Here is a 144,179-nt window from a genome sequence, read left to right as displayed (position 1 = left end):
AAGCCCTCAGCTACAAATGCTACAGCTAAGCTACCGGTATTACATCCAGTCGTGAATGCACAGATTGCTGAGTGTTTTCAGCCTGGCTTCACAAATGATGAAATCCCTGTGTTATTAGCTGAATCACATGGTGTTACTATCAGCAAACGTACTCGCGAAAGCGCCAATTTGTTGGGATCCGTTTTTGAGTGCGCGGTCCTCTGCGCCATATGCTTCCGGGTAACAAGAAAGCGACCTCATTCACATATATTTTTGATTGGCAGAGCTAACTCGAAATTTTGAGTTACTTTTCTCGAAATTTCGAGAAAATAACTCGAAATTTCGAGTTATGGATACTAGCTGTTTTGTTTTTATTTAGTGGCGGAAACGGGCTTCCATAGATTCTCCAAGGTAAAGTATCAGATAAATATGGCTCATTTTAAACTGTGAATCATGCAAATCTGCTCTGGATGTGGAAATGAGCAGCTGCCTTCTTCAAAATCCAAAGTACAGCAAAGGAATCTGCTTCATGTTTCTGAAAACGGGAGAAAAGAATGACGACTGAGCACTGATACTGACTTACAGACATCGTTGACTCTGCAGTGTGACGCAGGCAGCAGAGTTTACATGTCAGTGACTGTGACAGCGCCGTTTAGACAGCACAAAGGAAACTGCACCAAACTTCCAGTTTAAACCTTGGCAGAGAAGAAAGTGGTGATTAGGATCTCACAGGCATTTCCTCCACAGCCAACCATATACTTGGCACAAGGGAAAACCCGAGCAGGCCAAATCCCTGGCGTGCTTGATGACATGTGATGTAATTGAGGTAACGACACGGCGTGGGAAGCGCGAGGAGGTCTTTGTGGGTCTGTATGAGAGCGGGAGGGGAGCAGCGGGAGAGGACATGGACGAGAAGAACAAGGAGAAGAGGAGGAGAAAGGGGGTCCTGCTGGCTGGCTACCTCGACCTCTCCCTGGGGGTGGGGTGAAGAGGTTAAACAAACAGGTCATCGGCTTTGAAAATAATCGCGGCGGTGTCGGTCCTCGTCCGCAGGCGTCAGCGGGCATCCCAACTGCCACTCGGCGGCCTGTTGTTGTAGGAGCCGGGGAGGGAGTGACGGTGACCTCCTTCGCCCCGTTCCTCCCTCCATCAGCACCACATGAACATGGAGCAAACGTTTCAGCGCGGTGGGCGTGGCCCGTTCTGCCACCTCAGATGGTTACTGTTGTTCTTTTAGTCGGAACATTTCGTTTCCAGGAAACTTGAAACACAAGATGTTTTTAAAAATGACCAATTAAATCAGTATCGATGACCTCAGAGGAGGAGTGTGCTTCTGTTCTCACCCAGCACAGCAGCAGTACTAACAGCTGTAGTAGTGTTTGTAAGCAGCAGGTCACTGACGTTTGAGCGTCTGCACCGTAAATCGAAGCAGAATAAATGATTTATAAAGCAGCGGATGTAAAAACAAACACGTCAAACACCAAAACCTTCGTCCTGCTGCTTTGTGAGCAGCTAAACTCGGTTATGTAGTTATTTGTTTGTATCTGTTTTTATTTTAATTACAAACCCATAAACATTTTATTGATAAAGTTAAAGGCTGAAGAATCAATAACTCACTTTAAATATTGTTTGACATTTTATACAAAGCACATGGGTTAATATTTTAATGAAGGAAGAACTTTAGATATGCAACAATCAATAAATGTATTTATTTATATTTACTTTGTTATTTTAATTGAAGCACTTTGATGAACTTTTGCTACATTAATGATGAATTTTACATATTGAAGATTTCACATGACATTCTCTCATGATATGATGATGTCACCCAAACTTCATCCTGTTATCCCTACAGTGTCGGCGTCTGCTCCGATGTGCTATTTTTTAGCGGCTTATTTCGATAACTTTATCGATAATCAGCTGGACCGTTCCACACATCGAGCTCCACACACAGTGTCACGGTCCCTGGGTGGGTTTGTGATTCTGTTTTGAGGATAATTTGCGTTTTGGTTTTCGTTTGTATCCCACTTTGGGTTCAGCGTGTCTGGGTTGTTCAGTCTTTAGTTTTCCTTTTGTGCTTGCAAGCCTCATTTATCTTCTAACACTTTGTATTACTTCGTGTTAGTTACAGTTACTTTCTGTTAGTTTCCTGTTGTGTTTTGTGTCCTTCGGTGTCTCCTGTGTCACGTTTCTCCTGTTTCCCTGCTCAGTTTTACTTCCTGTTTTATTTTGATCTTGTTTAACTTCTCACTGTTTGGCAAAGTTGTCTCCGTATACCTTTTGTATATATTGTCTCAGTCCTCCTTTGTCCTTTGCCGTGTTGTCTCTCTAAGCTGTGTTCCCTCACTCTGATTTCCCAGTTTCCTAGTATTCCTAGAGTTCTCAGATTTAATTCCATGTCTCGCTCCTTGGACTTTTTTCTCCCGATTAGCGTTAACGATCGTTTGAATTTGACACGTGGGTCGTGCGGTTGGGTCTGTAAGGTGCTCCCACACATCTCAATATGACAGCGAAATGCTGCTGCTTCTCTGGGCCTGAGCGGAAAACTGTCCTGTGATTTGACCAATCAAAGAGTTGTTTTGATACTATCAGACAGAATCCTGGTAAAAGCTCTGTTGTCCTGTAAGTGTAAAGACATATTCAGGGCCTGTACTCCTGGCGGCATGATTGATTCTGTTTTCTGATTTTGTGGTTTTTGTGATAAAGCCAACAGATCACAAACACTCGTGTCCCCTCTGAAGTCAGTGCACCACCATAAAAAGAGACTTTCTATGCTTGTGACTCAGGCAAAGCCTCATGTGGAAAGACGGTGATACGTGGTTGTGTGACAGCCAGTTAATCAACACATCGGCTCTTTAATAATATAATATTGTGTAAGTGAATTGAAGCATTGCAGGTCTGACTTTTCCGGTGCTACCCACATGGATTATTTCACCTCCCAGTTCAGGTTTTTCTTCTTCTATGACCTGAAAACGAGGTGCGCCAACATCGCCGCAGCAGAGGTTGAAAGCAGGATTGCAGAGCGTGTGAAATGTGAGATGGAAGCAGAGTTTTTAAATGCACGTCGGTGCTACGCTACACTGACCGGACCAACTTTGCTAATGGTCTCTCTGGCTTCTGGCCAATGCTGTTCCCCCCAGTAATCTCCTACTTTTCCCACTTTGCTCTTTAGTTTCGTTACTCTCCAGTGCAAGGCGTTCAGCCTGACCTCTGCCACCTGTCCTTTCATTCCTCCTTTTCCCGTCTTTCTGTCAGTTTAACTTCATCTACCTGCCTTTTTTTGGTCGTTTTCTGAGCACTGCACTGCATTAAGTTTGACCTTTTGTCTCTTTTCTCATGTCCATCAGGTTCCTCTCTGTGTTCTTTCTCTGTCCATGTCTTCCTTTGTGTAATTGGGTCTGTTCGTCTCTATGCTGCCTGAATGGAGGAGAGGTTTAACTCCTCCTGGATTAGGGACCCCTGTTGTGAAGTGAAGGCATGAAAGACAGAGGAGAGGACACGCTGATGCTGACATTCCTGGGTTTGTCCTTTGGCTCATCTGAAGCCTCAGAAGATTTACTAAAAGTCACAAAATCATTTCTTAAAATGTCAAGAACCAACCCGGAGAGATGGGAACAACCCAAAGCCCGGATTCAGACTTCAACTTGAAAGATGGGGTAAAACGTGGGAGCGGGAATGTTCTGAGTTAGATCACAGCGTTCAGTGTTTTTCTTTGTTCCACTTAGTGCTGAGGGTTCAGCTCTCCTCAGCTCAGTGGTTTCAGTAGTAAATCTGACCTCTGAGATGAAAGCCTCGCTGTCCTCGTCCAGCGGTCATGATAACTGTCAGGAATTTGTCCCGGGCGGGGCGGCGGTCACGCCTGGTCAAACCTCTTTGCTGGTCTTTCTCCTTCCTCTGTCACCGGGCTCACTGAGCCGTCTCACCAACGCGAGCTGTTAAAGGCAGAAAATCAGCCCAAATTAAGATTTACTCCTCCAGCATCAGTTGTCAGGAGGTCAAACTGCAGATATGATGCTAATAAGCTTAGCTTTTTCATTAAATGCAGATCAAATAAAATTTAGTTTGATGTCACACTCACTCATGCACAGAGATCATACTGCCAGGGCTGGGGCCCAATGAAGTACAAAGAAGGCCTCTGGCATGAACATGTGTACTTATATCAGGAAGAAGAGACCCGAACATCATCTTTCACCCTGCACAAAGTTTCCAGTCTCAGCAGACTCGACTGCCGGACTCTCTCAGGAAGAGACACAACAAGCAACTCTTATCGCTCGATAAAGTCGTGGTAGCAAATACTAAGTCTGAATAAAGCCAAACAGTAAGACGCTCATTTGCATCCAGAACTAGTTTAGAGATACTTTACGTGCAGTTTGGCCAAAAACCTGCAGGTCCTCTGATATCCACGTGAGACTGGCTCCAGCAGTGACTCAGTTCCCACAGACTCTTTGGTAAAATGCACAACTTTACAGCAAACATACACATTTACAGCCTGCACAAGCATGAAGGTTTGTTGTTTTAAACTCGCCTGTTTAATTTGCAAGGCACTCCTGGACTGGACCTGTGTGACGGTTCTTGGGTTAGAGGAGGGGCTCATTTAGAGTCATGTTGTTGTCACCTGGGCTGATTGACACAGCACAGGTCCAAACATCCAAACATTACATCAGTTACTGATGAACTAACAGCATAGTTAAGCGATGTATGGGCTCTCTGTGCACAGACTTTGGACTAAAAAAATAGTGATAAGGTTAAAATCATGGTTTTCAAACAGAACAGAACAAACCAGTGGGTGATGTGGCTACTTCCATCTGTTATATACAGTCTTATTTTTACAGTACATCACTCAAAGTTTACTTTACTACTTAGTGACAGTTCAGGCGGATCAGATACTGGAGATACTGAATCACTCGACTCCATCACTGAAGGGCTCCGCCCTCATGGATGACATCATGGATGTCAGTCTTTAATATACAGTCTATGGCTGGACTAGTGATACACAGAAATAGGGAGTCATAATAGTAAAATATTAATCATATATTAGTATAAAAATATAATACAATTAATATGATATTAATATTAGATTTTAGACACAGTGACTTCAAACTGGTGACAGTTAAATTCAAACAGGGCCAAAACCTTTAGGGAATAAATTCAGAAACAGATTAACGCGCGTAATTCAGTTTTATTTAAATAACAGTAAATCTCACTGATTTGGAGTAAAATGAAAGTTATAAATCAGAGAAATCATTTACATTTATCATGTGCTGACTTTTAAACTGAAACAGGCTCACGAAACCAAGTGAAACCAACAGCGTCCCTATGTTGACGGAAACGTTTGCAGAAAAATGAAGGAGTCTCTGATCACAGTAGCTCCATGCTTAAATATCATGTCTTAAAAACGTTTTAGGTATAGCTGAAGCCAACTGCTGATTTTCAGGTCTTCATGTGCAGGTGTTTGGGGGGTAGCTGGGGCTGGAGGGAGGAGCATCAAAAATGAACAATCACAGTTTCTGTTTCTTTTTTTAAAATCACACGACAGGGACGTCTAACAAAGCAACACCTTCTTGGTTCACCATCAGCCCACCTTCAGACCATCGTGGTGGATTCGCTCGTGGCAAACAGGCTGCTGAAGCTAGTTTGGTTCGATGCCTGAACTCATACACAGGACTGTGTGCCACTTCAGCCGGTCTGAAGCCGGTCTGGGCTCCACCCGCTTCCTCTCATCTTCCTCATTTCCATAAAAGTGACTTCACCTCTGGCTGTGCGTTGATGGTCTGTTAAGAAAAGATGACTCTCTGCACGCTTTGTTTCCAAACGTCGGCTGACAACAGGCGCACGACGCTCCACTTCCAGGGAAAAACTCTGAGGAACAAACTGTCCAGGCAGAATCAGACAGGCCTGATGTGAAGTCTGCATCACGCTGATGGCGCAGATGTTTTCCTTAGATTTCAGATTTAGACAGTAATGGACGGCTTCGTGTCATCTGAGTCAATTTAAGTCTTTCTCTTTAGACTCGCAGGTCTGTTTGGGATTTCTCGTGGTCACATCATATGACTGTAAGGTAAATAGAGCAGCTGGAGAGGTAATTACCAAGAGTTCATCAGCAGATCATTTGATTGTCTCAGATTTCTCCTCCTTTGTTTTAGAGCCCGTGAAGACGGATGTTTCTCAGACAGTTTAAATTCTGCATCAGATTTGACGTCCAGAGGATGGTGACATGCTGAGTAAGCCTCACGATAAGCTAGCTCTTATGTTTATAAATATTTCTAAATTTCCTCAGCTATCACTTTAATTACATTATGGGCCAGAACATTAGGAACACAAAGGAGAAACAGGGCTTTTGTGATTTTTCTGTTTTCAGAAAAGATCATGAACATTTATAACAAGATGTTTAAACTCCAAAAAAGAGCAAAAAGTCTTAGGATATTTATACGTTACGTTCTCACTGACAGAGCTGAAGGGTTTTTACCGTAAGCAGATTATTACCCTTTATTCTGATTTCCAATAACACATATTAAGACAAATTTACTCAGATCTACTTTTCATGTCACGGTGTGCAGGTAACAGGACAGAAATAAACTCAAAACACAGCTTTTATTCAAGTTGCTGAGAAAATCCACAATACAAAGCCTGCAAGGTGACGGCCAAAACCTACCAGAGAACAAACCAAGGACACTACGGACACCAAAGACTGAGGGGAAGGCCAGGACTATTTATACACATGAAGGTGATCAGAGAAGTGGAAACACAAGGGTAAGGAGGCACCGCTGAACAAGACAGTGAGACAAGAGGAGGGAAGTAAGACTGAACATGAAGTTAGAATAATTACACGAGGAAAAGCAGAGATGAATGAACTTAACCTGGAGGCAAATGGACAGGACAAAGTGAAAACCAAAACAGAATAAAATAGAGAACTAAAAAGAACTAAAGACTCAAGTGACTAAGAAAACACAAGAAAATCCAAACAGATTCACTGACCAAGCAAAGGAGCACCAGAGAAAGAGAAGAAATCAGAACGAAAACTCAAACTCAGAGAACAGTTGCATCACAAAGTGTTCTCGACTTTATCCGCTGCCTTCTATTGTCTCTTTATCATTTGGAGAGCCGCTTTAAGCTTTAAGCCTGCCTACCTACACAATGTTTGTGCAGCAGACACACAACTGATGTATCGCACAACTGCTGCGATCAGAAGTAATCCATAGCGCTGACCGGCTTATCACTGCATACAGGAACGTCCCAACTGTGGGTGATCTGAATGATTGAAAAAAAGGATTACCTCCCACAAACCCACTAAAAAACATTTAACTTGGATGTGAAGTTTTCCCATCTCGCCTCGTTCTGAATGTCAGTGTAAAATTATACTTTATTGTCAGCTGATTTTAAAGCTCTGTGATGACCTGCAGATGAACTCATTCACTTCCTTTAGCAGACACTTTTATGAGAAAGCCGTCACATTTCCCACGTCAGATTTATTCTGTTGCTCCTGAGAAGTTATTATTAATCCAGCAGCATGCAGCGCTTATTTGCTTCTTATGAATGAAAACACAGACGTGTATATTAATTTACCACGTCATTCCTTTATGCTCATTATATCGCTTTAATAACGAAGTTATAAAAACATATTTATTGTTCTTCTTCTTTGCGAGCTACATATTCATAGTTAAAGACAGGGGTGGTGGAGCTCCAGGGTGCGAAGGCCGGTGTCCTGCAGGTTTTAAATCTCACCCTGGGTCAGCACACCTGAATCACATGGTTAGTTCATTCCCAGGCCTCTGGAGAGCTTCAAGACATGTTGAGGAGGTCATTTATCCATTTAAATCAGCTGTGATGGATCACGGACACATCCAAAACCTGCAGGACAGCGGCCCTCGAGGCCGAGCTCCACCACTCCTGCTCTGAGGCAAAGTGATCGATTACAGGCTCTGTTAGCATCACTGATGATGAGGATTTATTTAAAGATATGTATGACAACATATTTCTGTGGACTTAAAGAACCACAGCACTAAAAATAGTTTATGAAATAATTTATTTACAATCAACAGCATAAACATACTGCAAACATACAATTTCCAAGGGCTCTATAGATATTAGACAGTACAGATAACATATATACAGATACGTAGATGATCCTGGTCCCACGGCCAGTAACAGAGTGAGCTTCATCCAGACTGATCAGCACCTCCAGGAGGAGTTGGGGAACAGTCACTGTGATCGTTATCGACGATGATTTCGGGTTAATCGGCGATTTCTGTTTCCATTTAGTGACAGCACGTTTACTTTAATCCCCCCGCGCTCTTCCTCGGTCGACGGCTTCGCTCAGCTGTTTGTTTTATGTTTTCCTGTCGTTCTTAAAAGTTTCATTTCTTCTTTTCACTTTTGCCTCTCAGTTAACTTCATGTAGCGAAGCTTCAAAGCAGTTTTCATGAACCTGGAAAACATGTTCAAAAGAGGAAGCTGTGAGGACGTGAAATGTGTTTGATTGTATCGGTGCTGCTGATTCGCTCTTTGAGATATTTCTCCCAGGCCGGACTGAGACCTTGTTTTCCAGCCGGCGCTCCACCAAGCAGGGTGCAGTAGAGAGCAATTACACCACCATCTGCCCTGCAGGGATTTACTGTGGTTTACTGGTCAGGATTTTACAGGCTGCGTTCAATAAACATATTCAAACATTTTCAAACAGCACGCAGCCATCTCTCTGGCCTGTTGTGTCTTTCCCGGCTGTAATTACACTCGTGTTTCCACAACCGCCGTCTCAGGTTTCAAAACGCGGCAGGAAGCAAAACGCGGCAGGAAGCAAAAGCGGCGACTAATCAGCTGTAATGGAGGAAAGAGCTGCCGCAGATTAAAGGCTGCTCACAATCAATATGGCCGACATTTCTACATGTGCTTACACATGTCATCGCCGCCAGGGAAAACCTCGATGGCAACGGAAACACGAAGATGCTCTGAGAAGTCGTTGGATTATTACCATGTACTGTGAAAGGTGATATTTCTGTTCTTTTCTTTCACTGCTAACGTTTGTTAGAGCAACAGCAGGCTGGAAAACGAGGAGCAGCACGTTATGTTGCCACAGCAGAAAGTGATAAAGCAAAAATCTCATTTTTGTCAAAAAATGCTGAAAATCAGCCTCCAAACCTCTGTGTGCTTTGACAGGATGTAAGGAGAATCCAGGGATCTTCAGATCTGCTCTTTGAACTCTAAACTCTGGGAAAGATTAAAAAGTACAGCAGATATTTGTAAAATATTTGTCCTGGATGATGAAGCAGGATTAGAGGAAGAGTATCTGGTCCAAACTGGCATCATGATAGACAGATTCCTCCTAAAAGATGGACGACTGTCAATAATGGATTTAACGGGAGTGTTATGTTGATTTTTCAGCTCTCTGTGTGAGTGTTCATCTGTCTTTGTGGGAGTGCTGGTTCTGTGAGGCCATGTGATAAAGACCAGAGGTTTGGCTGCCTGACTGGTAACACGCAGGTTGCTGGTTTGAGTTCTTGTTGAGTCTGTCATCTACACCATCACTGAAAAAGTCCACACAATGTCCAGAAGTCCACAGCTACAGGACGGTTTCATCTGTCTACAAATAGTAAGAATCAACATCTGCACATTTATTTTCTGTTGCAGTTTACACACACACACGCACACACACACACACACACACACAAAAAGTATGTTCTGGGATTTTTTTGGATGTTACTGAGCTCTGTGCAGCTCAGCTCTCCACCCTCACATACAAAAAACGGCAATACTATTGCACACCAAAAGGTGATGTCACTACAGCCATTTTTTATATACACTAGTGGAAAACAAAGTACACCCTCACCCTCCTTCCATTCTCAAGTTTTCTCAGGACATACTAAAAACCATCTGCTCCTTTGCAGGTCTTAAATAAAGAGAACCTCACCCCGTGTCGTTAGCTCTTTAAAAGATGAGGAAAACCGCAGAAACAGTGTGTGAAAAACTGGATTCACCCTTACTGCCTCCACAGGAATAGAGAGGGCACGTTGCATTCAGGTGCTGCTAATCAGATACGCTAATTAATGAATTCATTAGTGAGCGTGAGCACCTCTGTGAAAGCAGAGGTGTTGCAGTTGTGTTCACACAATGTCAAAAGGACATCAGTGTGGAGAGTGTTCTGCAGCCCGTCATCAAACAGTGACAAACATTCAGTCGAATCATCAAGACGGCTCCCAGTCCTCCCAGTAGTGGAGTGACCCCAGGCCACACCGAGCGCTGCTCAGAGGAGCTGCAAAAACCCAAGAGCTCCACCGCAGACTCTACAGGCCTCAGTTAGCAGGTTGAAGGTTAAAGGTCATGGCAGGTTTGGAAAGGCTAGCAGCACAGCTTAGGTTTGCAAAGCTGCATCTGAACAAAGAACAAGACTGCTGGAACAGACGAGACCAAAGAGGAGACGTTTGTCCTTAATGCACAAAACCAACTCCTCAGACCAGCTGTGAGCACGTGGAGGAGTGGACCGTGAACTCCTCAGTATACCGAAGTAGAGTCAAATATGTCCCACAGCTACAGGACAAAGATCCAATCACTGCAGCAAATCTGCAACAGAACAGCTGAAGAAGGACAGAATAAAGCTGCAGCGATGGTCCAGAGTGCAGAGCTCAGAGAGCTGTGCATGAATGGATGCTGCAAATGTGAAGCCGAAGCAACAACCAGATAAAGTCACACAGGAAGCCATCCATGCTGCACATGTATCACTGTACAGCTGCTGTGTTTGGCCTGGTGGGGTCCGTGGGCGGGTGGGTGGGGGGCATTCACTGATAATCAGGCATCTGGAAACAATGACAATCAGAGAACAGGAAGTGCTCAATCAATGGGACGGCACACACGTACGATTATAGCACACATACAGAGAGAACATGGACACACACTGAAGCTCACAGAGACCACAACAGTCACACCTGCTGTTTCACACAAACACACGGACAGCATCGTCCAATCACAGCTGTTTATAATCATAAGGAGGAGCGGATCACTGTCACATGATCACAGACAAACCAACCTGCAATAAATCCTCCAGAAACCAGAGCAGCTAGTCTGATTATTCACCCAACCTCAGACACCCACTTCATTATGTCAGCGCTAATCATATCACATCCCCACAAATGATTTTTACCCTGACCCCCCACCCCCACCAATGGGCAGCTAAAATTAAATGTTTGTATTGATTTCAGGGGAAATAAGGTCTAAGGTTTAAACAGGAACAAAGTCTTTTTTTCCCAGCACAGAGACGAAGCCGAGACCGAGACGAGAGGAAACACGGTTAGTTTGAGTCATTTATCAAAGCAAAGGCACAGAAATACACTGAGATATTAAAATAATATGGAGGAGATTAAAATGCAGAAGAATAAACGTGACCCTGAAAGTCTGTGAGTGCCCAGATCAGAGAGGCGTGATTTTATTATTATTATGTTTCTGTGAGAATAGAAACTGTATTTGTTTCCTTTATTTCTTTTATTGTTTGGATTCTGAGAAAAAAAAATTCTGGAATCTTTTTACTTTTTTATGTTTGTTTATTCAGTTTGAAGATTTAATATTTATTAAACAAATCAAAATTTCAGTTTTGAACATTTTATGACACGATTTTAATTTCTCTATTATTTTTTGCCATTAGTATCTCCAGTGGCGTGTCCAGCGGGGTGGCCGTGCCCCCCCCCCCCCAACCAGACTTGCCACCCCAGGTGCCACCCCGAAGCTAAAACAATAAAATTCAATCAAATAGCAAATGTACGATTATGTTTTCACAGTCAAGCTCAGATATCCGAGTGTAAGTGAATGCAGCATCGGCTTCGGCACTATGAGCATCCCGTTAGCAAAGGAAGGAGAAAGACGCACAGCAGAAAACAATATTTCAGCGAAAGAAAATGAGGAGAGAATAAATGTCCCGGTAAGTAAGATTAAGTTTGTTGAGTTTAGTAAACTTTAAATTAGAATACCAAGGAAAAAATAACACTTAAAGAATTATTGCAACCATCGAATATTTCAGACAGTAGACTACAGGAGGGAGCTAGCATAAGAGTTACTCGTTTCAGGGCGTTTCAGGAGAGGTAAGTGACGGAAGTGACGGGGAAAGGTAAGCGACCCATGTTGTAGGTGACGTCAGACGCCGGAGATTTGGCGGAAAAAAAAAAAAGCAAATGGTAGCATAGAATTTAACAAAGTTTCTTTAAACTTCAGTATTGCCAAATAAACTAACCAACTGTCATATAACTAACAACATCTGTCCTATCATCTCTAACACCCTGGAGGACAACGAGGAGAGTTTAGACGCTCTCCAAGAATACATCGACCGGTGCTTTGAAGATTTAGTAATGAAGAAGGCCCAGAGCGCGTCTTCCCCGGCCAAAGCTGAGACGCCGTCATCTAAAAGATATCGCCCGGCAGACTCCCCCGGCACAACATCGCCTGCCGGCAAAGATATCGTCGACATCCTGGAGTCAATCGATAAGCGATTGTCCAGTTTCGATGCAAGGCTGTCCCTGGTGGAGATCTTACACCGGGAATTTAAATCTCTAAAAGAATCCCTGGAGTTCAGCCAGCGGCAGGTGGAAACACTTGCTGCGGAAAACGCCACGCTACGGGACTCGGTCAAATCTCTAACCGATAATGTGACCCAATTAAACATAGAAAATAAAAAAATAAAAGAGACCGTTATAGATTTACAAGCCCGTAGCATGAGAGATAATCTGGTGTTTTCTGGTATTCCAGAGTCTGCCGGAGAGGACCCGGAAACGACCGTGAGAAGCTTCATTAAAATCCACCTGAAGCTGCCAGAGGACACGGTGAAAAACATAGGGTTCGATAGAGTGCATCGCATAGGGGCTCCGAAGACAGGAAGTGGGAGACCACGTCCTATTGTAGCCAAATTCGGCCACTTCAAGCAGAAGGAGCAGGTGAAGAGTCGCGGCAGAGAGCTGAAAGGAACGGATTTCAGCGTGAACGATCAGTTCCCCAGAGAGATCCTGGAACGACGCAGGGTCCTCTTCCCAGTCCGACGTAGTTTTATCCAGAAAGGCTCCCGGGCTGTCATCGCCGTGGACCGGCTCTACGTGGACGGACAACTCTACCGCGACCCTGGCACCACTCCATGGCTGTATTGACCGCACACCAGATAAGAATCCGCTACACTATTCTCTTCACTCACACTCTCTTGTATTAACTTTTGCTTAACTATGTAATTTCAGTTTGCTAATTTAGTATAACGTCACCGTCACTCTCCGCCAATGCTTTAATTGGAATGTTTCTGTTTTTATTTCTTTTTTCCTCTCTCTCTCTTGTCGCGCACCTTGCTCTTTGGTTTATTTGCTTCTCTTTTCTATCACTATGTCGATCACCTGTTTCCCTATCCATTCACAAACGACACTGTCTATTTCTACATGCTTACTCTGCACGATCACGCACACACATGCGTTTAAAGGCAACACATTTACAACAGCCACACAGCGCACACAGATATAGGACACATGCACACATTTGCTCATATTAGTTATTATGCACACACATAGTCAGACCTATGGAGCTTCTTGCCGCGCATTTTCTTCTCTTTACTTACCAAAAAAAAAATAAAAAAAAAATGATGTGTTTCCATTTTCCTCACCCGTCTAAGCGAGACACACAGCGTACATCATTAGCCACAAACACACAACTATGGGCATGCTAAGATTTGTCACATGGAATGTGCATGGAGCTGGCTCTAGGGAAAAAATGTTAAAAATACTTAACCAACTTAAAAAATTACAGGCAGACGTTGTTTTATTACAAGAAACCCACATGCCTGTCACAGGTTTGAATAAACTTAAAACACCTGAGTTTCCTAATGTGTTCTCAGCCTGTTATAATTCTAGACAAAGAGGAGTAGCAATTCTAATAGATAAAAATATTAATTTCACAGTACTCGATACAGTTATAGATCCAGAGGGCAGATTCCTAATCGTCAAACTATCTATACTTAACCAAAAGCTAGGTATTGTAAGTATATATGGTCCAAATGTTGATGACCCCTCATTCTTCCACGGTTTTTTTAGTACACTCTCCGAACACCTAGACTGCACAATTGTTCTGGGGGGAGACCTCAACCTGGGACTAAATGAAGAAATGGATAGGCTCAATACAGCAGGAACTCAGCGTAACTGGCAGTCCACAAATATAATCAAACAGTATATGAGCGACTTTGGTCTTTGCGATGCATGGCGCTCCCTTCACCCCAATAGTAAGGAATATACTTTCTTCTCACATGTTCATCACTCCTACTCTCGTCTGGATTATTTTCTGGTCAGCAGCTCACTGCTGAGTAACATTACAGACACTGAGATTCATCCTATAGCTGTCAGCGATCATGCTCCTGTATCTTTAACACTAATACAGATGAATAATACTACACCAAGAAAAAACTGGAGATTTAATACATCACTGCTCAAAGACGAAGAGTTTATCAAATACTTTAAAAAAGAATGGACTCTATATTTAGGCTTTAATGACATTCCTGGAACATCAGCATCTGTCCTCTGGGAAGCAGGGAAAGCCGTGATGAGAGGTAAAATAATCTCTTTCTCATCACATAAGAAGAAAGAAGAAAACAAAAAAAATTCAGGAACTAGAGAAAAACATCAAATCCTTAGAAAAAGCCTATGTGTCACACCAAGATCAAGAAATATTAAACAAAATACGCAAGACAAAACTAGAATTAAATGAAATTATTAATAAAAAGACTAAATTCTTAGTACAAAGACTTCGCCTGCAAAATTATGAACACGGTAACAAATCCGGACAATTTCTTGCTAACCAGTTAAAAATCAATAAAGAAAAAACAACTATATGTGCTGTTAAAGATTTATCTGGGAATACAATATATGATCCTAAAAAAATAAATAACATTTTTAGGGATTTCTATGAAACTTTATATACACCACAAATAAACCCATCTAAAAACGAAATTGATCAATTTCTCGACAACATAACTCTTCCAAAATTATTAGACACCCAAGCAATAGCACTGGATTCGCCACTGACGCCAGGTGAACTCCAGGAAGCTCTGATAAGTATGCCCAATAATAAGGCTCCAGGTCCAGATGGTTTTCCAACAGATTTTTACAAAGAATTCTGGACAATTCTGGCACCAGTTTTTCACAGGATGTTGCAGGAAATCAAAGAAAATGGTAGACTACCACCAAATATGAACTCTGCAAATATCAGTCTCTTACAAAAACCAGGCAAAGACCCTGTATATCCCTCAAGCTATCGTCCAATATCCCTTATTAATGTAGACCTTAAAATAATCTGCAAAGCTCTCTCAAAGAGATTAGAGAAAATAACCCCCCTTTTAATTCATCCTGACCAAACTGGTTTTATAAAAGGTAGGCACTCATCAACAAATACACGTAGATTACTTAATTTAATAGACTACTCATGCAGTAAAAACACTGAAACCATAATATTTTCTTTAGATGCAGAAAAAGCATTTGACAGAGTTAACTGGAAATTTCTATTTGCAACTTTACATAAATTTGGTTTTGGACCCTGTTTCATAAACTGGTTAAAAATATTATATAACTCCCCAACAGCTTGTGTCAGAACAAATGACCAAACATCCTCCCGCTTCTCTCTCCTGAGGGGCACCAGACAGGGATGCCCACTCTCCCCTTCACTGTTTGCAATTTTTATTGAGCCATTAGCAGCAGCAATTAGACAGGCTACAACAATTAAGGGCATAAAATGTAAGAATATAGAACATAAAATCAGCCTTTATGCAGATGATGTGTTACTTTTTCTCCAAAACTCACAAACCAATATCTCTGGGGTAATTGCATTGATAAATTCCTTCTCAAGTGTCTCAGATTATTCAATTAACTGGTCGAAATCAACAGTTCTTCCGATTAATTGCTCCTTCCATAATTCTTCTCCTTCCCCACTGCAATGTGGAAATATAAAATATTTAGGTATCAATGTCTCTCCTAAACTTTCAGAATTAACTAAATTAAACCACATCCCACTTTTAAAGACAGTAGAAGGCGACCTGGCTAGATGGAAATCTTTACCCATATCACTCATGGGAAGGGTCGCCGCTATAAAAATGATGATCTTGCCAAAAATAAACTATTTATTTTCAATGATCCCAAATAAGCCATCACAAGATTGGTTCAGATCTCTAGACTCGTACATTTCTAAATTCCTTTGGAAAGATAAACCCCCACGTATCAGCTTAAAAACACTACAAAGGACCAAGGATAAAGGAGGATTAGATCTGCCTAACTTTAATCACTATTTTTTAGCCAACAGGCTTCAGTTCATCTCTAGATGGTTTAAACACACCTTCTTAGATGAACCTTGGATAGATGTAGAACAGGCACTATGTAATAACCTAGAAATTTCAGACCTACCATTTATCAGCTCAAACATCAAACGACATGAATGCTTTAAAAGCATCAATATTAGCTCTTCTCTGACAGCATGGTGGGAGTTTCTAAAAATGACAGTCTTCATTAATCCCATGCAAACGTACACCTATCTGGAACAACCCGGACATATTACAAAACAATAATATGATAAACTTTTCAGATTGGAGTTGCAAAGGAATTAAATACTTGGAACATATATTGGAAGGAACAGACTTTATTTCGTTTGACAGACTAGTTATACAATATGGGATCAACAAGAAACGATTTTTGGAATATCAACAAATTAAATCCATAGTAAAAAAGAAATTTAATCCCAGTGAAGCTGAATTACAAACACCACCAAGTGTGGTACAATTTCTTAGTCTAAAACCCCCCAAATTATTGTCTAAAATATACAGAACACTTTCTAAAATAGATGAATCAATATCCCTTCCTATTGCAAAATGGGAAGTAGATTTATCAATCAACTTAGACCCAAACCTTTGGTCTCAGATATGCTTAAAAACCTTTCAATGGATCAGAAATCCCAGTTTGCAATTAATACAATACAAAATATTACACAGAGTGCACTATACTGGTCATAGGATGTTCAAGATGGGCTATACGCCTTCCAACAACTGCTTACACTGCACAGCAAATACACCGGACAATTACATCCACGCTCTTTGGTTCTGTCCACCAGTTCAGAAATTTTGGCGTGAGATATGTGAAGACTTATCAAAGTGTCTGAAATGTAACATTCCAGGCTCCCCTTTAGTATGCTTGCTGGGCAACTTGGATGAGGTCACTGCAGAAATAAACACAGCCCACGTTGTTTTTACGGCCCTATGCATTGACAAGAAAATGGTCCTCATTAACTGGAAAAATAAAAATAATCTTAATTCTAACCAATATAAAAACCATCTAATAGATCACATTAGTCTTGATACAACCTCTGCCATCACATTTGATCAATCCCTTTGGGCTCCTTTGATCGGCTTCATCACCTAGTGGGGGTGGGGGGTCATGGTTTGGTCCTGCCTTCGCTATTGTGGTTGATGTGGGGGTAGGGACGGCCTTAGGGCGTCTGGGGAGTCCCTAGGGACGTTTCCCTGGAGGGCCTAACCTGGGGGCTGTGGCCATGACCTGGTTAGAAGCTCTGGGGCTCTTGGATGGTGTTTTCCTTGTGGCTGCGTACAGCGGAGATGGGGGAGGGTCTGTGCTGGCGGACGTTGGTTACTGGCCTGGTAGCCTGGCTGCCCCTGGGAGGGTCCGGGACGGGCGTGGAGGCTTGGGGTCTGGGGGTGCTCCGCCCCCCGGTCTGGGGTGCTGGCCGGGCCTTGGGGGCTTGGGTCCTGGCTGTTGTGTCGCCGGAGCAGTGGGCGGGTGGGTGCAGGGGGGCTCAGCCCCAGTGCAGGGGACCTCTGGTGCATCAGCCCAACTAGGGGGCTCTCTAACTGGTGGGGAGGTTGTTACATCTTTGCAGGTGGTCTCCTCACTACAGGAGCTCACTCTGCAGGTGGGGGGAGAGATATAGGAGAGGGGGAGAATGAACTCAACCTGGGTGTCTATTGTCTTGTGTAGTTTGGGAGATGATTGGATGATGGGGTGGGTGCAGTTTTCTCTGGGGTGGAGTCGGGTGGGCTGCCCCGGACTCTGTGGGGCTGGGCAGTGCTGCTGCTGCGGGCCCCGGTCCGGATGGGCCTGGGCCTCCTTGCCCTGGTGGGTTCCAGAGCGTGGGGGTGCCTACTGGGGTCAGCGGGGGAGCTGGCCCCAGGGAGGGGCTGCTTGCCCCTCCCTTTCTTCCCTCCCCATCCTCAGCTGCCTCCCTATTCCCGCTCTACCACACCCACCCACACACGCAGGGCTTGGGGTGCAGGTATGTCACCAGGGTGCAGGGGAGGCACTCCCCCTCTGTCCCCTTCTGGCCGCCTGTGCCTCAATTTTATTCTGCAACCTAGACATCCACATTACTCACACTCTCACATAACACATACATATAGGGCCTTGGGGGTGGGCACGTTTTACAGCATCCAGAGGATGGTCGTTGTACTCCAACCCACCTCTGGCGCTGGTGCCCTACCCTCAATTTTAAATGCATTTAGACACTGAGGGTTTTCGGGAGGAGCCGTGCTGCTCTCTGAGAGGAAGCTAGTACCATGCTCTCCTGAGTTTTAAATGCACTTTAGAACAGCACACAACAACATTACATATGAGCGGGCGTAGGGAGGTTTGAGGTCTTCACTCACCCCGGTTCTGTTAGCCGTCAGGGCTGGGGGGCTGGGAGGAGGTGCTGGCCGTCAGACTGGGGTCTGGGATGTGGGGCCTCCCTGCTACTGCAGATAAGGAGGTGGTCCGCTTGCCTCCACCCCAGAGAGAAGGGTTACATCTCCTGGGTCTAGGTGCGGCTTGCCCCTCTGGGGGCGGGGGTACCTGGACCTGGGATATAGAGTATGTTTGGGGAGTGCGACTGTCTGTGCAGTGTCTATTTGTGTCTGTCTACACGTTGGGTGAGTGCCGAGTATTTGGTTGTGCATATGGGGGTGGGAATGCACGTCTGTGTCCGCGTGTGCCTGTTTGTCTGTGTCTATATGTCAGGTTGGGTCTTAGACTCAACCTCTCTGGGTACATCTCAGGCCCTCTAAAGTACGGAGGCCTATCTCCCCTCACCACACTCCCTGCCGGTGGCTGATGCCCTTAGACGTTGGTGTGTTGGTGGTCCTTGTCATCTGGGGCTGGGCGCTCATGCATGTACCGGCTCACTCCTGGTGGCCGATTGGCGGGGCCGGGCGCCTGTGGCCCGGCTGGGCTCCTTCCGGGGGGTGGGATGCCCTCAGGCCTCTGGCCTCTGGGCCTGAAGCTCGGTCCTCTCTGGCACAGCTGGCTGCCGGCGGAGCCCGCGGGCACGCCACTGCAACCCCCTCTGGCCTCTGCTCCGTAGCTGCGGGGTGACCTCTCGTTTGGGGCTCTACTCAGCTCTTCCCAGGAGGGTGGCACGGTTCCCCCCCCTTTGGTGGTCCTCCTCGGGTCCTTGTACTCTGGGGCCTCTGGATATCTGGGGCCTGGATCTCCTCCATACCTGCTTCATACCCTGGTGGACGGGGCTATGACTCCCCACACTCCCTAGCAGATCGTTACATGGAGAAACCTTTGGAATACAAGCATGCTGATCCACACAGGTATGCATACAGGTGTACACACGGGTGTTCACAGACGCGGACTACACCTTTCTTGGCTGCTGCCTCAAAGCACATTGTGCGCTGTCTATCTTGCGTGCTGCACAATATCGTTTATTATTTAGTATCTACTGTTATCTACTGCTAGCTAGTTTATTGTGATGGTGCTGTTTTTATTATGTTGCTCTTTGTTGTTTGCTTTCTCTTCTGTTTTTTTTCTCCATACAGGTGATCCAGGCGTTTTGTTTGTTTGTTTGTTTTTTCCTTTCTTCCCCCCCTTCTCACCATCTCTTCTCCCCTTTGGTTTTCTTTCTCTCCCTCTCTTTCTTTCATTCTTTCTCCCTGTCCTATCCCCCAGTCACGTCTGTCCCGTTTGTAGCAATCGAAAATAAAATAAATACATAATTATAATAAAGGTCAATCAAATGGACCAATATGGCAAGGCCATGATGATCCACTTGGTAAAATAAATCCGCTTGGCATCTTTCTTGGCCTTAAGACAACAATTCTGATGGCTAAAGCTCCAAACGGGACACAAAAAAAAAAAAAAAAAAAAAAAGAGTTATGAGTTATAAGATATAATCCAAGTCGTAACATTGCTGTGTGGAGCTGCAGATTTGGTTGCAGGTTAACATCGCTGGACTGGCCATCGGGCGTACCGGTGGGCTGATGACTTTTTTTTTGTAACGGCATGAACAACGAGAGGTGGTGGATGTGCCAGATGCTGACCGATGTGTAAAAATAACTGAGTTGTTTGGTGGTGGCTATGGCGGAGCTTCCACAGAGGCCAGCAGGTGGATGAGGGAAATGGGAGGCGGAGGAGCAGAGACCCGAGGCGGCCGCCGGTCCGAGTGTCAGGTGAACTGAACTTCAGGTAAGAAGTTATGAGCTGCAGTCTATCTGGGTCAGATATAAACCAAGTTTAGTTTATTTTCGTTGTGCTGACTTTTTACAGTCAGTTACAATAACTCGTACTGCGTGCTAGCTAGCTAGTGGGTGCTATGATGTTACTGCTAGTGAACTTAGTAAAGTTGCCAACCGTCCTGTAAAAAACGGAATCGTCCCGCATTCAGACAAAATATTACGCATTTCTTGTTGAGCTGAAAAGGAGCACAGTTTGTCCCGGACTTCAGCTACAATGGAAAAGACACAAAGCTGGATTTATTCTGTGTCTTTGCTGCACAGCTGCCTCTTCTTCTCTCATTCTCTCCCCCTCTCTCTCCTGTTGCTATTTCAATCATGAAACTGATCAATGATCAGCTGATCGGCTTTTCTCTCTTGTTTGTTTATCGCCCACTTTGCGCCAGAAAGAGGAAACCGGCTGATGTCGCGCTAAACAACAGCAGTACGTTTGATCAGCTGTTGTTAGAATTTATTTAATATTAATTTCTAGTATCAGCTGATGTTTGCTGGAGCCACAGCTGTAAAGCTGCTGGTCATGATGTCGGTTTGGATATGTGGTGAGAGGGAAACATGCAGATGAAACCAGGAGATGTCCTTACTGAATCATCAGAGCTGAACAGGTGATGGAGAAACAGGTTTACCTTTTAGGTGACATGAATGAGTTGAAGTTATGAACTGTTTCTGAGAGACAAATAACACCAGGATCCTTTTCTGTGTAGCTGACAGCTGGTAACTGTGCAGGGGCGGGTCTAGCAAAGTGTTGCCAGGGGGCCAGGTGGGGCATTAACAGGGAGAGGGGGGCACAAAGAAATACTTTTCTTTCTTATTCTCATTTAAAATGTCTCACTTTTATTAAATAATTATCTGAATCTTGCGAAATATACGTAAAATGTATAGATATCATACATATACCAAAAAGTCAGTGTGCATCACTGTCACCACAGCGTCTGTTTTCATTCAAAGGCTTTATGGCTTTAATACCTGGTGGGCCGGTCTCTAGTCAAAATGCCCGGTTTCTGTCCCAGTCCAGCCCTGCAGGTTAATACTGGCAGTGTCACCGTGCCAGCTGACTGTATTTCATCATCAGCCAGTGTTGTTCTTTATACATCAATATTACCAAAGTTTACCATAAGGCAGCATAGAAAGTATTTACTTGCTTTCAGGTTTTATTCAAATGTTAGTCTTTTCATTTGTTTCCCCACTTTTTTCCTGTTTCAAAATCAAACACCAGTTTGTGAGAAGATTATCTTCTTTTTTTTAACAGGCAGATAACGTTTTGCATTGGCTAATTTGCCAGTTGTATGTTAAAAATGTTCGTATTTTAATATTCAAAAATGTTTTCGCCCAAAACATATGTGCACTACATGTCAGCAAAAATACTATGCAAATATTGCTGTCCTTAAATGCTGAATAAACACTGACTGATTGTATCTCTTGTACTTTATCAACACAGTATCTAAAAACTTTGCACCGTAGTGGTTAAAATCTCATTCTAATAAGAGTTAAAAGCGCATTCGGTTATTAGGTTTACAGGGTTATTGAATTATGGTGAACAGTTGGTAGAATTTATTTTTAACATTATCCGCCACCCTTCTCCAAATCTGTGCCCCTACCTGGCCCCCACAGCAAAAATTTTCTAGACACACCACTGAGTATCTCGGAGCTTTTATTGTTGCTGCTTTTACAGCAATAATATTTTTGGTTGTTTATTTTTATTCTGCACTTACAGAATTAATATGTCAACAATAACGTTGAAATACTTTTTTCACAGTTTTTTGTTTTCGTGTACTTCATTGATCCCCTGTAGGGAAATTACTCTCTGCATTTAACCCACTCACTCAGTGAGGCAGGGAGCAGTCAATCCAGCACCCGGGGAGCAGTGCTTAGGGACGGTGCCTTGCTCAGGGGTAGCTGTTCAGTGGATTTGAACCCCTGACCTTCCGATTACGGGGCGAGCGATCTACCTACTGAGCTGAAAAGTTAAATGTAGAGCTCGATTACTGAACTTAAAGTTCAGGTTCATAATCTTAAATTTATTCACATTTTATAATAATAAAAAAGACATGACAGCACTGACTGAGTGCACAAAATAACAAGAAAAGTTTTTACTGAAGTTTAAATCCGTCGGGATAATTTCCCAATCACTCAAAAAAACTCTATGACCAAAAAATGTTGACTGACATGTGATTACTGCAAGTTTTCTGTGTGTTTAGTTCTTTAAGCACAATTTAAAATGTCAAATCTGGTCACATTAAGTGTAATTGACTGGCACACGTTCAGCGTACACCAAACACATTCCTGAATGATTCATTATGTGAACACCCGCGGATGACGCTGACTGTGACCTGATGCTAAACTAATAAAATGTGTTCGTTTAAAGCAGCTTCAGCCCCGGCTCAGCAGCCAGCACGGCCGTCTGCAGCTCACGTTGGCTGTCTGTGTTTTCCATGATAGTGAGCCATGGCTTAGACGAGGCCTTTGCATTTACAGTACAACTTAAACTTTGGGACAGATGGCCTGACGTTATCTTTAAGCTCAGAGGGTTTCCCGCCAGCATACTGTAAGCCCGGCGACCCACCACGCCTAAGTTGCCCCCTGTCGGGGCTCAGCACCCGAGGAATATTAGACATAAACAACAGCGCTTAAATAAGATATTCATCGTTTTGACCTGCTGCACACCTGTGCAGGATGCACTCTGCATATGAGAGCATCAGGCTGTTGGTGATGGAGAGCATGCAGCAGCTGCTGAGATCGAGGCTGTAACGCTGATCTAATATCAGACTGTAGTTATGTGGTTTCAATAAATGTGTTTTGATGTGCTTAAACCAATCAAACAATTAAACAGGAGATATGAGCGTGCTGTCAAACTGCAATAACGGACACACAAGTGTGTGTGTGTGTGCTGTACTGTAAAACACACAGAAACTTGCAGATGTTCTCTACCCCAGCCCTCAGGAAAACACACACAAAATTGCTCATTTATGTGCAACATTTACACACAGACACACACCCAGACACACACGCACAGACATGCAGTCAAGCAGACAAACGTGTATGAAGTCACATTTCTTTTACTACAGCGTCTCAGATTCTACAAAAACACACACAGACGTGGGTGTGATGACACACAGCATGTCTTATCCAAACTGCAGGCCGGGACAGCAGATGAGTCCTGGGGGCAGAAACAGTGAACCACACGGCTAAAAATAAACACAAATACACATAATACAGCTAAAGTGAGCGCGGCGCTCACGGTCGCAGGGTTGACAGTCATCCGCTCGTTAAATCCAACTGATTAACTGTTTATTTCATGTCCTCAAAACTAACTGGGAACCAGTTTGAAACACTTAGTTCTCCCAGGTGTTAGAATAAAGCGACACTCATGTAAACTAAAATTTACAACGACTGCCAAGTTAGGAGGAACTTAACTACAGACGATCCAACTGGAGGATTCCTAAAAAACAAAAACCTTCAGCCCTGCTGGAAGAAAAGAAAACGAAATCTCAGCCATGTTTGGAGGAGAAGTCGGGCCAGCTGACAGACACAGGCCAGGTGGGGGATGAGGGCTCAACTGTTCTCAGTAAAAGTTCATTTTGAGGAAAGACAAGTATCAGACGCCAAAAACAGACCAAACTTCAGCTGAGAGAATGTGACCAACGAGACGATCAGCGTTCGGTGAGGCCGTGAGCTTTAAAAAGCTGAGCTTGAAGACGAGCTGACTGTGAACAGAGCCGGAAAGGCCCAACGAGTTTTTAAGGTCTCTTATTTAAAGAGTTAAAAGCACGAGAACCTCGTCCGGTGTAGGAGACGCTCAGATATCAACACTTATTTTCTATGAATATAGTTGCATTTCAATTTTGCAACAGTCGTGTTAAAGGCAGCTGTGGAGGAGAGCGCGCACAGAGCTTTAGGGGCGAGGGGATGATGAAGAGAAGTGTGCTGGTGATGAAGCTGATGAGCCACGCCGTGAAGCTGAGCGAGCAGCAGTGTTGCTGATCACGGTCCGTTACAAGCATCAGAAAGGAGGGTTTCTATTATTCGCTGACGATGTGTCAGCACGCGTCACAGTCGTTAGTCGCTGAAGTCACGGTGGCTACATCCACCGTCCACGTTCACAACGGACGCAGGTGACTAAGCATGCACGGTAGAAAAATGAATGAATAATAAAAGTAATAATAAAATCAGGCAAAGTCAAATAGAGAAGAAAAACATCTTTGAGTTATTCTGGGTGTTGTGAAGCTTCCTGATGTGCCAGCTGTGCTTTTGATGCTTCTGTACCTCCGTCACAGGGCAGTGATGGATGGAGGCACTTCTCTCTGCTGTGGGGAGACATCGTGGAGGTCGGAGGAGTCGTAGGGCCTTTGTTTCCAGAGGTAAGAGTTCTGCTGAGTTTGCACATTTTTTCTTTTTTGCTCCGCCTTCCACTCGATGGTCATGTTGATGTTGTAAAAACGACTCGGTGAAAGATCGGGGAGATTTGTGGTTTGGGTTAAAACGACCCGTTAACGGCAACAAGCCTGTTCGTTCACACGTAACGGGACTGATCGCTGTCACCTTTGACATCAAGCGCAGAGCCACAGCACACACAGCTCTGCGGACACCCATCAGCCACGCCGGCACCTTTGAGGAAGCGGTACAGACTGAGGCCTCGGCGATCAGCCTGGCTGGACTGCTACAGCGGTTCCAAGTGTAGGTGTCTAAAACCAGATGCTGACTGATGTGCACATGAAGCCTGAAGCTGAGCTGCGTCTCGTAGATCCCAGAGGGACGAGGCGTTGTTGCTGCTGCGTTACATTTCAGCCACGTTGAAAAGCTTTGATCAAACTTGTCTTGAACTTTAAGAGCTCGCTGTTACCATTTGTGCAGTGATAAACATTCAAATGTGTGAACTCAACATTTTAAACACATAATACGCCCTAATGCACACACACACACACAGACACACACACACACACACAGACACACACACACACAGACTTATGGCTCGCTGCCAGGGTCCAGCTGTACAGCCGTTAATGATCAGTGAAGTGCTGACCACCAACGGACTGGTAATGAACCGAGCCAGACAATGAAAGAAGCGTCTGCACGCACCGCCACAGTGCACGAACACACGCCCACATTTACACTACATTGTAATGGAACAAGATGGCCGATGCATCAACACAGAGGTCACTGGGTGTGTTGGGGGAAAAGCGAGGCTGCCGGGGGTTAATGGCGCGAGGGTGTGGGGCTCACACACACACACACTCCCACGCAGGTGTCGCCCGCTCGCACACGGAGGGAAGCGAAGGCAGCGGTGAAAACAAGGAGCCGCCTCCCAGTCTGCAGAAGTTTTCCAAACAGATCAACTGCAACCGAAAACGGTTTGCGGACACAAAATGGCGGCGCTGGCCGGGGGTGCTTTGGTGCCACTGTAGTGCTGCAGGAGGGAGGCGACGCTTGAGCCTCCTGGTTTTTGCTGCAAAAAGAAAATTTTTCCTCCTCCAGTCCTTCTGCCGTCGAGCTCGAGCCTCCAGCTTTTGTGAGGTGCGTTCAGGGTCGTCGTCGTCTTGTTAAAAGAAGTCGTTTCCACTCACAGTCTTCGTTTTAGTCTCTCACAGTGGAGTAACTCTGTGTGATCCTCTCAAAGGGAATTAACATCACGGCTGTTTGGGCTTTCTTGATGCAATAAAATATAAAAACCTACAGAAAGCGTGCGAGCCGCCGTCGCAGTTTCACGACACTGAAAAATCCTGAAAGTGGAGATAAAATCGTCCCGTTTGAGTCGAGATTACGTTCCTCTTCTCACTTTATTCAACGTTTTCCTACAATTACACGGAATTTACTCGGCTGCAGAGCAGCGTCCTGGTGATCGTCTGTGTCCAAAACGTCTCGAAATAACGTACATCAACCTGGCTTTAATTAAAGAACAGCATGAATGTAAAACTCTGAGAGCTCCAGGTTGAATCCATCGTTTTAAATGTCGCACTTTGAATTTACCGACAACAGTGCAGCGATTTCATATTTCTGCTTTTAAACCGTTACGGCTTTGATTCCAAACCAAGTCAGGACATCAGAGTGTTTGTGTGTGAATACTTCAAAGGTGTAAAAGAAATACTGAAAGTGTAAGAAATTTAAAAATTAGGAATTTTTATTCCGTTACTGAGTTAATCAACTTTAATGTCAGAGCGTTGGATTTTATTTTAGCAGAACAAGGTAAAGACACTAAAAAAAAATGAATAGAACAGGATAAATGTATTATTTACTATGTGTATATATATGTGTATATTTGTGTTTTAATGAAGCGTTTCATCTCTGGAGGTAAAATAGAAAAAAAACACAAAATATGTAAAATATTTCCAGGTCACGTGAGTTTTAAAAACAATCCAGACGAGTTATTAAGAAATAATTATAGAGTAAAAAAAACTTCTCTGGTAATAATTATCAAAAAATATACAGTTACACCTCATTTAAATAAAATCAGCACTTCTGGAGTTTTTATGCAGCTCAGTGTGTTTTAATATTGATAAAAAAGTTGGATAAAGAAATGATATAATGTATGTATTTTACACAGCATATATTTGTTACCTATAATAGAAGCAGACGATCGTTGTTTTATTGAGGTTTCATTATCAAAGAACTCTTTCTGGATGCTTCCTTACTTTTGTGTGGGAAAAATGAGATTTTTCAATCACTTTGATTCTTACATGCATTATTACAGCCTTTCATTTATTACTGCAGTAAAACTTCACTTGGTTTGTGCAGGATTAGAGGAAAAATAATAACCCGCAGCAGGTTTATGATGCATAGATGTGGCCGAACGTTGATCAGACATCGGTGAATAAATCAGTGCTCCTTTATGTTTACGATATTTAAGTGTAAATGATGGAAAATAAGTGCAATAGTGAAATTAACTGACTGCTGCGCTACTCTGGGAGCAGGATTATAATTGTTTCCTAAATTTAGTGAAAACGTGGTGCGGCTAATCACATCGATTAGTGGTATTGGTAATAACTGTTAATAAGCAGGATTTGTGCGGTTGTGTTCACAGTGTCGTGTCCACAGTGTCGTGTTCACAGTGTCGTGTCCACAGTGTCGTGTTCACAGTGTCGTGTCCACACAGAGATGACAGACGAGCCGCCGTTAAAAAGAGGAACTTCCTGTTGGGAGCTGAAGCCTCACGTTTAGCGCGACGTCTCATCGTGTTTTTGACCCCGTGTTGTTGTATAAACTCGTGTCAGGTTATGTCAACATTAAAGTAATGTTCAGCCATCCACACTTCCTGTAGAGCACCTGCCAATCACAGGGTGTGGGCGGGCCCAATGACATCATCACATGTAGCCTAGGATGTGCCCCGCCCCTCGCTCAGTATGAGCTGGGAGACGCACTGCGACCCTCTGCCGGTGATACTGGTACCACCGTGAAGTGTTTTGCTTCTGATTACAGCAACTTTATTTATTTAGTTGTTTCTGATATGAAATGAATAAAATGTTCAGGTTTCAGTCACGCTGTGCTGTTTCGTGTCGGGCAGAAGAAATCCAGATTACGTCAGGAGCTCTGCTCGACGTCTGCGTGGTTCTCAAACGCTTGCTGGTCGACAGGGGCAAGAAAGATTTCAAATTTTAAATCTATCCACTGCTTTAATCAATCATAAACAAAGGTAAATATAACAGCTGTGAGGCTACAGATGACCAAAACTACAAATACAGAAACTTTAAAAATAATGTTAATGTGGGCAAAATTACACAAAATTCAAAGATTTTGAACTCTAATATAAATTAATTAGAAATAAACAATTCTAATATTTAACACAGTAACAATTTTCAGCTGGTTTATATTAGAATATAACAGGTGTGACGCTGAATTAAAAGCAGAAATGCAAATAAAATTAATTTATAGATATAAAATAAAATAACACAAAGGTAATTACAGACGCAAATGTGAGAAATCCATTTGTCACATTTTATATCTGAACACCCACACTTTTTAAATATATTTATATTATTACTATATATTTGTATCATGTTATTGTCTCTGCTGAGGTGTACAGTGATCAGGTGTGTCCCTTTTAGGAAACTACTTTTATCCCGTCTCTCCTGATCTACATTGTGGGAAACTTTCCGAGGCTCTAGTTCAGAAAGTTAAGACTTGTGAGTGTGAACGGGAAGTGTTTATCTGAACTCTGGATACATCCATACTGAAACTCCAAGGTAGCACGGAGCAGAAGTGAGAGCTAACATAGTAAAGTGCTGGTTTAGGGGAAAAGTGGAAACAGGATATGACAGAGTACAAACACCGTCACCGTCTGTGACCTGCACGGTTTATCTGTGAGCCAGGTCCTAATCTGCTTTGGTTTTAGAAAATGAGAAAAACTGGAATAATTAAGTTTTCCCGTGAAAATATCTCAGATGAAACTGGATCCAGAGATCATTCTGGTTTCACAGGCTTACTTCAAGTCTCACAATGCTCTGAATGCTTTACATGAACTTCGCTTCGGCCTTGTCGGCCCTCCCACTAACAACACGTGCACGAACACGGTCCTGTCCTTCAGTGCTGTTCTCCGTTTTGTATAGATACAAGTTTGAGGGAACCGTTTCTTATTTGCGTGATCTACTGTCTCATCATTCAATCACCCAGGTAGGAAACGCTAATCTATCCCCAAATATTGGGAATTCCTTTGTTCACAAACGTAAAAGTGCATGCTCTGATTTTAAATTTTAAAAAAATACTAAAAGAAAGAATTTATTTTATTGTAAAGTGTAATTTTGGACAGATGGATCAACAAACGCAGCTCTATCACCGTTTTTTTAAACCCACCACACTTCCATCACAAAATATTCAAGGTTAACAAATGCTGATTTTTTTCAAAACATTATGTTCTTCCTCATCTCATTTATTTCTTATTTAATGATTTATTAATTAATCTAAGTATTTATTTGTACCTAAAATGGGCCAAAGCCTGCTCCGTCCACGCCTCCTCAGTGTGAGTGAACTTGAATGACCCACGCTGCCCCACGCTGCCCTCTGGATGGAGAGAACGAGCATTGCTGGAACCTGGAGCACAGAAGCTGCCGTCTGGTTCAGGCTTCGTGTTCTTTGTGTTTGCAGAGAAGAGCTCAGAGCTGGTTTCCACTCTGCTGCACATCCACACTGGGAGCTGCCCAGTACGAACACACTCTGTGCTTTTAATAATTACCGTCCACTTCCATGCATGATATTATTGTATGTATTACTGTAGGGTCTACCTTCAAAATATAAAGAGCCTCAATATTTAAAAAAACTGAATTGAATATTATGATCTTACAGCTGACATCTCTAATTATAGTTTAATAAGAGGTATTTTGTGAATAAATAAAACCTATAATTTATTTATACTGTATAAATATTAAAAGTACTTCTACAATAAAACATAAAAAATTAATAGTTTCAAACAATTTAAATGTAAAAACATTTTTACTTGTATTTATGTCTAAACTTAAAACATGATAAAGTTGTTTCAGTTTATATTCCTGAGATTTTACATTACAAGCAGTAAAAAAAATGCAAATCTGAAACCTGCTAAAAATAAATAGATAAATCCCCACAAACACTTTCTTACATGTAACAACCGTCTTCGTGACAATGCTGACGATGGATGCCAAAAGGCACCAGTATGGCCCCAAACTTTATGAACTGGTCTGAGTCTGGATGTACCGTGTACGGTACTTTACACCAGCCTTTAACATTTGGTTCTTTCTCACTAACCTGCTGCACTAAGACGTTCTTTCGAGTACTGATACACAAAATGTACACTGTATGCACTCACTGTGAGTGTACTTTAAAACTGTGTTGCTCAGTAAGTCTGGAAACACAAATCAATTACTGATTGCCACCATTGGCTGTGACACAGAGGCTGTGTTCACATGTACGGGAGGATTTTTCCTCAGCACAGTAAACTCAATGTAGAAGAACGTGAAGAAGAATTTCCCTTAAAATCTGAGATTATTGTACAAAATCTGTCACGTAATAGGACAGAGGGAGACGTTAAACCTTTCTGTATTTGTAACATGTGGTAGTGCAACAAAACGTACACACACACAAACTTACGTTAACATGAATGATTCTAATGTTTTTGGCCACTTCACAACATTTAAGATTAAAACAGTGAAAGTAACATATAATATAGCATAAATATATGCGATCAAATTTTAAAATATTTGTAAGTATTTAAATTATTTTAATTTGTTTACATTTACAATAATTCATTTTGATAACGTACAAACATTTTGCTTTGAATTGTTCTGAACTATACAGTAGGGAACCGTTCAAAAGTAAAAATAGTTGATTACAAGTCTGGAACTTTGTTAATGTATAAAAGTGTTCAAGTATTTTCAGCAAAGTATTTGTACGTTGTATGTACGTAGTAATTATGCAGCAGAACAAACACTGTTTAAAACTGTCAGTCACGTATGGAGTAAAACGTCTGGTTTTTATATCAATCGTTTGCACTTTTCCAACTAAGTTGTTAAAATAAAGTTCAGCTGTTATTGGTATTACAGATGAAGTAAAATTAAAATGTAATTATACGATAATTATTATTAATTATTATTATTATTTAGGAATTAACGGGATGGACAAAATAACAGAAACAGCTCGATACGAGAACAATAACCTCATAATTTTCTACATTCTCCTTTTCACTGCTAAATTTCACCAAAAACAAACAATGTTAACCAAATGTTGGATTTCTTTGCAACCCGACTCTGAGGTATTTTTGACAGTTCAACATCTTTTCTGTCTTCTTCTTTCTTAAACTTTCTCTCAACTTTCAAACAATTTCTTACCACGACCACAAAGTTTATTATTTTTATGTCTTGTACATAAAGTTTAAAATATTAGCATAGTGTGTTGGTGTCACAAAAGGTCATACAACCCCTTTCTATGACACTATCAGGAACACTGATCATATAACTGCAATAAAGGTGTAATGGATCACAGAATAGTGTGCCTAATAAACTGGCAGCTGAATGCTTTTCACAGATACTTGCAGTGTGTTTGTAACGCTGCTGTTTGAGTCATAGCTGAACTGTTTGTACAGAGTTTGGTGTGTTTGAATAAATGAAGGAGACGTTTTATTTTTCATGCCCGCTCCTAAAAAACAGAAACGTGTAGATTAATCCTGACCTTACAGATGTAATCAAGGATGTAAACAACATCCAATTCCTCCTTGGGGTCACTGAAGGCAGCCGAGGTCGGCCCCTGAAAACGAGATTTAAACCTACACGAGCGATTGTGTGTTTGGGAGTAAAGGGATCGCTGATTTTAAAAATACAATAACTGTTGTTAATCTTTCACCTCCAGAATTGGACTGAAATAATAACATGCAACAATATTTAGAGACTGCAGAGCTCCTGTAATCTCATTACAGTGAAGTCTGAAAAGCAAACCTGCACTCACATGTGTTTTGTCTGTTGCTGAACGACCTCAGCTCGGTTTTAATCCCATGAAACTTCCTGTTATTTCCATTTTATGATCCAGATTTAAGGTCAGATCTCCATATCCAACACCTCATACAACAACAACCAGCACATGGCTCTTCTGCTTTCATTTCCCTTCCACCTCCACGTTTTAGACTCCCCCAAACACACCGGCACAAACAACCTCAGACCATTGGATGGTCCTGGAGGGACTCTACTGCCCCCTCATGGACCCCAACTGAACAGTTCCCACAGCAGCTCGTTCACATATGGACCAGTATGCTGACATATTTGGTCCTGTGCTATTTACTCTGTATGTTAGCAACCTGAATTAAAGCGAACGACCTGCTACAACTTCACAGATGTACGCTGATGATGCCATCAACTATCCACACGCTAAACCAAACAGGAGACTGCAGAAGAACTCTGAGTTATACTGGTCCACATATCCGATCCATGTTTGCATCCCAGTGTCAGTAACACTCTGGAAAGGGATCCAGATGTGTTTCAATAACAGGAAAACGACGATCAGCATCAGAAAATATGAATGTAACAAACTTAAAACACAGCGAAGAGACTTAAAAGTAGTTTGCCTAACTTCAGACATCTCCTCCTGAGAATGGAGGGGAAAATGTTTTTGTGATTTCCTTCCTTTTTGGAGCTAAAAGAGGTCACTCAAACACACCAGATATCCAGAAAGCCCAGGATGTGTCTTCGACAACGGGGCAGCTCAAAAGATAGACCAAAAACAAATGTGCATTAAAGAGGACATTAATTAATAAGTTGGTTCCCATAAGGATACTGTAGGCTCTTTAGTTTACATTATAAACCACTTTGATGTGACTGCTGTTGTGTTTTGGCTCTATATAAATTTAAGTGAATTAAATTGAATATTAGGAAGAATTTGTGTTCTTTAAGTTTGACGGGATACGTGGTTATGTGTTTGTTTTATCATCCACATGCTTCTGGCTCTTGTCTGTGAATAGATTTCTAGATTTAGCGTCTACAAATAGGCTGCAGATAACAAAGAGTATGTTCAGATAAATTACACAGACTTTGAAACTCTCCTGCCTGCAAAGCAGCTCCGTCCAAACCATCAAACCTGTAGCATCTGCTTTAACATAGAACAGCACAAACCTGTCCCGCTGTCCCGTCTTATGTGGGACTGCATTGAGGTTATAGTCTTTTTACATCCTGATGGTGTCCAGTATTTCCAAGTCAACGCTTCTTTAACTTCAACACCACAGCAGCAGTCGGCCTCCTTCGGACACGCTCAACCACGGATCATGTGCCTCAGTGGCGATCTGGAGCAGTGATGGAGCACCGATAAAGAATGAAATACTATAGATAAGTGAAGCCGGCGGGAAGTTATTTTTGCTATATTATTCAGTTATGCAGAGTTTACTGTGCCAAACAGCTTCATGGATTTTCAGATTGCTAATACTTCTTCTAAAAGTTACAAAAAAGGGAATAAATGAGTGTAGTATGTTTATATTATTCACATAGAGATTGAGCTGGGGTAAAATACAGTATATTTGTCTGTCACATGCTGAATACCAGACCTGTATCCTGCACACGAGTCACATTTTCACCTGCCACACTGTGGGCAGCGTGAACGGGTCAGGGGGGGTCTCAGATCCAGGATTAGATCCAGTCTGGCTTAGAGTAGACCTCAGATCCATCACAACTGTTTCCATATCCCAATGCATTATTCAGGCTTTCCTATCCTATCTTTAATTCCTCTGGGTGCATATCCGTGTTCAGTAGTGTATGCTTTAATGTTCTGTTAGTCAATAATTCATTAAGTTTGTCTGTATTAACAGCTCGTGTGGTCATGTCTTTGTTTCTCTTTTGTTTAAGTGTAAGAAAATGTGTTATAGAAATCAAATTTTCATTTCAAGTCACTCCTATTTTTTCTCTTTAATGAAAAATACATCAGTTATTGCTCCTACTTTGTAAATAAAATACAAGTTCTATTATTTTTTGCTCTTTTTAATAAAGACGTGCATGCTTACACTGTGAAAGAGTAAAATTACCATTCTTGGTAAAAATTTGTTCTGCACGTTCTTTAAATCCTTTGTTGAAATCGTTATCATCAGTAGGTTCTGTTTTTGGTAGCGTTCGTGTGCATTCGTATCCCTCTGTAAACACCACAGCTCATTTTCAAGTTTTGACTTTATGCTGATAAAACTCAGTGGGGTGTGGAGTGGGGTCGTGTCTACGATCCATAAAAAAATGTAGCTGTCATCCATTTAGCTCTTTAAGGTCAACTTAATGAATTATTGGTGGAAAATTGACAAAAAGCCTTAAAATTTAGGAACTACGACTCTTAAATGTTTGGTGCTTCTAAATGTATTAATGTGCTTTTATTTGATCTTAGATTTTTAGAATATTTGTTCATATTTAAATATCCAGTAACATTGATTTTATTGGTGATCAAAAGATAAATATTACATCTAATTCGCAGTTATTCAGGTGAAATGTGTTGTGAATATCACAGAAAACTAGCTCTCCGTTTCTACTTCCAGTTTAAGCTCTCGGTTGTGTTTGTATGAGCCGTACGTCATAAACTGCTGCAAATATTTTTAGAATCACTAACCAATGACAACAGCGTCAAGTCACGTGAGTTTGAAAAGCTGCGTTCATGAAAAAAGCCAGAAGAGCAGGACTGAAACCCTCATGATGCCGTCCACGTTAGTTCGAGGTCCAGGCTCCTCTTTGGCCCTCACACCGGTAATCATGAAATGCTTTGAGAGACTAGTCCTTCAGCACATCAAGGATTACCTCCCCCCAGAATTCGACCCCCACCAGTTTGCATACCGTGCAAACAGATCCACAGAAGACGCCATCGCCACAGCCCTCCACGCTGTGCTGAGTCACCTAGAGCAGCGGCAGAGCTACGTCCGAATGCTCTTCGTGGACTACAGCTCAGCCTTCAATCATCCCGGACATCCTCATCACCAAACTGGTCACTCTTGGCCTCCCTCCTCTCACATGTGCCTGGATAAAGGATTTCCTCACAAAGCAGCCCCAGACTGTGAGGCTCCGCCCCCATCTCTCCTCCACTCGCACACTGAGCACCGGCTCCCCACAGGGCTGTGTGCTGAGCCCCCTCTTGTATTCTCTCTACACCCACGACTGCTGTTCGACCCACAACAACACTCTCATCATCAAGTTTGCTGATGACACCACGGTAGTCGGACTCATCTCGAAGGGAGACGAGGCAGAGTACAGAGAGGAAGTCCTGAAGCTGGCAGCCTGGTGTTCAGAAAACAACCTGGCACTGAACACTAAGAAAACCAAAGAGCTCGTTGTTGACTTCAGGAGGCACAGCACTGACTTGGCCCCCCTCTACATCAACGGGGAGTGTGTGGAGAGGGTCCACACTTTCCGGTTCCTTGGTGTCTTCATCTCTGCTGACATCTCCTGGACAGGAAACATCTCAGCGGTCATCAAGAAGGCCCAACAGCGGCTGCACTTCCTGAGAGTCCTCAGGAAGTACAAGCTGAACTCCAACCTGCTGCTGACCTTCTACCGCTCGTCCATTGAGAGCCTGCTAACCTACTGCATCACGGTATGGTACGGCAGCTGCACCAAGACGGATAGAGTGAGGCTTCAGAGTGTGGTCAAGACAGCACAAAAGATCATCGGCTGCCCTCTCCCCTCCCTGATGGACATTTATTCCTCCCGCTGCCTCAGCAGAGCAGAAAACATTATCAAGGACAGCTCCCACCCTGGCTTCAACATGTTCAGCCTGCTTCCCTCAGGGAAGCGCTACAGGTGCATCAACACAAAAACCCACAGACTAAAAAACAGTTTCTTCCCCAAAGCGATAACCACCCTGAACTCACACATGCACAGATAACACAGCCCCCCCACTTCCCACTTCCTCTATGGACCACCACTGTGCAATACCAATTCTATGTGCAATAACTCAACTGTATATACATAACACTATTTATTACATATTACTTACGGCTTGTATATTGTACATTTTATATATATATATGTTTTTCCCTATGTTAATACTGTCCATATGTACATAGCGCTGCAGAACTGTACCCCCCCTCCCCAGCATGTTTGCACTGAGTAGGAGATGCTCTGTATCTCATTGTACAACTGTATAGTGACAATAAAGGCATTCTATTCTATTCTATTCTATTTTTCCTGTTGTTTAAAAAATCTAATGCCACATCTAAAAAATTTAATATACTTTCAGTTATTTTTCAATTTGATGCAACACATTTTAAGACCACAGTTTTGTGTTGGAGTAAGCCCAAAGCTCTGGCTCGTTTAAGCGATCAAACCCCAGCAACACTTTTGACGCAGCTTCAACACTCGTTTACACGTTTATAACACGTTTATAACCTGAGAAAAGTCCATTGTGGTGTGAAATTGATCATACTTGTAATGCTGAGATATGCTTTAACATGCAATAGTGGGACAGTTCCTTACACTGCAGGATGCAAACACAAACATTTAATTAAATGGATTCAATTCAGTTTCATTTACACAGCACCAAATCACAACATGTCACCTCATACAGTGATGCTGCTGTGTGCTTCACTGTCATCATGAGAAACATGAGTCCAGTGTGACCTCATGTGGACAAGATTAATAAAATGACTTAAAACATAATTTTGCATTAGTGTAAAAAGTTCACTCTAAAAATCCAACTTTACTTATAGAGCAAAAATAAACAAAATAAAGAAGACTAAAAACCCTGACTACAAGCTAACTCTGGTACTACTCCTAAAATGGAAAAAAGGTGTTTTTAAAAGGCCGGATTGGAGTCTTGGGCGGCCGGGTCTGGATCCGTGGCTCTCACAGTGAAGACCATCCCGATGGGACAGAGCGGCTGCAGGGGGGAATATGAACTAATGAACTCGACGGCTAGATAAACAAGATGACACGGTGCCAGGTTTGTGTTACTGCGCTGAGTTTTTGTGATATAATTGAGTTTTGGAGCCTGTTTGAGGTTTTAATTCCTGTTGTTGGCCTCCTCAGAGCTCCCACTGTTTGGATCCCCCTGATTTGTTTCTGCAGGTTTGGTTTCTTTGCTTTATGTCAATTTGTAATTTTTTTAATCATTCATAATTGGGGTTGCCCTAAGTTACTTTCACTTCCCTGTCCCTCACATTTAAATCTACGACACCATGAAAAGAGTTTACGCTGCCATCCTGCTGACCTTCGTTTGACTCGAAGTCGACGTGTTTAAAATCGCGGCCTCGCATTGTTTTTGATTTTTAAAGGATGAGGGAGAAACACACAGACAGGGCCTTAAAAGATGTGACTGCACAAAATTAACATAAAACAATTAGATTTAAAAATGATGCGGGGGTTGTAAAATTGTTGCAGTTGAAAGGTGTTTCATTTTGGGGGGGGGGAGGGCTGTATGGTTAGCAGTATGAGTTATTCATAATATGATAAGAGCTGTATGCATTATTCTGTGAAGCGTTAGTTATGCATGGTTTTCGATATAATTGTGGTGTTCAAAAACAAATTACACTCATCTGGTGGCTGGGAACTGAAAAGAAAAGCCTGACCTGTGTAATACAAGTAAATAAACCCCTTAAACGCTTTGCCAGCAAACCAACAAACCCAGCAGCTCTGTAGGGGCTGTAATGGCGGCAGTTTCATCAAACACCTGGACGTGAGCTTAGATTCACAGGCAAAGCCAACAAACGGGCCGATGAGCCGGGAAAGCTGGTGTCCGCTCACTCAGGACTCACCAACGACATATTGCACAATACATTAAATCTGCCGTCCCCAACCTCTTTTGCGCCACGGACCAGTTTATGTCCGGCAATATTTTCACGGACTGACCTTTAAGGTGTCGCGGATAAATGCTACAAATAAAACCAGTACCGGTACCAAAAAAATATTTATTAATAATACACAGGAAAAAAAACACAGGGAAACCAAGTTAACGATAAAAACAATAAAAAAAAATAACGATAAAAACCCTGAAAACCATAAATTTCACACCTGAGCTTCAATTCTCGCGGCCCAGTACCAAACGACTCGGGCACCAGTACTGGTCCGTGGCCCGGGGGTTGGGGACCGCTGCATTAAATAACCAGCTGCTAGCTTCCTGCTCTCTTAGCACAGGCCTTTAGGCCGTCATCATGTGACCTGATGCTGACGCTCGGCTAAGGTAAAGAATATGACTCCATTTGTGAGCCAATATATCGGCTATTTAAAATACCACAAATAATTGATACAACAGATTTAATCACAGTCCAGTTAGTAGTAGCTGGAAGTGCTGCCAGAACCCGCTTGAGCACCACTGAAACGAGCATTTCAGCATTTGAACGCTAACGTTTAATTTATTAAAACTGGTGAACCAAGATGTAAGCCCCGGCTAATCCTGCAGTCACACGAGGGAGAAACAGGGGGTGCTTTAGTGACGAAGACCAACCACTAACTATAGGACTTTAACCAGAATACAACCAGTTGGCATCCAGCTTAGTCAAGTCCCCTACTGCAAAGACACGTCATAGATGATGATGAGTTAATCGATGCAGACCTGCTTAGATTGTTTACAACCTGCATTTATAAATCAGACTGTAATTATTTGGACAGTGATTGTTGGACTGTTTGCAGATCGGTTGCTTCCTGTCAGGAAAATTCTACCAATCAGTCTCTGACAGCAAAAACACTGAATGCAACCACTGATTGTTGGTCAACACGGGGAGGTTACTGTGCTCTGGTGTTCACTCTGGTGTGACTAAACCCTAAGTTTCAGTGGTGATAATTATGAGCTGGTGTTTGGAGCCATATTACAAATTGTAAAACAGACAGAAATGTTGGTTAAACAAAGTCCTCCTTAAAAAGCCTTCAGCTGGACTTTTAGATGTTGACTGAATCAAAAGTAGCTTTCCTGAAAAACATGCTGCTTTTTTGCTCTTAGTGTTAATAAAGTGGTGTTTGGGATTATAATTTACAAAATAAACTCATCTTATATTCATTAAGCATGATCAGGGAAGTGTTTATAGAGTCCATAGATCAATTTTGTCATAGACAATCATGTTTTTGCAGCCAGAGAAGTCGCCCCCTGCTGGATACTGGAAAAAATGCATTTGCTTTGTTGACAAAAAAACAATTGTAACTTTTTATTTTAATTTTTCTTTTTAATCTCCTTCAATCTGTTTTCAGCTTTCCAGCTGAACCAAACTGCACAGTTAATCCACTGTATATAAAAGATGGCCTGAACCACTGTGACATCACCCATCGAGATGTCCAGTTTGGTTTGTCCTCCTTAGATTGTTGCTGGTGTTTACAGAAATAACCTGAGCTCTCTAGCTTCTCCTTAGCTGAGGACTGGCTGTCTCTGCTTGCAGTTTGTTACTAGCACACTGATTGATATTGGCAGAATATCGCGTCCATTACAGGTATCCAGTTATTTAAATCCACACCTTCCAACCAATCAGAATTCAGAAGTTTCAGCAGCATAACAGCACCGAAGCCACCAGCCAGACTGAGCTGAGAGTCAACAGCTGCTGTCTCAGTATGAAAACACGAGTCTTACCTTAAACCTCTCGGTCACCTGAAGGCGCGCTCAGTGGATGTCCAGGCAGCCAATCAGAGCCACCGCAGTGCCGCTCGTTCAGAGCTGATGAACCGAGCCAAACGCCCTCCAAATCTGCTGCTGCTGTTGTGCAGTGCTGGACTGAAGACCCATAGCGACGCAGGTCCAGACAGAGACGCCCTCCCGTGCCTCTCCCAGCAGCCTTCAGGAGTGTGTGTGGCTGAAATACAAAAGAAGAAAGAGGCCGAGGGATGAGTGAGCGCTTCGGCGTGCAGAGGAATGTCTTAATGACTGTCTGTCTGTGTATCTAACCTCGTGTCCGTCGTCCCGCTGCTCTTTTATGCTCCAAACCGAGCGTGTGACCTCAGTGCGTGTGAATTAGAGCTTAAACAGACATAAATGAGGAAATGTGAGGCACACAGTGCCTGAGAGAGTCTGAGTATCGTCCACAGTCAACAGAAAACCTGCAAGAGGTGAAAACATGACATTTAATTTCATGCAAGCAGAGAAACACGATTAAATACACTCGACTGACTTACAGCATCACATCTGCATTGTACTGTCATTTTACACTGTGCTGCCACACAGCGCACATACATGTGACACACACTGGAAAATATACTGACAGTACTGGCTGAAATATTCAAAGACTGACAGCGAAAAATGTGTTTTTTAAATGTATTGAAATGCACTCACATTAAATAAAATTAGCTATTTGTTAGTTTTTACTTTCAATATATTAGCTAGCAAAGCAAAGCAGGTGCATGTGGTTCTCATTTGATGAGGTGAATACTAGCGTATTGTTTTACTTTGCTCTTTATTTCGTGCTCGAGGGCGTAAAAATCCTGCACTGATGTGTTGATTGCAGTGTCACATTTATCCATTAACACTTCAGGGGAGGATTTTTTTTTTCACCTGTTGAGAGAAAGAAATAATGTGCAAGCTAAAATAAGAAATGAGGAAATGCAAAAAGGCTGAGAGAGTAGAAAATGTTTTACTCAAATCAAATCTGCATTTTAGCATTTATGTCACTGAACTGATACGAGATAGTGTGCCATCTTAGGACAACCTTACGGTGGCCCTGAGAGGCCAAACGGACTGCAACTAAAGAAAACACCAGCAATAAGAAAAACGCTGCAAAAGCACACAAAACACAACGGAAAAAGGAAAAAACAGATTTCCAAAAGCACAAGGGAAGTGTTTCTGGGGAGAAATATGCTGAGAACTGCGCTGAGAGACACTTAAAAGTGGAGGATCTGTCGGTTTTGTAAGTGTGTTAGCCTAACTATTAGCATAAAAATCCGTCATCAGTATTTTATGAATCATGATAAACCACACCCACCATGTTTTGAGTTCCTGCAACTGGTCCGTCGGGTTATTGTCTGCCCAGAAACACTTCCCTTGTGTTTTTTCCTATTTCCGTTGTGTTTTGTGTGCTTTTGCAGCGTTTTCCATTAATGTTCGCTAACCTTCACTTCCTGTTATGGAAAACGTTTAGCCGGTAGTTTCAAGAATCCTGTTTTACCCCCCCGGAAGGTCATAAAAATGGGATTTACTTAAAGGGGTTAACTATTCATAAATCAATAGGCTGAGTGCTTGAAGAGATGATTATGAAGCTACATATCAGACTTTAGTATTTTTAATTTCAGCCTCAGCGGGCTGATGATCGAAAAATGCTCTGACATCCAGTTTTATCCAGGTAACTGAAAGTATCAAAGTAGTAAATCTGTGCAACAGTATCTGTTCTAAAAACATCTTTTGGGAGTATTGGGAGTGTTATTAATATTATTAGTCCAATTTTTCCATATTTCAAATATTATTTTATATACTTTAAAAAAATACAGAATATACATATTCTATATAAATATTTAGATAAAAACGTTACTGGAAACATTTCTGTTGTAATACTACCAAGGCAAACACAATAAATCCACAGCACCAGATATAAAATCTTCATTTATGGATTTCTGGCTTTCATTAGGCTGGTGGCAAAATAATCAACTAAGACAACCAGAGTCCAAAGAACAGCTTTGATAATCGAAGCTGAGATATGGAAACGCAACAAAGACGAGAGAAACACGAGGTTTAAACAACGTTATGTGTCATTTTACACGTTTGTTTCTTTAACTGAAGCCCAAAAAGTTGTATTTCACTATATTGAGATATCTCAGAGATTAAATATGTTCCCAAAATTTGCAGTGGGACAAGTGAGGAAGTAATGACCAGCAGGTGAACCAATCAGGGAGGAGCAGACCATCACAAACACTGACATGAACGCTCAACAAGATGTGAGAGACAAGGAGGCACCAAGTCCAGTAAATAAAAACAACTTCTCAGTAGAAACCACAAAGTGAAACAATAATGGAGACATGAACCAAAACACAGGATCGCACGACAGCCAATCAGAAAACCACAGAGTCAAAACAGGATCTCAACGATATGACACGAAATCAGAGTCAGCGTTAGAATAATAACGAAATATTTCAAAGCTTCAAACACTAGAATAAAAAACCCAAACAGGAAGTTAAGCATATGACACCAAGACCTCTCACCATCAGCGACCATCACCGACCTGTGCCTCCAACAAAGCCTTTAAATCAAAACTAATTTTTCTTGCGACCAGTTTGGCAGCGTGGCTGTCAATCATGTGATGGTAGCAGCAGGCATGCGCCAGTCCCAGGAGAGTCTGCAGTCGTGGCTTGGATGGCGTTGCTAGCTAGAGCAAAGCAGCAGATTTGCTCCGTCTCCTCATCGCTGACACGATCCAAACACAGATGCTTGGTTCCATCACAGGAAGTGAACAAGAAGTTGAGGTTAGTGCTTCCTGCACTAAAAACACCTTCAGTCTACCTGTACCTGGGATGTTGATGACCACAGGATGAGGTTAAAGGTCATTCACAGGATCAAACCCACTGATTTAGAAACAGATTTTTAAAATATTACCTGATATTGTCCAGATGTGACTTTGTGTGAAACACGTCTGCTCCAAAGACAGTAAAACTACAAAACGGACAAAAAAACTACAGATTTAAACATTTAGAGTGATGTCATGCATGTTTCCCATAATGCAGTGCAGTCTGCAGTTATTACTGCACAAGAGGGTTCAAAGTTAATGTGCACGATACACAGCACCTACATGCAAATAGGAGACATGTAGTATAATCTGTGTGTGTGTGTGTGTGTTGTTGAGACAGAGCCCCCCCCCTCCCCAGACAGTCTGGCGTTCAGCCAGGACTGATCGGGGTCCCGAGACGTCCCAGAGAGTGACCCGAAGACTCGGCTGTCGGTCCGCATGAGCATCAAGCACACACACACACACACACACACACACACACACACACACACACACACACACACAGAGCAGTCAGTAGAGTTGAGGGGGTGGTGGTGGTGGTGGTGGGGGGGGGTGCTATCTGAAGGTAAAGGAGGGGTAAACTCCTCTCTCTCTCTCTCTCTTGGCTCCCTCTCTTGGACCAATCACAGATCTACAGGCTGATGGAGCTTAAATCACAGAACAATAAACTTCTGATCAAATAATCCTTAAAAATAAGTAAAGAGTTGAGACGTGACTGCAGATACATGAAGAGGAAGGACTCACGCTGTAAGGGCCGAGGCAACGATTCAAAGTACTCAGTACGGACAGAATGTAATAATAATGTTTGCAGATGTCACACAGACTCAAACTGTCAAAATCAAGACGGAATAACTCCAAAATTAAAATCATAAAATCATTTATTTGCTAACTGACACATGCACACAGCGTCACAGCAGTCCTACAAAAGCCTCTGCAGCCGTACCGAAACACCTTTGTACTCTTATTTTGAAGGATGAGTTCAATTTTGAATATGGTCAGTAAACAAAAACTGCATGTACACAAAATCCTGTCACATCTGAGGAAACTCATTAATTTGCCCATAAATAAAGTTCAACGTGTGTCATCATCGTTTTTCTTTTTATATTAGTGTTTATGTTTATTTTGTTTTGACTTTTGAGTTTGTTTGGCTGAGTTTCCACTGCAGGTTTGCTTGTTTACTTTATTGATTGCAGTGTCAGATCTACAGCACAGGTGTTAAATATAAAAACACTGATTTTTGTAAACAGTCGACTCTCACTGATCATCCAAAGCCTCGTTAGATGAACGAGTTCTAAAACTGAAGATATTTACTTCTTTATTTTTATTAATTATATTTATAAGGATATTTCTTTTCATAAAATGCTTGTTTCAAGTGTATTTTATTATTATTCTAATAATCTTGGTTATAATTATCGTATCAAGCTGTTGTCAGATGTACAGATCCAGAGTTTGACTTTTACGTATCTCCTGTGAACGTCACATGCTGAGCAGTGTTACCGTGTTTCTGAAGTTGTGGCCTTTTTCTCCCGGGAACACGCAGCAGCTGAACCTTCGCACACAGTCAGGGTGAGATTTGTTTCTCTGGTCAAAGCGCTGCTTTGTTAGAAGTGACCTTCAGTTTTTAAAAGGTTCCTCCGCTCCCTCCTCTTCATCAGCACTCAGTACGTCCTGTAGGACAGCGCCTGAGAGGAGCAGGTGGAAGGAAGAAGGTTGGTCTGTGGAGTATTTACTTCAAAAAAATGATCACAGTTAATATTATTGCATCTGTCAGATTTAATTATTTGTTTATCACCTCCCGGCATCGTTTTACCTAAACTGCTGGTTACAGATGATCAGTTCATCACAGAGCTGGAGGGGACATGAGCTTTGAGGATGATGCTTTTCTGGATTTCTTTCCTTTATTCAAAGACTCTGACTCAAAGAGTCTGACTCCACTCTGCCCTGTGTGACCGCAGCATGGACGCCCTCCACCCTGATTCTCAGAGGCTCGCCGGAGTGCATACGTGCTCCACAGATATCAGCTGTTTCCTCACCTGAAACTAAAAGTATATTTAGAAAACAAACACGTCGTACGTGTTATTATCCTGCCTCCAATTTTCTGCAACATGCAGTCCGACCTTCAAACCAGAGATATTGAGGTCACATGTTCAGATTTCTGATCTCTGGGCCTTGTTTACCCCTTCTCTCTCTCTCTCTCTCTCTCCATCCCCTTATTCACACACACACACACACACACACACACACACACACACACACACACACACACACACACACACACACCCCTCAACCCTCTGGCAGTTATCTGTTGTATGGAAACACAGCTAACCCTGCTGCCCTCCGATTGTTCCCGCTAAACCAACCAACCAACCCAGCTGTCCATCCATCCATTCATCCACAGTCAATATGTTACCTACTGTTAACCACACAAACACACCCACACACACACACACACACACAAACACACACACACGCTGACATTTGGAGCTGAAACACGGTGGAAACTAAAGCTGGTATCGACTTGAAATTTGGAGAGATTTGCTCAGTGCAGCAAACTGCATCCACACACTCAGCTGCTCCTGTTTCTACTGCCCCGGGCTCAAACGCTGACATTTTATCTGCCGCCGCATCGCCGCTGAAAACGTCTGACTGTGATTCGATTAATCTGCCAACACAGAGTTATGTATCTGCACTTCTGATGATTAATGCCAAACGATTTTAAAGACTAAAGGCCGATAACTCTTTAATGAAAGCGTCTCAGGCTCCAGAGGTTTGTGTTCACTGTTTTAAAACTCAGTAAATTACATTTGTCTGCAGGTGAGACAAAGCAGGATAAAACAGGACACTGTGTGATGCTAACAGATTGATTTTAGTTAAGTGAAAGACTAGTCATAGTTCTTCGTCACCTTTAAGAAAAATGTTTTTTTGGTGCCATTTCCATTCTTCATTTATATTTAAAATTAAGGAATAGTTTGTTTTTCAGTTTACATTTATTTAATCCTATTAAATAATATGATTTTAATTACTAATATTACTAATATTTAATTTTTTTATGAATTAAAGAAAGGACATATTTAAATAAAATATGTGTTTAGATAAATTATTATGAACAAAACAAGAATATAAATATAATCAAAGCCTTTTTCCCCTCTCTATGAATGTTAAATATTTCAGGCATATTTAAGTCCACAAAGGTTTAAACTAACTTCCAAATATAGATTCTAAAGAAAGAAACCTGCAGTTCCTCTGATGCCCAGCAGGGCGGCAGCAGTGAGTCAGTCCCCATAGACTCCCATGTTAAACCTTTACAGCAGAAATAAACACGTTTACAGGCTGATACACAAACTGATTGGTCTCTATAGATAATTTCCTTTCAAAACACCTGAACGTGTTTTTATAACTCTTATAAGGAGTTTTTATAACTTAAATTGTATCAAGGCTCAACATCTGTATTATTAAGGCGGGGTCTCTTAGCTACCATAGTATTACCTGATAATTTAGTGGTTCACCTGTCCAAAAGGTGTATGGCTCTTTAAAACTAGGATGGCGATGACCACAGTGGGGTCTCAGATCAAACCACTGACGTCACCACTGGGTGGTGTCTCGGTGGCTACGTCCATCATTAATATATTACAGCCTATGGATTACTATTGTCTAGTGACAACTGCAATTATTTTTAAGGAATATGGACGAGGTGGGGCTGATGGATGGGCCGATAGACTTTAACCAGAAACAGGATGTGGTGGAACGGGAGATTCACATCATGGATACATGGTGATGATGTCATGTCGACATGGAGCTAAATCTCTGAGGAATGTTTGCAGCTGCTTGTTGAATCTGTGAAATGAAGAATTCAAACAAGTCTGAAGGTAAAATAACAAAGTGTACCTAATGAAGTGGCTGGTGAGTTATTTTTCATCAGTGGAATACCTCCCACTGTGCAGGACAGGGATAACCAGCGTGCAGTACTATTACTACCAGCAGTGGTACTGAAATACTGCTTGTAGTAATAAGTTCAAGAAAAGATGGAAGCAGCGGTGTCACAGTAACTGTAGGATCAAGTACTGGAGTCAGCATTCAGAAAGCCAAACACACACACACACACACACACACTCCCTATCCATTGTTAATGGGAGTGAAGCACTCAGTGTTTGACTGTGGGTGAGCGAGGAGGCGGCGGGACGTCAAACAGCATCAACGTCAAAACGAGCAGCATTCAAACTCAGCTCAACGGCGCCGCCCTGCTGCTGCAGCAGGAGCACTGCACCTCATCGGACCTCAGCCTGTGTTCTCTTTAACTGTCTGCAGTTTTACATGATTGAATCTGCTCTCTAAACACAGTCACAGCTCACATTTATCAGACTGTACAATTAGAGGAAAGCAGTTTGTTCTCACGGTAACTCAGTTTATGAAGATATACTGACATGGTTGTTGGAGCTAAGAGATGAGCCTCAAATCTGTGAAAGTATCTGTGAGCTGAAGACGTCGCTCCAACCTACGCTTTGACTGGTCATTGTAGGCATTGTTTGTATTTTGAGGAAAGTTTCTGCAGGAATCGTTTGTTTGTGCATCTCCACACATTTTCTGCCATCATGGGTTCAGATCACAGCAGGAGCATTTCAGAGGAACGTTTCATCCGCAGAGTCTTTGGAATTGAAATCTTTGTCTTCAGTGGGAACGATTACATCACAGCTGGAACGTAATGGAGCTGGTCTCGGTGTATTCCTGGGAATTCTGCTGTCAGCTACACTTCCTGTCTTTGTCAGTTTGCCCTCCTTTCTAACTGGCCCATCTCCTGTCTGAACCCCACACATTTGCATCATCGCTTGGAGGCGTTACCTGTTCTGAGGTAAGCTAGCCTCAGGTGGAAGGATGTCATAAAGTCCTCCAATACAGCGTCTCCACTGATGCTGCCTGCGAACCGCACTCTGAAGGTGCTGCGAGTGCTTGTGTCCGATATGTGCCTGAGTCCATAATCTCAGACTGGAAGTCTTTTTGTTATCGCCCCCAGTGGCCATTAAAAGTAATGCAGGTTTAAGCTTGCAGTGCATAGCACAGGAACGCTGCTGGCTTTAAACCAGGGGTGGGCAACTCCAGGCCTCGAGGGCCGGTGTCCTGCAGGTTTTAGACCTCACCCTGGGTCAGCACACCTGAATCACATGATTAGTTCATTACCAGGCCTCTGGAGAACTACAAGACATGTTGAGGAGGTCGTTTAACCGGAGGGACAACAATCTGCTATGATGCTTGAGGGCTAAAAATGAGCATATGACATCATTATATGCTGATGATGTAGTGCTGTTTAAAACAATATTATTAAGAACAGACTGAGCACTGTGATATCAAACACAGCACAGAGGTCAAACTCAGGGGCTCCAGTTAGCTGAGGCGAAGCCTCGCGGACAGCTAGCACCTATACAGTCATCTGTGACATCATTCAGTTGTCAGTCAAAGAGGCCACGCCCCTAATAATGCAAAATTTGAGCCTACACAGGTGAGTTAAAAATAAAACCCTCTGGGTTGTTATAAATGGGGACGTAACAATAGAGAGCACCGTATCAGGCTGCAAACATTCTGCAGCCCTGCAAGGTGGAGCTGGGAGCAGAAGGACGCCCGTTCAGAAAGTGAAGAAGTAGGTCTGAATATTAAGATCCTATTATCACTTTTATCTCACTGATCTGTGGTTGGAGCTCTCAGAAAAAAAAATCCAGGATTTAAACAAGTTGACAAATCAGCTACAAGAAAAACAAGTCTGTGTGTGTGTGTGTGTGTGTGTGTGTGTGTGTGATAAAAAAGATTTTGGTTGCTTTAAGAGAGGGAAGCAGCTGTAGTGTGTGTGTGTGTTGCTGGATGTTAAACAGACAGTGATTGTGGCTCTAAGTGTTTCTGTTCGGCATTGGGGGATTAGGTCGTTGACTTTAATGTTCCCGCGGAGCTCGGCGCTGTGTGTGTGTGTGTGTTGCGTCGGATTAGTCTCTATTTGAAGTGTGAGGTCGCATCTAATCTGCAGGTCGCTGTAAACAGATGCAGTGATCCCGCCTGTCTGAACACAGTGTTCACTGCCAGCGTTACACAACACGCGGAGATTAACACAGTGATTTCATTCTGATCACACAACTGCTTCCTGTGGAGGGCCGACGTTTCAAACGAGGCGGCTCTGAGGAATCAGAAAATGACAGCAGGAAGAATTACAGTATTAGTGACGCACAGCCTCAGGTAGAGATCAGGTGATTCACGCTCTGATTTTTAACCAACTTTAACAAGAAAACGTGGACTTGGTTCATGAAACAAAGACAAAATCTATTTTACACTCACTGTGTGGGGCTTTTATTGTGAAAGGCGAGGATGGGAGGAAAACCTTTTCACACGTGATTAAAACTAATTGTTTTTCAACAACTGGATCGGGCTGAGACAGATGTGAACAAAATGCAGTCTGGTTACGACTGATCAGGAGTGGTTCTCCGTCGATCTGCGACCCTGAGCTGCAGGGAGTGACCAAAAAAATGAGGTCAAAGACACAAGTGGTGGAAATGAGCTTCCTTTGTCTGAGTTCACCAGATGTGACAACTGTGGTGTGAATCTAGCGACATCCAGTGAGCATGTGCAGGAAAACCCTCCTGTCTGACACATTACATGTCCGCCTTTTTAGACTTGATGTTTTATCCAGTACGAACCAAAAAGGAGTCACTGTAAACTCACCAGAAACCAGCTTCGACTTCCTGTTGAGTGCCAACACAGGTGCTGCCCCCTAGTGGTTCATTAAAGAGAATCCAGTATCAATAAACTTCCATAACAGCTCCACGGTGCTGTGACCACAGTGGTATGATGTGATGTGCAGGCAGATTCAGTTTCAGCTCAGATTTCTGGAACCTGCTGGATATGAAATGACTGAATTTAGTCTAAACGTCTGCGTTCAGAGGGCGTCACTGACAAAGGTATTTTATAAAGATTGGCAGCTGTTTTGAACGAATTCATTCATTTTGCATTTCAGTCCTGATTTTCTTTTACTCATTTCCTGTTTTTCTGCCACCAGAATGTTCCTGCACAGAGTTAACAGGAGCATGTGATGCCTGGGAATTAGGAAATATTGTTAAAGCTCGACTTTACAGCAGCCAGAAGGACCCATGTGAGGCTAATATATAATTTATCACACTGAGGTTATATATCTCCTACAGACCGCGTACAGGATGATAGCGCTGTCTCCCACAGGACGCAAGAAGTCACTGAATGTTGTTCCGAGGATGAAAATGATGTGAATCTCATGCTAACTCTATAATGGGGAAAAATCAATACAGCATAGTTTCCCGATAACGTATCGATCCAGGGACAAAACACAATGCATGTGATTGGCAACTCTGCAGCATTCAGTTGCAGACTGACTTTAGTGAAAGTGTTTGTTTGCTTCACAATCTCAAAAAGATCAAAGTTGACGTGAGATAACTAAAAAAATCGCAATATTTGTTATTCCGACACTCTGCATTTGACAAAACGTTAAAAATCTGGTGATTCCCACTTTGCGCTAACTCCTTCAGAGTCCTCGTATCTCAGCCCAACTGAACACTGATGGTGGATTTTGAATCCTCATCCTCATCATCAAAGCATAAAACCATGAGGAGAAGCAAAGCTGCAGAATGAAAAGCTCGATGTTGGCTTTTCCTTTAATCTGTCAGCCATATAAACGATGCGATCACCTCTGAAAGTCGATTCGAGCGACCAGACGTCAGTGAGGTCACAGGCCCCGCCCTTCCCCTCCAGTTTTTCTGCTCCAGTTGGCGCAGCTGAGGTCAGGGTTTGTGACCTCAGAGGACCTCTGACATCATTATCGCTCCCGCGGCTGCTGCTGCCGCTGCCATGACCGCACTGAGCACGTGCACCACATCTCTGCTTTTCATGCAGATATCCTTCTACGCTGTAATCCTTCTTAACCCGACATATTCCTAAAAGACCAGCAGAGCCTCAGTCACCTCCCTGCAGCCGCGCTCCACCTCCAGCAGGCTGCCCTACATACGCTGCTCTCCTCCTCCTCCTCCTCCTCCTCATCATCATCGTGTTCCAGTCAGTTTTTTTATCCTCAGAAATCACACGAGAAAAAATAAGCATGCAAACTTGCACTAAAAAATCTGTGAAACAGCGAGGTGAAAGGTGAACCGCGTTATAGTGAGGGACCGCTGTAATTTTGAAGGTAAGTCACAACATACCCTTCGTACATACTAATGTATAGAAACCCTTACCAGCAATCATTCATTTTTTGTGTGGCTTTTTTCACGGTTTGTTAACATGCTGTGTAGGTGTGTACTTGACTAGCTGATCTCCACATAACGGGGGAAACATCTGGTTTGACTATTCTTCACCTGTAGTTTGAATGCTGAACATTTGCCTGTTTAAATCACAAGACCAGTCATTATACAGAGATGTGCTTCTGAATGTGGACGATGTGTCTTCTGCTGCAGTGATGCAGTTCTGCTTGTGTTGAGTGATGTAAACAACTGATCGATCTAAACGCTTTAAACGTCAAAATTGATCATTAGATTTTTTATGACACAACAGCGGTGAGTGTTCCCACCTTCTGCTCTTTGTAACTTAACGCGATCTTTCCGTTTTCGAGTTTTGGACATGATTTTGGAGTATATCTTCGCAGCAGCGATTGACCGCAAAGTAAAGCTACCGGAAATGTACAACCCCACATCCGGTCTCAAACCAGGAAGTTAGCATTTTCTCGTGCACAGGGTCTATCAGCTCAAATCCAACGGCAGCCTTTGGAACTGTTACAGGAACTATTATTACTAGAGACACTGAGACTGTGAAGGAGACCAAACAGGTTTGCTCGAAGTAAAGAGATCTTCACTCTGTACATTAACTTTACATCAGCAGGTGTTTGCTTGTGCATAAACCCTCCAACACTGCCTATAAATATCATCATGGTCGCTCATTTAATCTCTAATAAGAGGGCCAAGAGATTTGTCCAGATCTGACAATTTAAATGTCAGAAATCTATTTTTTTTTTCAGCTTGTTTGGTTTTTTAAGGTGAGATCCTGACTCCGCCCTCCTGAAAGAGTAGTGGAATGTCAGAAAGCAGTACTCGAGTAAATGTACTTCTACTTTCCTCGTTAGGTTGCGCGTACGCAGTCGGCCGGTGTGACCTGAGCTGACCGTGGGGCGGGCAGCGTCGACCTCGGCGGTGTCAGATTTGACCCAGAAAGCAGCGGCGCTGCACTGATCCTGTTCATTTGGTGGGGATTTTGGTCACAGATTACAAAAGCTCAATACCATTTGTTTTGTACCAAGCGTGTGAAGTCAACACTAATAAAAACGCTGCCACTCCGGACTTTGAAATGCTGCAGGACCTCGTTACAGGCTTAATGACTGCTGAGCACATCCAGCGCTGAGGGAGCAGAAGCTCCCGCTAAGCTTTCCAAGGAAAAGTACTTCTTTGATTGTTTGGTCAAAATCTCCTCCGAAAGCCGCAGAACAAAACCAGAGGAGGGATTATCCTCCTTTGGAGAGGAAATGAAATTCTTCAGAAGAGGCACTTAAACGGGTTCCAGCTTCTGCTAGTGTGTGTTGGGGGGAAATACGAGCGGCGCTGTACGACTTGTTAGCTCCAACAATTTGACACATCATCCAAAAAACGAGGCTCCAAAGCTCATTAGAACAACAGAAAGCGCAGCTGTGGGCTCGGCAAAACCAAACATCAAATCCTGAAAGATGAAGCCAATGGGGAAGGAAAAGCTGCAGTTCCTCTAACGTCCAGCAGAGGCACCAGCAGTGAGTCAGTCCCCATAGACCAGAAATAAACATGTTTACAGCCTGACACACAAACTGCTTCGTCTCTATGGGTAATTACCACCTTTGTAACACCTGTACAGGTGGAGAAAGCTTAAATTGTATTAAAGCTTAACATTTGGGCTAATAGGGGCGTGGCCTCTTTGACTGACATCACTAGCATTACCTGATAACTTAGTGCTTTACCTGTCTTGCAAAAACCAGGACGGTGATGACCACAATACTTAAACCAGTGATGTCACAGTAGCTACAGCCATCATTTATTTACAGCTTATATTTTTAAGACACACCCTCTAATGATAGCTGTAACAATGACTGAAGGATAGGGGGGGAGGTCAGGTTGATGGAGCCGATGCACTTGAACAGGAAACTGATGTTTATGTCCAGTTTCAAATCAGTATCTTAACCACATCTGTGCCTGTGTGATGCACAATTACAGTTTATTAGTGGATCTTCTTAATAGAGCTTGCTAGCATTAGCACTTTACCCTCGGGTGCTGAATGTAGTCCCTTCTGGCATTATCCAGAGCACTACTGTTGAGACTTCAGCCTTTTATGTACAGCCTAAGGTTTACCATCAAGTGACACTGCCCTCTAGTGGTGACTTGAAAAAGGGACAGAGGTGGTTAGGGTGGATGGATGGGTCAGTAGATGACAAAATATCTCCTTTGTGTCACATTTCAAAGAAGGTCTTGCCGTTATCTGTGTGATGTATCCATACAGGCTAACACTTTGCATCCCATGCTAGCTAGCATTAGCAGATAGCTTCCACACCATGTGGGCAAACGTTTGAGGCCAAAATACAAATGCAGTGGCTTCAAAATCTGAAGCCAAGAAACCAGTGAGTGACCTCATGATGATAGCGTGGAAGCTGGATCCCCATCTTTTATGTACAGTCTTTGCATTCGAACTAAAGTCAGATTGTTGAGTCTGCAGCAGAGCTGAAAACGTGAACCAAACTAGGCCAGTTTAAGTGGCAGCAAAGTGCAGCTTTGAACCCTGCTCAGTGTTTCTGACACATTCAGATTCTACAAAAATAGGCACACCTTTGTTCTTCTGAAAGGTGAAAGGCGTTGTGCTGAGGACATAAGGAGGTGATCAGCTGCCTCTTCAGTGAGTTTTATGTCTCAAAGATGGACTCGAGCATGTCATCTATCCTCAGTGTTTTACTTCTGCTGCTGAAATTTATGATAAAGTTTCATTTGGTGGAGAGCTGTGTCTCATGTATTTGAAACTCCTCAGATTTGAGCCGAGCCCTGCAGGGATCCCGATCACAGAGGAAACATGAAGCTCGGAGTAAAACGTGTGAATGTTTCATGGGGAAGGAAATGCATTTGTCAGTTTGCGTGAGGCTCAGTGATGCATTTCTGTGAGAGACGAGCATCACTGCGTTTACCGCAGGAGGAGCCCGAGAGGGGACGAGGTGTGTCGGTAAACATTTGGTCGCGTTTGGCACATTCTGGGACAAAGTTTTGAACACGCACCTCTTTAGTAAACTCCTGGGAAAACGGCGAGCTTCCCTCCGTGCCCAATCTTCTCCCCATCGTTGGATTTGAACAAACACAGTGATCAATGTGCGCCGAGCTGGAAAAAAAGCAAAACTTGGGCCTATTAGCGGTTTTTGGAGACCAGGCGGGTCCCTCGGTAACGGGGTCAGGAGTCTGTTGGCCTCCTAACACGTTGCGACTCCGCCGGCCTCGAAGCTGTCTCCTCGCTTCATTCTCATTCGCCGGCCTGCAGCGTCTCTCACTCATTTGAATATTTTCTGGGCTGATGAGGATGCGAGGGCGGCGAACCGAGGGCCGAGAGGGTAACGTAATTGCAGGGGACAAAATAATGACCAGTTGCAGCAAAGTCGCTAAAGTGTGTCATCCATTAAAATGCAAGCGTGTGGCTGAGCACGCTTTGTGGCGTCGGCCTCGTTGGATGTGACAGCAGAAACAAGATGAAGTGAGGACACGCCACAGCAGCGTCCTCAGACCCTCTGATGCTTCCAGGGTTTTGAAAACTGTTCAGGACCTAACAGGTCCATGAGCTCCACACCACAAAATGATCCGGACGCAGATGGGATCACAGCTGGAAGATGACCTTAATTTAAGTTTGATCCAGTAAAAAGTGACAAACATTAGCGTCCGCCGTTCACTCTGCGTGGGAAGAAAACTTGTTTCTACAGCGAAAAATTAAACTTCAAATCTGAGCGAGCAGCGAGCACGCTGCCACGGGAACGTGACATTCACAGAGAAACCCCCGGATCCTCCCACTGACACGCCTGCTGTGGGCAAACCTCCACCCGCCCCACTCCTGCCAAACAGGTGACAACAGATTTAAGAGCTGCTCAGTCTTTGATTTTATTTATTTTCTGCTGTGTTTTACTCGCATCTATTTGAAAGAGTGTAAACACAAAACAGTGTTTTATTTTATTTTATATGCTGGAATATGCAGACAATAGGCTTAAATGTTAAACACATTTCTTCTTGCATATAGTTTAATTTTTGCTTGATGCAATGTGCATAAAGTTAAAAGATTAAAACTAATAAAACTAAAAAGTTTTACAAAGAGACGTTTTCATTTGATTCAGTTTATATGACGCAGAAAAAATAGAATTGGGCTGGAAGGTCTTTGTCTTTATTACGTACTCAGGTTGTGTATCATGCTTTTAAAGAGTAACTAAGTAACTAATTCGTTTTGAAAATAAGTAACTTTAAACGTGTTTTTCTGCCGTCATTATGAAGTTCAGCAGAGCAGTCAAAAAAGCTGGAAACATAATTTAAAAGTACTAAATGGAGGTCCTGTAAAATATTCATAGTATGAAGGTAAAACTTTGGATTTATTAAATATAATAAAGTTCAGCTGATTCTGAGGGGGTCAGGTGAACCAATGAGGACCTGTCTGTGTTTGTATTGGGCGTGAGAGAGGACGGGCTGTCTCAGTACAGACAGAGGATCATCAGGCAGAAGCTGAGAGGTCAGAAGGTCACCAGCGTCCTACAGGACACGATGAGGATTCCAACGAGCTCAGCTCATGTTCACAATCAGACGAAGCTTCAGATGTTGAGAAGAGTCAAGAATGTCTTCAGTCAACTTCCAACCTTAGAAAACGTCAAATTTAAGAAGTTTTCCTGGCTCGGACTTCAGAACTTCAACGATTTGTTTTTAATGACTGGAGCAGAGGCGTCACAGCCCGACATTTAGTGTCATTAGGAACTGTTTGAGTTCGTTTGGCTTCACTGTTCTCCTTCAAACATTCCCTCGACCTCCTGAAACTGAAGGACAGCGAGGAGGAAGAGGAGCTGATCTGTGCGACTGTACCCAAAGCCTCATGGCCTCTTTGTGAGCTCGTCTGTTGGGGATGTGCAGCCCTGATTTCCTGATTAGGACCCGCCTAAATAAAAGCTGGTCTCCTCCTCATCATCTCCACACGCCGGGACGCGGGAAACCTCGTACAGGGGCGGAGTCGCTGATGGTGTTTAAAGTTTAATAGTTGATGGACTGAGCAGATCGGATAAATGGATTTATGGACCGGATAAAGATCTGGGAAGTTTCCTGATCACTTAGGTCTCACCTTTGCCCCGTGACGCAGAGCTCCACCACGCTGGACGAAGTCGGTCTGTGAGGAAGTTCTTGGTTAATAAAATCTGCATGAAAACGACTCAAACGAAAAGATAAACGAGGATTTCTGATGTTTGGTGAATCTCGGGTGAGACGTGGAATTCGCTGTGATACTTGTTTCACGTAATGCTGGAAATATTAAACATCAAACTCTTAAAGGATTCAGACTCAAAGACTTTTATTTTTTTAAGGAATGTTTGCAGGAAAGGAAAGCTTACAAAGTACGAGCACGCCACTTTCTAACCGCCAAACCTCGCGATCAGTCCCATAACAAAGAAAGCACTCAAAGATACGCGGTGGTCCCCTCGTCCGGACAATAAATACATCACCACCATCGCTCCTCTGAAGTCATCGACATCGAACACCAGAAACCGGCGCCGTCATCGATGCTGTGACGCCGCTGCCTGACTCGACGTTCCCGAGGAGCCGACCGTCACAAATGAATTTCAAGTACCCGAAAGTCCTGAACCCGCCGGAGCGGTCACGGCCGGTACTGTCGGTACTGCGACTGTGAAGCCAGAGGGTTTCCGAAGCGCAGCGGCGCCGTCGACCCGCCATACGCAGTTCTGTAGCTCTGAGAGGACGGCCCCCCGGCGCTGCCCACGCCCAGTCCAAGCCCGACCCCCAGACCCTGTGTGCCCAGTCCCATCCCGCCACCAGGCCGCGCCAGGCCCTGATTCAGCATCCCTGTGTAGGGGGTCGACCCGTAGGAGAGTCCCAGGCCTCCGTACGGCCTGTGGGTGTGGTGTCCCAAAGCGGCGAGGACCATCGGCTGGACATTCCTCCCCGGAGTGTCGAAGGAGAACTCCGGAGGGGGGCTGGTGGGTTTGGAGGGGGTGGAGGTCAGCGGGTCGAACTCTCCTCCCGGGGACAAGAGCAGAGGAGGCAGCGAGGAGGCAAGGGCGGCGTAGCCATCGGCAGCACCCAGCGGGGAGGCAGCGGGCGAAGAGGACGAGGAGGAGGAGAGGGCCCCGGTGAGGAGGGGCCGGGACCAGTCGTCTTTGAAGATCTGCACGGTCAGCGTGGAGACGAGCGGCAGCAGCCGGTTGGTGACGTGAGCCAGAACCAGCTGCTCGTTGGCGTCGCGGCGGATCCGGACGTGGGCGGAGCCAGCCTGAAACACAAGAACAGAGAGAGAAGAGCTAACTCTTCAGTAACTGCTCATCAAAGCGATTAAATACAAACACGCTCCAGACCAGATCAATAACATACAGATTACAGTAAGCCTGATCATGCAGTTCCTCTGACGTCCACACGGGGCTCACTCCACATACACGCCTATATTAAAATGCCCATACGATGTCTATCGATGCCCAAATATGGTCATATCTGGCTCCAAAAACCCAAAATGAAGCAAAAAAAGCTTCAAAATGCAGAAACCAGCGGGTTATGTGACGTGGCCACGCCCACATGGCCTGAAGTGTCTTCCAGTCCGTGACCCCGTTATCGGTGCGCAGACACGAGAGCGATCATCTGATCCGAAATCATGCAAACAGTTCAGATCCAAACTCGGAGACGAACAAAGACGTCTCCAGTGTTCCTGCAGCGCTCCTCGGGCAAACCGAGCGGCGTCACAAACGTGCGCTGAAACGAAGCTTAGCTGGACTCTAAAAGCTGTTAAATTCAACCTCTCTGACCTTAAAACATTAAACACAGTTTGTCATTTCTGTTGTTGGGAATATTCAGACCTCACAAGGACAGACTCCCTCTCTCTCTCTCTCTCACACACACACACACACACACACACACACACACACACACACACACACACGCACACACACACACACACACACGCAGAGCGAATCGCCCCATGGGGCAGAAGTGCAGTCAGGGGGTCAAATCAGTTTGGACAGCTGCTTTGTTAGCAGTGGGCCAACAACCAACAATTGTGTAACTGCAGCAGCATCACAAACGACAACACGAGGGGCGGTGGCATCGACAACTCGAATACAAACAATAAAAACAGCATCGGGGCGAGGTAAACACGGGCGCTGCGCCACCCGGAGGCAGGCAGAGGAACGGCGGCCTTCATCCTTCATACCAGAGAGGAGCTTTCAGCAGACACACGCCTAACACAGAAGGTTTGGCCTGTAACCATGGATACTGTGGTGATGTCATCTTTAACCCCACAGACATGAGGCTCGGCTGGAAAACGCCTCCGTGCCTCGCAGCTCTTCGTTTACAGGAGATCCAAGAAGAAGTCTAAACTCAACCTGAAGTCGCAGATTTCAACCAAATTTAAACCTTGACAGGCTCAAAGCACCCACCCCTCCCACCCCATCGCCCCACCTGACCCAACCACCCCACCCATCTAAACCCCCGGAACCAATGGGTGTGTTCACTGAAGTCTCGAGGGCGCTGCAGGGTGGATAAATTTGACTAAACGTTGTGTTTTGGTTTTATTAACATGTATGAGCCGGGTGATATGAAACTGTGCTAGCCTTATGTTAGCGTCTCAGTACAAAACTCCAATAGGAAAGCTGCTAATTTAAGATAATAAGCTATAAAGCAGAACTGAAAGCTGACTCATGAAGTGCAGATGAACTATTTTATCCCTGTTTGAACTTTGTTGTTTTTCATTAGCGTCTGCTTCACTTTTACTTCCTCACTTTGTTTTTAGGACGTTAAAAAAATCGCAGGAAGTGGACAGGAAGTTCTCCTCGTTTGAACCTTCAGGCTCAACAGCAGCACGGTTAAATTATCCATAAATTATAATGAGCATCTGAGCCCGGCAGAGGAGACTGTCGGTGTGTGCGCTCCTCTCTGTGTGCTTCCCGCCCTGAAAGCCAGCTGGGTTTGTTTGCGTTGCGACGACAGCAACACGAACAACAACAACAACAACAACGCACCCCCAAAAAACACAGAGGGAGAGGAGGGGGGAGCCAAGTCTCCGCATGAATGAGTTGTTCCTTCTTTTCGTCTCGTTGAACAAATCCCTGCAGATCATCGCTCTAATCCGACGAATGACGGAGGAGCGGACGGAGGAGGGAGACGGGACAAACTCAACAGGAAGAGGAAGAACCGTCGAGAGGAACTGATCAGCAGACCCTGGGAGACCTCTGACCCCGCTCTGTAAGTAACCCGATTCATTTCTTTAAAAGAGATCGGCGGCGCCCTCACTCATTCATTTACTACGAGTCTGCAGAGCTGCACTCAGGCTCAGCCCAGGATACGTTTTCCTTATCGGGCTTCACTGATTCTAACGCCAGCGATCCGACGCCACGATTAACTTGATAAGTTAATCCAGAGTTTCTCCGTCGGCCTCTGTCACTCACCAGACATCCAAAGCCAACAGTCCAGAAGTGCTCGTTTCGGACCTCCAGCACCCCGTCCAGAGTCGACACCTGATTGGACACAAGAAGGCACAAATAGCCAATCATAATCAGTCATAATCAGTCAGTGTGCTGTTCTCTCAGCTGCTCCTAATAAAGTTTAACGTGGTTTACGGTGTTTGCTCGCTGGTTTCCGTCTGACGCTGACCTCGTGTTGTGTCTGAAGGACTCAGAAACCAAGCTGCCGTCACCGTGGACGTGAATGAAGGAAACCTGAGCAGCAGCCATGTTTGGAGGGTTAGCTCAGGACTCGTTAACTCTCTTTAACTAAAGTTCATGTTGGGAGTCCCTGATGGGCGGAGACGAACGCCATCGTACGACAGGAAGCTGAAAACGGAAGCTGTGAAATGATCCGCACAGTCAGTAATCTGCTACTTCGTGGTTTGGATTGACTGTGAACGAAGTCGAGATCCTGAGCGTCGGTGAAATCGCAGTCGGCCCCGAGGCGTCCGGTCAGCTGCGGAGGTTTGAAATTCGGAGAGTTTCTGCACAGTTTAATGGTGCAGTGTGCTGGACACCCGATCGACACCTCAACAGTTACATTTGTGCTTGAAATTTGATCTTAAATGCCAAAAGTGACAGTTTTATGCAACAATCTGGACTCAATGTAAGTGATGTATGAAGCCGAGCGCCTCACAGGGAGAATTTGATTTGTGGATTTGATCCAGTTTATGTTTGGATTTTAAACTCTGGTTATGAAGAATTCTGGGATAAAACTAAGCAGTAGAAACACTTCCTGATGTTGCAGTAACGCTGCGATAAAGCGCCGGCTCTCACCTCTCTCAGAAGCTTGTCCAGCTGCCCGATGATGTGGGAGGGCGTGGTCTGTGGGCGAGAGGCGGTTAATAATCATGATCACATGGCTTCCATAACTGCATCATATTTTGGGGTTAAAGGTCAAAGGGGAGCGCACTGTCCCGTCTGTCTCACCTGCAGCAGCACTTTGCCGCTGTACACGCTCATGGGATACATGGTGCCGAAGGTCATGAGGGCGATGGCGACCGCAGACGCCGTGTCCACCGCGTTGAAGTTACTGAGCACACAGATCACGGACACGAGAGAAGAAATGGTTCATCAAACATAAAGAAGATTTCCACTTTTCTAAAATAAATAAACGACATCACTGTCACCACCACAGATAATCCTGATATAATCCAGTCTGTAAACGATCCGATACAAGCTCGCAGTTCACTCTGAGGAAGACTTCAGAGGAATAAATGACAATATTCGTGTTATTCGTTGAAGCTGGTCGACATCTTCATCTGTGCACGTTTGCCGCTGTAAGCTCAGCACCGCTGAAGATATAAAAGGGAAGCAGGGATGGAAACAGCATCAGCTGAGCAAACTCGGGCTGGTTAAACAGATCGTGGACGAGCGTGAACGTGGGGATTCACATCCACACAGATTAAATTCTTACTTGATTTCGATGAGCATGTAGGTGATGCACAGGGACAGAGCTCCCGCCATGTTGATCAGGACAAAGGGGTTCATGCGAGGCAGCAGCACGCTGCTCAGGCCTGGAACGATGCCACACAAACTACACACAGACACACACAGGGAAACAAACAGAAACAGGATTAGTGCACATGATCACCTTCACATTCTCCCACTGAACAAACTCCAAAAGCTCCTCCAGCGTCAATAAAACATAAAAAAAGATTAAAATACGACCGAAACATGAAACAGGTCACTTCCTAAGGAAGCTTCCTTTACGTATGTTTCCTACATCCTAGTTTTGATTTATATATTTTTTTTTCTAACTGTATATTATTATAAATAAGTGCAGTTATGCTCACATGCATGTTCTTTATGATTATAATGAAATTGTAGTTTTAAAGTAAGCTGCCCTTAAACTCGGTGAAGATGCACCTGAAACCTCTTCGTTCAAAAGCAGAGCCGAGCAGCCTGTTTGAAGACTTGTTTGGTGATCGTTGTGAATGAAACTGTCATTAAAATCAGACCAACACTCGGAGGAGCAGCAACGTTATCAACTGTGCAAGGACGGATGTGTGACAGTCACCTCCCCGTCGCACGGGCTCATTGGTCGTGCAGCGAGCGAATTAAAAAAAACAAAACTGTAAACATCACGTACGATGCGTCCCGGAGGCGTCAGATCAACCGTGAATCACTGACCCTCAGCATTAATTAACTTGTTAATAAAAGGTCAAATTCTCGCACCTGTCTGAGTCTGTGTGCTCTCAAGTCTTTCTGGCGTCAAACAGGTAACAGGTGCGCAAAGGTATGAATTTAAACTGACTTCATAGTTTCATAGTATCTGGAATTCCTGAAACCCAGCAGCGTTTCTGGGAGGCAGAGCCCTGAATCCTCCGGTGGTTATATTTGTCTTCAGGTTTAGGCCTTTAACCCGATCACGCCATCATAATGGACTTTAGGGGGATTTCAACTGGACCTGATGGGATCATTCCTGTTTGGTTTCATGTTAGCTTAAGCTCCGATCGAGCTCCCGCACATCCTGCCTGAGCATCGGAGAAGAGCCGTCACACAAAAAACTCCCTCTGAGTTCATGCCAACAGCAGCAAATGGTTTAATGTGGGAGGAGCCGACGGGAACGCTGATCTAAACGATCCCGGGAGTTAAACGCTAAGGACCTGCTCCAAGAAGCTGCGATCCCGACTCCATGATCATCAGAAGGACGACGAAATAGGCACTGAAGATGAAATATAGTTTATCCCACAGTACAAAAGAAAACCATGATAAATGATAATAATACAGTGAAACATCAAAAAGAATTTAAAATGGTTTATTAAATACAGTCAAATGTATCAGACAACAGCAGATATTAATATTATACAGATACATTTTCATTATTTGCTGCTGGTTGGATAATAATAATAATAAAGAAGAAGTGGTAATAAACAAATATAATAAAAGTGTGCGATGAAAGTCGACCACCCGCAGGAACAGTTTGACCCCTCGACCTTTATTGTTCCTCTCAGCTGAGGTCAAAGGTCACGCTAGCGTAAAAAACAGCACCTGTGGAGCAGCGGAAAGTTTCGGTTTCTTGCTCAAAGGCACTTCAGCGGGAAACGATGCATCTGACAGGACCTAATGTGATGTGACAGCGTGACGTGATGCAACGCGGCGTGACACACGAAGACGCGGTGGCGGGATGGTGTCCCGATGGAGCGTCACATGTCGCGGTTCAGAGACAGCGGCATGGCGCCGGATGTTCAGCCTGAGAAGACTCGACTGAACGAGGTCAGAGAGGACGCCCATCGATGACGCCTCGTCCGTAGACGAAGATCGAACGCAGCCTGTGGACGGGCTCGCCGTCATTTTATAACCAGCTAAAGAGAAACGTTGGCCTCAGGACACGCTGCCAAAAATCCTGCTGTAGAGAAGTGAAATATCCTGTAATCTTCAGACAATAACTCGTATTAAAGCAAAAAGAGAAGGATGGCAGTGGATTGAACAAACGTGACGTATGGATGCTGAGCAGCTGTGTTTCTTGGCTGTTTTCTCTCAGCTGTTCCAGCTGTGACAGAGGAAAAGGACATCCTCCGTCCTAATCCTGCCCCAAAATCTAAAAGAGCACCGCTACGGAGGGCCCACAGTGCCAACAAACAAAATCCATAACATGAAACGCAGCAAAAAGACCTCGCGCCCCTGGTGAGACTGAATATGTCACATGGCCGCACTCTGCCGCCGCTGCCTGGGCGTGTATCATTAGATGATGATTAGAAAGAACGCAGCGACACGCATGTCAACACGTAATTAACGTCAAACGTGTCATTCAGAGAGGCGTGTGCTCGCCACGGGCGGAGCTGGAGGAACAGACGAGGGGGGGGGGGGCATCACATGTTTAGCAGCAACAACAGAAATGCACGTGCTCCTCCTTTAATGTCTTCAAGGTCAGCTGACGGCGTCGTCAGATCCTGCGGCGGCTCCTCGGACGGTGAATAATGGAGGGCCGGGCAGGACGCGGTGATGTGAGCGGGATACTCGAGCACATGTTGTGATTCACCGGAGGACGCTCTGCGTTCATATCTGAGCCGCGGCGAGGAAACCTGAGCGATGAGTCACGACACGGGAGCTGCTGGGTTCCCCTCGCCAGGCTTAGGAGGTGCTTTTATGTCCCCGCAGGACCTTTGAGGCGTGCAGAAAATAAGGTTTAGGTGTCTTCCTCGTCATCATCGTCACTGCTCGTAGCTTTAAGATTGCAAAGATTCATCAGAATCATTTAATTAAAGCAAAAATGGATGTTTGAAGAGTTTTTTCCTTTAATTTACGTAAAACTGAGGCACAGACGAAACAAAATGATCATCTGATCTTGTTACCGAAGGAAAGCTCCGGGCTCTTTAATCTGACATTCAGTGAAAAACTGAGTCTGTAAACTGTGAGACTTCTTGTCTTTAGTGTTGGACTGGAAAGAGCAAAAGACAAAAGGGAGGCGAGACTCAGAGTGTCGAGGATGAGCCTGACAATCCCAGCGATCCCATAATCCCCGCTGATGCATTGATATAATTTGACATGTGACCTTGTGTGTGCTCATCCAGAGCGGCTGCAGGATTTAAGCAAAGTCACAAACGAACTCTTGATACCCCGTGGCGCTCTGCCGGCTCCACAACGAACCCGATAACAAGAAGACAAACGCCCAAACTGCAACCCGTTAACCTGTGGGAAAACTCCAGTTTAGGTAAGGGGCGGAGCCTGGACACAGCGCTGCAGGAGGCAGGACCACGACTACTCGATCACTGTGAACTCTCCAGGCTGAACGCGGGCTCGACTGAAGCGCCGTCCGAAGCATGCAGCGATCTGCTCAGGGGACCAATCACATTTAAAGTTGCTGCTGGTTGAAGTCGTTCACGCCCAGTGGAGACAAACGATTGTTTATTTGAAACAACGACAACGTAGTCGGTATAAATGTACGCGGTCCAGCGCTGAAGCTTTGAACTCGGCGTTTTCACTGATACCCTCTGAGGAACACCTGACACCTCATTAACCACTGAGCACACCTGGGATAATCCTCTAAAGCCCGTCCACGTTTAAACCAATTAACTTGTTGCGTACACTTTGTAGCCGGTCACTAGTGGACATTCGTAGATAACCCTTTAATGCTTTTACCACCTCGTGCATCCATCAGCAGCATCCTTCACTCACACTGAGAGAAGCTCGATGCAGGTTTGAATCTCTGTCAGAGGTTCTGATGGAGCTGCAGGGAATTACGATCGACATGTACGGACATGTTTCATTTCTACTAGGGATGGACCGATATCACGCATCGGTCCGATACCGACCTAAATTACTGGATCGGATATCGGAGAGAAATAAAAAATCTAATCTGATCCATTCAATATCACCAAAGCACCTCCCAAAACTAGCGACACGGCGTAACTCAGCTCATAACGTTAGCCCGTCGGAGCAGTATGCGTCACGTGATAGAGCGGCAGTGGCGTGCGAGACCTGTCGGCGGTCTGGTGGAGCATTTGAAGCCTCGCTACCAAACCGGCATTTCTTTTTTTTTTTTTTTTTTAAACTTCTATTTTAAATATTTTAAATTTATTTTTTTTTCACAAATCACGGTCACAATACATAATGAAAACGTTGCCATTATACAAAAAACAAAACAAAACAAAACAAAAAAACCCCCAAAAAAAACAAAAACAAAAAAAGAGAACCCCCCCCCCACTCGAGGCTCATGTAAACATAAACAAAACAAAAACAAACAAAAAACGTATGTCACACATCTGGAAAACACGTTTTTATATAGTCAATAAATGGGTTCCAAGTCGCAGAGAATTTTTGTTGTGATGAGAGAACTCTGTATCTAAGTTTTTCCAGTGGTAAAAAGAAAAGCACCTCCTTTAACCACTGTATGTATGAAGGAGCCTTATCAGACTTCCAGTGGAATAGAATAAGTCTACGGGCAAGCAATGTAGCAAATGCTATGGCGTTTTCCTGAGATTTACTAATTTTGTATTGAGATGGCATAACTCCAAAAATGCCAATGCGGAAATCAAGCACTAAATTCTGCGCACTGATACGAGATAATGCTTTAAATATATTTCCCCAGTAATTATCCAGGTTCGGACAAGACCACATCATGTGACCCTCATTTGCTGGATTATGTCCACACCTGGGACAGGCAGGATCGGCTTCTGGGAAAAACTTTGAAAGCCTCTCTCTTGTATAATGAAGACGATGAAGAATTTTAAACTGAATTAAACCATGGCGAATGCAAAGGGAGGAAGTATGTATACGATTCAAACAAGATCTCCACTCATCATCAGATCAGTCCACCCCAATGTCTTTTTCCCAATTATTTTTAGTTTTTTCCCAAGTAACAGGCCTTAAGCTCTGTATCAGTTTGTATATGGCGGAGATTCTCCTTTTGCCAAAAGGATCCATTTCCAAAATGGTATCCACTTGATTTTTAGGAGGTAGGTAGGGGAAAGAAGGAAACAATGTTTTTGCAAAACTTCGTATTTGCAGGTATCTTATGATGTGCCAAATTTGGAATGCTTTATCTGAAATGGATGGCAAAAAAAAAAGGGTTAAAAGCAACAGGGAAAAAATTACTAACCTGTTGCAAACAGAAGTGCCTTCTGAATTGAAGCCATATTTTAGTAGATGTTCTTACAACTGGATTTGTTATTTTCTGTTTTTGATTTAGAGCTAGGATGAGGTTAGGAGGGGAAACCGGCATTTCAAAGTAACAAAGTGGTATCGTGCCATCTCTAATTTCTACACTGCAGTTTGTTTATAAATAACGTCGTTCCCGTGGCTACGCTTTTAGCATCCCGGCTTAGTTCCAGAAAACATCTGCAGGAAAAAAACTCCAGATCAACACATTTTAAGACAAACTGGTTTCAAGTCTCAGCTTCCACCCACAAATATCAGGTGTGCAGATATTCAGCTCCCTGCAGCCTCACTCGAGTTCACAGTGAACTGTGACGGACCCGTGCAGGGAGGAGTCTGTACTCTAAAAAATAACACGTCTATCACATCATTGCTACCGGTTGCTTAGTATTTGTCGCTGTATCGCTGCTCGTCTCTTCCCTGAATATGAAACAATAATTTACATCCAGCCTGTGAGCACATAAAGGCATCAGGAAAGGTAAAATTCATGCAAGGTGAAGCGTTATTGGAGCCAGTGTGACTGTCCCCTGCTGGCCGTCAGAAACACTTCTGTTTGCGACACGTCTCAGATCCGGGAGCTACGGCCCGACGGCTCCCGAGGGAAACGTCTGCGTTTCGAGCCGCTAAAAGCTTCTCCGTGTTCAGCAGCGAGCGTCTGACTGAGCCGTGTCTGTTTGCTGCTGAGCAGGTACTCCGCTGTGGCTTTTTAGAGCTTCTCCTCTGAACACAGACGCCTGCTGCGAGTGAAAACAACGCTACGGGCAACCGCTCTCGCGCTGTCACAATATTTTCACATCGTCATTAGAAAAAAATGCCAGTTTAAAAAAAGAGAGAGAAGAAGACGCTCAGTGATACAGCAAGTGTTCTTTTACTTCAATGCAAAAGGAGTCCTGCATACAATAACCTGAAATATGACACAACACAGCAGCTCAACGTAAACATCACATGGTCTGCAAGGGAAACAATTAAATATGTGTAACGACTTCAGCTCATACAGACGTTCAATGATGAACATCTGCAGTCACACATCTGTCTGCTGCCCAGGTGTTTGGGGGCTAATCTAAACTCAAGCTCATTGTGACATCACTAGTCTAGTCCAATCATCTTTGTGCTGGCCTTCTCCAGGCCAATCAATTTAGATGGAAAAAAGAAAATAAAGAGAAAAGTAAATTACCAACTGAGTTAAGTTGGTAGAGATTTCTAAGTGTCGAATGATTTTGACTGTGGTCAGACGTCCTGCCTGCACAGACAGAAAAAGACGGAGACGTGGGCACAATCACGTCTCCTGTGATCAACAAGTCGACTCCATCAGAGGTCAACCATCCATCATGTTATCAAGCTGATGCAGAGACTAGTCTCCGCCCACCTGAGAGCACAGGTAGAACCTCCCTTGACCCTGAGAGGTTTGCACACAGACTGAATCTGGGGGTGGCTGATGCAGTCCTCTGCATGCACGGTTAGAAACGCCTCCTCTGGTTCCTCACGTGCATTGACACGATTCAGCAGCTGCTACTGAGAGAGAAGCTGCAGGAAACACCTCAGGAGGCGAGAACGTCTCCATTCCTGCTCACCTTCGACACTTTGAGGTCAGAAACACTCTGGATGTGTTAGTGATGTTCAGGAGGAGGAGGACAGATCTGCTCCTGCATGTGATAGCAGCAGAGATGGTGAGAGGACGGCTACACAGCTGACGTCTGGGACAGGATGTCAGGGAGGTCCAAGAGTGCGCGTACCTGGGCCTCCACATTGATAACAGGCCGAGCTGCAAGACCAGTGCAGAGGCTGGATACGAGAAGGATCCGAGCAGGCTCTGCTTCCAGGGAAAGCATCACAGTGGATTTCTGCAGTAAGATGGGGGAGCAGCATCGAGCTGCAGGCTCCAGCAGACGGGATAAACTGATCAGGAAGTCGGGCTCTGGGATTGGAGGTCACCAAGAAACAGTGATCCATCATGGATAATCCCGACCACCTCCTGCTCCTCCTCTAACACACAGGAGCTGCCCTGAGCGCAGACGCAGGAAGACACAACTGCCAGATGTTGTTGTGACTCTTCATCATGTCTGCCGTAACAAACGCACAAATCCAGGAATAATAAAGAATTTCTCATCTCTGTATGTAAACGTAGACGAATGTGCTATAAATAAAGTTACTATTTAAAAAAACTGAAGACGGTGCAGCGATGCTTGGAAGTAACCGGACGAGCAGGATCAGGGCTTGTTAATCCAAAGCTGCACGTTTTTTACTTCCTCTGTCTCTCTCCTCCCCAGTGGCAACTTACGCACACACGCACGCACACACACACACACACACACACGCATGCACGCACACACACACACACACACACACACACACACACACGCATGCACGCACACACACACACGCACGCACGCACGCACGCACACACACACACACGCACGCACGCACACACACACACACGCATGCACGCACACACACACACACACGCATGCACGCACACACACGCATGCATGCACACACACACGCATGCACGCACGCACGCACACACACACACACACGCACGCACGCACACACACACACACGCATGCACGCATGCACGCACGCACGCACACACACACACGCGCACAGAGCTCAGGCTTCTGGCTGGTGAGGCTGACCGAGCAGCAGGCTTTATATAACCCAGTTGGCCCTCAGACCATGCTGGGGTTAAGTGGGGACAGGCTGTGATAACACACACACAGTAACACACACATATACACACAGCATCTCTGTGTGTGTCTCTCCCACACGCAGTCAAAGAGTGGAAACTAGGCTGGGACGTCCTGTTCACTTCTGCCCTCTCAGCCAATCACAGCACAGTTCTGTTGCACAACTCTCCAGGCTGTCACCCTGAGTAACCCGCGCGCACTGAGCCGCTGACTCTCAGCGTGTGCGTGCGTGCGTGCGTGTGCAGACATCGTATATTTCACCCACTTCGGATGCCGGAGCGATGCAGCAGCATGGAATATTTATCACAGGAGCAGCAGAGGCTTCAGAGCCGGTCGACAGGTTGCACACAGGAAGTTGCCTTTGGTGTTTCATCAGACGCGGCGACACAATTATCAAACACCGATTAATGCTTCATGCTTTAATTGCATAACTTGACATAAGGAAGCTGAATTCTGGGAAGCATTTCAAATTTCTGATTCCATGTTTCTATTTTTGGATTCGACTGCAGCAGCTTTGCACGATTCACTGTTAAAAATAATCAACCTTTACCTCACCTGCTGGATAATAAGCCCCGCCCACATATAAAGCACATCGTGCGTCACCTGACTGCCACCTAGTGGACAGTCCTGGCTACTCGCTTGTTTATTTACCGCCTCTCACACGTCCGTAAAGAGCATCCTTTGTTCTCATTGGCAGTCACTGGGTTTGGACTGATTTCATCAGCCAGCAACGACTCGCCAACGACTCGCCAACCACTCGGGGAACACAAACTTTTTCCTGGAGACGAGTGGTTGACAGAGGGTCATCGGCCAGTCTGTGCGTCTGCGTCACTGACGCCTTATTTCGCTTTCATTTGCTTAATGTCACTTCCTGTGGTACGCTCCCTGAGGTCATCAGCCATTGTCCAACTCTAAATTCTCCCCCAGCTCTAAAAATCAAACACTGCGGCGCCGCTGAGACTCAAAACGTCCAAATTCCTCCAGTTCAAACGGACGGATCAGTGTGGCTGTTTCCCCGGGTCGGCCACGACCCAGGCTGAGAGTGACGGTGCAGGGGTTTGATGATGCTGCAGAAGAGTCGTGCCTGTTGTTGCTGACGTCTCGTTCTCTTAAACCAACCATCGATCGGCCTCAGAAAGACTCGCGGTTACGATAATATTCACTGAACTAACGCAGCATCAGTGGCGTAGCTTCGGAGGCTTTTCCTTCCTGACCAAGGAAAACGTCTGCAGTTCTTCTGGGCGTTGATCCTCCGGATCAACAGAATTTAAGACAAACTCTGCTCTGGTGCAAAGTCTCAGCTTCCAACCACAAATATCAGGTGACCAGAAACTGTCAGCGGGGGGATATTCAGCCCCCTGCTGCCTCGCCTCTGCAGACAGAAACTGATCTAACAGCTGTTTCTGAGAAGACAAATCAATGAGGCTAACCTTTGACCCCAGAGGACATACACCTGGGCACACACAGGGTGTAACATACAGGATGGGTGTGTGTGTGTGAGCGTAAGCAGAGCGAGGAAGCATCCTTACCTTCGACTTAAATCTGCCACATGCTCCTGAAGCCAACTGCTGCTAGCCGCTGAGGAGAGAGAAAGATCGGTTTAATACAGCAACAAAAACCACACGCAGCCTGTCTGAGGGTCCGAGGGTGGAGCGGTGGTGGAGCGGTGCACGGACACGAAGAGCCCGGCTCGTTGATGGCTGCACTTGTTAAACTGGTCAGATCAAACACGAGGAAACTGGGGTTAGTGTCCCATTTAAAACCAAAGGAAGGTCCAATGTTATTTTTAACCTCCTAAGACACGAACTCTTTGATGGCATTTTTAATCTTTGCTATTTGGGCTGATTGGGACCTGATGAATGTAAAAACAAAGAGTTGCCTGATTTTTGTTTCTGACAAAAATGTGATGTCCACATATGAGGAGCCAGGTCCTCGGAGGTTAAACTGAGTCGACTTTCTTCTCCTTTTTTTAAACTTTTCTGTTTTGGAAAATGTGGTTTCTGCCCTTCATGATGTCACTCCTGTATTTAACGCCTCTGCCTGAATACAAACGTGACTGATCAACACTGATCGCAGACCCTCTCACCTGCGCCATATTAATCTTACAGTTCTCATTGGATAAGAGCAAGGGCGGTGCTGGAAGGTAACTTATTACATTTACTCGAATACTTCTGTGCTATGGTGCCACGGTTTTCTGGAAATACATCAAATACTCAACTTTGTAATTTATACTTTTACAAGGGTATTATTTTAAATAATATTTTAAGTATAAGATTCTGTATTATTAATTTTGTATTATTGATTTTGTCGCTGAACACAGCCGAGCTACGAGATTTACCGCTGCAGGTACTCAGTGCTCAAAGTGACGATTAAAAGAGCTCAGCTGACAGAGATGAGTCGGGCTTATGAACAAAATGATAGAAAACCATATCGGATCTCTTTCTGAGTCAGCTGTAGAGGAAGCAGGTGTGACAGACTCCGCCCAGCCTGCGTCCTGGCCCGGGTCCTTCAGCGTTACAGATTCAGACACGATGACGCTTGTTGTGGAGGAACGGAGAAGCTCGAGATGGAGAGTGGAGGACACGTTTCTGTCTCAGTGCTGCATGAAGGTCCCAGCCGTTTCACTCCACAGCTGCCTCCGTCAGCTCCGTCCTATAGATCTGACACTCGCAGACTCCCGCTCACCCAAACCTGCAAAACTGTACATCGCAGTTACCAGATTTCTTCTTCTTCTTTTTTGGTTGTTGGGTGGGCGGGGGTGGGGGGAATCTGATTACAGTGTTTAAAGTGAGGAGGGCGTAGCCGCCTCCACGATGAGGGATAAAAATACCTCCCACTCGTCTTTAAAAAAAGATAAGCGCTCTCGCTCGGCTGCGCCGTCCCACCTTTAATGTTTGAAGACGCCGCGAGGCCCGAAGGCTCAGCGTCGGGTCAAAGGCCCTTCACATCCCATCCTGCTCAACCCCCGAGTGTGTGTGTGTGTGTGAGGGAGAGTGTGTGTGCTCTGTTTGTTTTGCTAGCAGGGTGAGTCAGTCTAAACAAACATTTTAATGGAGTGACTTATTTATGATCCGTGTGCACGAGGACGCCGTGTGTGTGTGTGTGTGTGTGTGTGTGTGTGTGTGTGTGTGTGTGTGTGTGTGTGTGTGTGTGTGTGTGTTGGCATGTCTTTCTGCTCGCATGGCCCCCTGGCACACTACATTACCACTGTCTGGAACATGGTTGCGTAATGCACTTTTAGTCTCGCTCCATCAGAGATGCTGTGTGTGTGTGCGTGCATGTGTGTGTGTGTGTGTGTGTGTGTGTGTGTGTGTGTGTGTGTGTAATGAGTGAGAGATTGTGTGCTTCAGCAAAATTAAGTGCCCGTGTGTGTTTGTGTGCGAGCGTGTGCAGCTTCATCCCCCTCCTGTTCCAAAATGTCAGATGTTAAGTGATGTTGAGACTGCTCCGAATGCAAGAACAGACAGCTGACGAACACACACACACACACACACACACACACACACACACACACACACACACACTGACCTCATTCATCGGTAGACTGTTCATGCAGTGAGTCAGCCGGAGAGGAGAGGAGACGAGGGGAACACATGAGAGGAAAGGAGAGGAGGAGAGGATCTGTCGGTCTCCTTCCATCTTTTTTTTTCTCCACATGATGACGGTTTGGATTTTTAAGGAGAAATGATGGAAAAAAGGAGGCTGGAGTGAAGGAATGAAGGGAGCAAAGAAGGCTCTAAGCTGTGTGGCTTGTGGCTTGTTGTTTATGGACCTTTCAGGCTCCTCCTCCCTGCACAGGTGTACACCTGGTTGGCCAGGTATGTTCTGAGGTTTATTTTTACTTTTTCATCCATCAGATTTTTAAAGTTCAGTTATCGCTACGAAGCTCAGGTGGACTTCAACTCCAACATTAGTCCTTTTTCTGCTCTGGAGAATTTTAATTCCAGTTATTATAGGCAGGGTGGAGCGGGTGGAGACGAGTGTCAGGGCTGAGCTGTGACAGAAGGAGAGCAGGAAGACTGAAAGAGGAGGTTTAAAGATGGCGCTGAGATGGTGATGGTTTGGAGACGGTGGAGCTGAGCTGATGTTCACTGGGAGCGAGCGGGATCATCTCCTCCACAGAAGTCTGTATCCTACGTGGGTGGACGGCCAGTCGACTCCCGGTGCTTTTAAATGTTCTTAAAAGGGACTTCAGGAAACCTTCAGGAGCATGGAGCTGCTTTAACCCTTTAAGACCTACCATAGAACCAAGTCCGCCAGAGCTCACTTTATATTTTTACATGCTGTGGAGCCATTTCTGGGAGCATTTCAAGCTGCTATACATCAATACAACTGTTATAGCCCAAATTTTAATAATATTTATGCATTAAATCCATAGTAACCACATAAATTGCAAAAAAAGTGCAACAAACTACAGAAAAATTGAAAATTGTTTTTGGTTTTTTTACATATATTTCTAGTTAGAGAAATTTAAGAGGCTTATCCCTCAAAACTTTAAATACAAAAAAGTTGCAAAAAATAGTTTACAACAACAGGAAATTTATTTTGAGTGTCTTCATAGTTTTATTTTTGAGATACACCAATTTTTATATACTGCAGGAAAAACGAAAAACAATCCTATAATGCAAATTTACAAAGAAAACAGCACGTGCATCAAAATAAACTATTTCCAGCAGTGCAATTCGAGTTCTAAGCATCCCAGAAACTATTCAGAAAAGCATAAAGTCAAACATGACTTATAAAAACACCAGTATAGGCTTTCAAGGCCTACAAGTAAAAAACTACATTTTCCGCGAAAATGACGTCACTTCCGGTTTCGGGCAGGTAATGGCGGACATGCGATCGTTCGCGCTGACGTCTGTTTCAATGTGGGAAGTGTTACGAACAGCTGATCGGATCGGCAAAGTGTGTTTCTGGAATATTACGTTTTTGTTCCTGCGAGCGCTTTTTATGCAATTTTTGCAAAGCTATATGTGGAAGGAAACCGTGACCGAGGACAAGCTGATGGCATAAGATGCAAGTACAACTCCTCTGGTTTCATATGCAAAAAAAAATTATTGCGCTAGCTTACGTGGTTCCGGTTCTACAGGGATTTAAAAGTAGTTACGCAAAACGGAGCGTGCCCGCTCTGACCGGCTTTAAAGGGTTAAAGCTTCAAATCTAAAGACATTCATTTCACTCTTGTTTGTAAAAGGCTCTGAATCCATTAGGTTTGGGTAGAACTGAGTCCGTTTTTGATATGTGCTTCAAAATGATGCCCCAAAACCTTTAGATAACACGTCTCACAGAAATCTTAGTGATGGGTTCAGATAACAATAGCAACTGCATACACACATTCTTGTTTTGCTTAGTGAGGACAGCTGCTTGAAAAATAAATGCCTAACCCTTAGCCTAAGCCTAACCATAACCCAACTGTAACCCTGACACTAAAACCACATTTTGAGTCTCAAAAATGCCTTCAACTTGACTTGTGGGGACCCCACGAAGATATGAATACACACACACACACACACACACACACACACACACACACACACAGCAGGTGGGGACACGCACTGGTTTAACTGCGATGAAGAGGCAGGACATACCTTCTGAGACGTAGGCGAATGGTTTGTTCCTGACCGACAGTAAAGTCAGCAGGTTGAAGAAGAGAGCGACGAAGGTCCCGACCAGCAGACGCCCGCTGCAGACAGAGAGAAACACGTTCAACATGTTATCCAGACACGGTTAGGTCTGCAAACGTTCCCACAGGAACACGGGGTTCACATGTAGGCACGACAGATCTGAATCAAAGGATCGGACTCTGATCGCCTCAATTCAAGGAGCCAAACACAAATATTGCTTTAAAAGTTTATGACTGCAGACGCTTTTGTACATTTTCAGATGAAGAAGTAGAATGAAGTCCATGAAATAAATCTAAGATACACTTTTTGTATTTTAAATATACATGTTAAAGGAATGACGGTAGATTGTGGATGGGATTAAGATGCTGGAACGATGGCTTCAACTTATATTTGCTTTTTCTTTCTATTTAAATGAAATAATTTGTGCTGGCAACCTCAGGTGTGCCATCTTCTTTATATATTGCGTTCACTGAGATTTTTGTATTTTTTAGCTGCGGCTCTTTGAGCATCGAGCTCTGATCAGCATGGATGGATTTCCATCGATCAGAGTTGGATTCAGGAGCTGATGAACGGCGTGCTGCACGAGGTTATTGTAGTTATCTAAAACTAAAAACTTAAACTTGACCTTTAAAAAACTGAAACCTCGAGAGTTTCACTTACTAAACAAACACTGAAACAGTGAAGTGGAGCAAACAGACTGAACCCCCGCGTGGCCACACCCTCGCCTCCCCGAGACCTTTCCCAGCGATCGGGCCCTCAGATCATCTGATCAGGGTCCACATCGACCGCGCTCTCAAGGCTGTACCTCCTAAAGTGTGACGCAGCCCTTAAAACGCACATTTACAGGGTCGCCTTTCCTTCATCTGTCATCACTGATCTTATTCAGCTACAGCCATGGATGCTGGGATATGTACGCCTCTTTAATGGGTGAAGCACTGCTCTAAGACACGCTGTACACATAAAGGTAAAACTTTTAGAGGATCATCGGACCAACAATTTTAAGGTTTGAAACATTTTAACAAGTGAAATCTAAAAAAAGACGTCGTCAGCAAGCTAAACAGCTGAAGTACAGATTAACGTTTTTAATGAACATCCTTGTAATAAGAGCCTGTAAATAGATGCTTAATAAACCATGTTAATGAGACTTAATAAACAAACAAACACAGAGTTTGAGCTCGACGGCTGTTTGAGTGATTAAAATTTAATGGTTAATGTTTTTAAGGCTTTGTCTTTGTGTCCCCAGAAGAAGTCGAGTGACCGTGTAGTTGAGCACAGATTTACACACACACACACACACACACACACACACACACACACACACACACACACACACACACACTAATCACACGGGACAATCCATTTAAGAGCCTAGAAATTTGGTCCAAACAATCAGCGGGAGGCGAAACGCTGCCCGACGGTGAGCCAGAATAACTGGATGATAACCTCCTCCTCCCTTTAAAAAGGAGATTAAAGAGAGAGAGAGTGTGTGTGAATGTCTCTCGCTCGGCGGACACCTTTCATGCCGTCCAATCACATCTCGTCAGAGAGGAGAGAGAGCGAGCGGAGTGGGGGGGTAATCTCGTCACAAGAGACAGGTTTAAAGCTCGCTGTTTTATTTTATAAAAGCCGTCGCTAATCTGCTTTAGAACCGAGAGATGGACAAAGATGGAGAGGGGACGAGCGAGAGAGGAGAAATTATATTGCAGAAATCAATAATCGTGATTGTTTTGGTCAGATTTTAAAATAACTATCACTGACTCAGGGTTGTCTGGTTGGGAGTTTAGGGGAGTCGTCATGTAGTCAGTATAAAAGAGGGCCGCAGTTTCTGAAACACGAAGCCGATGCTGCCTTAAACCTGCATTCTATTTAATATCCACCAGGGGGCGACAGGTGTGGGATGAAAAAGACTTCCAGTCCTGCTGAAACTAAGAGAAAACTGTCAAAATCAACAACCTGTAGTGATGACTGGAAAAATAACAATCGGTGAGCTGGTTCTAAAAGCGAGGTTGAGACAAGCGATGGAGGCAACCACCAATCAGAGTGTAGGGTACGACTGATTGACTTATTCTGAGTGGTAAACATATCAGAGGGCTACCTGTGGATCCTGAAATACCAACCACCAGATACAAAACAATGCATGAAACTTAAACTAAAGTTATCGAAGGATCACTTTGCATGAACGCGGGACATCAGCGCGAGGTGTTTCTGACATGGAAGGCCAGCCTGAAACCACCATGAGAAGTATTGCTGTGTCACGTGGGGGTAACAAGAAGCTTGGGCAGCATCAGGTTATCCCCAAGCTTTCCTGGACTAACCCGGGGTCTCCTTTTGGTTTGGAACTCCAAAGGGAGGCGTCCTGACATCCAGGAGACAAACTCGGCTGACCACTTCCATCTGAGTTCACGACCGTTAGCGAATCAGCTCTCTTTACCGCGATGGTTTGGTACAGTGCTCGCATCACTGGGACCGTCGAGAAACTAAAATATCAACCAGTGACTTCCCATTCAGACGCAAACTGAGTTAAACTTTGATGTTTGGCTGCGCCGACGTCTCAAAGGTTCAGTAAAACCTCCACGCTCCACCTTCCCAACGCTCATATCTCCACTCTGATTACCTTGATGTTTATTTCAGACTTCACAAGAAATCTGAACAACCTACAGAAAACTCTGAAACCAGGAAAACACTCGGTAGGTATGGAAAACATAAACGATACCACCGAGGGAGGAAGCATGGACAGATCTTACTGGTCTGCTTTAGTTGGTGTATGCAGACTGGTCAGTGAAGGAGACGAGGGTTCAGCGTGCTGCTGTGGACAAACACGATCCTCCGACTCAGTCCCAATCCCGCCGTGTTTGTGGGTCTGTCTGACCCAGTTTGTTTGGGATGTTCTGTTCTGACAACAGCTGGCAGGCTCTGTGTGTGCTTTTACAGACACACACACGGGGGTATCATGCTGTGTCTGTTTATTTTACAATGTCACATGGGAATGTGTGTGTGTGTGTGTGTGTGTGTGTGTGTGTGTGTGTGTGTGTGTGTGTGTGTGTGCGTGTGCAGGGGTAATACTTACGTATGGACCTCAGGCTGCTCCATGAAGCGCTCCACACTAACAAAACAGAAACAAACACCGTCAACAACAGCGGCCAGGTGGGACTACACTGTGTGTGTGTGTGTGTGTGTGTGTGTGAGCTAGAGGCAGAGTGATCGAGACAAATGAAATGAATGAAAGGAGACAAGGGGTGAACAAACAGAGAGAAAACAGGAAATACATTAACACACATGCACGCACACGCATGCATGACATGGTTTCATCTGGCTCCGCCCCCTGTGCTGCTGCCCTACTGAGCCTTTCATGGTGTGCACAGATCCCCCCCCCTCCCCCAACATGCACGCGCGCGCGCACACACACAAATCTTTGTGTGTGTGCGCTGCCTCGCTCACAGGGAGGAGCAGAAACGAAGAAAATCACAGACCTTTAAATTAAACTGCTGTTTAACAGCAGCATCAAAACTGTGAACGTCCACCAGCAGCACACAGGAAGATTTAACCCTCGAGTGCCCGGCCTGGTGCACAGTCACCAAACATGAGTGTATCAGATGAAATGGTCACGACTTTTAACCTGTTCATTTGGGTTTCTACTCGTAACTGAAAATCCTCCATAGAGAGCCATGTTTCCTGACTTCCTTTCCTAAACCACCTCAACCTGACGGAGCTGCAACTCCACGCTGCCTTCAGAGCTCCTCCTGTCTGAGCTCCTCGCCGTACCTCGAAAGACAAATCTCATTCCTGCTGTTTGCATCTGCAGCCTCATGGTTCTGGTCATCCAAGAGTTCATGACAGAGGGAGCCACAGACAGAGGGACACAAGGACAGAGGGACACAAGGACAGAGAGAGCCACATACAGAGGGACACAAGGACAGAGGGAGCCACAGACAGAGGGACACAAGGACAGAGGGACACAAGGACAGAGAGAGCCACATACAGAGGGACACAAGGACAGAGGGAGCCACAGACAGAGGGACACAAGGACAGAGGGACACAAGGACAGAGAGAGCCACATACAGAGGGACACAAGGACAGAGGGAGCCACAGACAGAGGGACACAAGGACAGAGGGACACAAGGACAGAGGGAGCCACAGACAGAGGGACACAAGGACAGAGGGAGCCACAGACAGAGAGACACAAGGACAGAGGGACACAAGGACAGAGGGAGCCACAGACAGAGGGACACAAGGACAGAGGGAGCCACAGACAGAGAGACACAAGGACAGAGGGACACAAGGACAGAGGGACACAAGGACAGAGAGAGCCACATACAGAGGGACACAAGGACAGAGGGAGCCACAGACAGAGGGACACAAGGACAGAGGGAGCCACAGACAGAGGGACACAAGGACAGAGGGAGCCACAGACAGAGAGACACAAGGACAGAGGGACACAAGGACAGAGAGAGCCACATACAGAGGGACACAAGGACAGAGGGACACAAGGACAGAGAGAGCCACATACAGAGGGACACAAGGACAGAGGGAGCCACAGACAGAGGGACACAAGGACAGAGGGACACAAGGACAGAGAGAGCCACATACAGAGGGACACAAGGACAGAGGGAGCCACAGACAGAGGGACACAAGGACAGAGGGACACAAGGACAGAGAGAGCCACATACAGAGGGACACAAGGACAGAGGGAGCCACAGACAGAGGGACACAAGGACAGAGGGACACAAGGACAGAGGGAGCCACAGACAGAGGGACACAAGGACAGAGGGAGCCACAGACAGAGAGACACAAGGACAGAGGGACACAAGGACAGAGGGAGCCACAGACAGAGGGACACAAGGACAGAGGGAGCCACAGACAGAGAGACACAAGGACAGAGGGACACAAGGACAGAGGGACACAAGGACAGAGAGAGCCACATACAGAGGGACACAAGGACAGAGGGAGCCACAGACAGAGGGACACAAGGACAGAGGGAGCCACAGACAGAGGGACACAAGGACAGAGGGAGCCACAGACAGAGAGACACAAGGACAGAGGGACACAAGGACAGAGAGAGCCACATACAGAGGGACACAAGGACAGAGGGACACAAGGACAGAGGGAGCCACAGACAGAGGGACACAAGGACAGAGGGAGCCACAGACAGAGGGACACAAGGACAGAGGGACACAAGGACAGAGGGAGCCACAGACAGAGGGACACAAGGACAGAGGGAGCCACAGACAGAGGGACACAAGGACAGAGGGACACAAGGACAGAGGGAGCCACAGACAGAGGGACACAAGGACAGAGGGAGCCACAGACAGAGGGACACAAGGACAGAGAGAGCCACAGACAGAGAGACACAAGGACAGAGGGACACAAGGACAGAGAGAGCCACATACAGAGGGACACAAGGACAGAGGGAGCCACATACAGAGGGACACAAGGACAGAGGGAGCCACAGACAGAGGGACACAAGGACAGAGGGACACAAGGACAGAGGGAGCCACAGAAAGAGGGACACAAGGACAGAGGGAGCCACAGACAGAGGGACACAAGGACAGAGGGAGCCACAGACAGAGGGACACAAGGACAGAGGGAGCCACAGAAAGAGGGACACAAGGACAGAGGGAGCCACAGACAGAGGGACACAAGGACAGAGGGAGCCACAGACAGAGGGACACAAGGACAGAGGGAGCCACAGACAGAGGGACACAAGGACAGAGAGAGCCACAGACAGAGGGACACAAGGACAGAGGGAGCCACAGACAGAGGGACACAAGGACAGAGAGAGCCACAGACAGAGGGACACAAGGACAGAGGGACACAAGGACAGAGAGAGCCACAGACAGAGGGACACAAGGACAGAGGGACACAAGGACAGAGAGAGCCACAGGCAGAGGGACACAAGGACAGAGGGAGCCACAGACAGAGGGACACAAGGACAGAGAGAGCCACAGACAGAGGGACACAAGGACAGAGGGAGCCACACACAGAGGGACACAAGAACAGAGGGAGCCACACACAGAGGGACACAAGAACAGAGGAACCCACAGACAGAGGGACACAAGGACAGAGGGACACAAGGACAGAGAAACCCACAGACAGAGGGACACAAGGACAGAGGGACACAAGGGCAGAGGGACACAGGGACAGAGGGACACAAGGGCAGAGGGACACAAGGACAGAGGGACACAGGGACAGAGGGACAGAGGGAGCCACAGACAGAGGGACACAAGGACAGAGAAACCCACAGACAGAGGGAGCCACAGACAGAGGGTAGGTGGACTGACAGATCTAAAGCTGAGCTCAGTCTGATAACACGTCTGTATCAAACCTCACATTCCTCCTTTGCATCACTCGTGAAGAAGAACATCCCAGAATATCTGAGCGCTCTCTCAGCCCAGTGAGGTTCTGGGACTAAACACCTTCATGGTTAATTTAGGCACTGAAAATGAGGTGCAGGCTGTTTTTCATCCATGTCACCTCCATGAGTCTGCACAGAGAGACAGACTCTGCAGCAGTAAATCTCGTGACCCTCTGTGTGTTAGGTCGGAATTAGAAGCTCGCCACACCGATGATCCAGCTCATGTACGAGTCGTGGTGAACTTGACGTGTTGAATTTACCTGAGACGTTTCACTGACAGCTGCAGTGCTGTTTTTGTTTTTCACAGGTCTGAACTGAAGACTTTAACCTCACTGAACCACAAACCGATCGGCCGTATTTAAACCTGATGTGATTTTTGCTTTTATTAATGGAGCTAATCAAGTTTACTCGGAGTAAATCACTTTATGCAGCATTCAGGTTTGCAATATTAAAACTAAGACTCAGGCTACGCTGCAGAGTCCTGACTGAGCGCAGACAGAGAGCACATTTCCCCATCATTAGTGTCTCTGTGGAGAAATGAATTTAAAATCCTTAAACGTCAGGCCCGATTAAAGACCTCGTAGCAGCACATCACCCACACACTGCAGGCTGACTCGTGGTTTGCAGAGTAACTCAACGTTAATATGGAAGGCAGAGCAGTCAGGACTCTCTCCTGTGGAGCGAGTCGCAGTAATAAATACAAATGAACTTTCTGTGAATCTCATTTTCCTCTTACACAAAGGCCACGTTTACAAAGTGCTCTGTGGTATTTTAGGTGTGTGGTCAGTTTTCCTCGACGCTCCGTTCATAAATGCATTTATGCAGGTTGATAAATGCTGAGGCCAATATTCCCAAAACACACATGTGTCTGCAGATGAAAGTGTGAACAGACCTGTGTGTGTGTGTGTGTGTGGGTGTGTGTGTGTTTCAGTTTTCTGGAAAGGGAAAGGAACCCCTCCCTCCCCTGAGAACTGACCGCAGGACAACCTCACACAGGCCACCTGAAGGTGTGACTGTGTGTTTGTGTGTGTGTGTGTGTTACACTGACAGACACAGCTAGGCAGTGACATTCCAACAGTCTGAAAAACATCTCTCACACACACACTCACACACACACACACACACACACTACAGCAACCCACTTGCCCAAAAAGTGTTTGTGTTTTAGAGTTTAGCAGAAAAACTATTTCACACCCATTTTTGTCCAGTTGTTTAACATCAGTCTCATCACAGTTTGCAAGAACTATAACTGTCAGTTAGTGAGATGACTGTTTAAAAAACGCTGGCAAGAGTAAAGAAAGAAGGACTTTTTCCAGAAGAACGATTGTGTTTAATCGAGATAAGGCTTAGACGTGAATGAAGTGTGTGTTCACACTTTTACCTGAACAAACCACGGGTTCACAAACGTTTGAATGTTCCTACAAGAGGATTAAAAGTGTGTGTTAGAGAGACCTACACACCTTTCCTTCAGGATGAACAAAGCTCCCAGCTGGACGAGAACAGTGGAGGCAAAAACTGCCAAAACTTCCAGTCTTTCAAACCTGCAGACAAGAGGAACACACACACACACACAGTCAGATATATATACACGACACACCAACACACTCATCAAAATCCAAAAACGCTGATGTTTTGGACTCATGCGGTCAGTTCCTGGCGGCTTTGAGCACCTATAAGCAATATTCCCACTGCAGCAGCTTCGGCGGCCGAGGGAGATCTGCTCAGCATTTACAGGGTTGGATGCTTGATTCAGATTCTGGGTCTAAAGGTTTCCCTGAAACACCTCAAGAAAAAGAGATTATGATTTCTATTTTCAGGGGCCTCTGTCAAAAACAAAAAAGTAAAAAACGGTAGATTAAGAGCAAAAAAAGGACAATTATGGAGTAAAAATAGTCAAATATAGAATAAAACAGAATGGAGTTTATTCCTTCCAGACTCAAACATGAAGCTGAGGTCTGTCGTCTCCGAGCCTCGGGACACGTCCCTGCTTTGGGTTCACACTTTAATGCTCATGCACAGGAACATAGCCTGACATAACCTCTCCACAGGGAGACAAATGAACCGCTCCACTCTCTAACACCAGCTTTACTCTGTGAAGCATATTCAAATATAGTCACTCAAATATACATTAGATCCATCTCACTACAATAACCTGAACCAGGATGTGCCACAGCTGCAGATGCATGTCAAATCAAAACGAAGCAAGCGTCGGCCTCAGGGCGAAGAGATGAAGCTGCGACTCAAAGTACTACAGCTGCAGTTCCTCTAGTGTCCACCAGAGGCTCCATCAGTGAGTCAGTCTCCATTAGGGCTGGGTATCGATTTTGATTTCTATGATCGAATCGATTGAATTCAATTTGGACTCAAACGGTCAGAAATATTATAACTCTGATCATTTATCAGCACATCTCCATATTTTATATATGTATAAAAACAAGGCTGACACTGTGAGACTTCGTCAGAGGTGTGAGCATCATAGCAGACGCCTTTGTGTCAAAGTCACTGAGGATAAAACAGAAAAACATGAAGCACATTTTCCTGTTCTGGCTTTTTCTAACAGAGAACCTTAAAAATATTCTGCACTCGATCAAAAACTGAGGAAAACCATGAATCAACACCTTTACGTTACCTGATGCTGCTGAAGTGAAGCAGAGCAAAGTTACAGAGGTTTGATTACAGACACAACGAAGAGTTTTGCAATTTGGCATCACTTTAAAAAGTTTACATTTCTTCCTGACTGAACAGCAGAAATGAGGCTTTACTGTCATTTTTGGAGGAAAAAAAAAACAGAGGCCGACAGCACTGAACACAACTGTAGACTCGTGCGTACAAGCAAGAGAATAATGCAGAAAACTGAGATGTTTGATGGTAAACTGGTCTCTGAGTACGCTGAGAGAGCGCTGTGAGGAAGTGTGATTTTATCGTGGTGGAAGCAAAAGTAAAAGAGAATTCATGACGATGTTTATCGAACGTGTAGTTTGGATCTTCTTTTGCTGCTGGTTCAGTGAACTTTGGCTAGAGTGATGAAACCTGCAGCCTCAGAATCTGTGAGACGTCGGCTTTCAGCCCCGGGGGCGTGTACGTACCATCGAGTCTGTTTGGCGGGTGCTGAAATAGTTTTGCCACCTTTAACCTGAGATTCTGGCGTTTCTGGCAAAATATATTTATAGTTAAAAATCGATTCAGGATTTAATGAATGAATATCGTTTTATTCAAACTAAAATCTTTTTGAATCGGAAAAACGATTTTTTAAACCCACCCCGAGTCCCCTCAGACTCCCAGGTTAAAGTTTACAGCAGAAATAAACATGTTTACAGCCTGATGCACTGATGTAAATTTAAGGAGGACTGGTTCGGTTTGAGTCTGCAGTCTCAGAGGAGAAAGCTCATGTAAAACATACTGACGGCTGCATTACGTTTGAGTATTCTCTGTGAGGGACCAAAGCTCAACACCAGCTGATTCAGACCGGAGTAAACCCTTATGTCACCAATAACAACCATGAATACACCTCTGAGTTTAACTCCACCCTCTCACATCCACCCTGTTTATCGGACACATTCACACGTTCTTTCCTTTCACAGGAAGTACAGTTTCTCTCAGAAGACACTTTGATTTCCAGGTACCTGTTTAGCCCCTCCCTCTCGCAGTCATTTGTCCTGACCCTGCAGGTCTTGGTGAGGTGAGGTGAACAGATCGGGACTAAGAGGCTGAGTGGATTCAGTCTCAGCTCTAAAGAAGAAACTTGGCTGCACAGTTAGAGGTTTGATTTCTGAATGTGACCGCGTTCAGAAATCTCTGAACCTCTCAGCCGGTGTCGTCACCGCCGCTCCGTTTGTGGCAGCACATCGTGTGGGCGGGACTCGTCACCAGGGAAAAATGGGGATGTCTATTTCCGAGCAGCGAGATAAGGCGGACAGAGACAGGAATGGGGTGACGCCAGTCCTTCGCACAATGGTGGTGACAGTGGTGATGTGCTGTCAAGATACTGTTGCCATAGAGACAAAAACCAGAGACTTATGAAGCGACTGGATTTGTCCAAAGTCCTTCAATCTCAGAAAAACACAAACCCTGTTTAAGTGGGAACACTGATGGATCTGAACTCTTTCATACTTATTTTTCCTAAAGATAATTATAACATGTGCCAATTCCTGTTTTTGATTTTAGACCAATAAGATTCAGCAGCTCATAGGACCGCCTTCAGCAACAGTAAGCTGCTGTGATGGTTTCTACTCTTCTTTACGGCGTTGCTTCAGCTCACAGAGGTTTTCAGCACAGCTCTTTGAAGCTGCAGCATCTCAGTCAAGCTGAGCTCTGCGCTGTGACATCACCATCGCTGCAGCTTCATTCTGTCCTTTTTCAGCTGTTCTGTTGCAGATTTGCTGCTGTGATTGGATCTTTGTCCTGCTGATGACTCAGTTTGGTCCAAGCTGTAGCTGTGAGACACATGTGACTCTACTTCAGTATACTGAGGAGTTCACGGTCCACTCCTCCCCGTGCTCACAGCTGGTCTGAGGAATTGGGTTTGTGCATTAAGGACAAACGTCTCCTCTTTGGCCTCATCTGTTCCAGCAGTCTTGTTCTTTGTTCAGATGCAGCTTTGCAAACCTAAGCTGTGCTGCTAACCTTTCCAAACCTGCCATGACCTTTAACCTTAAGCCTGCTAACTGAGGCCTGTAGAATCTGCAGTGGAGCACAGCCCGGTCTGACCTCAGGGGGACTTTGCTGGACGTCCATTCCTGAGAGGACTGTGGCATTAACACACACCTGAACGCTCCAAACCTCTGCTTTTACAGATGTGCTCACTCTTACTGATGCTCAACTAATCAAGTGCGTTGATTAGCAGCACCTGCCTGGTAATCAAAACAACAAATGTGTGTGTGTTACGGGGACGGGGACGGGGACAAGGTCTTGTGAGAGACTTTACTTGACGCCAGCGGGCTAACTCCCGACGCCTTCAGGTTAATGGGTTCCTCGTCTCACCAGGACTGCAGAGTGGGGACGCTCACAGATGACTCCTAAATAAAATCCCACATAGTTCCCACTGATGTGGGGTCAAAGGTCACACTCTGCTCTGCAACCTCCTGTGGTTAATCTACACAGGCTCCACGTAAAGCTGCCGTCTGCTGACATCATCATGTGTGCCCCTCCTCCTAGTTAAAGATAAGATTAATATTGATCGTACATAAAGTCAGAGTTTACTGAGGACGCGTTATCACCTTCCATCACGCCGCTGACTTAAAGAAGTGAGTCACTGCTCAACCTGGAAACGTGCTCAGTGCTAATGAATCAACACCACGCTGTCGGGTGATGACGATGATGTTTTGGGGGAAACAGAATTAGAAGCTGCCTCCTTCGCTCTGACAGCCCTGTCACAGTGCAGCTGACAGCGCCGCTATTCATGGTTTATAACTGTTTCAAACATTTGAGTCTAAACATTTATTCACCCTGTAAATCCACTTTATTGTGTTATATTCACACATTAATGCAGCATATGAAAGCTCTTGGTTACTTTTAGAATTTAACTGTTATTATGTGAAATTCTTTTCATGTATCTGAGATATTTTATTTCTAACAGTTTGCATTTAGTGTTTAATTTCATGTTCTTAACGTCTGGGATGAATAAAAGAATATTTCTGACTAAAAATACTTATGGGGATAGTTTTGACTGCTAATTTAAATGGTTGAATGATAACGTCCCACTATGATCAGGTGGTCATCACCGAGTTAAGATCTGGATCATGTTTATCTTTTCATTATTTATCAGCGTTTATTTTTTGTTTGATGTCCTTTATTAAATTGTACATTTACTGTTTTCTTGTTTTTATGCATCATGTCTTAATTTTAATGAACTGTAAATTGTCTTTATCCAGCATCATTTCATACAATTTATTTTATTTGTATATTCTAAACATACTCTGGGTATAATTACAGTTAATTGGTCATTTTGGGCACATAAGCTCCGCCCACCTACTGATCAAACCTTTGGTTTGTGAAGGATGCCCAATCAGAAGAACGCTGATTTCATGGAGGAATTAAAATAGTTTGAGGATGATCCTACAGGCTGCAGAAAAGCCCAGAATCAGTAAAATATGGATTATTTTGAACTGTGAATCATGCAAAGCTGCTCAAACAGAGTTAGAATAAAAATATGGAGCTGGATAACTTTCATGATAAGCCTACTGTGATCAAACTAAACTGCAGCCTGAGGTGGTCAGTTCACCTGAGGTGAAGAATTAGAACAAACATGGATCAGGCTAATTCCTGACGAGACCAGTTCAGCTCCGGTGGGGTTTAAAGGAGTCAGACACTGGTTGAACTGGGCTGTGGGCTATTTAGGTACTGAAAGTCCATTAGGACACACACACACACACACACACACACACACACACACACACACACACACACACAATTGCAGACACACAAACACACACTTGGGCATTATGGGTGTCAACTGAAGCTGAAAAGCAGATTTCCACACGATCACCAGTCTCCCACACCTCAAGGTCAGAGGTCACCTGTCAGCTGCAAAAGCACTGTTTAGCCAGCTCACACACACACACAGACAGTAAACTGGCTGTGTGTGTGTGTGTTCGTGAGAGACACACAAACAAATGACAGCACATAAACAAACACAGGAGCCCAAACCAAAAACAAGGAAGCGACGCTGATACATTCATGTCAGTAACGACTGCAGTAAATATAAACCAACGGATGCCTAAAAATAAATCTCTCAGGTCTGGACCTGGAAAACGAGTCTACAGTCTGGAGTGAATCACGGCCACGGAAGGTCGCTGCTAATTTCACTTTTCAGAGGCCGACGTTTAGCAACGAAAACCAAAAGCAAAGGCACAAAGGATCCCACAAATCTGCTCAGAAATACTGCAGTGTGCGCTAAAAAGGATGGGCTCGCTCAAAATTACACTTCAATATAGAAAATTACACTGTATAATAAAGATGGAGCTAATCACCGTGCATTCATTCTTTGTTAAGTCCCATTTTTATGCTTCAACTTAAGCATTTAACAAAGACAGAAATACCTGCTAATTAATGCTGGAGCTCAGACGTCACAGACAGTCTGTTCAAACGATATCTGGGGTCCGACTGTAAAAACACAGCCCAGAGGTCCCGTTCAGAGGACAGCTAGCAGCTACGGCTACTGTCAGTCAAAGAGGCCACGCCCATAATAATGGAAACATTTTGGTTTTAATACAATTTAAACAGCTAAGTTATAAAAACCTTTTCTCCCCGTACAGTTGTCATGAAATGATCTATAAAAACCAGAACAGTTTGTGTATCGAGCTGTAAACACGTTTATTTCTGCTGTAAAGTTTAACATGGGAGTCAATGGTGACGGACTCTCTGCTGCCTCTGCTGGACGCTAGAGGAACCTCAGCATGGAGGTGGTTTGATCTAAACCAGGCAGAATTTACTGATATCTGAGCCTTTTGAATAAAGATGTTTATTCAAAGAAAATGTATACAAGTATAACTGTGGTGTACAACACGTTCTGGATTATTATGGTGGACTCACCCAAACGAGTAAACCTGGCTGGGTTTCTTCATGGTCACCCAGGAGCTGATGAGACAGGTGATCAAACTGCAGGTCAGAGGAAGGAGAAGAGGAGGATGAGGATGAGAGGAAGCAAGGGTGATGGCAGGGAAAGAGAAATTGGGTGATTGATGGAGTGGATGGAGGAGGACAGACGAGAGAAGGGCAGATAGGAAGAGTCAGCGAGAGACAAGCGGCAGAAAAAAGAAACCAACACGACACAGAGGTCGGCCCAAGTTCACCTCCTCCTGATTTATTTTTCATTCATAACAATCTCAGAATTTATTTTTTATAAGGAGCAGAACATGAAAGGACAAAGCTACGCTGAGCAGGCTGAGTGCAATCTGCCATCAGTTTCTGCGCTCAACCCGTCGATCAACCTGCCAAACATCTTCAACCGACTCTAATCTATTAGACTAGTCTAGTCTGCAACCTGCTCCAGGGTTTCTGTAACACTCCCAAGACTGTTAAAGACCTCAATAAATACAAACTAAGATCAAACAACCACATTTTGTGTCACGTTAGATTTTTTAATTTTTTTTAAATGGAAACCTCCAGACACCAGTGGCAAACCTGTTCTGCAGAAGCCTTGAGTTTATCAGTTATCCAGAACTACACTGTCACGTTTTAATAAACTATTTCAACTTTAAAGTGCCAATAAAATCAGAGGAAACAGAAATATGAGGTAACACAGGTAACCCACTCACCTGAAGAGGTCAAAGATGGTGAGGTACGTGTAGGCAGTTAAAGCTGAAACGACAAAACAAAACAAAAGACAGTCGAGTCAGAATTTTTGTAATTTCATGTATTTGAAGATTTATCTTCATCTACATTCTGGACGCATGTATACGCATAAAAGAGGTAACTGATTAGAATAAGACATTTAATAAAATTACGCACAACATTTAAATTGTCTTCTTTTGGTGAATTAAATGTCATGAATACAACTTAGTGTATTAACCAGCATCTGTAATGAAGCGAGAGGTTGATTCATCACATCTCTGAGACAGTTCTAACATCAAACGGTGTCTGATGGAGTTTGGCAAAAACACACAAACTGAAACACAAAGTTAGTCTGACCTGCAGATCTGTTGCCATCATCTGGTACTTACAGTTGCAGCAGATCCTCAGAAACCATTAAATGTTTTTCACTGACTTAAAAGTGAGTGAAGCTGCTACAATCAGTTTGTTAGCAATGAACTGAAAAGTGCCCACGGTCGGACACCCACCCATCAGGGTAAAGAGAACTGAACAAAGTTTGTACACAGAGAAGTCAAGCTCAGCACTATAAAATGCCAAATCCACAGTGCTTGCCTATGAAAATCTACAAATAAACATAAATTAAAAGCCAAAGTGAAATCTCTCCTTATATATCGAACAGCGTTCTGTTCTATAATCTCCTCTCGCTGCCTGTTTGCATCCGTCCTTTAATTACTGCCATCTTATGGTCACAGTTTGCTATTGTCTCTGGAAGCAAGGCCTGAATCTGTCGAGCTGAGCAGGCAGCAGCTTTGCTGTTTGCTGTAGTTAGCTTGTATGCATTAACTAGCTAACTACAGTAGCTTGTTAACATATAGCTTTCATTGTTATCTGCCTGCTTAAGCTAGTGGTAGAAAGCTAACAGCTCTGTATTAAGGTGAGGTAAGACGTTCTTCTTTGATCTCAGAGATGGTAAAGCTTAGCTTTCTAACAGTAACGAGTCAAAAATGGTAAATATATTTCATGTTCATTCATTCTGGTCTTACTGACCACTCAAGGTAGCTGATACTACAAAAACATGCCCATTAGTGCAGCATGTTGTCTATCACAAACACACATATACACTGATGGATGCATTGGGGACAATTGGGTGTTCTGTCTATGGCCCTTCCAAGCCACTGTAGATTATTTTGGGATGATAAAATAATCCCTAGGCTTAGTGAAATCTAATATTTTTACCCAGTTTGGGGCATTTTGTTGGCATTTCATCCTTGAGTTGTACAGTGTGAGGTTTACTGTTCATAAATTAACTTCCATGTAATCCAGTGGTTGCTGGTGCGATCAGGGGAACACACGGAGTTTTACGACTGTTCAAATGAAATGGGTCGGTTTATACAGACTGTTTACTACCAGGCTTGACTGCTAGCCACTAAATCAGTCACTGAGTTAACAAGTCAGTAAATCACGCGGGCAGACAGTCAGCCAGGCTTTCACCGAGTTAATCACCCAGACTAATTACCTGGCTCGTTTCCAGCCAGGTAAGCTGAAGCGGCAGTTAGCCAGTTAGTAGACCAATTAGGCAGTCGGCCAACAAAGTAATCAGTCTGTTAACCAGCCAGATACAAATATCGGCCTGGCTTAAACCCTGCCAACCTGCCAGTCCGTCTGTCGATCTTTCGGTCTGTCTGTCTGTCCTAATGCTTGCCTTCCTGTAATCAGGCTGTGCTGTGGGGGATGAGGAGAGCGGATTAGAGCGGCTTTGTGCTGAGAGGAACATTTTGTTTCCCCACCACCGCCGTTCATGTTGGCCAACCTGACGTCCTGTAATCCTGACAGAGAGGCCCCGCGGCAAAAACCCAAAGAGAGGCAGACGGACAGAGAGGGAGACGGGCGGGAGGGCTGAGTGACAGATCGACAGGCTGGGAGAGGGAGGCGGAGGGAGACAGATGGATGGATGGAGGCAGGAAGACGGGCAGAGAGAGGGAGGTGAGAAGGCGGATAGACAGCATGATGGACGTGTGGACGGACGGGTGCAAAGAGGGAAAGTGAAAGAGTGAGAAAGAGTGAGAGACGACCCCTAAATGTGGCGAGAGTAGACAAGAAAAGGGAGATTGAACCAAAGAAAAGTGTTTTATAACAATGGTTTGGATTCTAAAAGAAAAATCTATTCACATGATCCTCGTGGAGAATAAAGTATGACTGGTCTCTGTACAGGCGCCAGTGCGACCAACAGCATTTATTTCAACTTTGATGAGCATGAAGTCGTAAACAGTTCATGGAAAGACAAGAAGCCCTTCTTACATACCGATTACATCCTTCAGATTGATTGCTAACAGCTGTGGCTCTGATAAACTATTAATAAATTATTTACAGTTAGATTACTGCTCAGTGCTCCAAATCAATACCCACATTTATCATTTGTTCAGCCTTTTAATCACATCCTGCTGTCACAGAAGGACCAGAATAGTTTTTTCCAAACTTAACGTAAGAACTCTTCAATAACACTGATAATCTAATTAAAATGTGAATTAAAATACATTCATGTCAGTTTTACTTTCACACCATCCACCTGCTTCATCGCGGCCCCGGCACGCTCCAACAGCCAGTCAGACAAATTTGCTGCGTTAAGTAACAAAAAAGAAAACAGCAAAGCATGAAGCCGGCCTCCAAACCAGTCCAGAGGTATCAGAACTGAGACACGGGGCCCTGATTTAGGGGCTTTTCCTCCCCACTGTTACTGTGCTGGCTCATCGTAGGGTCTTTACCTTACACGCCTCGAGGAGACTGCTGCTGGGATTTATCACCATATAAACAACTTTACTGCACTAAATTTGACCTCTGACCTCAGTCAACACTCCCCTGTTGAGTTTCTGGTCCCGTGCTAGCAAACAAGTGTGCGGGTCCCAGTTTCTGTTAGCTCGACAGCTTAAAACAAGATGGCGATAATGCTCAGGCCTGATCGTTCTGTTAGCGAACAGCCCCACAAAAAGGCGACGCTACGTGGGGCGCATCGCCTTTCACCGATTCTGTTCATAACTTTCATGGACAGCAGCTACAGCCACGGAGCGGACTGTGCTGGGTTTGGTGGTCGTTTGATTCAGAAAGCAGCGACCTCCACATCAGACCGTTAAAGCTTCAAATCAAGTGTGAAGTGGCACCTCCACGCCTGAGCCTGTGGTTCTCTTAGATTTCACCTGTCCCACATCTGATATGAGCCTTTAAAGTTTACCCAGAATGCAATTTTTGACGTTTTCTCCAGTATCAGAAACCTTTGGTATGATTCTGATGCTCAAAGCTGGTCACAGACGCAGGAACCTGTGTTCACACTGTGACTCTGGGGGTAAACTGATTTGGTTGACTTACAGTAATATAAAATAATTTTCAGAAGGTCCTTTTGCTGACTTTATTTTGATATGCAGCAGCTCGTCTCTCCACAGGGATCAATGAGCGTTGATGTCACTGTGTTGAATTAAGAGCTGCAGACAATAAAAGCAATAATAATACAAACGCTGACATCACAGTGACCCTGAAACAGGCCGCAGCAAATCAATACCTGGGCTGAAATTTCCCCTTGCTGTGCTCAGATAGGGTTACATGTACACTGCAGCGCAGACGCGCACACACACACACACACACACACACACACACACACACACACACACACACACACACACACACACACACACAGAAGCCAGTTGAATTCCTGTCCCAGCCTCCTGCTTACAAACACTGACACCCAGAGGACGTGTGGATGTGATACCAGAGCTGCAAACACAGCAGACAGGACATTATTCATCTGTAACACACACTCATGCTAAAAGGAACAGATGGAGAACATTACGCTGAGCTACAAAACAAGAAAACACACACACACATACATGTATATTAGAACATGTAGAGACATAAAGGCCCCAGAGGACCTGAACTCAATACTCAGAACAGAACGAGAGGATTAAGATCCCTGTGTTTGTTTTCAGGAATGATCGATGGAGGGGAGGGCAGCAAATCTGTCACAACCACTCGTCTCTCTTTATTTTTTTGGCCTAACTCTTCTGTTCTCTTTGTTCCACGTCTTTCCCGGGTTTGTTTCTTCTAAAACATCGAAGAAGGAAAGCAAAGTGTGAGGATTTAAAACAGAAGGAAGAAGGAAAGCAGCCGGGAGTGGACGGACAGATGAGAGAGGAGAAATACGAGCAGCGGGATGAATATTTAATGGTGTCTGCAGAGGAGAAGCCCAAACACACACACACACACACACACACACACACACACACACGAATCAGAATTAAAACTATAAGCGCACACTGGCAGACGGACGCTGCACCTTCACAGGTTGCAGATTCAGAATTCGTGTGGCCCATTTTCTAAGAAAGTTTCTACGAGTGCATCTAAACCAGCTGCCCCTCCCATAACCATCACGTCCTCATGATGGACTCCTGCTTCACGGTCTTGGACTGCAGCTGGTGGTGTTTGGGGCATTGAACCAGCTCTCCACCTGCTGCAGGGTCTGGTTAGCGTGGCCTTCCACCTCTCACCACCTCCAGGCCAGAAGGACTTCCATCAGCAGCTGGAGCCTGAGACTGTGACACTGGAAGAAACCTATCAGAGAGAAGCTAGACCAACCAGCCCAATGAGCCGGCCTGCAGAGCAAACAGGCAGAGCACAGGACAGCTGGTTAGGACTGCCATCACCAGCTGCATCATAGCAAGGACCGCCTCAACAGCAACCCGACAAGCAGCAGGCACAAAGATGGCAGAACTGCAGTGAGAGCATCACCCATTCGTTCTGAACTTCGACGCGTCAACGTCAGCATTTTAGATGCCGCCATGTTGTTTTGATATGGATGAAAGGGCGGAGCTTTAGCCAATAAGCTAAAGCTTCTATGCCCGGTTAGCAACAGCATCCACACTGATCTGCACTAATTAATGCGACATGAAAAACGATTTAAATACCAAGAAAAATGGAGCTGAGTTAGTACAGTAACCTCACAGCAGCCATGTTATTGGTCAGATTAATCATTACAAATGCAGCACAGACACGGCGCACAACTTCCACCTCACCGCTTTCTGTTTGTGGCAACAGTTAGACACAAAAACACACTCGGATACTCTTTGTGCTGACATAATGCCCAACCCTGACCCTGACCCTGACCCAACTGTAACCCTGACACTAAAACCACATTTTGAGTCTCAAACTTATGGGAACCAAAAGCCTGGTCCCCATAAGTAAACTTTCAATTTTTGGTCCCCACAAAGATATGAATACACACACACACACACACACACACAGACACACAAAATCGGGATCTGGATGTGCTAACCACAGAAAATAGCAGCTTAGTGTCATTGGTTCCGGCAACCAGTAAACTGACACACACACACACACACACACACACACACCGGTCGTGGTGTCAGTTCAGCTCTTATGTGGTGCAGATGTAAACTAAAAGCTTCTATCGAATGCCTCAACTGCTGCGGTGAGGAGGAGGATCCTCGGGGACGAGGAAGAAGATGAGGAGGAGGAAGAGGAGACGGCCGGGACACAGGAGGAGGAGGTGCACTGCTGACCACTGAGGAGGAAACTTTAAACTGGAGAAGGCAACACACACACACACACAAACGCATGATCACAACACTGCCTATAATATCATCACGCAAACACTAAATACACACGTGCTGATCAATACACACACACACACAGACACACAGTCTTCATCAGCTTAATGTGAGGAAATAAGCTGGAAATCAATCAAACGAATAAGACTGGGAACCATCGTGTCCATACGATCATATTTTAATTATTTAATTGGTCAAACAGAAACAGACACACCCTCGTCATCCTCGGCAGATCTTCGTCGATATGAAACCAGAGCGACGCCGCTCTTAGTCAGACTCGTGTCTCCACGTGGGAGTTCAGAGGCAGCTGGCTCTGATATGTTAAACCACACAGGCCCCCCCCTCGCTCTGACCCCGCAGCCCCCTCCTCTGGCACTGCTGATGAGGATAATCAATAAAACACGATGAAGATAAGCAGCAGGGCTGTGTTAAGGCTGCCTCTGCTGACTTGGATCTGCATTTAGGAAGAATTTCAGAGCCAAAGGACCATCTTCATGAAAGATCAGGTAACCCCCCCCGAGACACTGTGATAGGTTTATTAAATGCACATAAAACCTGACCTTCATTCAAAATGAAAAAAAGGCTGAATTTTTGTGCTTTTCAATCATTTTCCAGTATTTCTGAGTCCTCGTGATTCCATAAAGTGCAGCAAACACTCACATGGAACTTTCAGGACAGAAAACTGCAACCAAATCCGTTTTCCAATTTCTCCAAAATCTGTTTATTAATGACCGGGGTGGAGCTCTGGTATGGTGGGATCTGTCGTAGTCTCAATAAAGAGCTTCATGTCTCAGGAACAGAAGCGAGCGTTGTTACCCTGCATGTTGGTTCTGTTTTCTGATTTCCCCTCTAAGTTTGTCTCCAACCGTGTGGGACGGACGGCTGCTCAAAACAGGCGACGGCACATTAATCCTCCGTGTTTGGTTCAGGCCGGCCCACACGTTAAGGCGGGCATGGAGCACATACAGTCGAATCACTCCGGTCCTGCTTAAAATTCCTGCAGCCTGAACCCAAACAAGCCGTCGTTATAATGAAGTGACTGCAGTTTGCAGCAGGCTGTGCCTTTAAAGGTGGGACCCCTGGGAGCACATTCACAGACATCAGTGTGTTTAGGAGATCGAGTCATAGGAAGAGCCAGGAGCACATGTGGTGGCTGTTTGGGGAGCAAGAGGAGTGGATCCCTCTCTCTCTCTCTCTCTCACACACACACACACACACTAACACACACACACACACACAGCTACAGCAAATGTGTGTGTGTTGGCTGTACTGAAGGCCCCGTGGGACGAACTGCTTCACCAGCTGTGTTCTGACACACAGGAACACTGAGGGCCTGGGGACAGCACACACACACACACACACACACACACACACACACACACACACACACACACACACACTCACACACACACACTCACAGATCACATGTGTGCACTCAACCGTGTCGGGATGAGAAACAAACAAACTCATGGATATGCACACAAACACTGCAACAGCCGAAAACACGACTGAAATATTCCAACTTCTAAAGTCAGTGCATGAAAACCTTCTTTTCTACTCGAATTTAAAACAAAACTCCAGGAAACATCAGATTCTTTTTATCATCTGTCTCAGACTGAAACACGACTAAGAAAATCTTCTATTCTGAAATCGCACACCTATCCTTTCATTGTCTTAATGTGAGAAAGTCCAACACACACACACACACACACACAGGCTCAGTCTTCAACTCTCCCGAGGACGGAGGAGCAGGACGTGTGTTTATTCGTCTGTTGAAGACACTTGACCTGGTTTCTCTGAGCTGCTCTGGGCCGAAAAACAGCTGGAGACACACACACACACACACAATCAAAATATTTAAACTATATATTGAACCTGGGCATTACTGTGGGTTGTATGATTTTAGAAATGTTAATTCAGTGAAATATTCAGCTGCTCAGCCGTCACACAGGATCTAACCTGCACATCTGCACTGACTGTACGGGTGAAGATCTCAGGCAGGGTACGAACCACCACCCTAACGCTTTTAAAGACAGCAGTTATTTTAAATAAATCCACAAGTATGGTCTGCCATCAGAAACCATTTCTGGGTCCAAACACTCGACCGGTGCCATCAAATGATCGGTGCACACTGCAAAAACTGAGCTCAAAGTCGTGCTGATGAAAGCCTGGAGAGGCCGAGGATGACCACGGCAGAGTGTTGTAGGGGGACATCTGTGCTCTGAAATAAATAAATAAATAAAAGTCAAAGAACTGAATTAAGAGACGAGAGGCTCGTCCCACCCAGGAGCTGCTGCAGGGAATAAAGTTTATTCAGTCTGGAAGCCTCGAAGCAAACACATGCAACATGCAATTAGGTCCAACTCTGTGAAAGGAGGAGGAAAACATGAAGAGCCTCTGAGAGATGGAGCAGCCATGAGCTGGGAGGATGGAGGAGGGTGGGGTCAGGGGGTGAGACAGGCAGGAGAGAGAGAGGCTGAGAGAGAGAGAAGGAGGTGAGTTCAGGTAAGTGCTGAGAGGTGTGTGTTTGTCAGGGAAACAGAGGGGGAGACGGGATCTGTGTGTGTGTGTGTGTGTGTGTGTGTGTGTGTGTGTGTGTGTGAGTGTGAGTGTGAGAGAGAGAGAGAGAGAGAGACAAAAAGCTGATGTCTTCATTTTGTAGAAAGCTGAAAAACGATCCAGTGGTCCACTGCACAATTTGATATGGACACACACACACAGACACACACACAGATCTGAAGAATCATCATCAGATTAAGTTTCAGCAACACTGGCTGCTTAAACAGCGTGCGCACACGCACACACACACACACACACACACACACACACACAGTCTGAGCTCTCACATTTAAAGAGCTTTTTGTAGTTTCCCTCTGCAGTGCTCGACTAAAACTTTCACCAGCAGGGGGCAGAGTTTCACCAGCGTGGTGACATGTTTCGTGTGCCGCAGGGTTCGCTTTTTCACTTTTATATAAGCCCACATGTCCCACAGAGCTGTAAAGAACACCTTCCTCATTAACACTGATATAAATATTACAGCACTGCGCCACCTTGTGGTATAAAATGGTACTGATTACAATGGTGCAGCGTGGTTCGACTTCCTCTGTGTCATAGCGATGGGTTTGTCCAACGCTGTTGATGCCTGTGGTTGTTTGCATTAAACCGTTTTTAAACCTATGAATTTACCTTTTTAAGCATCGTTGACGGAGCCTGCGTTAACCTGAACATTCACATTGTTGCTTTGTCCAGATTTCAGCTAATAAATAATCAGATTCATCATATTAGGCAATCTCGGTCGGCTCGCTCATGATGTAAGACTGAAGTTTCATTTATTCAAGACAGGCACGTGTTTACAGGTAACTACAGAGTGTGTTTTTATGTCTTCAAATATATTTTTTCATTAATTTGATTTATTTGATGTATATTTTATCATTTGTAGGATCACCTTATACTCTCTGTATCTGTGTCGCAGTTACACACAACGTGAGGTTAGCACTGGCTTTCTTTTTGCTTTCACAATGACAATAAGGTAACAAATGAAACGCCACCCGTAATGTTTCCCTCTGATTTAGCTTTAAATACCTGCTCCTCTCCAACATTTAAACCAGGTTCCTCCTGTCTGCAGTGGCGTCATTGCTGTTTCTTACAGTTATGCAGACCACCCTGACATGCCTTTATCTGGATACAAGTGCTGTGCAAAAGGCCTGAACCACCCTCATTTCTTCCTTTTTTGCGTAGATGTGTTATTAGGTTGGGATAAAGTAAGATTAGGCTGAGATTAGGGTAAAAGTTCAGGAAACTGACTGTAGAGAACATGCCATCCTCTGATGGCTGTAAATCTATGGTGTGTATTTAAACGGCAGCTAAGCCGTTAGTCATGAGCTAAAGAGTGTCTGCAAAGGGAGGTCAGCGGGGACACGTCTGCGTGTGTGTGGGGGGGAGTCACATGTATGTGGCTTATGCTTCATTTAAATGAAGGCTGCCTCTGCACCACAGGCGCTGGATGTACACATTTTATTTCAAACGCACCAGAAAACACCAGCAGCTGCAGTGAAGTACGAGCAAATTAACCTCCAAGTTAAACTGCATAAAAATGTCCAATAAGTCGCCTGTAAATGAGGCATTAAATTTGTCTCCAAGCGTGACATCATTGAGAATGTTGGCATGATTTAACTGAGCTGGTCGGCTCCTGTGATGCTGCTGTGGGCCTGAGCACACAGCAGCATCACAGCAGCATCACAGCAGCATCACAGCAGCACACAGCAGCATCACAGCAGCATCACAGCTCTGTGTCCAGTTCTGAAAATCACAGCAAATCTTTTTTTGCACACATGAAATCAAAAATTTTAAAAAATGAGTGTGTAGGTGTGAACCTGTGAGGGTCTGTGCATCCACGCCTCATACGTGTGTGTGTGTGTGTGTGTGTGCATTGGCCTCAAACTAATGAGGTGGAAGATAAACAGTGAACGTTCCACATCATCAGGGTCATTAGCCAACAGCTAAGGACAGGAGGAGATCTCATTGGATCTGACACACACACACACACACACACACACACACACACACACACACACACACACAGCTGATAACTAACTGGCATAAATAAATCAGAATAGTTTGACAAAAATGAAACAAAATTGCTCAATGAGCTGAAAATGAAAGACAACAATATGAACTCTTTAAACCTTCCTGTCTCAAATCACCGCTGAACATCATCTCCACCCGCTCCACCCTCCCTGCACTCATGATGATGAAAGAATGAGGAAGAACACATTCTCTCAGATAACAGAGTTTTTAGGAGGAAGGATTTTCCAGTGGCTCCATCTGAGAAGTTCAGAGAAGCTATTCTTCTAAAAACGCCGGCCAGGGTGGAGATTTCCGAAAACTCAGTTTTTGCATTTACGCGTGGACGAGGAAAACGGAGAAAACGCAGCGTCAAAGGTGTGCGCCAGACTGTGCGCCACGTTATTGTTTCTCTGAAATAAATTTCTACAATACTGTTACTTGTACTCGCTGCAGTGTTTAAATGCTTACATATACACACACAGTTACCTCCACACATACGACTCGGTTCTGCTTCTATGCCCCAGCCTTGTTTACTATTTCCCACCGAGGCTTCTAGACTTCTGATTGGCCAACATTTCTACACGGTTAGGAATATATCGGCACCTGTTGCTTTGGCATGTTCCTGGCAGCGTTTCCCTTCATTTCTGCGTTTACGTGTGGACGGGACTATTTTTTTTAAAACGAAAACGGAAAATCTCCGTTTTCAAAAATACCCGTGTACGTGTGGACGTAGCCTTAGTTTCTGTGTTTAGATCAGTTTTAGTTAAATGTAAGCAGTATCAGTCTAAATACAATTAGGGAGTGTGTCTTTACATGCCAGAAAAAGGGGCGGAGCCTGGACTGGAATCATGAGCTGCACAAACGTCGCCCAACAAACACGAATGTACCGGACGCCACAGCGTGAGCGTCGCTGTCTTTTTCTCAAAGGGTGCATCCATAAACACAAGCACGTGTCGTACTTCCTCGTAACCTGGGTTAAAGTTTGCTGCTGAGGTCGGAGGAGACTTCCTCGGTGCAGAGGACTGTCTGACAGCGTTGAGACCGGCCCGCTGTCTGCGCCCGTTGTTCTCCTCGGGGCCGAGTATCGACAGCGGTGTCGCCTTCCCCTGTTTGTTCGATACCTCTGTTCTCTGCTTCCTGTCTGTGCGACACCCGACGCCACCACCCCGTGTGTGTGCGTGTCTCAGCGTGTGCGTGTGTCTGATGCCGCAGTATTTGCAGGCAGAGCAGGGGATAAAGTTGCATGTTGTTCTTTTCATGGCAGCGTTTTTCTGAGCGATGGATCCCTGAGAGGATTTAATGTTGGTGGGCATACACGGGCCTCGCTGACCATAAACACGCCGCCTCACCCTGCGGCTGGAGGCAGACGGAGCATCAGCACAAACACTAAATAATCAAACCTGAGCCTCTAACACTCACACGAGTTTAAGCTGCGACAACCGATATTTCAGGCTTTTGGAAATGTTTCTCTCCTCGGCATCATTCCCACTGATCTATGAATCCACCAACCTGTGAGCAGACGTCTCCTTCCCATCTGCACAGCTCTGAGACTGATTTAAACCTGTCTCTTTCATATACAGCGAGCACAGAGCTATGAGGTGGAACGGCTCTGCTGTGCTGCTGAGTTTGGAGAGGAAAAAATAAAGCGTGCCTGTCAATATGACAGATGTGTTCTCTGTGTTGTAGCACCGGAGGGCGAAAGCAGACGCTGTGAAGGACTCTGTTTCTTCGACGTGCCCTTTAAAGTGCAATATTTTGACTGAGGTGACCTCCCCGCCGCCGCCGCCTCAGACACACGCACGCAGCAGCATCAGGATCAGCCTGACCCCCTGCGGCGAGACGATCCTGCCTGTGTTTGTGTGTGTGTGTGTCAATCTGTGTTTACGGTGTGTCGACAGGTATCTCTGCCGGTTAACATCCGAGACTCCGAGAGTGTGTGTGTGTGCGTGTGTGCTCACCCATGCTGTTGGTGGAGCTGCACCACATCAGCAGACAGCCGGTGCACAGCAGGTTGAGCACCCCGAACAGCAGGATCCTCCACGACTGCAAACGACAACAAACAAACAAGAAAGCTGTCAGAGAGCGGCGGCTCAAGCTCCGGGTCGAGGCCCCGCTGAGGCCCCGTCATACCAACAAGCAGTCCTTTAATCAGCATCACATCGACGAGAGGCACGAGGGACTTTACTTCACTCATAGTGCTGAAGAAATGTTTTGAAGCTTTTTACCGACTGGGATGGATCAGTGTGGTTAACCACAGTTAAGTTTATTTGCACACGTGAGGCAAATCTTTTTCGAACATGCAATAATAACAAAAAGGTTCATAAACGAGCAGGAACACCAGCGCTCCTCAGACATCTTTACATCCGGCGAGCAAGGAGCAACGTCAGCTGATCAGAGTCAGGCTTTGATCAGCTGACACTCAGTAAACCAAACAAAACTCAGAGTGACACAAGAGTTTTTTTAAAATACATTTTTTGAGGCTTAGTCACGTCTCAACCACTCACCACAGACGGCTCTCCTCTAACAGGCAATCAGAGCTCCAATCGGACTGGGAGCTGCTGGTTTTGGCTCTTGGACGGAGAGGGTGAGTTTCCCACCTGCAGTCCCGCCGCTCTGAGCTCGGTGAGATTTAAGTAAACGCTCTGAGTGAACGAGGCTTGGCCGTGTGGCAGGACACGCTCGCTGAGGTCTGAATCAGAAACACGAGCCCAGAGGAAGGTCACATTCAGAGCACGGGAGCAGGAAACGGGCTCGGTGATGACAAAGAGCAGCTCTGCCCGTCAGGAACATCTGCAGGGCCGAGCCTCTTATTCCAAACAGAGAAATAAACGAAGCAGAACACCAAGCGTATACAGCGCTGAGCCACGCCTCATTTCTTTAGATTTTGCCTCTAAGGAGCCAGGCTGTCTTGTAATTCTTAAATAGGTCTTGAGAAATAGTTCTCCAGATTATCTGAAGGTATTTTTAAGTTGTTCTCTGGACATTGGCGGCTTTTTCACTCATTTTCACCGCAGTTTCATGTTTGTTAAACCACCTACGACTCATTCAAGCATAAATAGCTTCAAACTCAAAGGATGAATCAGGCTTCCTGATGAACCTTGGCTTCCTGTTAAATCCAGAATTGAATTCAAAATCCTGCTCCTCACATACAAGGTCTTAAATAATCAGGCCCCATCTTATCTTAATGACCTTGTAGTACCATATCACCCTATTAGAGCACTTCGCTCTCGCTCTGCAGGCCTACTTGTTGTTCCTAGAGTATTTAAAAGTAGAATGGGAGGCAGAGCCTTCAGTTTTCAGGCCCCTCTTCTGTGGAACCAGCTTCCAGTTTGGATTCGGGAGACAGAAACTATCTCTACTTTTAAGATTAGGCTTAAAACTTTCCTTTTTGCTAAAGCATATAGTTAGGGCTGGACCAGGTGACCCTGAATCCTCCCTTAGTTATGCTGCAATAGACGTAGGCTGCCGGGGGATTCCCAAGATGCATTGAGTTTTTCCTTTCCAGTCACCTTTCTCACTCACTATGTATTAATAGACCTCTCTGCATTGAATCATATCTGTTATTAACCTCTGTCTCTCTTCCACAGCATGTCTTTTATCCTGTCTTCCTTCTCTCACCCCAACCGGTCGCAGCAGATGGCCCCGCCCCTCCCTGAGCCTGGTTCTGCCGGAGGTTTCTTCCTGTTAAAAGGGAATTTTTCCTTCCCACTGTCGCCAAAGTGCTTGCTCATAGGGGGTCATATGATTGTTGGGTTTTTCTCTGTATCTATGAAGCGCCTTGAGGCGACTTTTGTTGTGATTTGGCGCTATATAAATAAAATTGAATTGAATTGAATTGAATTGTTATGTCTACACACAACTGAGCACCTGTTACCAGCAGGCGTTTCCATTTCTTTAGTAGAATCTATGAAAAATGCCAAAATCTGACATAAAAATAGTATTTTTGCACCAACAAAGTGAAAGAAATTTGCTATTCTATTACTCTTGTTTTCTTCTGCTTGTTTTCTTTTTTCTTTCTCAACAGGTGATCCAGGTGATCGATATGTGCATTTTTTTTCTCTGCTTATTCTGTTGGTTTTTGTTTTTTGCCCTTCTCCCCCGTCCCTCTTCTCAGCTGTTTTTCTTTCCCTCTTTCTTTCTCCCCTTCTTTCCCCCAGTCAAGTCTGTCCCGTATTCAGCAAGTGAAAATAAAATAAACAATAAAAGGTGAATCAAATAGATCATTACGGCAAGGCTGGGATGGTCAGTTTGGTAAAGTAAATCCGTTGGGCATCTTTCTTCGTCTTTAGACAATAATTCTGATGGCAAAAGAGCCAAACGGGACAGGCAATAAAAAAAAAAAAAGAAAAGAAAAAAAATTAGCTGAAAACTTGGCATATGGAGCACAAAAGAAGAATTTCTTCTTCTCCTTTTTATTTACAACAGATCAGAGATGACCTGGACCTTCAGCTGATGGTCTACTGTTGACTGAAGCCTCCTCAGAAATGTCTTGTGGAAGGGCGGCTGTCAGTATTTCCATGTATGTTTGCATGTTTCAATAAATTACTGCATCTATTACACAACACATAAACACATAAAGAAGGGTTGGCTCAAGACTTTTACACAGTACTGTGCTTCTTAGCATTTAATGATACGCACCAGCAGACCCGTACGCAGCATTTCTAAAGACATAAAATAGGCCCTAAAGCAGGCCCTTGTGGAACTCCATATGTCATGGTGGCTCAACTTTACCTGAGAAAGCTACACCAGTGTTAGCTTCTGTCCTCATGTATGGAGTAACGAGGCGACATTAGTGATTACTGGATGTTATTCCCAACAGGAAACCTTTGTGATTTTTTTAAGGGAACATCCAACTTGACTCAAAGAAAATCCTGCTATTAAACCAATGTCTTCCTTCTCTTACCCCAACCAATCACAGCAGATGGCCCCGCCCCTCCCTGAACCTGGTTCTGCTGGAGGTTTCTTCCTGCTAAAAGGGAGTTTTTCCTTCCCACAGTCGCCAAAATGCTTGCACATAGGAGTCATATACATTTTCTCTGTATGGTCTAGCTTACAGTATAAAGCACCTTGAGGCGACTGTTGTGATTTGGCGCTGTATAAATAAAACTGAATTGAGAAGATTTCACTTTTAACAACAGAACAGCTGACCAAAGTGCTGTACAAAAACAAAAAGAGATAAGAGAGCAAGAAAAAAAAGAATAAATCCGTACAGGTGCACAAACTCACACTGGTTTAAAAGCCAAGGAGAAAAGGGATGGAGCTGCCTGACCTCCACAGGCAGCTCGTTCCTCATTATAGGAGCCAACACCGCAAAGGCTCCGTCTCCTCAGGATTTATACAATCGTCTTTGGCCTGGTTAGCTGATCTAAGCTGATCATGGGGCGATCGAGGCTCAAGAGTTGGCAGTTCGTCTTGTAATCGGAAGGTTGCCGGTTCGAGCCCCGGCTCGGACAGCCTCGGTCGTTGTGTCCTTGGGCAAGACACTTCACCCTACTGGTGATGGCCAGAGGGGCCGATGGCGCGATATGGCAGCCTCGCTTCTGTCAGTCTGCCCCAGGGCAGCTGTGGCTACAACTGTAGCCTCCACCAGTGTGTGAATGTGAGAGTGAATGAATAGTGGAATTGTAAAGTGCTTTGAGGGTCTTGAAAAGCGCTATATAAATGCAATCCATTATTATTATTATTATTATTATAAGAGAACTCGACGGTACGTGAGGGTGAAGCTCGCACAAATAAGAAGGGGCAAGAGACGCATTCCTGTTGTCTGCATAAAGCTTTGTTGTTACAATTTGTTTTACAGCCTTTAGTTAACAGTCAACAAAAGAAATTTAACTGCGTCTTCCTACAATGACAAATAAAAGATCTCAATCTTAACCTTAATAAAAAGCACTTAAATCTCTGTGGGTTTTATGGGCAAACACACAAAGGTGACACAACTCCAACAGAGCCCGCAGGTAAACGTTCAGTGTTTTTACTGTGAGTACAGCCCGTTCCCTCAGCCTGGATGTGCAATCAGCAGAATTTTCAATGAAGAGAAAAAACCTTGAGTCCAGGCTGCGTGTCCGTGTGTGTGCGTGCACGCCTGTGTGTGTCAGAGGGGAGAGAAACGAGAAATGGAGCGAGGCGGGCGAGCGACTGTGTGTTTGTGTCCTGGCCTGTCACTTCGTGTTGGAGTCATATGCCGTGGTGGGGAGCGCCGAGTGCTGTGAAATCTACAATTACTGTGGTGTGCTGTGTTATGACAGCGTTGGGGCGTCTGGTGACAGCACTAGCCAGCGACAGGCATGGGAGACCTTCAGTGTGTGTGTGTGTGTGTGAGTGAGTGAGTGAGAGAGAGACAGAGAGTGTGTGCAAACAGAGACAGCACTCGAGCCAAAACACCCCCCCACCTTCGCTTCCCTCCACGTATGCAGGGGAGCGCGCATGGCGGCCACATTGCGATGCTCTGCTGCCCCCGTTTGTCCATCAGCGGCCTCGCCCGGCCGTCCAGCGGCAGCGTGACGATGTGCCAGCATATTGAGGCTACATGTGACACTGGAGTGACAGAGGGTCAGTCGCCAGGTACTGTATTAAAATCCCGAGTCGCTGCTGATGCCAGGCGCATCACGCCATCACCACGTAGCGCCAGGCACATGTGTGTCATCGTGGCGAGCAGAGGTGTGACTCACACCAGTCTCGAGACTTTGTGCAGAGCGGGATTGTGGGATATTTTTTTGTGTGTGGCGAAACCCACCGAGGCTCGCTTTAGGTGGCAATTAAAACACAAGGAGTGACCTCCGATGACCTCGGTGTGGCGCTCAGACCGCGCCGACAGGCCTCGCTGTCTCCAGGGTGGCAGTGTTCTCCTCTCAAAATAAACCCACTTACATAATGAAGCAGCGGCGGCTGCAGACGAGTTTTCCCGCTCGTTTGAAGCCTGCCAGTCTCTCCCTGCCGCCCTGCAGTCGTGTCCTTCCCGATGTCCCCGTTCAGCTTCGTCGGGACGTTTTGCTTTCAGAACGTCGATGCAGCTCCGCAACCCTGTGCTGAGGAAGAACTGCAAGAAGCTTCCACTTCTTCTTCCCAGGTCTAAAGTCTCCTCCTGTGTTGGAGGAGGATCTCATCAGCCTCATTCTCAGTCTCTCCAGCTGGTCTTTGTGGCACAGTGGTCCAGTGGTTAGCGCCGGTGCAACAGACAGTCCAGGGTTTGAATTCGGTCTGAACACATGCACGTTCAGCTAAACTTGTGATTCTAAATTGTCTGTAGGTGTGAATGTGACTGGTTGTCCATCTCTCTTTGTTAGACCTGTGATGGACCAGCGACCTGTCCAGGTGTACCCGCCCCCGTCCCGCCCTGTGTCAGCTGGGATTGGCCCAACCCCCCTCAGCTGACGTTTGGTTCGTTTTCAGTGTCTTCTTCCTGTCATGTGATGTCGTTTGTCTTGACGAAGCTCTGAAGATTTTTTTTTGGTTTTGAAGCCCTTCAGTCTCAGATGCCGTCCGATGGTTATGGGGCTGCAGTCGGCACCAGTAACGGCCTTATATTGGGTCGAGGATCGTCCAGTGTCTCAAAAGACAGCCAATCAGATCCTCCGGCTCAGTGCTGGTGACATTTTTTGGGGTCTTCCACTTGATTCTTTTGTTCCATAACCCTCAGGATCCTTTAAGAAATTCCAAATGACCGTCTTACTGCGTCCCACCTCAGCAGTGATGGCGCGCTGCGAGAGACCCTGTTTATGCAGCCCGACCACGTTCAGGGTTTGTTTACCTTTGCCATCAGGACTACCTGACAGAACATGACAATGAATCCACATTTTTGCACCGATTTAAAGACACGTGGTCCTAAACCTTTGATCACCTGTTTCGATTTAAGTGTTGTTTTCAATAAATTGCTCAAAAAAGTTTCTGTCTCACTCACATTTCTTCTTGTTGCATGTTGAAGCTCTACTTGGAACCTTGTTGAGATCCAACAATGCAAAATATAATTTTTTTGTTGTTGTTGTCATTTTTAAAGTGCTTTTAAACTTTTGATCAGGACTGCACCATCTCTCTGGCCAACTACCATTACATTTGAACTAGCCTGACTTCAGTGCTGCGGATTTTCCTCCATCGTTTTAGAAATCCTTCAGGCAGCACTTCTTTAAGTTCTGCTCCTTGTAAATCCTCGTTTTAACGTAACAGCTGGGAGGAGAGCCGCTGATCGCTGAATGGGGCCATTTTTAACGCTCAGTTTGTCTGATGTCAGGAACTAAAAGAAATGGCTGAGAGCAGAACATACAGCTGGAAGTCTGACAGCAACATAATCACACAGTCACATCCGTTTCTGTAGGCCTGCAGTATTCTCCTGAGCAACAGGTGTCGCCACTCAGACGATCCACCACACATATGAAAGGAAGATTCGAAACTAGAAGCAAAGCCATTAAAAAGTGTTTTTATTTTTAACAGAATGTTTCATCTTTTTGAACATCTGCAGCATGTCGGTCTATAAAAATCTGAATATGTGAGCTTCTGAATGGATGTGTCATTAACACGCTGGTCAAAGGTGACACGATCGTACACTCGCGTCTTGAACCAAGAGGTGCACCACCAACCGAAAAGACATCAAAGCAGCCACTCGCACCGGTGGATGTGATGCCAAATTGGTGACACAGATCCCTTCCATTTAAACCACTGGATACGTCTATTACCTGGTTTGCTGCCTCTTTTTAAAATAAAACTTCTAAACGATTGTCCTGGGTTTCACTGAGCCACACTCACACCTTTACACTGCTTCTCTCCACCACATCTACATCAGGGGTGGGCAATTCTAGGCCTCGAGGGCCGGTGTCCTGCAGGTTTTAGATGTGTCCTTGATCCAACACAGCTGATTTAGATGGCTAAATGACCTCAACATGTCTTGAAGTTCTCCAGAAGCCTGGTAATGAACTAATCATTTGATATAGGTGTGTTGACCCAGGGTGAGATCTAAAACCTGCAGGACACCGGCCCTTCAGGCCTGGAGAGGTCCACCCCTGGTCTACATATTACTCTTTTTCCCTCATCACACACAGCTCGCCGTTTGTGCCTCTTTCACACGAACTCGTAGTCAGACTGGGAGAGCCCGCGCTGACTTTTCCAGTTGGTAACCACCTTTATGTGACTGCTTGGCTGACATTAGGAAACAAAGGCCATCCCCCAGCCGGCGCAGGACGCGTGTTCACTTTGAGGCACATTTAGGCAGCGAGAGTCTGACGCCGACTTCGTTTCACAGACCTAATGTCAGCATTTATGGCATGAACCCTGCAGATTTCAGCGATCAGTAAAAATATCTGCATCGTGCTGATAAAACCTCAAATCAGATGTTGACGAGCTTTATTGCACAAACAGGAGATGTAAGCCGAGACTGGAGGCGAGGCGCTGAGGAAGCACGTCTCAACTTTTGCTGCTTTGAATCGCGTTTGGTCGCTAAGCCGTGTACGACACCGCGTAATCCAATCCCAGGCTCTACGGGGAGGCCGGACCCCCTGCTAGTGCATCACCAAAGTGGATTATAGCACAATAACACACGCACGCACGCGCGCACACACACACACACACACACATTTAATCCTTTCACATTCATTACCATGCCTTCAGTGTTTTTGCTTTTTTTGTCCTGTTCTGGAACATTTTTAGCTCCACATCTGTGCCTGTTTTGTTTTGGCTCTACCTTATTTTTTAATGCACTGTAATTGTATTTTTATTTATAAGCAGGAATCAGTACAAACTCTGCTTCTGCTCCCTGTTTTTATGTTGTTGCTGAATATTTAATTTATGTGTATGGGGGGAAAATCGCAGAAGAAGAACCCTCCCTGGGATTTAAAGTCGTGTTGCAGGAAGGGCGAGAGATGCCGACGAGACGCCTACAGCAGGCGGCGTGAACCGGAGGCTGCAGCAGGAGCCAGAAGCAGGAAAACAAGGCATGAACACAAGCCTCGTGTGCGATGTCTGAAGCACTAACATTTGCACTACACAGCTCCTACCAGAGTTAGCATTTAATTCAAGCTGCTCAGATTTAGGAACTTTCAGACGATCTGAGCTCTCGGAGCGAGGACAGCTGGGTTTCAGTGAGAGTAAACCAAAGGACCACTCAGTATATTTATTCCATGTCACTGTTTTTTTTTAATTTTCATACACTGGCATTATTCTGCTTGTTACAGCTGGAGATGTTTTCACATTTTGTGATGGACTGATCCAACTTTTTCCCGTTCTCCTCCGATACTGCGGCTTTGGGAATCAGTTGACCCCGAGCACTGATCTGATGTGTGTGTTAAAATAATACCGGGGCCAAGTCCTCACCTTTGCCGTGGATCCATGTTTTCAGGCCGTGATGATGATTCAGGCCCGGACGCTAAACGCTCACCTACGAGCCCGGCCTGGCCTTAGAGATAAGCGGAGGAGTTAAAAATAGATCCGCTGCTCCTTCGTGTTGAAAGCGAGCCAGCTGAGGCAGCTCAGGCGTCTGCTTTGGATGCATCCAGAGCGCCTCCCTTTGGAGGTTTTCTGAGGACATCCAGCTGGGAGGAAACCTCGGGGTAGACCCAGAGAAAGAAACCCAAACCTGAGCGTGATAAAAGCGTGTTCCCATTTCTGCTCAGTCTTTCTTTCCCTTTTTATTCTCTGGCTTTTAAACCGCACGACTTCTAATGACTGTTTATTCACTTCATCTTTTAGCTCCACAGCACCTCCCGTTTCAAGTAGAACTGAAACGAAACTTCAGAGTTAAATGTGCCCAGATTTGGTCACCGAGCAGCGATCTCTGCTGGAAACGCCGCTAATAAGTCAGAGGTGGTGGAAACCTCACGGGGTTGATGGAGGGTTGTTTTAAAGGCCTGGAGTTTGGTGTTAAAGGATTATCTGGATCCAGACCGAGCGTGGACATCGACCAAATGAAGTGACAGGCTGACGACGATCACCCACAGAGACTAGCCGCCTCCTGGTGTGGGTGATCCTGGTGAGTGCGTGCCATTTGCTTTTACAGCCTGTGATTTGGTCATTCGAGGGCGAGTAGGAGTGACACAGGAGACTTCAAATTAAAAACACATAATATATCCACACATCCTTTAATCTGATGACCTCTTCACTCAATTCAGCACATACATGCAGACTTTGGGAATCTACAGGGATCTCCCTCTTTTTCACACAGACTGTTCACCTACATCAGCCACAGCTGAAGTAAATATCACTCAGACGGAGCACAAACACAAACTCAAAGGTTTCACTGCCAAAAATCTCGCTCCTGTGTGTTCATATGTTCATAGAAATGAAACCTTACACTCAAAGTAAGCCCGATCTGCGATAAGGTGTGTGTGGTATTCCCAGTGAGTTTTTACCATTGCAGTTAAAACACCCAGCGCTGCATGTTCATATAAAACAACTTTCAGTCTTTTTTTTTAATCTACGGGTCTTTATGATGTCAGAGAGAGAGACTCATGTGCAGAAGCCCCACCCACCTGCTTTTCAAACCTTATTTTTCCAAAAGCAGCCAATCAGAAGAAAGTCTTTGGAGGAAGGAGGAGCTAAAGCAGCTTGTTTCACACTGGATGAACTGAGGGTGCCGTATAAGAAAAATTATTCTGAGCTGTTAATCATGCAGAGCTCACCACAGGGCTGTTTTTACCTGCCACGGCTCATCTAGTGTGGAACAAATAATAAAAGCTGGTTTCTGAACAGATTTTGAAACTGCACAGAGTCACAGGTTGACTCATCAAAGTTTGAGGGAAAGGTTTGCTACTAAAATCCTAAATTCTGCTTGGTTTAATCTTTCAATCAGAGGGAATATCCTAAACTTTAACCGAAAAGCAGCAGCAAAACAGATGACAGCAGGAAGCAGATGAATGGAGGCTCTGCCGGCGCTCCGAGGACCTTTAACGAGCTAAAGAACGTGAAATTGAATGACGGTGTTTTCCTCTGAGAGTTTCATCCCTGCTGGAACACGGTGACCTTTCAGGAAAACAGGATTACAGGAGGTGTTTGGGCTGGGCTCGGCGTATGACACGCAGCGTCTAACCAGCTTATCGGGATTATAACGTGAGGATCCTTCAGATGATCGCCGCTCAGTGAAAACGAGAGGAGGCCAAACAACCAAACCTGGAGAGGACACGACATGTTTCATCACTTACTCGTCTGTCTGAGGACACCAGCCTGAACTCCTGCAGAAGCTTCCCAAAGATGGATCTGTGCGTCTTCCTGAACGGGTGAATAGTCCCCTGAAAATTCAAAGCACACAAGGAAGAGCCATCAGAAGCAAAATAAAAGCCCTCGGTCCGGCTGTCAGTGAAATTAAACTACGATCAGGTCCAGAAGAGCGGCAGGCAAACATTGACCTACACCACCACCATGTGGTCGCGTGTTGTAGCACATTTATTTCAGCTTCCTGATAACCTGAAGAACAACTTTATTCTAAGTTTGTAACACTGAAGGAAAATAAATCACAGTGAAGTCAGCTCAGTTTTCCATCCTGGGTCAGATCCACGAAGCCCACTCTGATCTTCATGGGCTGGACGAGTGAAACTTTGCCTTCTGTCAGTGTAAACAAGTTTAATTACACATTTAAAATCCCTGCTACATGTTAATAAAACAAAAAACACACATCTCAGCTTTTCTTCATGAGACACAGATTTGCTGTAGAAAATGGAAAAATGTCTTTTTGTAAAATGTTAATTCTAACATTTAATTGTTTATCGGTCACTTTGGTGCAGTACGAATCAGCCATGAGCTCTTTATCAGCAGGAAAGCAGTAAAACGCCTGAAAATACAGTTCAAAGTTCAGACGCCCTGCTTTACATTTTCCAAAGCTTGGAGACATTTTCCAGGGAAATGTGCAGAGACGGGCTGACAGATTCATGCAGGGAAACAGTTTATGATTAAAAGTGTCACAGCAGCACACGATGACTGCCTGGCCAAAGCAGCACTCACATTAGAGGCACTGAGAGCGATCAGACCAGGGTTTCAGCTAAAATTCTGCGGCTTTTAAAGAAGACAGAAATGTTTTGAGGTGACACCAAATTAAGTCTAACAGTTTTCAGCTTTTCGATGTCGTCAGATGACGACTAATAACTCTGTAAAACCCAAGCGTATACTTAAAAACAGCTGAAACCCAGAAAAACAACACTGCAGAAACTTTACCCCAAAGAGTATGTTCATTTAAATATTTTATATTTGCATTTTTCTGACAAATGACTGTTTTGCATCACACATGAAAGCCTTAATTAAAGCTTTGCCTGGCTTCTTTCTACAAATCCTTTGTTCCAGTTTCACACTGGAGAGAATTTCTCTCTCTCTGTGGCCAACCCTCCACTCCTCTGAGTTTGACTGTGTTTGAGCCCACGTGGACCATTGGAGACATAAGAGAGAAACTATGACTGTGAAACCTGAGGAAACTCACCAGGACGTAGGTGTCGTGCTCGTGCTTCTTCCTGTGCATCGGGACGTCTGTGGACGACAAAAATCAGTCAGTGTGTTACAGCACAACTACAGAAGGACTTAAAAGTGTGATTACAGCCTTATAGGACAGAAACGTTTGTCCCGTCTCAGGTTTTCCAGGTTTCCAGCTTTTGATTGACTGGGTCACAGCTGATGTGGTCCTCGATGCCATGCACCATCACTAGTTCTCAGAAGAACTACATTTTAAGCTGGAGCACATTTTTCTGCTTTGCAGCCTCCGTTAACTCATCAGAGCTGCACATAAACCAGTTCTCCACCTGCTGCAGGTGCTGATCCTTCATCTTGTAGCAAAGAGACAGTCAGGTCAGCCACAGCAATCTAACCAGGGCTTTCCACAGATCAGGTCCCTTCCATTGTTCGGCAAAAGGGTGTTTTTGATCCAAGTGGTTGACAATTTTAAAGATTTATCTGATTATTCATAAGAGGTCCAAACCGATATTAACACACTGAGCATGTTTCAGCTGATTTCACATCAACCACGAGACAGCAGGACATAAAAAGATTCTTCCATCCACTGTCTCCTCCAGCTTCTCCATCTAAAAGGAACTAGTTTCCTATAAAATACCTGCACACATACTTCACAGGTGTAGTGAGCAGATATTAGTGAGTCTTTCTTTAACAATAAGATGAAATGGAGCAGTTACCATCAGGTTCTGCTGACTCCAGCAGACAGGTGGCCCTAACCCTAGAGTGTGAGCCTGTCGCCTTTACAGATGTGCTGGTTGTTGCTGGATCCACCAAGAAGGACCAAAAGAGTCACGTTAGGCTGATTATTTAGCAGCAACACGGGAGCCGGCGAAGGACTCCTGCTTCACCCTTTTCCATTAAAGGAGAGGAAGCAGGAATGGTGGAGGAGTGCAAATACGCCGTTTAAACGTTAAACTGCTTTCTACGAACTGATTATCCGGATACAGCCCTCACCAAAAAAAAGACGACAGGTCTAACTGACTGAAACCGACCGTTAGCCACGGTGCTAGTGTCGTTTCAGCCGGTAAACAGCCGGTAACTAGTCGGTAAACTCCGGAGCAGCTGATTGAATACGTGTTGTTAGCCGTTAGCCTGCTAGCATAACAAACCTGAATCCTTGATGTTGAGGACATCCACCGACACCATGTCCGGTTTATCCAGCGGCCCCACCTTCCTCTCCGTCACCCCGGACGGCACCACGTCCGGCTTCGGGCCGAACTTTCTCGGGTAAAAGTCCCCGGCATTGTGATAAGATAGACCCGAGGACGTGGACATCATTCCGTCCATCGCCATTTTGGACTTCCTGTTCCCATCAGTCTGTTCTTTCTTTTGGTTGCGCCGCGCATGCGCCACTCCACCAATCAGCGGAAGCGCTGAACGTTTACAGTTGAAGCTATGGAAGACCATTTGGGCTAAGGCTTTTTTTTACATACAATTTAAAAGTTGAAAAATTAGAATTTAAAAACTGTTAGTGTTTGCTCCAAGTCCTGAGAAATTGAAAGACAGGGCATCCTGCGCCAAATCAAACATGTTACAATGGAGCATGACGAACGAAAAGCTCGAGTGTAGAGGTGAGGGTAGGGACAGCAACTTAAGAAAACACAGGCAAATAGAAACACGCTGCAAAAGTGCACAAAATACAACAATTTTTGGTATAAAAAAAAATATATATATATATCTGGCGACATAGTAACTTGACGGACCGGATGCGGAAGTGACAAGCTAACAGTAAACAGCAAACTCTGCTTCTCTTGAACGTGTCTCACTGTGGTCCTTCATACATTTCGGTGCCGGTCTATAGGCCGGGTTCTTTGAAGACTGGGAAGACTGCCTTCCCAGAGAGGTTGTGAAATGGGACAGTTTAGCCCACGATGCGCTGCCCAGTTTACCCAGCAACCAAGACATTAGCCGCTGGAAACATTTTATCATCTTATTTTGACTGATTTCACATTGGTATGTGATATATCTGAGGCGGAGAGACAGTCATTTTAAGATTAGCTAGTTAAAAACAACAAGCTAATATACTTCATGAGACCATTGTCTATCACACTTTGGTAATTTAATGTACATATAATATGTCAGACATTACATTTATTGTATTAAATTAGATGAATTCAATTAGAAAATTTAAAACTGTTTCAAATACCATTTGAGGTGCAGTTATTTCTATTTCCTATCACTTTGTATCTTGTTCATCTCAAAGACAAATATCCTTTACACTGTATATAAGGATGCATTATCTATGAAAGAGATAAATATTGTTCTTTTAATATATGGTACCCTTACATTTGTCTGAAAGCTTACCTGTATGGGCAAAAATAAATCACAAGATGTGATTAATTACAAGTTTCTGATGAAATAATTAGACTAATATATTAAATTTTCCTTTATTGGGTGAGAAACATCAGGCCACATCATAACTGTCTTAGTTCATATGGAATAGATGAGAAATGAGCCTTTAAACAGGCTGATTTTGCTAAATGAGTCAAACACATAACATCCTTATGAAATATGATGTAACACTATAGATCATCATAAAGCGTATAAACATCTAAAACAAAAACATGGCGGCTTGATTACTTTCTCCCACACTGAAAACTTTAATGATAAAATCATTTGAACATTAAAAGATAGATGTTGGAGAGATAATTTTAATTTAAACATTTGTGGCTCAGAGAGCAGTCTCTCAGCTGGTGCTGGCTCTTCCTCCTCCTCTTCCTCACACACTGCTGTTTGTCCTAGTGTGGTATCAGGGGTGGAGAGCCTCCGTCCCATCAGCTCTCCATCAGAGACACCACGGTCTCAGAGTCCGCACTCTGGACACTTGCACTTCTCACACATGGAAATCTAACATGTGATAAGCTGCAGGATTCAAATACAAGTTCATACTTTTATTTTACAATCAGAGAGAAAAAGAGAGAGAAGGGAAACGTGCAGGACAGACAGAGAGGTGACGGGCTCAGGTGGTGTACAGAACTACAAAAACAGCACAAGGAGTACTTCCTGTTTGTGTTAGTATTAGGGCTACTAAATAAGATGAGAGCTACATGTTCCCCCACTGGCCAAGCGTCTGGCTCCTGTGAATAAACTCGTTTCTCCTTAAAACAAACGTCGGTTTAGCTCGACACCGCTAGCAGAACCAGCTTAGTGTAATCGACCCTGATGTTTGTGCATCACTGTAAAAGTGAAATTCAGCTGAGTGTTGCCAGCATGTGTGTCGGTGTCACATGTTCCGTTTTGGGATATTCTGCCATTATTTATCTGTAACATCGTAATCGCTCTGTAAGGTTGATGTCAGTCTGTGAACGCCGTGCGTCATAAAGGCTTTAAAAACAAGTGGAACCTGAGCTGCACTGAGATCACTAATGTCACGTGACTTTGCCAACATTTGTATCTCTACATAAATCAGTGAGATTAAACGCAGTACACACTTTTAGAAGTTTACTCTTTGGCTGTCGGCCATTTAAAAAATTATCCACCGCCACACTTCCATCAAATCACTTTCCCAGAAACACTTCTGATTTCTTTCCAGATTTTTTTCTTTTTCCTTTTGCAGCGTTTTCCCATTTCTGTTGTGTTTTATGTGCTTTTGCAGAGTTTTCTATTTGCAGTTCGTTTGGCCTCTGAGGGCCACCGTGCATTCAGGTCTCACAGGCAGTTCAGCAGAATACTGATATATTTGATATATTTTGAACTTAAAAACCAGATTCATTGATAGAGCCCGATCACTGCGCTGTGTGCGGCTTATTTAGTGAGTGAAGCTCCTGAACAAACGCGCCGAGGCACATTTGTGATTCAGCTTCCTCTGTTTGCCTGATTACCCTCTGCAAAACCTAACTAAAACTTTCACCACCAGCGGGCGGCGATGTGACAGTAGGTGTTTTATCTTCTCCTTATCCAGCTCAGGGTCACCGTGAGGTCACAGCCGGATGTTGAAATAATTTCATCTTTAAAATCTTGATATTTAACTTTAGCTAACCTCAGTTTTCACAAGACAGAAATTCTACTGATTTCTCTTTCTCATAAAATTTATGCCAAAAATATTAATAGTATAAAGTGGCTAATATTTTTAAAAAGTTTTGCTAGATGTAAATATTTTTGTCCATGTTGCCACTGAGCAGCGTCCTCTTCTCTAACATCAGTCTGTGATAGTCTGATGGAGGATTCCAGCTGCTCAGCTTCGTCCTGTTTTGCCTCGTGATGCTCCAGATGTTCCAGATGGCGGGCCGGTTCAGCGGCTTTTCTCCTACGAAGCCGTGCTGCTGGAATAGATGCAGTCAGCGGTTTAGCATCGTCCCGCTCAGACATGAAGGCCTCCTTCAACAACACATCTGGATGGAGCCTTTCCAGATGTGCCAGCTGCCAGTTCCATAGACACTGATGCCCCTGCTCCTTCATACCGTCAGAGCTGCGGGCTTTGACCTGAGCGCTGATAACGAGCCTCCTCCTCAGTCTGAGGACACGGCGTCCACGTTTGGATGGGTCTGACCTCAGATCAGTTTTAGGGAGCTTCGGTCCACGGTCACGGTCACACGAGCGGCCAGCACGCCGAGCTGCTCACAGAGCCCGTGCACCGATTTCATCAGAGTCGTGTTTTTAAATCAGAGCTGCTGAAGGCCACGGTTATCAGCCTCAGCCTGTTCTCTAGATGACGAGATGTTCACAGTGAGGAACATTATTCTAAAACTCTTCCAATAAGTTTTAGACGCAGTTCCAACTTCTGCCTCGCTAAGATGCTGGTTTTAAACCTGATCATGTGACTGACCTGCAGCCTGTTCACCTGTAAAATCTGCCTCCAGCTATTCCAGCCTGTTGTTGCCCCGGACGTCTTGTTGCCATGAAATAATGAAACATGTCAGTTTGAACATTTCATTTGTTTTGTCTTCTATTGTGAATAAATTATGAGGTTACGAAAACTCCAGAGTCAATGCATTCTGTTTTTACTCACATTTCATGCAAACTTACAACTTTTTGAGAATTTTGATATAAAGAAATAGTAAACTGAGATATGTTCATACTTGATAAACTTCAGCCAAAACCTTTTCTGTCACTAATCTGTGTTCTTCCATTTTACTCAAACCTCTGCTGCCTTTTATTTACTTTCTAATCGTGATTATGGCGATCAGTAAAACTCGGGAACAGGCCTGGCATCATTCTGATGAAGTGAATTCATTCCCAGCAGAAACAGACGCGTCTTTGTAGGTGTTTGAAACGCCAGCAGGAAAAGTCAGCAGGGTGTAAAATCATTCATTAATTAAACACTTTAAGAGAAAGACGAGGAAGCGTGACGGATTCAGGCGTGGAAATGTGTGTGTGTGTGTGTGTGGAATCTGTGGTTGCTCCTTTGCGTGGAGCTGAATGGAGTTTTTTGTTTGGGACAGTTTGCAAATGACACCGTGAGGCCCCGATCGCCACTGTGGCCGAGAGGGGCCCCGGGCGGAGAGCCAGGATGTAAGACAGCGGGTGAAGAGGGGAGGGGGAGGGGAGTTATCTGAGGACAGCAAAGAGGAAGGGTGAGGGACCAGAAGAACAAGCGAGCGATTCAGACTTGCAGATTCTTTTGTTTTTAGACCAAAGGTATTTTTCTCCGTCCGGCTTCATCTCAGAGCCCTGAAGAAGGATCTGCTTCTGCCACATCTGCTAACCTTCAGAACAAAAGTGCCCCGGTGCAGCAAGGATGCTGCTGATTGTTTGAGCTTTTAGATTTTGGTTGGCTCTTTGGTGCAAATCAAACTAAGACGTAGCATCACTGAGTTCCATCTTCAGTCTCTCTCCTGATTTTTCTGCTCTACGTGACCCGAAGAGAAAAAGGTTGCGAGTTAAACCAGCCGGCTCAGAACTTATGAGATGAAATGTTTCATCTAAATCTACAGAGAAAGAGACACAAACACGCAGATGATGGAAAAACACCCGAGATCAATAAAAATAGAAATGTTTGATTTTTATTTTAAAGGTTTACAAATTTAAAAGACAAAAACATCAAAATCATTTGTAATTTTTTAGAAAACTGACATTTATGAATGACAGCAGTATCTGCATACAGATGACATTAACATTGCATGTTAGGATATTATAAAATAAGGTCAGGTTTATTTATTAAGTGCTTTTTGTAGACAGGCAACAAAGGTTAAAATAAAGAAAACATTAACTAATAAAACAGACAATATAAACAATGCAAATTCAAAACAATTCAAAAGTGTTGATTAACTGAAGGCCTGTTTAAACAAACAAGTTTTAACTGCTTTTTAAAGGATTCCACAGAGTCAACAAACGTAGTTGTGGTGGGAAACTGTTCCACAGCCTTGGTGCCACAGACTGAAAGGCTCCGCCCCCTTTTCACCAACCAACAAACTGTGAGCCTGTGAGCAAAGACCACGAGCAGCAGTGTAACAATAATATTTTTAACATACGTCAGAGTTGGCTCAGAGCGATCCTGCCACAGAGAGTCGGTCCTCATGTGCAGCTGCTAAGTGACGAGGGGCTTATGTGTGTTGATAATGCAAATAACGCACACATGCAAACACAAGCAAGGAGACCAAGCAGAAAAGGGACGAATAAAACACGACCTAGAACATGTTATGAGTAAATGGTGACCTCATGAGTCTCAGGATAACTCCACCTGAAGACCTGAAAGCATTTTGATAATGACCTGTTTACAGTGTTCAATACTCTTAAATAAAGGGCGTATTTGATGGTAATTATTATACAGTTTGTCGATTGCCGTTCTTCATTCTTTTCAGACGTCAGACGTCTATTTTGTCGTCACACTGTGACTCAGGTGTGAGCCCACTGGACAGCTTTAGTGGACAGATGTTAAACTTTAACAGTATTAAGTTCTGTAGTTTTCCCTGTTGATAAAGACTCCCACCACTCATTGCCACCCATACGACAGTGCTGTCAGGGTCCTGGGTCTCCTGACCCAGCATGTTTAGTTCTTTGTGATTTTTGTATTATTGTGCTTGTGTGAGTTATTCTATGGTTTCTAGTTTCGATCCCTTGCCCTTCATGTTTCTCTGTGTCCCCTCTGTTCTGTGGAAGTCTGTGTCTGCATGTTTGAGTTTCCCTCTGTGTCTTTCGGTTCTTAGAGTCCTCTGCCTTATGGTTTATGTCTCTGTGTTTCTTAGTTGCTGTCTCCACCGCGTCAAGTTCGCGTCTCTGTGTCATACTTCCTGTTTTACTTTGAAGGTCCGTGTCTTATGTGAATGCGTCCTGCTTTGCTTGTCTCGTCAGTCCTGATTTCTCCCAGCTGTGCCCTCCTTCTGTGTCTCATTCCCCTCGCTACTTCCCAGTGTATTTAAACCCTGTGTTTCTCTGAGTCTGTGTCGTGTCGTCCCTCATGCTGTGTGGGTTGCTGTGTGTCTCCCTGTGAGTTTAGTTTGTCATTCTCCAGTTTAGTTTGCTTTTGTACGCTTTTCCCGGCCAGCAAATAAAGCTGTGGTTTTGAGTTCACCCCTCGTGTCTAAGAGCCTGCATTTTGGGTCCAATTCCTGCCTGCCACATAGCGATTCATGACAAGTACAAGGACATTTTCTGTGAATAAATGAATTTTCTACACGTTTATCTTTTTTTGTCCCGTCCGGCTCTGCAGCAATCTCAGTTATTGTCTGAAGGACAAGAAAAATACCCAACAGATTTATTTTCCCAAGTAGGCCATTACAGTTTTTGCTATACTGGTTTACTTGATTGTCATATTTTATTTGACCTTTATTATAATTATTTATTTATTTTTATTTTGAGTTATTACAATCCGAATGCACAGGACGGGGGAACAGGAAAGAGGAAGAATGAGAGGTGAAGGGTTTTAATGAAGGAGGAATAAACTGCTTGTGGCCTTTTACGTGATAACTTATGGTAACTGGAGCTACTGGACAAACGTAGCGCCATAAAAAGCCCAAAGTGTTGCATAAAGCAGCTCCTCCTCATCCTGTTTCTTCGCGTGTTTGCGGGACTGACAACTCAGCGTGACACATTATTTTCGTTTAAAAAGATTATGTCACCGTCCTGACCCATGCACTAGATGATTTCCTAATTCCTCGTCTTCCCCGTTTCAATCCTGCTCTTCCTGTTTGCTTGAATGTGGGCGTGTCGCTGCCCTCTGTACCTGCTGAGGGTTGAACCACAGACAGATCAGGACACCTGTCCTTTGTGTCCTTTGCTGTGTTTGTGTAACCTCGTACCTGCTGCGTGTCAGCTGTTATGGTACCTAAAGTAATCCATTGAACCTCTGACTCCATCTTAATCTCACAAATCCTTCAGTCACGTCTCCAGGTGGGACACCTGGACGGGTCACACGGCTGTCTCAGTGGAGACACACAGCCATTCAGCTCCATGCAGGTCCTCCCACAGCACTTTGTGTATGTTGGATTCAAACCCAAGACCTTCCTGCTGCGAGCCAACAGTGCTAACCACAGCACCACTACTTTATGCTTTATCACCCAATGTCAGCACGCCTCTGCGTTCTCTGCTGACTTCATTAAACACACTAAAGCTGCTGTTCAGAAATCAGTCAGCTGATTCTGAGCTCGTCACCACAGGTTCATTGTTTTAATAAAATGATTTCATGATGATTTATCTGTTTATAATACTGGAGAGAACAATAACAATGTAAATCCTAATGAAAAACAGTTTCTGTCACGGTGACGCGAGCAGTAGAGGCTCTTGTATCGTTGAGCTGCAGAAGAATATAAAGACATAGACGCCCAATGGGAGCCCGAGTTAATGACATGATGTAGCTTAAATCTAATATTTGAATGTTTCACTGATCAGTGTCAAAATCCACCCACGTCTACACGTAGTATTGTACTCAATGTAACAGCAAAACAATTTCTTTCACTCTTTTTTTGGGACAAACTTGTATATTGTTGCTGGAGCCCTTCAGCTCCATCGATGCACAGCTTGTATCCACATTATAGGCAGGGGTGAAACCGATGGGGTGTTAAAGACTATCCAATTCAATTTTATGTATATAGCGGCACAGCGCTTTGGTGACAGTGGGAAGGAAAAACTTTTAACAGGAAGAAACCTCTGGCACAATCAGGCTGAGGGAGGGGCGGGGCCATCTGCTGCGACCAGTTAGAGGGGTCCTAATAGGGGTTCTCACAGTAGTTTAGCTTTGTTATCAGCATTTGCATCTGCTGGGTTGTTTGAATTGCCTGACACTTAAATAAAGCTTAGTGCTGTCTCGATGCTGAACAACTTTATTGTCATGGTGCATTTGAGGAATGTGACATGTTTTTCTTGTCAGGGAAATGTTTACTTTCAAACGATTTTTGCACAGCAGCTCGCTCACACGAAGGCAGACGAGTGAATCGCGTGTGGATGACTGTTAGATAACTCACAGCCTCACCCACAGGGACCCGCATGGACCGGGGCTGAGCAGGGCGCTTTTCCTCTGGAGGAATGTAGCTGTGTATGCCCTCAGGGCAGCCACTGAGGCCTCTTTCTAAGAGACTGACACATCATAGCTTCCTGAGGTTTGTGTGATAAATGAATGAGGATTAGCCCCGCCCACTTATAGCACGCTCTGCTCTTGGAGCCTGGCTCTCGTTTTGGCCATGAAACAAGTTTTCTTAACTTTTTCGGTGTCCAGGAATTAGACACGGGCTTAAATAAAGGCTTCACTTGTATTCAGGTGTCAGGTTATGAAACCCCACAACTGGTTAGTTCTGTGCAGCAGGAGTGCAGTGATGGGCTGAGTTGGTCATGTAAGAGACAAATACATGACAAAAAAGACACAAATGCTTAAATGTGTTTCACTAAAGCAACAGTTTAAAAAGCTTCCTGTGCCACTCGTCATTGTCGGCTAATAGTTCACATTTAGAGGATCGCTTCAGGAAGCTGTTTACAATTCACCGACCAGAAAGGAGCACAGGAAGCTCATCTGTAACGCTTTTGTGTGTGTGTGTGTGTGTGTGCGTGCATGTGTGTGTGCGTGTGTGAGTCAGTCTGGCACCTCCATATGGTGAACCTTGTCCAGAGATCTCCATTCAGCCTTCAGCCACGCCTCCATGAATCCAGGGTTTTCTGCATATTTGCATGTGTGTGTGTGTGTGTGGAGGGGGAGGTGCTTGATGCCTCCTCCTCCTCCTCCTCCTGTGGTTCCTACTTTACACACACACCCTTTTTCCTCTGTGTCTCAGTTCTGCTTTCTCACTTTCAGCTCCAGCAGCGTCTGCAGCTTCTCCCGAGTTTCCTTCCTCTTTGAGTCTCTGCTCCGTGCGTAAGTCAGGATGAGCGGCGAGGGACCGATGGGCCCGCTGCAGGCCAAGATACTGAAGGCGAAGGAGATGAGCGACGAGGAGAAGGTGTACAGATACAATGGTGTGCTGTACTTGACCATCCTGTCTCCCGAGGAGCATTTAAAGTGTCTGGAGAAGATGCAGGCCAGAGAGGACGACATCATGCTGGTGGCTTACCCCAAATGTGGTGAGTAATGCTGATCGAGTCAAAAAGATCTGTTAATGAGCTGAAGATGAGAGCCTTTCATTTAAAAACACCAACATGTTTTTAGTCGTGTTTAAACTCCATCAGACGGTGTGACCTCTGACCTATAAGCTTTCTAGGTGCAATCCCTGAACTCTTCACTCTGCAGCAGCCAGACTCACTCAAGAGTGCACGACAATCTGCAATCAATCATGAGCCGACTACTCAGAGATGATTTAAAACGCGAGGAAAAGGTTCAACACGCCGGATATTAATCAGAGCAGGCAAACAAATCCAACAGGGAAACCAGCTGTAAAACAAAGACAGACAGGAGGTACTTCAGACGAGACGCCGACTCTAACGGCGCTTTCACACACACTACACCGTCTACACACACTGCAGTCAGTGGGACGAGCCAAGCAGTCGTTCTCTCACTAACAAAGCAACTTGCCCCCACTCTCATGCAGGTTATCAACCGTGACTAGGATCCAACACCTAGCTTTAGTTATTTAAGGCGCCCCCGGTGCCCAGGTCACCACCCCGGCAAATCCCAAGGACGCGTCCGACCAAGGGTGGAGTTGCCAAACTCGGAGCGCACACGGCCCTCAGCCGGCGACGAGGCCTTTCAGCCCCGCTTTCTAACTAATAGTAACACAAGTTTCCTGCTTTAACGCACGAGGACGAGCACAGCACCGCCACTTTTTTCCTAATAACTAAGACGGATGAAACACCGATTCTATTAATCCGTAACAAAAGTCTCCTGCTTTAACACACTGAGATTTTCTTACGGGGCGCTAAACATCAACTTGGAGTTCTTAAAAAAGTCTCTTGCTTTAACGCACTGAGACGGACGCTAGCCGCCTTTTTTCTACTGAGTGAATTTACACTGCGATACGTTCAACTTAGCGAACAGATAATTTAGGCTTTAAACAATATGCACGGTTCGAAAATAAACAGGTCGTGCTTACCTTTTAATCATGTGAGCTAGCTCTCTGTTCGCCTCGTTTCACGATCTCAGCTCTGCCAATTCATCCTCTCTGGGCCTCGAGCGAATCCCGGGGTTTCGGCACCAAAACTGTTACGAAATCAGTTTTACCCCTGTTCTTTTATTCGTCGAAACTTCCAGAGACGGCACCGGAACTCAGTAGTCATTTCACAAAACCTTTATTCATCTTTATTTAAGCATGCACTTCTAGAAGGGAAGACGAGGCCGGTGTGTCCCTCTGAAAATCTTCACTCCTTTGTCTGTGAAACACAGTTTTGTAGGGGCGACCCTATCATAAAACCCCCACGGTGTGCTGCAAACTGTGTCTGTGTCTATGTGCACGAGCACATGAATGCCTATGTGAGCGCACATGAGTGAGTGTGTGTGTGGATGTGTGTGCGTGACAGTTAAAACACTGTGGGTGTAGGTGACTCCCTAGATCATAAAACCCATCTCCCTTCCAGACCACAGTTATCCAGTTACAAATGTTGAGACCCCCACCCAAACATCCTCTAGGTAATTTCCTCTCTGTTTTACTTTCACAGTTCAGCTGGGGAGGGGTCTCCTACAATCTACTCCTAAGTTCACGACACAGTCAAGCCTTTATTACTTTCAGGGCAGTGTCTCTACAATAGTTCTACATTCTATAATAACACATTTCTAAACTCTAAAATAAGCTAAACACTCCTACAGCCGTCAGTGGGTGATAGCTGAGTCTGCCCTCTGCTGGGACCTCTTAAAAACACTCTCCTGATGACTTCATGCTCTTGGCTGCTTATTTCAGGTCATATTGAATAAAAGGTTTTAGCTCAGTTAGTAAAATGTACATTTTTGGTCATTGAAGTGTCAGAAAGGATTATCCAATATATTCTCATTGACTAACAGCTGATGATTGACAAGGCATTAGCCAGTGAGCGTGCGGCTCATTGGCTAATGCTCCACCAAAGCCAGCGTCACGCTGTGCAAATATAAGCAAACAGATCTGCACAGAAACGACCAAAGAGAGCTCCACCTTTCCCCCAAGGTTCACGAAAGGGTTATAGGCCTTATATCTGTGTAATCTCTGCAATGATAGCACAACCGCACGTGTGTGTGTGTGTGTGTGTGCAGGTTTCAACTGGATGGTCGGGGTGATAAAGAAGATCATCACAGCGGCTACAGGCGTGAAGTCGGAAAGCAAACTCCCGCCGCTGATCGAGTTTCATGGACCAGAAAATTTAAAGGTTGTGTGTGTGTGTGTGTGTGTGTGTGTGTGTGTGTGTGTGTGTGTGTGTGTGTGTGTGTGTGTGTGTGTGTGTGTGTGTGTGTGAATTAAAGGAGCTCAACATAGCTCCCAGAGAACCTGTGTGATTAATGACCCCTGTGGGTGTGGAGTGACATATATGTATGTGCAGCACTAATGTGTGCTGAGGCAGCGGAGCACACAGTGCCAAGTACATACGTGTAGGCAAGTCAGTGAGCTGATCTCAGACCAGCAGGGCAGCTTTTCATTCATTAAATCCAAAACTGAATGCAGAGACCAGCTGCAGGAAAGATCTGCAGAGCTTTGGATACGTCCACTGTGACAGTGCATGTCTGTCGGTGTGTGTGTGTGTGTGTGGGGGGGGTTATATAATGTATATGAGACACTAAATATCAGTCATTATTATTACAGTTATTGTTAGAAGCCGGCCTCCTGTCTGCAGGTGTGCTGTACAGGTGAAAGGTTGAGCCGTGCAGAGCGTCTCTGTGTTTGCGTGACACACCTGCTCCTGTGCAGACAGCAGATACCATCTAACAGAGCGGGCGCGGCGACACGTCTGAAGCACTTGTGTGCGTGCTGCTTTTAGCTATACGATAAACAGGCATGGTTTAAGAAACTGGAAGGCTTTGCTCCAGGGGAGGCACATTCACTGTCTGCAGCGTTCGTGTCTCTCAGTACAGTTTATACCCGTTACCTTCTGATGAAAATAAAGATGTCATTCAAACCCAGAAACCACAGAAATGCATTTTCCCCTCGTGCATTCTTCTTTAATGTGAGCTCATTTTTACTGTTAGGCTCCACTACAGTGGCTTTGCATGATTCGCTTCAGACGCTTCAGAATAATCTGCATTTATATCGTACTGGGCCGACTGTGGGCTAAAACCCTAACCCAGATTACTAATTTAACAGTCTGAACACTGATGTTTGTAAAATATGCACTAAAATAAGACAATATTTCATCAGCTGCTGCTACTGGCCGAGCCTTGTTCATTCAATTTAACAATTAAAAAAATCTAAACATAAAGTAATTAGCAATTATTCGGACTCTCTCAGTTCTATGTGACCGGGAGAAGGCTGTCCGTTTTCTACAGTTTTGGCCTCATCGTTACAATTTTAAACCAAAACACATCAAATAAAGGTCTCGTTGTACTGGAACCCCGGAGCACACATTGGATGTGTGGATGTTATTTTACAGCACAGTACTGACGAGGTCCCTGATCTGGATTCCTGTCAGGCTTCTCCTCAGCGTTCAGTCACTGAACGTCTGTGAGCTGCTTCAACATTTTATGAGATAAAAGGTTTAAATCAGACCCTGAGATGAAGATCATATCTATGTAAAAACAGAGCAAAATATCTTTTCAGTCTTTGCTTTCTTCAGGAAGTTGGTTTGTCTGTTCCCATGTGGAAGTCATTTAATAGGCTGATTCGTACACAGTTCATGTTTAGAGTATGGAGGCCTTTTCCCCAGTTTCTTTTGACAGCACTGATTTGATCCCAGAGTCGCCTGAGGAAGAAAAACCAGTAAAACCTGTGTTTAATAACTGCAAGTTAAAAAGTACAGTTAGATCACACGTGCCTGCCTAAAGTAGAAGAACTAATATATTTGTATGAAGTCATATTAAGTGAAAGGTTGGATTCAAGCACGCCAACTTAACTGTAATCAAACAGTTTGTGTAGTGAATATTTTAAAAGAATAAATCCTGAAACTACGTTTAAACGTTTGTGTTTACAGCTTGACTGCAGCTGAAATCACTTCCAGGTGTGACGTAATCATGTGAAGCAGCTGCTTTGTGTTTGTTCCTGTTTGGATTGACAGCATTTTCCTCATAATTTTCCAAAACTTAAATTCGGTTTAGCTGGAAATAAATCAAAGATACTTAAAAAATAAATAAAATTTGTATTTATGTAGCACCTTTCAAGACAGTATCACAAAGTGCTGCACATAAGATTATAGCAGTCAACAAAGTCAACAGAGTTCAGCATTTTTGTGGTTTGACTCTGGGAAAAGCAGCTGATTGGCTCACTGAGGAGCAGATGTGAGCAGGCACATCTGGGCATGTTGCAGCTGTTCAGTCAGAAACGTGCAGACAGTAATTCATCGTGAGTCGAACCCTGTAGCATTACAACCCTGACAAATTACAGCACAGGAAACAAAATCCTTAAAAGCAAAGTCTGGAAATTCTGCAAATTTGCTTTAAGCAGACTGAATCGACCCAGAGAATGTGAAGCTGCAGACAGGTGCCGGTCCTTTGGTATACTGGGTTCCTGAAAAGCCACACCCTGGGCCAAAGTGTTTGCACAAGCAACGCCTTCCCTGCTTTCACCACAACAAGACTCTAGGAAAGTGCATGTCACAAAATGTTGGGTAAATATGGTATGTTGTGTCCACCCTCAGAAAGTGGAAGAAGCTCCTTCTCCAAGATTCCTGGGGGCTCACCTTCACCCCGACAACATTCCTGCTTCCTTCTACGAAAAGAAGAGTAAGGTGAGTTTCACGAGCTCTGCAGGAGACGTTCAGCTGCATACTGCTGCCACAAGCATCTGTGTAAAAATCAAGCTCTCATTCCCACAACGAACTGCAGCTTTTCCAAATGTAACACCAGGATTTAGATGCTTGGTTGATGACAGTGGAAACTCTGTAAGAAAAAGAACAGACCGACGCATGGACCCTGCTTTGAGGAAAAATGTGGCCAATGTTCAGAGTAGTTGTAACTGTTGTTCCTGTCTTTCTGTTCTTGTATCCTTTCTCTCCTCTCTCCAGGTCAATAAAATCTAATTTGTGTGTTTTTTCTTGCACAGATTCTGGTGGTCTTCAGAAACCCGAAAGACACAATGGTCTCCTTCTATCATTTCTCCAACAACAACCCAGCGTTCCCATCCACAAAGTCCTGGGACACCTTTTACTCCCAGTTCATGAGTGGAGAAGGTGAGCAAGCAAACCGAGCATAATACTTAGTAATGTGAGGAACGCTGGACACACTGTGGTCCAAACCTTGTCCATAAAAATACCAGCTTTTGTTTCACTCTTTGATTTGGCTTCATAATCCTGAGCTTTGCTGCACTTGTGGCCTCACAAACAGCACATAGTGCTGACTCAGCAGGGTCACGGTGGAAATGTTGGATTGGTCTAAGTGGGGCAAAGAGCTGCTGTTGCCCCACTTAGTGAGTTTGCTATGCCAGCACAGCAATAAAACAGTTCGTTTAGATGCTTATCAGGCCTGTACTGAGCACAGAGAGATGCTTGTCAGAGTATAATAAACACAGATACCATAACCTGTAAGTAAGAGATTTATAATGTCTATTAAAAGAGAAAAAGTACAGAAGAAATACTCGGTCCAAGACTGTGAGTTTCTGTGATTCTGAAATTGGATTTAAAAAGAGCAAAAATTATTTAAAATAAATTCTTCTGACTGTAAAGAAAACTATCAATGAGTGGCACAGAAGTTACTGCCAAGAGTGTATTAAAAAAAGGCCTTGGTTAGCTTGAGACACCAGAGATTATTCCATCAGGTTTATCACTTGACAGTACTTGGTTTGCTATAAAGGTGCTAAAATTACTCAGCTTTAGGTGCGAAAAACGATTTAGTCAAAGGAGCTTGGAAAGAAAAGCGTCTGGACTTCTTTAAGTTGCTTGAAGGCGTTTCACCTCTCATCCAAGAAGCTTCTTCAGTTCTTGGGTCAAATGGTGGAGAGTCCCAGATTTAAACCCAGTGGGAGTTTCCCCCCAAAGAGGGACAAATGGACCCCCTACTGATCCTCTACCTAACCACATGAGCCAAGGTGTGAAAACGGGTGTGGGTCACAATCAGCCAAGGGTGAGCTCATTGTGAAACCTGGCCCCACCCTGTCGTGTGATTTCCTGAGGTCAGATGGCCCAGGATGTGAGTGGGCGACTGAGCACCATGACCCTCATGGGGACACTCCCATAGGCCTTAAAATCTGGGACTCTCCACCAGTTGCTTTTATAACAGAAGAAGCTTCTTGGATGACGCTTTTCTTTCCGAGCTCCTCAGACTACGATGACGGAGAACCTTCACAGACATAAAAACTATTTAGTTTAGCTTTGGATGCTAAAAATATCTTGGTCAAATTTAGGCGTTAAGAATGGGTTAAGCAATAATTTGGTTACCTTTAGGTCCTAAAAATTACTTCAGAGCTTCTGAAAAAAAAACTGTTTCTGAAGCATTAGAATGAATGAGATTATTGATTTGGAAATCAAGCCATCGTCAATACTGGGAAGAACCCTGACAATATGTTTTTGTGAAAAAATGACTTCATAAATTCAAATCGTTTTTGATTAATTCATTCGAACCTAGACCTGGAAATTACACGTCTCAAATTGAGATATTCTGATATGATATATATAATTTATTCAGATTAAAAATTCTATAAAATTTGATTTTAAATTTGAAGACTAGAATTACAGAAGCATTTCTAACTAAGCATGGGAAAGAGTGGCTTCGATTTTGGGGGCCATCTTCTGACCTGGACATCTTTCTTACTTTGTGATTCATTCATTTTTTGTCATTGTTTGTGTGTAGTTGCCTGGGGGTCATACTTTGACCACGCCTTAGGCTGGGAGAAGAAGATGGACGACCCCAATGTCATGGTCGTTACATATGAAGAGATGAAACAGGTAAAGCTGCATTTGACATAGAACAGTTAGACACCGCAGGGGTTTGTGGTAATGTGCGGTAATGATTCTTCTGTTTCCCGTAGGACCTGAGCGAGAACATCCGTAGGGTCTCCAGCTTCTACGGCTTCAGCCTGACAGAGGCTCAGGTGCAGCAGATCGCAGATGCGAGCACCTTCAAAGCCATGAAGGAAAGCTCCAGCAGCTCCCACGGCAATATGGGGAATGTCTTCTTCAGGAAAGGTGCCCAGAAAGTAGCCTAGAAAACGAGAAATGCATACTGTGATACTTAGCTAACATCTTATCAATCCTCAGGTGGAATCCAAATGCAGTTGTTTCACTTTGTGATGTTTGTGTCCCTGCAAAGGTGAGGTTGGAGACTGGAAGAACCATTTCACACCAGAGCAGAGCCGAGAGATGGACGAGGTCTTCAACAAACGTCTGGCAGGAACAAAGATAGGAGCCAAACTTAACTATCAAGCACACTGTCAGTAGGAGGAAGACAAAGGAAGACACACGAGAGCTTTTGGAAAAGGCATCTTTATGTGGGTTTACCTTTAATATTGTTAAACTTAAATCAGTGGATGAGGCTCAGTTCACAGCCCAAAGACCCACTGTTAAAATCTCAAGTAAAACAAGCAGAAAAAAAGGGATAGAAAGAGGGAAAACCGATCTCATGATTCAAGCATTTTAACTCCGATATGCAAATGTAGTTTCAACCGAAGTCTGATTGTGTTGTGATTAGAACCTATTCTGCTCATTTCCAGCTCCATATTTCTATCCTTGGACTGGAGTAACTTTGCATTATTCACAGCACCAGTACTCAAGCTATATATGCACCACCCACTTCTCAATTTGAGCATCAGATGGGGGTGGGGCTCCTGTGCCTCAGATGACCTCTTTTTGACATGATACAGATCCAAGAGTAGAAAAAACTGTGACAAACTGAGTGTTTATAGCAGTCTGCAACCGGAGCTTTTGACTGACAGGGATTATTGTATCTCATTATTTAAAACTCTGGTCAAGTTTAATATGAACATCCATCATTAGACCAGGAAATAAGGAAAACTAACTCAAACTAAAACCGCTTTTTGTTTCCTTTAAATCACATAAAGTAGATAAAGTGAGAGATGTTTGGTGCAGTCCTGATGGATTCAAACCAAATGAGCACACTCGTTCGACCGGCAGCTACCTGGAACCATGATGGTGCAGTTCAGGAAACACTCCTGTGGCTGATTCTGTGGCAATCAAACAATACTGTAAAACAGTCACATTTTGAGTTACATGTGCATTACTACAAACAGCACATCGCTGGAAGATATCATTGCAATAAACAATAGATCTCTTTTGTCTTGACTCGGTCTGGTTTTGACTTTAATCTTAAATCTCAAAAGTTTAGTTTTTCAATCTTAATTTAAGGTACAGTCAGTACTTTTTCTGGCTATTTTGTCTTTTTTTAAAAAAAGCATACTGTATCCATAAATGTCCATGGAACAGTGTGTAATTAAATTATCCAACAAACTGTTCATCTTTGTATTTCCTGATCTTTTGCTAAGTGATGATATTATTCAAATATGTTCAAATGTAATTTGTATGAAAAGTATTTCTTAAACAAACTGTAGTAGAAATATACCAGCCAGCTGTGGCTGTTAAGGGATAAAATCTGATGGTAATGTTTTTTATCTATGGCTGACAAAAACCTGTTTGTCCTATAACAGCCACCATAGCTGGAATAATACACTTAAATTGGGAGAAGTAAGAAAACAGAATTCAGCTGATTGCAACCTGCAATCTACTGACATCTAGTGGTGAAAAATTCTACACACTGTACCTTTAAGCTGTTTGTTTAATGTTGTGTTGAAAGTAATTGCTGTTACAAAGGAATTTTCCACTTTTGAGATAAATAAAGTATCTAAAAAGAAATAAAAATGATATCTATCCCCAGAAGTTAAGTTATTGTGTTACAGTAGCCAAAACTAAGCTAATAAAATAGCTTCATAAAAAATGTTATAAAATAATAAAAAGCTATTTTTGTAAAAATAAAAGATTGCTCAAAGTGGTACAAATAAAACATAACAAAAAGTAAAAATAAGTAACATTTTAAATAAGACAGATTCAAGGCTTTTTTTTGGTCATTCTTACACATGAATTCACATGAAACGAACATTTGCACCCAAGTCCAGCGAGACCTGAAAACCAAAAAGAGTGAAGATACAAAAGCAACACAACAGAAAACACATTTACAGTCTTATTTAGTATACATAAGAAAATCTTTTATTATTATTATTATTGTTGTTATTATTATTATTATTATTATTGTTATTATAAACAAGAAAATGTTCAGGCAGAGAGTGAACATTTCAGAGGCTCCAGAGCAGTGCCAGAGTTCAACAGTCTTACAACTTGCTGGAAAAAGTTCCTCAGTTGTTCATGCACCGATTACTGCACTAGTTTTCAGAGTCCTGCATGTCAGTCTCATCGTTGGTGGTGATGCATCCCCATCCCAGCTTTCGGGTTTTACCTGAGCAGTCATATGACAGCAGTAAAAGTAAAAAAGAGGAAAAATCCTAATAAATACGTTTAAAACGAAAAAAGAAAGAAAGAATAAAAACCTTGAATATGAATAAATGAACAAAACCAACAGTTTCGCCCGCACCCTGGGCGGAAGTGACGCATTCGATCTTATTTTGAAACGTTTTCCCGGATGTGGCTGGTCAGCGGCGCTGCTAGCTTGCTGTCTGGTCCTATGTGTCCTGAATGAATGACATCATGCAGGCTGCTGTTTGCGTCGGGCTGCGAGCGGACTCCTTCAGACAGTAACGGGTCATCTGGGAGTGTCATCTGAAGGCAGCCGTTAAAGCTGCGCGCGGTAAGAGAGTTTAAATCCTTCCGCCGTGATTCAGCGATTGTTTCGGTCTCTGCTAACCCGCTTGGCTAGGCTAGGCTAGCAGCTGCAGCCAGGTAAAGCTAACGGTGCAGCTGTGTGATAACGACAGGTACCTGTTGTTCAGACTCGGGATCAAACGGACTGAGGGGGAACCGAGGGGGGAGTCCTCTCCGTTTGTGCTCAGCCGGTCCGAGCTCACTTAAAATCACATATTTTCGGTCTATATTAACTATAAACACAATAATCATCCAAGGTAACAGAAACTTAACATTAGCCCAGGTGTACATGACTATGTATATGTGTTTAAAACCCCCAAAACAAAACAAATAAGCTGTGTAAAATGAGGCTTTCATCGCCCATAATAATCTTTTGTGTCTTTTTATTGTAAAAAAGAAATGCAATGTACATTTAAATAAATTAAATAAATGAATTGAAACGAGGATGTGATGTTGCACTGTGTCTTTGTGGATCTACAGAAACCATATGATAGACTGTCAAGTATGTGAAGGTGCAGGATATGTATGAGGTGGGGTGTGTGAAGGGCTGACAGGTGGGTTTACATCAGGGGTCTGATCTGAGCCCCTTGTTGTTTGCAGTGGTGATGGACAGATGAGGTCAGGCAGGGTTATCTCTAGACACCCTAAAGGTTACCAAGTTTGTGTCTGCTGTAAAGTTGGACATTCTAACCTGGGAGTCTATGGAGTGGGTGTTTGAGGTAATGCAGCTTTTGTAGTCAGTAAATTAGGGTCTTCAGTCTTTCTGCACTAATCCCTTCTGTACTTCTCAGGTGTAAAGTGATGCAGCAGAAGTTGTGTTCCCGAGGTTCTGGATCCTTCCTTTTAGAGAGGAACGGCCAGGCCTGCGGTGCGATTGTGGACACTGTCACTCCCTGTGACCTCCCCTTCCGCTGTCCCCGCTGTGGCGAGCAAGAGCGTTTCCACAGTTTGGCTTCCCTCCGCGCTCACCTCGAGTACCGCCACTCGTATCGGTCACCAGACATGGTCACTGGAGGGTTCAGCATTACCGGGAAGCTCCCCGACCCGCTGACGGCAGCTATCCCGTGGCACGACATGAGCCTCCCGACGCGTAGGGGGCAGCAAAGTACAGGGAGGCCACCTCATGTCCGCTCTCTCAGCGACAGCAGAGACAGCGGATACCTCCACTCATATGGGTCTGCGAGGAGGCGCACCCAGAGCGTTGGGGTAGGGACGCAGGCGGAGGAGGACGAGGAGGAGGACGAGGAAATTGATGTGGGGACAGAAGACGAAGATGTGGAAGAAGACGAGGAGGAGGATGATGAGGGTGAAGAGAGAAGTGGAAGCAGAAATGAGGAGGATTTGAAAACTTCCTCAAAAAAGTCAGACCATCACCACATCAACCACCATCACATACTGTTCCCGCCTCCGGCTCCACTTGGCCCTCCACCGGACCCAGATCTGGACCTGGATCTGGACCTGACTGGTGGGTTTCTGGAGCAGAGTGTTGCAGTATCAGAATACATCCGTTTTTTGCAGTAACGTCTCGTCTTGTTTGCACCTACCAGAGCATAACTCCTACTGCGGTTTGGAGACGGCAGCAGCCTCTGCTGCAGTGCGGCAGCGGCTGGCCAGCATTCTGAGGGCGGCCGATAGCACCATGCAGCGCCGGCTGGCCAGGGTGAGCACCGAGCTGGCTCATACCGACACGGAGCTCCTGTGTGAGCGTGCTCACTCACAGCATCTGGCCCAGGAGAGGCAGGAAGTTGCAGACAAGGAGAGGTCGCTTAGCCGACAGGTGGATGTGGCTGTGATGGTGATTGCCGCGTTGAGGGAGCAGCTCAACGCCTCAGAGAATGAGCTGGAGCGGCGAGAGAGGTGAGGCGGGCAGGATGTCACTGATGTGGTCTGGAGCAGCGGTCCCCAACCCCCGGGCCGCGGACCAGAGTCGTTTGGTACTGGGCCGCGAGAGTTGAGGTTCGGGTGTGAAATTTATGTTTTCAGGGATTTATTTTTTTTGTTTGTTAAGAATAAATCTTCCTTTTTTTTGGTACCAGTACTGGTTTTATTTTGTTGTATTTATGCGCGACACCTTAAACGCCGGTCCGTTAAAATATTGTCGACCATAAAATGGTCCATGGCGCAAAAAAGGTTGGGGACCGCTGGTGTGGAGGATGTGCCAGGTGGATGGTGCTGGACTCCAGGGTTGCTCCTTGTCTCTGATCCTGCTTATGATATTCATGGACAGGATCTGAAGGTGCAGCCCGTTATTTCCTTTCTGCCTCTCTTGCATAGCTGGGGGTGAATGGTATATTTAAGTTATGAATTGGGTGATTTTTGCTTTGCAGGGAAGTGTTAACCATCCAGAAGTTTCTGGAGGCGGCGGTTCGCCAGGAGACGTGCGGCAAAGTTCGAATCCAGCACTTCATCGAGAATCTGCTGAGACGTATCGCTCTGGCCGAGAGGCTGGTGGAGTATTACCAGGTCAACGGTAGTCCGCCACAGTGCAACCACTACAAGGTACTGTCTTTGGTTGTTTTTATTCATTCATTTATTTATTCTAGTTGTTTTGTAAGTCTTTGTGTTTCTTTATGTCATTTTATGTTTGTTTTTTCAGCTGCTTTTAAATAACTTTTACACTGACAGACTGAATTAATCCTGACTTTTCCAGTTATATGATGTTTTACTGTGGTGGGTTATTGCTCTGATGAAGGCCTGATTCTTGTGATTTTTATGACCTCAGCAGCACCAGCAGAAAACTGATAACGGCCCTCACAGAATAACTAAGAGCAGGTGAGTCCATCATTACTTTAAATAAACGGTATTAGCAAATTTTCAGACTGAAATCAAGGAGAAATATTAAAGTGTTAACTGGACACAAACTGGTTGAACCTTATACTTATATTATTAAATACTGCTAAAAAATGTAGGATTTAAAATCTTATTAAACTCTGGCCGCCCTTCTCTGAGCCTGGTTCTAGAGGAGGTTTCTTCCTGTTAAAAAAGAGTTTTTCCTTCCCACTGTCACCAAGTGTTTTCTCATACAGGTTTGTCTGATTGTTGCGGTTTTCTCTGTATAATTACATCATAAAGTGCCCTCAGGTGACTGTTGTTGTGAATTTGTGCTATATAAATAAAGTCGATTTGAATTCATATGTGTTCCTCTGAAAGTGCAGCATTACAGCAGCTGTTTCCTTTTCCTCTTGGCTTTTTATTGCAAATCATTTGAATTTGAGCTGAGAGGGAGGAAAGTCGTCAATAACCGATGGGGTGTAGGTGTAAAAAGGTTTGTTGCTCAGCAGGAACTGGCCTCTAACAGAGCAGGTAATCTGCTGCTGTTGGTCTAAATCAAAGTCAAAAGGTGACGGAGTTGGTGGTAAATCATCCAGGAGCTTTCTCGTGTCATCTGTCGGGTTTCTCTGTGGTGTTCTCATGTTTAATTCATGGCTCGACATGGGATGCTTTGTGCTTTCGCTCAGTGACTGCAGAGGGATTACCACACTCTCTCTGTGTGCGCTCAGGTCAGATGCTGTTTATCTTCAAAGGTTCTTGTTGAACTTTATTCGTCGTGTGAGACCAGCTGTTCGGTCCAGCGTGTCCGTAAAAACCGACTAATGTTGCACAGCAGGTTCTGTCTGTTTTTGCAGTTAGATGGAAGTTTGTCATTTTTGAAAGTTTTCATGTCTTACCTGATCGGGTTACTCTTGTGTCTTCGATGTAAAGTTGCTGAACATAAAAGGATGTTTGGTGCATTTTTCTTTCTTGTTTCGTGTCAAACTCATAAGGATTTGTTGAGCTTAAAGAGATCATCAGTGATGCAGGTGAAAAGGCAGCATTTGAGGTGCTGATGGTCTCCAGGCTGGACACCAACCAGGGACAGTTCCGGTTTATCATTAGTGTGACTGGCTACCCGCTCCTACTGTGTAAAATTGTATTTGAGGCGTGAATGTTTCCATCATATGAAGTTAAAATGACAGCTTGCTTCTCTTGTTTGTTCATGTCTGAATTTTGTCTCCAGGTCAGCAGGAGGTCAACTGTCCTCGTCTGGTCTCGCTGACAGCAGAACTCAGTCCTCGTCCCAGTTCGGCGGACGTCCTCCGTCCTCCAAACCAGGCGGAGACAGAGATCGGGAGCGGGAACACCGGGAGCGCCTAGCTCAGTCATCCCGGCTGTTCTGCCGGCCTGAACACAGAGACGACATCTGGAACCATCAGCGGCGCCGGTCCGCTGGGTACGAGGACTAGACCAGCAGAGAAAGACCAGAGGGAGGGGTGTCAGGGGGCAAGACTTTATCACACAGTGACTTCATTCCAGTACGTTAACCTATGGAAAAGTAGCTCCCATCAACATCAGACTTCTTTTACACCACTTCTCATCTTAAAGCTGGATTTGTTAGTCTGACTCCCAGGAGTCCAAAAGTTAAGTATTCAAATACTAAACAGTAATAAGTTTGGCATGAATATTTTTGTCATTGCAAATTTAGACCAAATTTTCTAAAATGATTTTAAAAAGGATTTTTTTGTATCTGGTAGATTATTTAAAAATATTTAATTATTTATACTTTAGTGCTTCTCCTCCTGAAAACTCCATAAATGACCCGTGGTCTCTAATAATAATGGAGGGAAAACTATATATAAAAGATGGACGTAGCTTCCAGGTCTGAGAAGTGGTGCCAGTGTGGAAGTGCCTTAAACCTGCATTCTTTCTAATGGCCAGCAGGGGGCGGAGTCTGATGACAAGAAGAAGGCTATGCCACCATTAAAGGTTCTGCTTACTTGGTTTTTGACCCAGTACATCCAGCTTTTACATAAAATCTATTGGATAAAATAATTCTGAAGATGATAACAGATTATCATGGCTGCTTCCTCCGAACAGGGTTTACAACATAAAGCAATAACAAATATGACTCCATGAGCTCTTTGCATCAGACACATTCCACTTTTAATTGATTGCTGTAATTTTGGTACTTTTCCATAGATTATTAAACTGGAGTGGAAGTGTAAACTGTTACACTTGGTTCTTTTTCCTTTGGATGTATGACTGGGTAAACCTTGGATATTGAAACATAGAACAGAATTCTGTCTGTTAAGTATAATAGTTCATTTTATCTTCAGGTACAAAGGTGTGCTTTCTATTCGTCTGTTGATTTATGATTTAATGCCCGTCTGATCACAGAATTTGAATTTGATGCCTGATGACACGTCCTCTCCTCTGGTCAGAACTTCACATCCTGGCCTGGTTCGCTCAAAAACTCCTGATCAGTCAAGTTATCGTGTCTCTGCCTGTGCTTTCTAAGCCAAATCATCACCCGGGACCGTCTCGATAGTTTAAGATTTGTTTAGTCTGTTATTGTTCAATCACATCTTAACAACCCATCACGAGTGAAACTTTGGCTTTCTGCTGAAGAAGGAGGTACAAGGAGCTAAATTCTTACTATTCCAAGAGAAATCCTGGGTCCTTGCCTTTGCATGGTGCACCCAACTCTACTGTCTATTCTTTCTAGCAGTGACTGTTTTGGGCTGTGCGCAACTGGTTCCATGTTTCAAGGCTGCTTCAAAGGTCTGGTTTAAATCTCTTTCCGCTCATAGTCTGGGCTATTCCTCTCCAAGCGAGGGTCCTGGTATGTAAAGGGTTTGCATAGCCACAGTGCTTTTTCTTTGCTTGATGGAACCAAATTCAGTGCCATTGTAGTCGTGGCTATTTCAGGTGATACCCAACTCCAGCTCTTTTGGGCTCCACCCATCACCATTACCCCTGGTTTGGCTTTGATAGCTTCTGGGCAACGTTTATCACTTCTAGTTGTCAGTTTTTATTGAGGTTACTCAGAAAAGAAAACCAAACAGACCCGGGACCTGTTCGCCTTGGAAAACTCTAGCAGGGTTTTTTTTTTTTCTCAAACAGTGATGTTCCCAGGATCACAGAGGCACACAGCCCTCTTCACCAGCATAATGAGGTGATTCTTCAGTGAACGTATCTGGGAAAATGTATATCTCAGAATCCCATTCACGAGTAAAGTGATAATAAGACTGAGGGTGATGTGGTTGATTGCAGTAAGCTGTTGATGAGCACCAGTTTAGTTTGTACGAAGAGGAATCGGCTGAGGTGGTTTGAGCAATTAGGATGCTCCTGTAACACAGGACCCACACACACGACTGGGTTGTGCTTGGACTGTGATTGAGCATACAACGTTTTTCTTTCTGCGGTTTTTGGCACCAGCCTCGGACACACTCTGAGTTAAGTTGATTTTCAGTAACGCCTCCTTGTCAGCACTGATTTGGTTTTTAAAGCACAGGCACAAGTTCGATGATGCCAGACCCGGGTCAAATCTGTTCAGCATGTAGCTGAGAGGAGTTTCCTTCGAAGATCGATCTGCTTTTGATGCATAGAGAGGAAAGATGACAACAGGTGATAAGTAAACATGGAGGAAACCGCTTCCTTCTACACTACTCAAATAAGGACGAAATGTTGCAGAAGTGGGCGATGATATTTTAGCGGTGGGTTTGATGTGGTGCTGACACGCTGCCGCCACCATCTCGACTCCACTCCACTGGACTTTGGGTGTGGACACTTGTTGGAGTAAAATGATCTGTAGCTGCTCGGTTGCCTGTCTCTTATCATAACACCGAGGGCAGGGCAAAATGCGGGACCTCGATATCGTTTCTTGAGTCATTACTGCGACGTCTGTAGATGATGTCACATGTCCTAGACGATGACGCCCATTTCTAAGATGTTTTAACTTCACTTCTAAGGAGCTGTCATGCTATCCATCTGTGAGAAACTTACCGACCTGCTGCCAAAGCAGGATTTCATCAGTGGTGTGGCGGACTTAGAAAAACCAAAACAGCACAACTTTTTGGACGGTTTGTCCCATTTCAGACAATCTGAACTGAAAAAAGACCCGAAGGCTTGTTGGCGTAGCCGACGCCCATTAGTGGAGACGGTTGAAAATAGTCCCCAACAAGTGCAGATGCTTTTGGAGAGGCTAGGCTTGCTTTTTTGAATATAGCTGTCGAGGTACATGAAGGAGCGCTTTGGCCCAGGTCTGGAGGACGCCACACACTTAACGAATGTATGAGTTAATTTATAGCTCACAGTGAAGCGATGCCGTGCTTCAAGTCCCGACGTTTCGGGCTTTAGCTCGCGCTCCTTCACGTCTAAACGGGTGGAGATTCTCCAATCACACACGAATGACGTCGCGTCAGCGCTTTCATCCAAAGTGACTTAACAGTGCCGTGAATGCGTACAGTCCATTTGCAGTATTCTTAACGACTCACGACGGCTTGTTTAACAGAATCATTCCTCGATCCGTTTACATTTCTGCACTCATCTAATGTTAGAATGTAAATGTAAAAAAGGCAGTATTTGGTGTAAACTGTATCTTTGCTGTCGTCGGTTTAGGTTTTGTTGATGGTGTTGATATTTTATATACAGAGCTGTTACATGTCATCAAGTGGAGATGGTCCTACAGTACTATAACTTGACAGGACTTTTGTATGACTTGCAAATAGAAATCATTTTATGTCTAACAGGGTGCAGGTTCTGGAAACATTTCAGTATTTCCTAAATTATGTCATGCTAATTCGTCTTGGAAATATGTAATAATGGAAGCATATTACCCTGCTGCTGCTGAGGCGCTACAGCATGAAATCTGTATTATCTATTATTCTTTTTCTTTCCAGTTAGTCGGTGTGAATTTGACTTTCGATTGACCTTGTCAGATCTTCGAGAATTGAGCTTCCAGGCACCCTTTTTGAATTTCAGATTTACTAGAATATATTTAAAGCCAATTATATGTTTGTGTTTTCATTGGAATCAAACTGAGATGTGAGACGTTTGGTAGTAATGTAGAGTATATCTTTGATATTAATGTTCTGTGGTCAAAAAATGGATTCGTGTCCCTGAAATGGTATTCTTGAATTTCGCCGCTTGGAGAAACCTGATGCTGATAGGTTTGGATAAACCGACCACTGAGCACTGCTGTTGTTGACATAAAAACCCCATCTCTTGATGGGCATTAAGCTTAGAATCGGGGAGTAATCCAAACCATCCAGCACCACACTAATGACTAACCTCATGCTGTGGACGGATCTTCTCAGATGTTCTCTCGGCTGAAGTTTGCCTCATTTTTTTAGCATCTTTTTCCTGCCGTAAGTTGCCATTTGTCTCTGGCCATCGGAGACCCTCATCACGAACAGTTCAACGTCATCCTCTGTCTGCCATCTGGTAATGTGTTCATATCCTGGTAGAAGCTTGCTGCATGGTGTCTGGCAGGTCTCTGGATATGAAACATAACGGTATTCTTGGGAGACATTACGGCTTTGTAGCTCATGATTTGCTGCTGTACGGTCATGTGACAGTCAATAAGTGGTTTTTCACTCCCGTTGGTAAACGTTCAGTGGCTCTGTGCACGTGTGGTTCCTCCACCTACAAGTTGCTGAATTTCATGAAGTTTCTCGAGGTTTCTGGTGACTTCCTCTTCCTGTGTGGAAGAGGAATTACTCTGCCGGTCAGGGATGACTTACCAGCTTTAAGTTTTGGGTTTTTTTATTCAGACAACAGCAGATCTCTTGGAAGTGTGCGGGCGTTGGGTTCGACTCTGAACTGCTTCCTGTTTTGTATTTGGAAAATGGAAGAAGATGCATGAAGCAGCCCTACTACTACTACCACTACTACTACTACATATGTAGCTATTGTGTTACTGTGAAAGCATGCTTCATATGTAGCAAAAAAATCCTATAAAATACTGTTATCTTGTACTACCATGTGTACTTTTGTAGCAGAGCGAGGTCTATTTTAATGGTATTTGAAGGAGAGTTGCACTAAACCATCCAAGAGAGCTTCGCTTGGCACTGTTGGATGTCTTTCGATGGGAAGAGGGATGTATAACGGACAATCAGCAGGGTTCATGCACAGGTTTGAAAGAGTTTTGAAATGTTTGGGGTGATCGATGTGCAAGAGGCGGTTCAAGTGTGCAAGAAAAGAAAAGTATTGTACCTGATGTATTGTTTGTTTGAATATGACTCTCTGCCTTTCTTGCAGTAAGGTGGTAGAGGTGACGTTAGCTTTTCTGTTTGCGTAAAACTGTTCTAGCAGCAGCGTTCTGTTTGATATTCTTGATTTCTCAACTTTTGTCCGTAGGGATTTCATTTGCAGAAGTAATCTCTAGGTTTGTGCCTTCACTCAAGAACTCTGTACTCTGTAAAAAAAAACAAACTTAAAAAAAAAACACTGTGCAAAAATGCAATACTGTGAAGGTCTGGAACACTTTATGTTGAATCCCGTCGGTCGGTATGTGTGATAGCCATCGAAGATTAAAGAACAAATATGACGCCAAGACGAGATCTGCTGTTTTGTCTGTTTTTCTTTTATCAAAGATCATTCAACAGAAGTCTTAAAAAGGGGGTCAGTTTCATGCCTCATGTTCATGCTGTCCAAGTTTAATGAGTGATTAATGACATAATGAAGTTATTGCTACATTAGAAGTGATAATGATGAATGAGCCCCTCGATACGAGGAAACAACATTTCTAGAACATTAAAAAAAAGCAGCGAGGGGTGCATTACCAACCGCTGGCTGTTTGTGGTACACCTGCAGGTTTATGACCTCCCACTGTGCAGTAAAGTTCTTCCTCACCAAACAAGCCTGTATGAGCCTCACTTTGTCACAGCCATGCTGTCGCAGAGATGTTGGAAGCATTAAATTGTCCAAAGTTCCTTGCAAAACTAACCCATTAATATTTCCCTTCACTGGAACCAAGACGACTCGTGTCATGAAGCTCCTGAAACACAGATTTTGTGCTGATGTTAAAGCCGGAGGAGTTCTGCAGCTGTAGAGTTACTGAGTCAGCCAGGGTTGGTCACTTTTACGCACCTCAGCAATCGGTGACCTCACTCTGTAACTCTAGTCTGACACTTACTGGCTGAGCTGCTGTACTTCAGCTTTGCAACTGAACCACTTACAGCATATCAGGGAAGAAATTTGTTGAGCTGACTTATTGCAGCTGTGGACCCTGGTGCACCTGTGGCAATGGGACTGGGAACGCCTGCATTCAAAGATTATGAGGTGTGACCTAATAACGGTGTACCTGCAAAAAGAAGAGGTAAGTGCAAAGCTAGCATGGCCTACAGATCCCCAACATCCAGATGCACACATTAAGAATAAATTTCAAGCAAGCCTGATAACGGTGGGAAAAGATGAAAACAAGCAGATTTATGTGTTTTTGAATGTAACATTTCCAACATGAAAGTCTTCTGACTGTTGGAAAACTTCTGCCAAGTCTCTGTTCGAGTTAACCAAAGTAACCGACCTGTAGTTATCCAACTGTTTTTATGGTAGTACTCGTATCTGGCCACTTGGTGTCACTCTTCTCACATAAATACAGGTGTGGCACCTCCACTACTTCTTTGGTTGCTATTCTTGCATTTCCCAGAATGCCTTCTGTGAATGTTCAGGCTGTTATCCTCGCAGTAGATGACGTGAGACGTTTCTAAAGCTCTGTCACGCCTGCTCATCGTTGCGTTACAGGTCCTGTAAACACCATAAAGTCCGGCGCTTCATTACAAACTGCTTAGAAACAGGCGACTCATACGTGCAGCAGAGTCACAGAAATGAAACGAGAGAGTGGCGTAAAGTCTGTAAACAGGTTTAATGTCTTTACGGTGTTTTGTTAGGAATAAGTCAAGATTCCTTCATTAAAAACAAGCCCAGGGGTTCTGAACCTATGGCCTGAGGGCCAGAATTGGACCGCTAAGAGTCCAGCCCGGCCCACTGCGTGGCTCTGGAAGGGAGGGCACAGATTTTAAAATAAGTGGTAGTAAAATACTTTCAATATTTTCATTAAAGTTTTTAGGTAATGGATAAAAATTTAAATGATTGTAAAAAGTTCCTTCTTTTTTAATATCTGAAAAAAAGTAATATTTTTCATAGAAAAGAAAAGACTTTTTCCTTTGCTTTATTATTTAAGGAGAATCTGGGAATTTGAACCATTTTTCAGGAATTTTGCACATTTATTTTTTAACATTTAATCCAGAAACATCAGGCTGACAGATTTCATCCATTTACTGCAACAGTATTTCTTTATCATATCGAAGAACTGAGATGTATTGTTGGGATTTCACTTTTTTTTCTTCGATCACGATATCTGAGACAGAAAAGTGGAGTTTAAGGTCAAATTGGGCTGAATGAGCCTCATTCGTGGTTTAGACATTTCAGTTTGTCAGTGTGGGACTTGTAAAAGCCACCAAATATAATATTTCTAATGCTAAGAATAAAATGATCTCTTTTCACACCCTATGAGTCAACATAAAGTTTTATTTATCTCTGTATCATCGATGTCTTTAACGTTATTATGAACAGATTTATAGATCAGTGTAAATGAAGATCTGTTAGAGGGAGCTTCTTCCATATGATGGTGCTGACATGATGACTCCAGGAAATGTTTTTAACTTGAAAGAAATCCTTTTAAAAAAGATGAAACAGTAGAAGAAAAATCTGTTTATGAATTTCTGCAGGTATGAAGTGATAAATTGTAACTTTTTATATTCAGACATATTTTTGTTGTTCCTGTGATCGTGTGATGTGTGTTCATACACCAGTGTGTGAACAGGGCATGGTGGGAACTGTGGTCGGGATGGAAGAAACCAGCGGTTAGCCACAGCTCATTCCAACCCCCCTGGACTCTGGGGGGCTCATCTGTCCGCCTCTCTGTCTGTGAGGACATATGAACATGATTAAGATGACAGCTCTGTTTCTTTTTTCATCTTTCTGATGATTGTTTCTCAAGTCCAAGATGTCCAAAGAAGCCGGAGGCAGAGCACAGAAATACTCTGTGAGGCTAAAACGCTGTCCTGTTTCTCACGTCCGTCCAAAACTCTCTGAAAACAGACGGAATCGTAGTGAAGATGCTGGTTTCACATGAGGGTGGACTGTGAACAACAGTAAACGTGATCGGTGT

General features: G+C 44.4%; 3 protein-coding genes across 4 annotated transcripts; 2 read left to right on the top strand and 1 right to left on the bottom strand.

Annotated features, from left to right (window-relative positions):
* Window positions 1–55,812: 55,812 nt before the first annotated feature.
* slc30a6 (solute carrier family 30 member 6) lies at window positions 55,813–113,420 on the bottom strand. Its single transcript, XM_084947626.1, has 15 exons — window positions 113,191–113,420; window positions 112,056–112,102; window positions 110,791–110,877; window positions 100,630–100,714; window positions 88,499–88,541; window positions 87,774–87,839; window positions 81,704–81,784; window positions 76,959–76,994; window positions 73,856–73,950; window positions 69,797–69,845; window positions 60,401–60,520; window positions 59,914–60,016; window positions 59,761–59,808; window positions 58,927–58,995; window positions 55,813–56,765 (listed from the first exon to the last, which is right to left on the bottom strand). The coding sequence occupies exons 1-15, from the start codon at window positions 113,372–113,374 to the stop codon at window positions 56,133–56,135; spliced, it is 1,746 nt and encodes a 581-aa protein (XP_084803752.1). The 5' UTR covers window positions 113,375–113,420; the 3' UTR covers window positions 55,813–56,132.
* An 8,785-nt stretch (window positions 113,421–122,205) lies between these two features.
* Window positions 122,206–131,304, top strand: sult6b1 (sulfotransferase family, cytosolic, 6b, member 1). Its single transcript, XM_084948555.1, has 7 exons — window positions 122,206–122,506; window positions 124,599–124,711; window positions 127,127–127,216; window positions 127,531–127,657; window positions 129,273–129,367; window positions 129,451–129,607; window positions 129,732–131,304. The coding sequence occupies exons 1-7, from the start codon at window positions 122,311–122,313 to the stop codon at window positions 129,857–129,859; spliced, it is 906 nt and encodes a 301-aa protein (XP_084804681.1). The 5' UTR covers window positions 122,206–122,310; the 3' UTR covers window positions 129,860–131,304.
* A 430-nt stretch (window positions 131,305–131,734) lies between these two features.
* znf365 (zinc finger protein 365) lies at window positions 131,735–141,565 on the top strand. 2 transcript variants are annotated; one of them, XM_084948554.1, is made up of 6 exons: window positions 131,735–132,233; window positions 133,039–133,712; window positions 133,795–134,104; window positions 134,575–134,746; window positions 134,973–135,019; window positions 136,245–141,565. In XM_084948554.1, exons 2-6 carry the CDS (start codon window positions 133,049–133,051, stop codon window positions 136,468–136,470), a joined length of 1,419 nt encoding a protein of 472 aa, XP_084804680.1. In that variant the 5' UTR covers window positions 131,735–132,233; window positions 133,039–133,048; the 3' UTR covers window positions 136,471–141,565. The 2 variants fall into 2 exon arrangements, with proteins under 2 accessions (XP_084804680.1, XP_084804679.1); XM_084948553.1 differs by having other exon boundaries at window positions 131,741–132,233; window positions 134,970–135,019.
* Window positions 141,566–144,179: the final 2,614 nt, after the last annotated feature.

This window comes from Perissodus microlepis, chromosome 13 (genome assembly GCF_051167445.1).
Source record: "Perissodus microlepis isolate ML-2025 ecotype Zambia chromosome 13, ASM5116744v1, whole genome shotgun sequence".
NCBI lineage: Eukaryota > Metazoa > Chordata > Actinopteri > Cichliformes > Cichlidae > Perissodus > Perissodus microlepis.
The sequence above is the reverse complement of the archived record's forward strand: the minus strand, read 5'-3'. Positions and strand labels throughout refer to the sequence as shown.

What these genes read in the sequence shown, in the direction of transcription:
- znf365 (XM_084948553.1), top strand. Translation starts at nt 133,049, where the DNA reads ATGCAGCAGAAGTTGTGTTCCCGAGGTTCTGGATCCTTCCTTTTAGAG. An exon ending in CCTGGATCTGGACCTGACTG is followed by an intron (nt 133,713 to 133,794) that starts GTGGGTTTCTGG and finishes TGCACCTACCAG; the next exon opens with AGCATAACTCCTACTGCGGT. An exon ending in GAGCTGGAGCGGCGAGAGAG is followed by an intron (nt 134,105 to 134,574) that starts GTGAGGCGGGCA and finishes TTTGCTTTGCAG; the next exon opens with GGAAGTGTTAACCATCCAGA.
- sult6b1 (XM_084948555.1), top strand. Translation starts at nt 122,311, where the DNA reads ATGAGCGGCGAGGGACCGATGGGCCCGCTGCAGGCCAAGATACTGAAG. An exon ending in GGTGGCTTACCCCAAATGTG is followed by an intron (nt 122,507 to 124,598) that starts GTGAGTAATGCT and finishes GTGTGTGTGCAG; the next exon opens with GTTTCAACTGGATGGTCGGG. An exon ending in CCAGTTCATGAGTGGAGAAG is followed by an intron (nt 127,658 to 129,272) that starts GTGAGCAAGCAA and finishes GTTTGTGTGTAG; the next exon opens with TTGCCTGGGGGTCATACTTT.
- slc30a6 (XM_084947626.1), bottom strand. Translation starts at nt 113,374, where the DNA reads ATGGCGATGGACGGAATGATGTCCACGTCCTCGGGTCTATCTTATCAC. An exon ending in GAGCAGCCTGAGGTCCATAC is followed by an intron (nt 73,951 to 76,958) that starts GTAAGTATTACC and finishes CTCTGTCTGCAG; the next exon opens with CGGGCGTCTGCTGGTCGGGA. An exon ending in CTGTTGGCTTTGGATGTCTG is followed by an intron (nt 56,766 to 58,926) that starts GTGAGTGACAGA and finishes CTTGTGTTTCAG; the next exon opens with GCTGGCTCCGCCCACGTCCG.